General features: G+C 40.2%; 13 protein-coding genes across 14 annotated transcripts in view; 8 read left to right on the forward strand and 5 right to left on the reverse strand.

Moving 5' to 3' along the window:
* Positions 1-5,017: 5,017 nt before the first annotated feature.
* Positions 5,018-12,710, forward strand: kifc1 (kinesin family member C1). Its single transcript, XM_063898760.1, has 18 exons — positions 5,018-5,108; positions 5,255-5,553; positions 6,274-6,366; positions 6,478-6,577; positions 6,701-6,754; positions 7,058-7,141; positions 7,324-7,516; positions 7,620-7,785; positions 8,053-8,220; positions 8,399-8,512; positions 8,679-8,765; positions 8,899-9,096; positions 10,226-10,390; positions 10,544-10,682; positions 10,873-11,012; positions 11,178-11,251; positions 11,520-11,595; positions 12,167-12,710. The coding sequence occupies exons 3-18, from the start codon at positions 6,277-6,279 to the stop codon at positions 12,209-12,211; spliced, it is 1,893 nt and encodes a 630-aa protein (XP_063754830.1). The 5' UTR covers positions 5,018-5,108; positions 5,255-5,553; positions 6,274-6,276; the 3' UTR covers positions 12,212-12,710.
* Positions 12,711-13,201: 491 nt separating this feature from the next.
* zbtb22b (zinc finger and BTB domain containing 22b) lies at positions 13,202-24,074 on the forward strand. Of its 2 annotated transcripts, XR_010167102.1 has the most exons (6): positions 13,202-13,340; positions 15,387-15,626; positions 16,989-17,720; positions 18,763-19,035; positions 19,382-22,074; positions 23,048-24,074. XR_010167102.1 is itself a non-coding variant. In XM_063898758.1 (5 exons), exons 2-5 carry the CDS (start codon positions 15,387-15,389, stop codon positions 20,444-20,446), a joined length of 2,310 nt encoding a protein of 769 aa, XP_063754828.1. In that variant the 5' UTR covers positions 13,202-13,340; the 3' UTR covers positions 20,447-24,074. The 2 variants fall into 2 exon arrangements, 1 of the variants encoding a protein (XP_063754828.1); XM_063898758.1 differs by having other exon boundaries at positions 19,382-24,074.
* Positions 24,075-24,434: 360 nt separating this feature from the next.
* On the reverse strand, positions 24,435-32,911 carry daxx (death-domain associated protein). The gene is made up of 11 exons (XM_063898759.1): positions 32,594-32,911; positions 31,895-32,152; positions 31,047-31,481; positions 30,458-30,589; positions 30,239-30,355; positions 29,595-29,826; positions 28,729-28,892; positions 28,267-28,471; positions 27,490-28,075; positions 26,818-26,953; positions 24,435-26,398 (listed from the first exon to the last, which is right to left on the reverse strand). The coding sequence occupies exons 2-11, from the start codon at positions 32,132-32,134 to the stop codon at positions 26,339-26,341; spliced, it is 2,307 nt and encodes a 768-aa protein (XP_063754829.1). The 5' UTR covers positions 32,135-32,152; positions 32,594-32,911; the 3' UTR covers positions 24,435-26,338.
* Positions 32,912-33,668: 757 nt separating this feature from the next.
* On the reverse strand, positions 33,669-38,875 carry tapbp.1 (TAP binding protein (tapasin), tandem duplicate 1). The gene is made up of 8 exons (XM_063899588.1): positions 38,521-38,875; positions 37,356-37,547; positions 36,570-36,818; positions 36,047-36,406; positions 35,507-35,830; positions 34,688-34,789; positions 34,546-34,574; positions 33,669-34,404 (listed from the first exon to the last, which is right to left on the reverse strand). The coding sequence occupies exons 1-8, from the start codon at positions 38,579-38,581 to the stop codon at positions 34,393-34,395; spliced, it is 1,329 nt and encodes a 442-aa protein (XP_063755658.1). The 5' UTR covers positions 38,582-38,875; the 3' UTR covers positions 33,669-34,392.
* Positions 38,876-46,042: 7,167 nt separating this feature from the next.
* Positions 46,043-54,142, forward strand: LOC134875349 (class I histocompatibility antigen, F10 alpha chain). Its single transcript, XM_063899900.1, is given in 8 exon segments — positions 46,043-46,247; positions 48,638-48,904; positions 51,073-51,351; positions 51,803-52,102; positions 52,434-52,529; positions 52,790-52,803; positions 52,805-52,876; positions 53,053-54,142. Coding segments are annotated over 7 exon segments (1,071 nt in total). The 5' UTR covers positions 46,043-46,183; the 3' UTR covers positions 52,856-52,876; positions 53,053-54,142.
* A 1,425-nt stretch (positions 54,143-55,567) lies between these two features.
* psmb8a (proteasome 20S subunit beta 8A) lies at positions 55,568-59,453 on the reverse strand. Its single transcript, XM_063899905.1, is given in 6 exon segments — positions 55,568-56,056; positions 57,369-57,491; positions 57,494-57,572; positions 58,029-58,158; positions 58,682-58,793; positions 59,203-59,453. Coding segments are annotated over 5 exon segments (480 nt in total). The 5' UTR covers positions 58,741-58,793; positions 59,203-59,453; the 3' UTR covers positions 55,568-55,967.
* A 1,121-nt stretch (positions 59,454-60,574) lies between these two features.
* psmb13a (proteasome 20S subunit beta 13a) lies at positions 60,575-63,997 on the reverse strand. Its single transcript, XM_063899901.1, has 8 exons — positions 63,741-63,997; positions 63,407-63,494; positions 62,858-62,955; positions 62,320-62,460; positions 62,119-62,234; positions 61,670-61,728; positions 61,241-61,392; positions 60,575-60,955 (listed from the first exon to the last, which is right to left on the reverse strand). The coding sequence occupies exons 1-8, from the start codon at positions 63,800-63,802 to the stop codon at positions 60,844-60,846; spliced, it is 828 nt and encodes a 275-aa protein (XP_063755971.1). The 5' UTR covers positions 63,803-63,997; the 3' UTR covers positions 60,575-60,843.
* psmb12 (proteasome 20S subunit beta 12) lies at positions 63,685-66,834 on the forward strand. Its single transcript, XM_063899902.1, has 6 exons — positions 63,685-63,950; positions 64,407-64,477; positions 65,016-65,147; positions 65,453-65,582; positions 65,695-65,839; positions 66,390-66,834. The coding sequence occupies exons 1-6, from the start codon at positions 63,903-63,905 to the stop codon at positions 66,515-66,517; spliced, it is 654 nt and encodes a 217-aa protein (XP_063755972.1). The 5' UTR covers positions 63,685-63,902; the 3' UTR covers positions 66,518-66,834.
* A 537-nt stretch (positions 66,835-67,371) lies between these two features.
* On the forward strand, positions 67,372-71,209 carry psmb9a (proteasome 20S subunit beta 9a). Its single transcript, XM_063899903.1, has 6 exons — positions 67,372-67,698; positions 67,844-67,911; positions 68,506-68,637; positions 69,280-69,409; positions 70,010-70,151; positions 70,320-71,209. Exons 1-6 carry the CDS (start codon positions 67,648-67,650, stop codon positions 70,445-70,447), a joined length of 651 nt encoding a protein of 216 aa, XP_063755973.1. The 5' UTR covers positions 67,372-67,647; the 3' UTR covers positions 70,448-71,209.
* Positions 71,210-71,400: 191 nt separating this feature from the next.
* Positions 71,401-76,700, forward strand: tap2a (transporter associated with antigen processing, subunit type a). Its single transcript, XM_063899899.1, has 11 exons — positions 71,401-71,976; positions 72,270-72,384; positions 72,481-72,611; positions 72,865-73,070; positions 73,178-73,375; positions 73,562-73,690; positions 73,913-74,101; positions 74,289-74,462; positions 74,959-75,118; positions 75,350-75,486; positions 76,110-76,700. The coding sequence occupies exons 1-11, from the start codon at positions 71,469-71,471 to the stop codon at positions 76,314-76,316; spliced, it is 2,154 nt and encodes a 717-aa protein (XP_063755969.1). The 5' UTR covers positions 71,401-71,468; the 3' UTR covers positions 76,317-76,700.
* Positions 76,701-86,880: 10,180 nt separating this feature from the next.
* Positions 86,881-97,951, forward strand: brd2a (bromodomain containing 2a). The gene is given in 13 exon segments (XM_063899590.1): positions 86,881-89,022; positions 91,388-91,694; positions 91,929-92,066; positions 92,253-92,394; positions 92,541-92,737; positions 92,824-93,348; positions 93,568-93,696; positions 93,814-94,005; positions 94,112-94,327; positions 94,329-94,372; positions 94,651-94,970; positions 95,213-95,341; positions 95,889-97,951. Coding segments are annotated over 13 exon segments (2,502 nt in total). The 5' UTR covers positions 86,881-88,990; the 3' UTR covers positions 96,020-97,951.
* Positions 97,952-100,953: 3,002 nt separating this feature from the next.
* On the forward strand, positions 100,954-106,552 carry hsd17b8 (hydroxysteroid (17-beta) dehydrogenase 8). Its single transcript, XM_063898506.1, has 9 exons — positions 100,954-101,343; positions 102,252-102,454; positions 102,584-102,700; positions 103,963-104,058; positions 105,178-105,263; positions 105,357-105,441; positions 105,893-105,935; positions 106,174-106,248; positions 106,341-106,552. Exons 1-9 carry the CDS (start codon positions 101,298-101,300, stop codon positions 106,358-106,360), a joined length of 771 nt encoding a protein of 256 aa, XP_063754576.1. The 5' UTR covers positions 100,954-101,297; the 3' UTR covers positions 106,361-106,552.
* A 2,130-nt stretch (positions 106,553-108,682) lies between these two features.
* Positions 108,683-141,028, reverse strand: part of col11a2 (collagen, type XI, alpha 2) — a 46,656-nt gene continuing 14,310 nt past the window's right edge. The window contains 62 exon segments of the mRNA XM_063899468.1: positions 108,683-110,876; positions 112,494-112,730; positions 113,021-113,089; positions 113,316-113,428; positions 113,540-113,639; positions 113,641-113,826; positions 113,915-113,968; positions 114,076-114,111; positions 114,253-114,306; positions 114,437-114,598; positions 114,819-114,872; positions 114,998-115,105; positions 115,413-115,466; positions 116,970-117,023; positions 117,118-117,171; positions 117,344-117,397; positions 117,549-117,656; positions 117,756-117,809; positions 117,932-117,985; positions 118,180-118,233; positions 118,344-118,397; positions 118,536-118,643; positions 119,001-119,054; positions 119,166-119,219; positions 119,353-119,460; positions 119,584-119,691; positions 119,902-119,955; positions 120,085-120,282; positions 120,409-120,462; positions 120,728-120,781; positions 120,997-121,050; positions 121,156-121,200; positions 121,663-121,716; positions 122,042-122,086; positions 122,694-122,747; positions 122,837-122,890; positions 123,485-123,592; positions 123,708-123,761; positions 123,882-123,926; positions 124,085-124,138; positions 124,235-124,279; positions 124,387-124,440; positions 124,912-124,956; positions 125,038-125,091; positions 125,193-125,237; positions 126,151-126,204; positions 127,523-127,567; positions 127,680-127,733; positions 127,881-127,934; positions 128,416-128,469; positions 128,826-128,879; positions 129,058-129,111; positions 129,347-129,403; positions 129,683-129,769; positions 130,017-130,091; positions 130,225-130,287; positions 130,593-130,634; positions 131,342-131,395; positions 132,157-132,366; positions 133,936-134,049; positions 135,389-136,867; positions 140,976-141,028. The exon segment at positions 140,976-141,028 is cut by the window's right edge and continues 70 nt beyond it. Coding sequence (XP_063755538.1) covers positions 110,730-110,876; positions 112,494-112,730; positions 113,021-113,089; positions 113,316-113,428; positions 113,540-113,639; positions 113,641-113,826; positions 113,915-113,968; positions 114,076-114,111; positions 114,253-114,306; positions 114,437-114,598; positions 114,819-114,872; positions 114,998-115,105; positions 115,413-115,466; positions 116,970-117,023; positions 117,118-117,171; positions 117,344-117,397; positions 117,549-117,656; positions 117,756-117,809; positions 117,932-117,985; positions 118,180-118,233; positions 118,344-118,397; positions 118,536-118,643; positions 119,001-119,054; positions 119,166-119,219; positions 119,353-119,460; positions 119,584-119,691; positions 119,902-119,955; positions 120,085-120,282; positions 120,409-120,462; positions 120,728-120,781; positions 120,997-121,050; positions 121,156-121,200; positions 121,663-121,716; positions 122,042-122,086; positions 122,694-122,747; positions 122,837-122,890; positions 123,485-123,592; positions 123,708-123,761; positions 123,882-123,926; positions 124,085-124,138; positions 124,235-124,279; positions 124,387-124,440; positions 124,912-124,956; positions 125,038-125,091; positions 125,193-125,237; positions 126,151-126,204; positions 127,523-127,567; positions 127,680-127,733; positions 127,881-127,934; positions 128,416-128,469; positions 128,826-128,879; positions 129,058-129,111; positions 129,347-129,403; positions 129,683-129,769; positions 130,017-130,091; positions 130,225-130,287; positions 130,593-130,634; positions 131,342-131,395; positions 132,157-132,366; positions 133,936-134,049; positions 135,389-136,867; positions 140,976-141,028 — 6,065 coding nt within the window. The 3' untranslated portion in view covers positions 108,683-110,729.

The following is a 141,028-nucleotide window of genomic DNA, read 5'->3' on the forward strand; positions in this document are numbered from 1 at the left end:
CAGCCATGTCGTCGTTCCAGCGCCTAAAGAAAGATATACGGCCAAACCCCACCCCGACCCCAGCCCCGACAGACAGGGCTAGACAAGCCTCGTGCCCGGACTGTAAAAGCACTTTTAGGGTCTTCACGGAGGGGTCTCGCGGATGGAATGTCAAGCCACACCAGATTTGCATTGACTGCTATAGGGCCCGCCGCCGGAAGAGCCGACAACAGCCATCGACCAATAGTCAGCAGGCTGCCGTGGAGTCAGTGCAGATCTCCCAGATATCATCTTTTCAATTCGGGGCACGCCCTGGCCGACGCTGCGGGGGCCGTCACCGCGCTCGGATGACACACAGCACTGTCCATCATCCCACACACATCAGGCTCGAGCACCACATTTTCTCCCGGGGTGAATGGAGGCGGGCCAAGCTAAAAGACCACCCCCGAGTCCCAATCACCATCTCAGGTGACAGGTCAGTCGGGCCGAGGGACAGCATCCACAACCGCTCGGTCAATGAGGTGCACATATCCGCCATTGCGGACACTGGCGCACAATCTGATCTTTGGTCTCTAGAGGAGTTCCTCGCCTGCGGGCTCTCGCGTGACGACCTGCGTCCCGTCAAACTTAGCCTGTCGGCCGCCAACCGCTCCCCCATAGCCATTGAGGGAGCATTCTTTGCTAGGCTCTCAACAGCCCCCAGCAACTGCAGTGTGACGTCCTGCTGCTCAATGGTGTACGTGAGCAGCTCAGTTCGGGCAATGTACCTCTCCTATGAGTCGTTGCTTAGCCTCGGCCTCTTGCCTACGGATTTCCCGTCAGGTAACAGTGGAGGTGGACCCAGAGACGAGCATGGCCCTGGCACTCGTGACACACCAGACAAGTCCTTGTCTGTGAATGCTACGAGGTCCACCAACAGTGGCTGCACAGGCCAAAATAATCCACATGACGCTCCATGCTCATGCCCCCAGCGTTCAGCCCCTCCTCCACGTCCTCAGGCGTTACCGTTCCCCTGCACACCAGAGAACAATGGTCGGATGAAAGAGTGGCTACTCGAGAGATACGCCTCATCTACATTCAACACCAGGGTTTCCCCCAGAAATGTGTTAGTCAAGGTGGTGAGGGGGGGGGGGGGGGGGGGGGGGCGTACTCATCTCCGGGGGGGGGGGGCCGGAAGTCGGCCGGCTACGTCACATGAAGAAGCCGGCGATTTTGGGCTGAGTTTTTCGATCCATTTGGCTGTGAACATTGCGAGAGAAAATTACGTGCAAATGTCAAAGGCAGGCTAGGCTATAATAATATAGCCACGTGTAAACGTTAAACACAATTAGCCTTGATAAGAAAACATTACGCTTATCCAGGTAGCCTACTAGTGAACAGTTGACAGACTATTATTAGACTAGTATAGAATTCAATAATAATCTTACCTTGATACGACAGGTTGTCAGCCATCCAAATAGTAGATTCGACAGGTTGTCAGCTATCCAAATAGTAGTCTTTCCGAAAAATGCTGGTTTTGAAGGATGTTGGTCGAACGATGATAGCACAATGACATATACCACTAGATGCCGCTGTTCGGACGCATCACGCGATTCAGAGGCATATTTGGAGGCATAGCCCCACATTTTAAAACGTTTCTTTTATTTGTTTTTTGTTTTTTATTTTAAAATGCGTTCTGCAGAGAAGATAGACTGTCAGTCACGGTTTGGAATGAAAGGTAGAAAACATGAAAAAGTAAAACGGCGAATATCGCTATAGGCCTATATCTATATAATTTTTTTTTTTTTTCTGGAGACGTGACGTTAGTCAAGGCGGCAACCCCGTGTTGTTAAGGCGGCCGCCTTAACAGGAAAGCGCTGTGGGAAACCCTGAACACTTGCCCTCATCGAGCCTTGCCTTGCATGGAGGGGCCACCCATCGAAATGCACGTGGATCCCGCAGCCACACCAAAAGCATGCCACACTGCGGCCATCGTGTCTCTGCACTGGCAGCAGAGAGTCTACGACGACCTCCTTCGGGATGAAGCCCTTGGAGTCATTGAACGTGTGCCATACGGCGAACCGGTGAAATGGTGCCATCGCATGGTGGTCACTCGGAAGCACGACGGCTCCCCCCGCAGGACTGTGGACCTCTCGCCTCTTAACAAGTTCTGCCAACGTGAAACCTTCGCCACTGAATCCCCATTCCACCTCGCACGTCGCATCCCGAGGGACACCTGGAAAACTGTCACGGACGCCTGGAACGGCTACCATAGTGTGCCCCTGCGTGAGTCGGATCGACATCTAACCACCTTTATCACGCCCTTCGGCCGCTGGCGCTACACCAGGGCGCCACAAGGTTTCCTGTCATCGGGGGACGGTTACAACCGCCGCTTTGACGCTGTCCTCTCGGACTTTGAGCGCAAAGAACGTTGTGTGGATGACACTATTCACTATGACACTGACCTAGAGCATCACTGGTGGAGGACCATCGACTTCATGGCATGTGTCGGCCGGTCAGGCATTGTGTTAAACCCAGATAAGTTTCAATTCGCAGAAAGGAGTGTTGATTTTGCTGGGTTCAGGGTGTCAGACGCTACCATAGAGCCACTCCCGAAGTACTTGGACGCCATCCGAGACTTCCCCACCCCGGACTCTACGACGGATGTTAGAAGCTGGTTCGGCCTCGTCAACCAGGTGGCGAACTACGCCCAGTTGCGCGACACTATGGCGCCATTCAAGCCTTTCCTCAGCCCACGCTGCAAATTCTCATGGTCCCCGGAACTGGAGGAAGCCTTCCAAGCGTCCAAACAAGCCATAGTTGGGGCCATCCGTGAGGGTGTGGAGATCTTCGACATGCGTAGGCGCACCTGCCTCCGCCCTGACTGGTCCAGGCGTGGTATTGGCTACTTCCTGCTCCAGAAACATTGTAGCTGCACTTCAGGCATACCGGACTGTTGCCCAGGAGGATGGAGGATCACCCTCGCCGGCTCACGGTTCCTATCCTCGGCGGAGCAGCGCTATGCGGCCATCGAAGGGGAGGCCCTTGCCGTGGCCTGGGGCCTGGAGCAAACGCGGTACTTCACACAAGGATGTGACAACCTCGTAGTGGTCACCGACCATAAGCCCCTTGTAAAGATCTTTGGCGACCGTACGCTAGATGAGATAACAAACTCACGGCTGTTCAGACATAAGCAGCGCACCCTGCCATGGCGCTTTGACATCGTATACATGCCTGGCAAGAGCAACCATGCCGCTGATGCAACCTCCAGACATCCTTCCCCCTCGGGCTCTGCGAACGGCCTCTCTTTGGGATCACCAAGCGTGCCTGATGCCGTGGAGTCGGCACTAATGGCCTCCATCCGCGACGATGCACAAGAACTTGGAGCCATCTCATGGTCCCTTCTGGCGCAAGAGACGGCAGCTGACGCATGCCTCGGCCACCTCCTGCACCTGATCGAGCACGAGGGCAGGGTGGATGTTAATGATCCTATCCTGGCGAGTCTGTCGCCAGCCTGTGAGTCCATCTACGCACAAGATGGCGTCCTCCTATATCCCGACCGTGTTGTGGTTCCAGCGTCGCTCCGTGACAGAGTCCTCCGGCACCTCCATGCAGCTCACCAAGGAACCTCTGCGATGGAGCAGCACGCCCGTGCCATAGTCTTCTGGCCCGGAATGTCGAAGGACATCCGAGCCGCCAGGCAAGGATGCTCAGACTGTAACCGCAATGCTCCATCACAGGCAGCCACGCCCCCCCTACCATCCCCACCACCATCGACCCCATTCGAGGCGGTGTTTGCTGACTTCTTTGATTATGGAGGCTGCCACTACCTAGTTGTCGGAGATCGACTCTCGGGCTGGGTGGAGGTCCTAAGCTCCACAGCAGGCACTGATCTAGGAGGCTCAGCTGGCTTGGTCCGCCACCTCCGCACGTTCTTTGCCACCTTTGGCGTGCCGGAGGAACTTTCAAGCGACGGTGGTCCAGAGTTCAAAGCTAGTCATACAGAGGACTTCCTCCGCTTATGGCTCGTCAGAAATCGCGTCTCCTCGGTCGGGTTCCCACAGTCGAATGGGAGAGCGGAGGTTGCAGTGAAGACTGCTAAGCGCCTTCTGATGTCTAACACTGGCCCAACTGGCAGTATTGATCATGATCGCTTTTTGCGCGCAATGTTACAGTTACAGTTGTTTGCGCAACACGCCTGACCCCGACTGCAACCTCTCACCGGCACAGATCATTTTTGGTCGCCCCCTTCGAGATTCATTTTCTTTTGTCAACAGACTAGAGAAGTTCTCGAACCCACATATCCGGCCACTCTGGCGCCAGGCATGGGCGGCGAAGGAGGATGCCCTTCGGACCCGTATGTCCCACACCACTGAGTCTTTGAGGGCTCACTCAAGACCACTCCGCCCATTGGCACTTGGCGAGAAAGTTTTCCTCCAGAATCAGCAGGGCCCAAACCCTCACAAGTGGGACCGGTCGGGAGTCGTGGTGGAGTCGCTAAGTCACGATCAGTATCGGATTAAGGTTGACGGGTCGGGGCGCCTTACTTTGCGAAACCGGCGATTTCTTCGCAGCTACACTCCAGCCACCCCCTACGCCCGACAGCAGCCAGCTGTGCTGTTGCTGCCACCCGCGACCCTGGAACGCCAGACCCTGCCCGCACACCCGGGGCCTGTGACACCCCAGGGGTTCATTCCACGAGCAGCAGATGGGAACAGTGACACGGCTGTGACAACCTCCCCGCCTGCGCCCCCTGGTGAGGCAACCTCTGGTTTTGGGGCCCAAGATGTACCCGTCCCTGCAGGAGTCACCCCGGATGCGTCGCTTCCAGTGTCGCAATCACCGCCGTCGCTGCCCCGCATTGACCGGCCATGCCGCCCGAGGAAGCCACCCAAACGCTACGTACCCGAGACGGGCCATTGGATGCAAGACTGAGTCCGTTAACCTATTCCCGTTCATAGCTTTACGGACTGGGGGGGATGCAGAGTTTACCACTGGCCACTAGGGGGTAGTATATTATTAATACTCAGTTAGGAGTCGGCCATATTGTTGTAAGTATCATAGACGTTCCGGTTACAGAAGTTAAACAGTAAGCAATACAGACGTTCCTGTTACAGAGTTTGGATTCTAAGCATGCTAACATAATTCATGTAAGTCCTTTATCTTATTTGGTTATCATTATCATTTATGTCATCTTATATCATCATTATTAAGTTCTTGCTGATATTTGTGTTAGACATGTGCATGAAGGAATTACTGATTGTAGCTCATATTGTTATTTTGTGAATTGCTGCAGGGCTTCTTCATCTTTGTCATTAAATAAGCAATCTGACATCGAGGAGTGTAATTCTTCAGATATACTATCAAGTCATCGAGTAGACTAGCCTTCACTGTGCAAACAGCGTGTATCCCGCACATGCGGGACACTCTGTACAGCGAATCAAGCATTTGGATGGAGGCGGGGTTAACACTCAGTCAACCAATCACGACAGCTTGTCCTGAGCGCCCACCAAAACAGTTTGATTTCAAATTCAAACCGCCCGGAATACAGTGGATTGGGAACATCATTGTGCGGAGAAGTCAACTTTAGTTCTGGTAAATATTTTTGATAACTTGAAGCTATCTATTTTTGTTCGAATAGTGTTCAAGGGAGATACAAAGCACTGCTTATAAACGTAAAACAACAAGGTTCAAATACGTTAACGTAGCCATTTACCTATTATGCGGTTGCTAACAATAACAGCTAACGCTAACTGTTCATCATTGATAACATGGATTTTGGTTAATCGGGTTTACTTGGTAAGCCTCTTGTACGTTAACTGTTAACATATGCACGCATTTCCACTGCATGATACGGCATGGTTCTAATCGCTTGCTTAACTAAACCTGCTCTTTTTGGGGTAGCAATAAGTAAAAGTGTATAGTATCTGGTCATTGTTTATTCTTCGTACCATCGCGGTACTGAGCTAATACGAGTAAACACTGCAGGTCACTGCTCTCAAAGAGTCCTCATTTGCACTACATGGGACATCCTGCACAAAAAGCCATGCTATGACAATGACACGTACACTATTTGATTAACATGGTTTGAAGAGTCTTAGGGAGTTTGAAATGTTAGAATAACAGTGGGTGTTGTTAAATCATCTTTGTTCAAACAAGGCTGCTTACTTTCAGAGTGTTGATGCTTAACCTTGAATCTGCTACTCAAATAATAGGAATACATTGCTCCTGGTTGAAATGAGTGTGGCAAAGATTGATTTTTTCCCTTTATGCATGATCTCTTTCGTTCATAATTTACATCCCTACCCTCAACAGAACATGTCCCGCTTACCAGTTATTTCAAACAAGAGGGTCCTCACAAGCAGCACCAGCAGCTCAGAGAATGGCCAAGACTTTGCGCCTGCTCAGGTTTGTACTAAAAGCATCTGCTGTTTTTCTCATTGGCTTTACCAAATGTTATAGCACAAAACAGCTGATTTGTTGCTCTTGTTTTATTCTGGACGTGTTCTGTGTTTATAGAAAAAGCCTCGTAGTGACCCGGTGCCTGTCAAACCTCATGCAGCATCTACCATCATCGGCGGCAGGCGGCCTGCCGTTGCAGCAACCAGGGCACCGATCTGTACGTTTCAAGATCAAACTCAGTTTTCACCAAGCTCAGAATGCACCAAGACTATGTGGGAACTAGTTTGGAACTAAGATTTTTCTTGCCATATATTTGATAAATCTCTCTCCCCCCACACAGCTCGGCCAGTCAGACCAACGGGAGCTGCCACTGTGGCTGTCGCTCCTTCCAGAGGTGAGATGATTGCTTGGTAATAGACCATAGAGCAGAGGGATACTCTTATGTCAGGCTTGGAGGCCTTTTTTGTTTACAGAACTGTACTGGAGCAGGGATTGAGCATTCAAGTTTGAGGTTATTTCAGATATAAAATAATATAGACAACATTTAAAAAGTGATATTGTTATCCATTGTTGGTAACATGTAGCAAGAAAGTTCAGAAGTGCTTTAAGCAAAGGATGTTATGATCAAGTTAACAGATTCTGGTGTTGCATAAATTATTCTAACGTGATTTCTTATGCTTTGTTCTCATCCCATCAGGGGTCCTGAAACAATCTATAGCTTCAACAGCACCAAAGGGAGGCAACATTAAACCAACTGCTGCACCAACTGGCACAAAAGCAGGTGAGAATTCCCAGATATGATCCACCATTTATTTTATTATTTACCCTTCTGCTTTTCCTACCATGACATTTCAAGTTCCTACGTGAAAGAGGTGTATGTTTAAAAATTGTGTTCTGTAGTGGCCTAAAAGACAATCTGGTGACTGTCACTCCTGTTGATGATTCTGTTGTGTATGTTTACAGGTGGAGGTACAAAGCGCAATGCATGGGACCTGAAGGGCAAGGTCACCGATATGGAGGGTAAGATACGTAACTTCCAGACCAAGGTCAAATCTGTCAACCAGGAGAATGAGGATCTGAAAAGCACGGTGGTCAAAAGCCAAACAAGAATGACGGATCTGGAGAAAAGTGTGGCGAGGCAGAGGAGCCAGATCAGGTACAAGGACCACTGCATTGAAATGTTTTACGTTCATGATGTGGTTTATAATTGTCTTCTTTTTGGACACCATTAAATATCCTTATTTTTATTTATTTTTTAGTGAGTATGAGGAGCAGTTGCAGGCGTTGTCAGGAGTCCAGGATGAGTTGGAGAAGGTGTCCAGTGATAAGAGCTCTCTTGAAAAGCAGCTCTGCAACTTAGAGGGCAAATACAAGGTCATGGAGACTCTCCGGGACAGCCAGGAGACAGAGCTGCAAACTCTCAAGGTATACAGTCTGTGGCTGGAATCACAGCTAATACTGGCTTGGTGCTATCATTGCATGAGTATGCCATTGCAGGTGCCTTCTCACCTAATAACACCGCAGCATACTTTACACAATAAGTTGTTCTATTATACAACTGGGCTTTTAACAACCTAAAGTTTCCTGTCATCCATTAAAGAGGTTAGGATATTTAAAAAACCAAAATAAAATGACCCCGATTTTGATAAAGAAGATAAGTAAGCTGTTATTTTGTCTGTCCATCGTCTCCAGATGAAGCTTTCAGTGCAGGAGTCGACTCTGGCCCGCCTGCAGCTGACCCTCAGAGACACAGAGGAAGAGGTCCGTTCTCTGAAGGACACCGTGGTCCAGCAGAAGGACGAGCTTCATGCTGGGGAGATGGAGCGCAGACAGCTCCACAACGCCATCCAGGAGCTCAAGGCAAGTAACGGCTCAACACAACCCAATGACGGCACACTGAGAGGCCTTTCAGTTAATACATGGGCACATTTAGCTGTTTACTATTTATACCGTTCTGTGTTGTAAGCACTGAACCAAACAAATGTTACCTTTCTCTCTGACCCATGAGACTAATCTGTCCCTCGTGCTTTGCCTGCAGGGTAATATCAGGGTCTTTTGCCGAGTGCGCCCACTGACAGACGGAGGCCTCAGCCAGCACATTCAGTTGCCAGCCACTGACAACAAGACCATTTCGCTGGCCAAAACTGAGGAGGTGAGGATCCTCCCAGCAAACCTTTCCTTTTACAAAAATAAAATAAAGATATTTTTGTTAATTACTCAATATAAAGAGAAATATGATGCAGAGTTCCCGTGATGTAATTACTCTCTAACCAGCCAATACAATTGATTAATTATTTCTTCCTCTTTCTGCTTTTTAGTCTCACACAGGCAAAACTGCTGACACTCAGAAAAATTACAACTTCAATTTTGACAGGGTGTTTGGCCCCCAGGCTTCACAACAGGAGGTACAAATAGAAATCACAATGTACAATATATAAAAAGAGTATTCAAGTTATCATAACTAAATACCAGATCTGATTTTAAAATGCCAAGTGAATAAATCAATATTGTGTGGTGCTTTTGTCAATTTGTTTCCAGGTCTTTGAAGAGATCTCTCTGCTGGTGCAGTCTGCGTTGGATGGCTACAACGTCTGCTGCTTCGCTTATGGCCAGACAGGAAGTGGAAAGACGTTCACGATGGAGGGAGCCGAGTATGATGAAGCCAGAGGCGTCATTCCCAGAGCCGTGACACAAATCTTCAGAGCAGCAGAGAAACTCGGAGCACAAGGCTGGGAGGTGAGGGTGTGATGACATATGCCGACTAGTCTTAAATTAAAAGAATGTTTTGTTCAGTCAAACCATTTTAAACACAGATTGAGAAATTAGCCTCAACATTAATTTGTTTTGCTGATTTACATATTCAAGTCATGATGGTGCAACATTATCATTCAGTTTGTGGTGTGTTTGTTGTCACCTGATGGGTGTAAGTCCAACATGCTTTCTCCTTTCTAACTGCACATTTCTGGCTCTATTATTGCTTATAATTGTCATTGACTCTTGTTAGACTTGTTATGGCTTCTTCTCTGAGAAAAGTTGCCTGTGTTGTTTCCCAAACTGCAGCTATGAGGGCGCACCAAAGCAGTACAGTTCTGTTTGAACATTTTAACACTGAAACTCACTGTAGGACTGGGTGATAAATATCGATATTTTTCAAATATCTATATTTTTTCAAACAAGATATAGAACGAGACACTAACGTCAACATCGATATAGTTTCGTTTTCGTTGAAAGTACAGCACATTTGTTTCAAATAATAGCCCGTTTGAGCCGCGCCTGCCACTGCTTCTCTCTCTCCCGCTCTGCATCCAGCTCTCTCACACACACACACACACACACACTCTGCCCCGCCTTCCCGCTCACGTCACGTTTTTAAATACCCCAATCAACAAAGCAGGTTGATGGGCACAGCGACGCAGGCAGGCTGGAAATGAAAGCACACAGTGGCATGAGCGGCACGAGTTGGAGCGCGGAAACTGTCGTGTTATTGCGTCAACAATATCGATATATATCTTATATCGACATTCTGCTTGAAAATATCGAGATATGACTTTTGGTCCATATCGCCAAGCCCTCATTTACTGTAGAGCTGATGGATGTTTACTAAAGAAAGAAAGTTTAATCTGGCATATTTATAGGTCATCACAATGTCAAAAGACAGATCTAGGCATGCAAAAAAAGGTCAGGTGGTTTAGATTCATGCTGTGTGCAACTGTTGATACCAGCCAACAATACACACATATTTGTACTGTGGCATAGAGTCTGTATTGACTCCCCCCCCCCCCCCCCCCCCTGTGGGGAGATGCAGTATAAGGAAGTAAAGTTCACTTATTGGTTACATTTTGTAGTCATTTCTGTTTTATCTCAGTTCACCTTTACAGCCAGCTTTGTCGAAATTTACAATGAGACCCTCCGAGATCTCCTCTACACCGGCAAAGCCAGCAAGAGGCCCGAGCACGAGATACGGAAGTCTTCAAACAACGCGGTGTCAATCACCCACCTCACATATGAGAAGGTCACCAACGAGGATCAGGTACGCCAGGCAGTTCTCTACGTTTCCTAGAGCAGTACCATTTGCAGATTGCAATGAGAATGAAAAAGTGTGATTGGTATATCAATGAACTACTTACACAACAGGTCATCTATGCAATTGTTAATTAACTATATCATCCCCTCCTACGGGCAGGTTCTCGGTCTGATCATGTTGGCCAATCGCAATCGCTCCACAGCCCAGACTGCCCAAAATGACCGCTCGTCTCGCTCCCATTCAGTCTTCCAGCTGGATATCGAGGGAGCGAATGCTGGCAGGGACGTCAAATGCAAGTGTGAGTATAAACCCACCATTATGGCAGTGACAAATGTGTTTCACTTGTATATCTAAAATATCAAAGCTGTAAATAAAGATGTCTGTTGTTCAGAGGTCTAAAATGGTTGTAATTGGTCTGGTTTTAAATGTTTGTATTAAAGGTTCTTTTTTTAATCAAAAATGTTACGTGTTTTGTTTGGTGTGTACAGCCACTCTGTGTCTGGTGGACTTGGCTGGCAGTGAACGCTTGCTGAAGAGCCAGTCTCAGGGCGAGCGCTTCAAAGAGATGACGGCCATCAACAGCTCCCTGTCCAACTTGGGCATTGTCATCTCTGCACTGGCCAACAAGGTCTGTATGCAGGACTTCAGAGAGGCTGCACTTTATCTTATGAGTCTCTAAAGCCTTAGATTAATGGTTATTTAGACCGTACACATTTTGAAACATCTGAGTTCGACCTTTTTTTTCCAGTATCCATTCTGCCTGTGACATAAATTCATTCTGTTTGTGTTCCAGGAGAGCCACGTTCCATACAGGAACTCCAAGCTGACATACCTCCTGCAGGGCTGCTTGGGAGGAAACAGCAAAACGTGGGTTTTTCAACAGAATAGCTTCAAGTCACCAGATGTCTGCTCTAACTCTTTGGTGTCACTCAAGCTCATGGCAGTAGACTTCTGTTTGCAATCATTGTCAACATTAAGAGGTTTTGTAAAAATCATTGGCTAAATTGTCTGGGCAGAATAATTATGACTTTTTCATCTTGGTATTGGTTTGCTCGTTTTAAATTAGGGCAAGGAGGCCTTTATGAGTTATTTGATTCTAACAATGTTTATTGTATTTGTCTTTTTCTCCTCTCAGCCTGATGTTTGTGAACATTGCCCCAGAGCCGGACAGCTTTGGGGAAACTCTCAACTCCTTGAGGTTTGCCAGCAAGGTCGGTTGTTTAATATCCTATCTTAAGTGCCATAAAAAGAAAAGGGAAACAAATGTGGAAATTAAAATGAAGTAATAAAAAGAATAAATAAGTAAATCAATAATTTTGGAATTACAAATGATAATAAACAAGTCAATAAAAATGGCGATATTTAACATGAAATAAGAAAATAAAAGTGTGGGAATACAAAGAGAAGCAAATAAATAAAAGAGAAAGCAAGTTAAGTATTGTAACATAAAGAGAAAAATCAACATTAAAGAGGAAACATTTAAAAAGCAATAAGAAAAAGACTAAGGGGGATAAAATGATAACAAGAAAGTCATCTTTAAAAAAAATGCAATTTCAACATCAGCAAACATAAAGCATAAACATAAAGTTTTATTTGCATCTTAAGAAATGATTTACAAAGCATACATAACCAAATAGTTTTAGTTATTCTATATCAAGTTTTATTTGTGTCCTGATATGTGACCTCAAATGGAACAATGATTGTTACTTTATACTTGTTCTATAATTTTCTGAAATTTACGACTGATTTGACATTTTCTTTGTGCGTTCTCTCTCTTCACAGGTGAACGACTGTGTAATCGGAACTGCAAGTGCCAACAGAAAATAGAGCAACGTGCTTAAAAAAACCAAACTTGGTTCTTATAATTTAACCATTACCGTTCTAACCACAATATGAAATGTTTATAATTGTTTTCTATGCTTGACTCACACATTGTGCTGCTGGGCACATCAGTAAGAACCAAATCTAGAATCCTTCTGTATATTGTCAGGTCTTCCTTTTTAAAACATTTTTATAGTCCCATGTAAATTCAGCGGATGTTTTTAGAAAGAGTTTTTGATTTTAAAAAACAAATATACTGCTCTCAAGGGTTCTTAAGATCTGCAGTTGAAATATTTACCTTCATTGGACTTGTCTTATTTTTTAAAAATACCATATTTTCTTTTTTTGTCAGTTTATATTTGGAGCTTTTCATATAACTTGCACAAATCAATGTTTGTTAAGTCAAACCAATACTGTCATTTTTGTTGTTTTATTGTGGATTTGTATCTCTCTATCCACATGATATAATAATAATAAAGACACTCTGTAGAAGGGCTACCTTTTATTTCCTGTGTGTGTTCATTCCAAACAAATGTTTGCTAATTCTTTCTCAAACAGATCATGTTACGGCATTTTTCTCAACATTACTGAAACAATTTATCCAAACCAAACCTCCAGTGTTTTTTACCTTTTTAAATGACTGTGGTCTACTGACTTTCGTATCATTTAACTATGACATGGAGATCATCTTGCCTGTTTTCTTTTGGCTTCCTGACTATGCAGTTATGGTTACCCAACTCTGAATCACAACATTTATTGGTGATATGTTATATTAGACAGCATATTGGCATTGTGGGTATATTAATGACATTACTTTTACAAGTTTTACTTCAATTTTCAAATAATCTGTAGTTTTCTTCCATTACTGTTCTACATTTTAACACTGTATCCAAATGTTTATTTTCCATTGTTTATTGGAAGTATTTTCTGTCGGCCGAAGTCTGGCTCGTCTGTCTGGAATCCTTTTAAAGGCGACGCGTAGCTGTCTGTCTGCCCCTGCAGGAGAGCTCAGATGGGAAGAACATTTTCTAAAAATGGTCTCCAAACTTCAGGGACTTGATAACCCGTCAGGACACGCTGCCGTCCTCTCGGACAGAGACTGTACTTCTGAAGGCTGCAGTGTCAACTAGAAAAGGTGAGTTTATTATCCGCTGCGGCTCATGGTCTCTGTAGCCAGCAGCCTGTTAGCTAGCAGGCTAACGTCACATCTGTATGATAAGAGTGCAACTGTTTGTGTCTGCCGTCTGGGAGCAGACACAGCCAGCAACATTTCCAAAGCAACGCCAGCTCTCATTTCAGACCCGCGGCTCTGCTTTGGTAGCTTGTCCGTTACTAAAAAAGTGCGTTTCTCTACTCCAGCTGTTGATTTGACCATGCTCTAAAAATGACACAATAACAAAGTGGTGTGGTCATGTATGTGAGTTCCTGTTCAGTAATTAATCACGTGATGTGTCCTTGTTCTCTGTAAAGTACATAATGACCATGTTGATTTGAGCTTTTTTTAAATTGCCATTCTGCTCTCACGGTGCAATCAGTTCAGATCTGCAATGGTGCAGCCTGATGTCACCTACACGTTGCATGACATACAATACATATTAAATGCATGTGTATCTAAACTGTGCAGCATGTGTATGCCATGCAGCAGAGGCTTGCTGCACAAAGACACACTGTTTCTGAGCTCTAACAAAGACACTTTAAATAGACACTTAAGGTTAGGGCTGCACTTCTACTGTCTCAAGTAGGAGTCATTTGCAGTGTATTCTGGGTAAATTAAGAGTATTTTCTTAATTAACGGCTTGGATTGGCCACTGTCCATTCTGCTTTTACAATCTGCTACAAATGATGTGATTATTTTAGGATGACACTCTAAACTGCAGAACTAATCTGGGAGAGACTCCTTCAACTGGTTGAAAATTAGTCGGGTTGAGAAATAATGCTGAGTTTTAGATAATAAACTCAATTCAGGCATTTTGAGCAATCAACTTGAAGCGTGATAGTTAGTATTAAAGGGTTTGGATTAGGATCAACCGACCATCAATTGTAAACTACATGAAGGACACTGTAATTCAACAGTTGTGAAGAAAGATGTGTATTCAATTTAATTGTCATTGACGAATAATTGCATAATAATACTGTTGTTTCTTTTTGTCCACCACAATTATTACTTGAATATAAAATGTACTTTACAACACCATAAACTAGTTTAACAACAAGGGGATTGAGAGTTATTAATGATTGATTAATGATGTAGTTAGATTCATTTTTGATAGGTTTTCAGTGATTTTCCAGTCATGTTTTATATCATCGTTGCAATGTGAGGTGTAGGTGAGAAAGGTGGCTCCAGGTCTGAAGAAAGGCAATGGTGATTCATTTTGTGATTGTGTTTTTAAAGTGAAATTAATTTAAATACATAGAATCTTTATTTGCCTATGTAAATGCATATTATAACCTTAAAATGTAATGAAGACAATTCTTTAGAAAAATGGCCTACCTTTCTTTACAAAATAAATAGTCCAACCAAATGTTAGTGAGGGGGTCTGTGCTTCCTCACAATTGTAAACTAAATACTTTAATGTTGTGGTCAATCTGACAAAACACGATATTTGTTACAAGATGTTCCTTTCATCTGCGTGAAACTAAGTCAGACATTTATTTGTTTTCTGATGTTCAATAGAATAAACTACTAGTAGATTGTTCAACAAAAAAGTCATGAATAAACAATAAGGGAAATTTCTATTATCAGATAAGATTCTTTCAGGAAATATTGAACATTCTGACTGTAATGAATGCAAATGTTATTGTAGGATGTTTTCTTTCTTCAGATTGCACTAGTTTAAGCCAAAACTAAGTCAATTGTGAGTATCTCGCATAATTAAATCCTGCATTTTCAGTAATAAACCAATAATTCACAGTGCATATATTACCACTAAAAACACTCACTAAATGATCATGTGTTGAGAATGGCGGTCATATGACATTTACACAGGTACATAGATATGTACTATATCTTTTAGAAAGTCCTCTTATCAATTTAAAAATTTTTTAATCTCACATCCTGACATCAAGCCTATAATAGCATGAACTGTTCGGCAGTAAAAAAATAAAAATAACTAAAGAAATCATTCTAAATCCAAAAAAGAAGTTTAAAACCAGCAGTCATGCAACTTTTTCTGCCCCCCAGATGCAGTCCCTGCCCATGGAGGTGGGCAGCAGCAGCAGCAGCAGTAGCGCAGCTCCCAGAGACACATCTGGCCCGGTTGTGCAGGTGTGCTTCCCCAGCGCTCAGGCCTCGGTGCTGGGCAGTCTGAACCGGCAGAGAGAAGACGGCCGGCTCTGTGACCTCTCCATCCACGTCCAGGGTCACGTGTTCAAAGCCCACCGCTGCGTGCTGGCCGCCTCCTCTCCCTACTTCCATGACCAGGTGAGAGATCAAGCTGCTGATAATTTCTGAACAGAATGAACACATACAGGCCACATGGAGTCATATTTATTCCTTTCTGATCCGCACCAAGTAGGAAATGTGCCTCAGAGATTCAAAGGCATGCATCCTCACTGTTTTCAAGTACTTATATTAGCAGTAAGGTTTAGCCTGACTGAGCATAGAACAAATAAACTAAAATGGATGTGACAAAGGATTCAAAGGGAAATATTTGACTGGATTAGTCTTTTTAGATTCACTGCAATAATTATAATACATGTGTAGATCACTTTTATTACAAGACATGCTGCTCAAAAACTAACTGCTTAATATTGCCAAGAAAGCAATAGTTAATCAATTAAACATTAAAGGCATAAAAGATCATTCAGAAACAGCATGAATAACTCCATGCGATGCCTGCACATTGAAAGTAGTGGTGCTAGAATCGTTTCGCATCAAAGAGATGTGTTTTGTTTTGCCATATGGGTATTATAATGGAGCCTGCTTTATGTGGTTGGGGCTGTTCCAAAGTGGACAGCATAGCTGAAATCATGTTCTTCTGATTATATATTGTAACCAAAAGCTCAGACTTTCTGAAGGCTGCAGCATCTAATAATGCTAATAAGTAGCTAGAAACTGCAATGTGTGCAGTATCTTAAAACTGAAATTATATGTCTGGATTTCTGTTTCTTTATGCTGTAGTTATTCTTTTTCCAAAGACCAGTTTTACTGACAGTTGGTCGAAAGTTGTATTGGACCCCAGGTACCTCTCTCGGGGACCTGAAGACATTCACTGACAATAAAGCATAATTTAGAAAGGATTCTTTGTTCAGATTCATTTCTCATCACGATAACATGATGAAGAAGTGGAGAACTAACTAAGTTATGAGGAGGTGTGGGAGAGGCAGGACAGACCCTTCACAAATTAATTAAAGTGGTCCTATTATGCTCATGTTCAGGTTCATATTTGTATGTTGTGTCTCTACTGTGACATGTCTCCATGCTTTAATGTTCAAACAGCTCTTTATTTTTCTCCTCCTGCCTGTACTGCATCACCTCTTTTCACCCTCTGTCTGAAACCAGAGCCCAGTCTGCTCTGATTGGTTAGCTGACCGGCTCTGTTGTGATTGGTCAACCGCTTAGATTTGTCCCACCCCTTAGTCTATAACGTACAATGTGTTGTAGCGCTACGGAAGTAAACAAAGGAGTCCAATTGAGGCGTTTAAGGTGGGGGGGGGAGTGTGTGGGAGAGAAACTTTTACATCTACTAAAACCTACATAACACACTGCAGGAAAGGTAAACCCCCCCCCCCAAAAAAATAGGTCCTCTTCAAAGTATAGTGATGTATCTCCCCCCACCACCAGGTCCTCCTGAAGAACATGTCCACAGTCTCCATCCCAGCCGTGATGGACCCGCTGGCGTTTGAGAGCGTGCTGAGCTGCGCCTACACTGGGCAGCTCCGGATGCTGCGCGACGACATCGTCAACTACCTGACGGTTGGCAGCGTCCTGCAGATGTGGCACATCGTCGACAAATGCACCGAGCTGCTGAGGGAGGGCCGGGCAGCAGCTGGCGGAGGAGTAGGTGGCGGAGGTGCCGTGCAGGACGGGGTCAGTGTTGGAGGAGGAGGGTCGGCTAACCTCGGATGCAGCAGCAGCAATGGAGACGGTATTGCAGGCGCTGGTAACAGAGCTGGTAGTGATGATGGTGTGGGTGATGGAGTAGCCCAGGTGATGGGGTCCAACGAGCCGCAGCGTGACTCCCTCCCCCCCAGCCGCCCGTCAGTGAGCGAGAGTCAATCCCCCAGCAGCACCAACTACTTCAGCCCCAGAGACGGGGGCGGTGCAGCCGCAGCCGGAGCTCCAGCGGATGGAGGCAGGGCCAGCAACACCCCCAGCTACTGCACCCCATCAGGAGGAGAGGAAGCCTTTCTTATTGAGGAAGAGGAGGACGACTTAGAGGAGGAAGAGGAAGAAGTGATGTATCACCAAAGGAAGAGAGAAAGAGAAGGAGGAAGCGGAAGGAGGAAGAAGATGAGCTCAGTGTCGGAGCAGGAAGTCGGGGTCAGCGACAGCTTCGGCGTGTCTTCCTATCAGGTGAGGCACCTTGAAATCACCTTGTTATATTTTCAAGCTTCAGCAGTTATGACTTCACTTTTAAATGTCTCCTATACTCTTTTCCAACAAGGTATGATAGGTCTCAGATAAATGCAAAAGATGTCTCTGGAGTGTTTGCCACAGAGGGGTGTATAGCATACCATACACCCCTCTGTTTCAGCCCTTTTCCAAAAGTGCTGATTCTGTGTCTGTAGCTTTACATGCTTATGAGATGCTGCTGGCCACGCCCCTCTGCAAAGTGATTGGTTAAAAAAACACCATGTGCTCTATGGAGGAGATTCAGGTGATCAGGTGGGCGGGTGTTAACCTATGTGTTTGGTTATTGGCTAATGGTTGCCCAATAGCAGAAAACAGTTGGGACATCACAACGTGGCCAAATGTGATTTGCTCATTTTCGGAGAGGTTTTATAGACAGGTGGATCATTAAAAAAAAAGACAGAATCTTTTTTCCTGACATGTTGCGAATCCCTTATCACATCAGAGGACACATATTTATGTATAAAAGTGGATTTTGCATAATATGTGGCCTTTAACATTTTGTCTGGCAGTTGATATTGATATACAATATTTCATCATCTTTGTTGAATAGATGAATATGATTTGTTTTGAACCCACAGTCATGGAGCAATATCTAAAGAAGAACATGGTTGTATTTTATTGTGCACGTTTTATTTACCCATTTAAAATATAATATAAATATAGATGTATATAGAAAGACGTAATGTTTTATTTTTAAGAAAAAAGAAAAAAGTTGTAAAACAATTGTACTGATGTTGCAGAAATCAGAAGCTCTCTTTAATATTGGTCTGAAGCATGAAAATGTAGCATTGGTATTCATAATAACTCTCTTGTGATTTCAGTTATTTAAAAATGGGATTCTAGTCCTTTTGAAAAAACAAAAGTTGCATGAAACACTTTTGAAAGACTCAAAGATCCATGGTGCTTTTTTTCCCCTTGTAATGCAATGTTTCACTGCCAACAAAGACTAGCTTTCCCTAACTGGTTATGAAATCTCTGAAAGGACGGGGAGCACATGCCGCTGCAGAGGCGTCCTGCCTACAGCCAGCCCAGCATCATGCCTCGCAAACAGTGGGTGGTGGTGAAGACCGAACGCATGGAGGACGACGACCTCATCGTGGTGTCCGGGGAGGAGGGGGGAGAAGATGAGGACGAGGAGGAGGAGAGGGAGATGGAGCTCGCCCGGGAGAGGGAGAGAGGCAACTTCAACATCTCCAACGTTAGGAGCCTTTCAGCCGACCTGCCAACCAGAGCAGAGAGCGACATGGACTCACAGGTGAGCTTAAATCACTGTAAAGGCACATTGTGAAGAGATTTATGAAATTCTAGTTTTTAATATCTATATTTTTTAATTGGATTGGGGTTTCATATGCCACCATTAGGAGGTGCAAAAGTTTCAAATTTTACACAAAGAGGTTAAAAACCGCTTCTATCTGCATCTGAACTATTTTTCATAAACTTTTATAGATTCATGCAGCAGCACTGAGTGTCCAACATGAAGGTGATAGAGAAGTCTTTTAAAACACTGGGAATGATTTCTGAGTCTAAATTTGAAACACTGCAACATCCAACCATTTTGCATTCACCACAGACTCAAACCCTCTTCCTCCTTCTGTCCCCAGGTGGACTACTGCCAGTCTTCAGAGGACTACCTCAAGTTTGAAGGCAGCTTAATGGACCAGTCTCTGGCTCAGCACCTCCATGACAGCGCGGCAGGTCAGAGCCAGAGCGCTAACCGAGCCGTGTCAGCGCTGCTGGGCCAGGTCCAGTCTGCAGCCTCGGCCCGGGCTCAGCTCTTCCCCCTGGACATGCAGGGGAACCAGATCCTCCTCTACAGCCAGGCCTCCGGACTCTCTCTTGACGGGGCTCCCCCTCCCCTGGGGATGGCAGGCGGTATGATCGGAGGAACCTCCTTCAAAGGGCCCAGTCTGGAGCATGGCGCGGTCCATTTGTCAGTGCAAGGCGGCCTAGGAGCTGATGGCATGGACGGTGGAGGGATTGGAGGTGGAGGAAGCGGCAGTCACAGCAGCACTGGGGGTTCTGGGAAGGTGTTTATGTGCCACTGCGGTAAGACGTTCACTCACAAGAGCATGAGGGACCGCCACATCAACATGCACCTGGACCTGAGGCCCTTCCACTGCCCCGTCTGTGCCAAGAAGTTCAAGATGAAGCATCACCTCACCGAGCACATGAAGACGCACACGGGCCTCAAGCCGTACGACTGCCTCAGCTGCGGCAAGAAGTTCATGTGGCGCGACAGCTTCATGAGGCACCGCTCACACTGCGAGAGGCGCAGCGGGCTGGGGGAGGGCGGCGAGGGTGGGAGCGGCGGCGAGGGAGTGAGAAGAGGAGGAGGTGGAGGCGAAGATGGGCAAGATCTGATGTCCTCCTCTCACCTCCTCCTGTCTGCAGGTGAGGGAGGACAGGGTAGTGTTGTTGGAGGAGGAGGAGGGGGAGGGAGGGGAGGCGTGTCGGTTTCTTCTCAGCATCTTTCCAACAGTGTTCTGTCTCAGGCAACAGGAAGCAGCAGCAACAGTGTTAACAACATGGCCGCCACTGGAGCACTGCTAGGGGTCTCCCAGGGTCCCGGTCAGGGGGCAGGGATGTTTGCTGCTCTAGGGTTGGGTCGAAGTGTGTGTGAGGAGGACGTGTGTGAAGTCAGTGCTAATGATAGCAGTGTGACCTAAACCAGAAGTGTGATAGGTCCAACAGGAGCCTTTTTGTCATGTTTTTTGTTCCTGCTGCTGTTTTTAAATGATAGTAAAAACACTTTCAACTGCCAACACTCAGCGTTTCAAACAGGAACCGCGCATTTTGTCTGGAGTGGGCAAAGAGTCGAGGCTCGCTTTGGACACAAGCTGAAGAACCTGAAAATATATGTTGGAAATTGGGATTCGGAGATGCTAGTCTACTGCCGAGGGTCTGTGAAACAGATCTGAGGTTTTGCCAACACAAAATATCTGAACTATTTAGTAACAGTCCTCCTTATAGTGGCCCCATTCAAGAAGGACCTTTGTCTCAGTGAGTAAGCTATTGTTTTAAATATCCCAGAAGTTTATTTTTTGGAAGAATGCTTTGCGTGTCGAGGGGAAACCAAAAATGAAGAGACAGTGCTTCACTAACTATCAGTAGAGAAAAACAAATGGCCGTTCTAAACTGCTGTTCTGCAGTGTTGTATTATAAGGAGTCACAGTCACATGATTGTATTCAAACAAACCTACAGGAAAGAACACAACTCTGAAAGAAAAGAAGCTGCAGATTTGTTTCTCCTTAGTTTCCCACGTAACAACCTGTTAGCACTGCCATGTTGTTTTTAATGACTCTACGGTGCTGCTTTACTTGAAGCCCAGACTCGATTACAGTGAAAGGAACAATCTAGTTTCCTCATCACAAGGGAGCCCTGTTCGTCTTTTGGCTGCTTATTTACCAACTTGTACAGCCTCCAAGCTAAAGCCTCAGATTACTTTTTTTTCTAGACTGAATGTTAGGAAGTTAAAGTAGCGAAATGGAAGAAAAAAAAGAACAGTTTTTAACACAAACACTACCTGTACCTGATGAGTTCGACACTTGCCCTGTGGAGATTTAAAAGCAAGTAGAATTCTCATTGCTTTTACTTTTGCTGTTGTAACCTGCGTTCACTTTCTAGTTCTCATGCTTTGAGAAATATATTGTTACTGTAAATATATAGAAATATATGTCATCAGACCTGGGACAAATACTAACTTGTAGAACTGATGCGTTTGCTGCCGTGTGGTCTGCTTTAGAAGTGAATTAGCTGTAGAGGAAGGGTTCTGCACTGCCTCAAAATATTAGCTAACCCACAGTGCGTCTCCCTGATAATTCAATGAAGAGTATGTAAAGCTAGCACCGGTAGAAGCTGGTCTTATTTAAACTATACAGTGTATAGTGTGTTTACAAGTGTACCTCCTCTGAATGGCTGACGGAACAGAAGTGATGGAGCCACATTAAAAAAAAGGAAGCCTTCTTTTCTCAGCAGCTGTAAGGCATACAAGGAAGTCAAATGTGGTTTTTTACATTACAGCATTTGGTTGTACATTTAATTTCCTTTTTTTGTGTTCTTGAATTTTTTTTACGGTGGATTTTCTTTTTGTGATTTGTGGTACTTTTTATTGATCCGAGTTCAGTAGTTCCTCTCCGCTTGTATTTATCTGCACAGGTTTTGGTCTAATGCCCTAATTGGGGTGGTGGTGGAAAAGTCCTTAGGCTTGCGAACCAGAAGGTCACCGGATCAAGACCCCGAAAGACCAAGTGCTACCAAGGTGTCCCTGAGCAAGGCAGTGTTCACTACCCTACGGTAGGATGGGTCAAATGCAGAATGTAGATTTCCCCTCTGTGGGACTATACAGGGTTCATATTTTCCAGATGAATAGATTAATTGTGGGTAACGATCAGCAAAACTTACATTTCACTTTCAGAAAATACCTAAAGAAAACTTTTATTTCAGGAACATGCTCAAAAATTTCTACAAGTCAAAACTCCTGATTATCCTATTGAATGTTCTTAATCAAAAAATCGTTCTAAATGAAGTTAAATGGAACTACATAAAATGTTCATCATTGTTCACTCAAAAAAAAGGAAGATGCCTAATAACAATGTGTGTCCTTTAAACCTCACGGGAACGTAATGTCTCTATGGAGGTACACTACAACATGTAATACATTACAGTTACAGCCTCTACAAGACTGTTAAATAGTGATTCACCTCTTCCTTGTTTTTTATTTTGAATTGTCCAATCATCATTCTAAGTCGGTTTGTTTCATCATCAAGACACTACATCCTGTTTATTTCAATATATATTTTGATTATATGATTTTTTTTTAACGTGCTGTGTGTCTTTTTAAGGTGTAAGCTACATTTTTATAGATCAGCCTGTTTTAAAGAACTATAGACGAATATGGTTTTATGTTTGTGATGAAATAACATTCACTTTCAGGAAGACGCTGATTTAGAGATAATGATGATGTGTGTGTGTTTAACATGTGTGACTGCATCAGTGTAGCTACAGCACAGGGCAGTGAGCGGTGAAAGAAATATGACCTCTTTAACATTCGACATGCCTTCAGAGATGTTTTACAGTTGCGTAGAGCAAAGAGATAAATGACTGATATGTTTTACCTTCTGTGAAGGCTGGATATGGATATTTTTTTACAAAGGGTTGGAGCAGGGACAAAATGAAAGGACTGTTTGTACGTGTTCAGTGTGACCTCCAGTGTTTCCTCTATGACTGATTCTGTTGTTTTTGTTTCACATTTGCTCTGTTTGTCTAGTCCTCCGCTGAACATTTACAGAGAACACACAGGATGATTGTTAAAGGAGAATGTGCCCGAGACGGGGCGGAGCGTGGAGTTATCTGAAGCGCGCCAACCGAGTAAATACCCATACAGATAACTTTGACTGCCAGTGAATGTAGGTGAGAAAGATGAGAATATTTATTATTTTTGTTATACCCTCTAACACACAGACACATGAAGACGTGTTTTGTGTTCAGGCTCAGTCAGAAAAATGGGAGCTATCGTAGACCATTTATGAACCAGCCCAAATGAGGGAAGACTACTGGAAGAATAAATCCAGTCATTGAAACAGTCATAGGTGACCCCTCTGGACAGTCAGTCCCATGTACCTTCCCTTGTCATGAAAACGTGCACAGATTATACCTGGATTTTAGAGAAAGACCCGCAGTTATCATCTAATTTAACTGTGCGATGCGCACAGCAAGAGTTCACAATTTGTGACAATTACAAAAAGTGCAACTAGAAAGAATATTAATCGTGCCAAACCAGGAAGTGTTTATTACTATTCTTAAAGGGCACTATTGTGCTTTTTGGAGGTTTTGTGCGTGTAAATGGTCTGCGGCTAAAATCCCAAAGTTCCCTCCAAAGGGAGTTTCTGCCCTCTTACCTAGTTTAAAAGTGGCCAAGGGTCCTTTCAAACTCCCTGTTACGTTAGAAAGCCTTTTGGTGTAATTCATTGAAAAATTCACATGATGGATGTTTCGTTTATTAAAGTTTTGAGCGGCTCTGAAGCACACTAAACCATTTCGAACATACAATTAACTCTGGATTAACACAGAGCTGAAAGGTGTGGCTGATTTTATTTTTTACATTCCTCAAACTGTGTTACATAACTTTTAACATGTCTTCTGACCAGTTGATTGTTGAACAGAAGATGACGGCTGTCTATAGACATTTCGATGTAAATCCTGAGTGGTTCTAATAATATAATACTACGGCAGATTAATATTCACCGCTGCTCTGTATCAAAATAAATGATTAATAAATGATTGGGTGAGAATAATGGACTTTGTATCTCTTTCATTTCTGTTTAAATCTTGACCAATATAAATACAGTATCTCACAAAAGTGAGTACACCCCTCACATTTTTGTAAATATGTTATTATATCTTTTCATGGGACAACACTGAAGATATGACACTTTGATGCAATGTAAAGTAGTCAGTGTACAGCTTGTATAGCAGTGTAAATTTGCTGTGCCCTCAAAACAACTCAACACACAGTCATTAATGTCTAAGCCGCTGGCCACAAAAGTGAGTAACTCACTTTTGTGAGATACTGTAAGTCTTGGTTTCACGCTATAAACATGTATTCAATAGATTCAAGAACAAGTAAAAAGCGCATTAAGTAACAGAGTCTGTAATCATTAAAAAAATATCATTTATTTATCAAAAATGAAAAAACACTTCACAGTGGATGGATCACCGCTCTGCATAAATGAGGCCTAGCATCTGTGATAACGTATTCCATTGGGAAGTCTGTTTACTCCAAAATATAACCTTCGTTGGGTTTAATTGGAAAATAATAAACATTGGATTCAGGTGAAAAGACAAAGATAGGGATTGTTGCCTTCACCAAAGGGTTAAAAAGGCTCCATTAAATGAGCACCGGACAACTGTCTGTAATAAAGGAAAACAAATCACCAATTGCTAGAGATCTGAAGTGCAGCAACGTATTTAACTGAAGAAAGGAAAAACACCTTTAAAATAGACACTAACTCACAAAAGACACCTTTTGAACAATTAAAATGATTTTGTCAAATTGCTTTAAAAAGGTCCAACATGACCATTCAATTACAAAGCCAGTTTACTTGTTTATAAAAGAGTTTGTTTTATTTCTACTTTCATGGAAAAAAACCTTCTGAATTCAGTGTAATGACAGGAAGGAACACCTCTTAATGTGTCAGAATAAACGTTTGGTGAGTTCAGATTTGGCTTACATTCTGGGGACACATTAAGTTATAGGAGTAAAATTTAATGATTAGACGGAGCGGCATCAATTAGTCATCTCAGTCATAGCTTATGCTTTAGTTCCTTAAAGAATAAGTCTTAATGTCAACAAATACCAATAACCAATAAGGTGGTAGTACATATCTATCCTGGTTTCTGTAGTTTTTCCCCAACAAACATTACTCAAGGAGTGCTTTTGTTTGGGACTATTTCAAGCAGCAGCAGGACAGAGTATGTGGGCCCTAAGATAAACTCATTCATGTTCATCTTAAAAAAGGAACATGTCAGCCAGCGCAACCTCATTCGGGTTTTTTTGTATCTTTTAATGGATTTTAGATTAAAAAAATCAATTGAAAGCTACAGAGTTTAGTAACAATTCCCCAGCGTTGGTCTTTTCATGGGATCTGTTTACAATAAGTAAAATATGAATATTGCTAAAACAATTCTATATTAGCTTTGTCCATATGTGTAATTTAAAAATGTCAAAACTGGGAACTATATAGCTATCCTGCAAGACACATACATCTCAATAAAAATATTAACTTTAAACTTTATCATAAACCTAAAAATAAAAATATGTGTTGAGGTAAAACATAAAAAACATTGTTTTCCTCCATAATCACAGCTGCAGTCCCCATCTCCACCCGGAGAACACAGCTCGCTTACTTCACACACATCATAGGTAGCGAATGAAATTGACCTCCCCTCTCTCCTTTGTGGGAAAAAAAGAGATTGAAATATAAAAATGTAAACAAACTAGCGGTACGGCCCCGCCAGTCGAGTGTCTGTGAAAACAATACTCCCTGTCCGTCTCACAGGTCATGTTTTCAGGCACTGGTTTCCATCTTTAAGCACACCAACAAAAGTTCACCACAAGAGAAGTTGTTTTTTCATCTGCGTTGAGAGCGGCAACAGATTCCTTTCAATGCTACTAATAACTGAAGCATTATTAGTGTTACACTGAAAGGCAGGAAACACTGCGCCAGAAGTCTGGATCAGCCATGTGATCTGGATGAGGTTGACTTTAGTGCATCACAGAGAGGACAGGGACAGCAGTGTTCTCTGGAGGGCACAGCAGCACAGGATCACTCCTTGATTTTCCAAAAAACATGTCCAGATTAAACAGCTTTCTTTCTATTTTGATTACAGAATCATTTTTATTCAAGCCTTTTTTTTATATATTGGATGATATAATATTGGATGCTAAATTCATAACTTTCCAAATCGTTTCCTCTTACTACAAACCAGCACACAAGGCCAGTCCTGAAAAAAAAGTGTGAACACTCTTTCAGTCCAGTGAGAGGTCAAAGGTGAAATGTCAGTCTGAGTCTGACAGGATGATGACCTCATCTGGGTCACACTGTGTGGCCACGTTGACCTGGAAGCACAAACACACACAGCACAGTTTGATGAGCGCTCATAATGAAACCCTAGGTAGAAATCACTCTGTATTAATGAAACCTACGAAAGATTTCCTCTTTATTATTTATATAACATATCTACATCTAGCAGGAAGTACAATTACTGTTTGATCATCAGTTGAAATTGATTGTTTCCTCTTTTTAAAAAATAAAATAATCTGGAAAAACAAAGCCTCAACGGACAAATACTCTGAATAAGTGACATTGAAACGGACTGGAATCACCCGTAAAACGTACAAAGTAAACACATTAAATACATAAGGAAAGAAGGTTTGTGCGACTTGGTTAAGCATATTCCTGAAACTTACTCTAGTGGCCACTCTGGGTAAACATGTGCCGTTCATTCACTAATTCCTGATCTCTCTGTGGGCCTCACCTTGTTTTTCTTGGGCGGCGGTGTCGACTGGGAGCTGCTGACTATTTCCTGGGTTGGAGTGTTCGCTCGGGTTAACTCTGCCTGCTCTGGAGAGCTCCAGGTGAAAGCGTGCATATCCAGAGGGATATCCACGTCACTGAGGAGGGAGCCGTCCATGTAGAGGAGGATAGAGACAAAGCATAGGGGGAGTGAAGGTAGAATCACAGATGTATCCAGAGCAACATTATTATTTATCAAAGTGTACTAGACCTCTATGTCAGTTACCTACTTTGAAAGTGGCCTTTCAAAATTGGGTTTGGTTAATCCTCCTCTATGAAATTTTGGGCAAAGTTAAATATATTTTATATGCATTTCCTCTACATGAGGGTCTTCACTTATAAATGTGTTAAAGCTGCTGGTATAATCTGAAACAAAACAGTGTTTTGCCTCTTAATAAGTAGTTTCTAGTTTCTGTTCCTTGAGAGTACAAAGGTAAAAGTGAATCATTAATTTTAGATCAGGTTGAACAGGTTAACTCCCTCGCAGCAGGACAGGGCTGCTTGCCTGTGATTCTGCAGCAGCATCAAAGCCTTATTTCCTCCTTTCTGTTATACCTAAATCCGCTCAAATACATCAATGCCATTTTCATCAGGATGTTTTGTTCGGTCAAACCTATACCATTAAAGCCTGTACCTGTCGTGGATGAGTATGTGCTTAGTGTTTTGGGAGTTCCCTGATATCGTTTCCTCCCTCTTTCGCTTGTGGCTCCTCCTGGCTCTGAGGCTGGGCGGCGGCGGCGACGTGCCGTTGGTCTGTGTGTCACAGTTTTCTGCGAGGACTGCTGGCGACAGTGGCAAAGTCACCCCATTGGCTGCTGCTGAAGAGACGTCTGCAGCGTCCTCAGTGTCTTTGCTGGTGGCAACAGTCACGACTGAAACGTGGTTGGAGGAATCCACAGGCTCCTCTAATGATGCGGGGTCGCCATTAGACAGCGGCGTCTTTTCCTCAGTCTGCATGGGCTCTGATTGGCTGGGGCTCTGTCTAGGGGAGGGGAGGTCAGACAGCGGAGAGATTTGGGAGTTGCTTCCATCAGAAAGAGGACTGAGACCACTTGTGACTGGCTCCTCGTCTTTCACGTTTGTTTCTTTAACCCCGGTTACGATTCCTGGTAACTCATCTGTCTGAATGTCCCCGTTGGCAGCATCACGTGCAGGTTCTGCTTCGTTACTGTCCTCCTCCTCCTCCTCCTCCTCCTCATCATCATCATCATCATCATTGTCTATACAAAGAGGGAAATTAATGACATTTGAACCAGAGATACTCAGGAGATATGTTTCCCTAATCGAGCCATTCTTAACCCAAAATCATCAAAGAAATATGTTTAGACGTTTGTTGACATTACGGAGATTATACTGTTACTGACATTAGCAGGAAACAAAACACATTAGCCGTCAAAATTTGACCTCTGACCTCCAGCCTGCTGAGTGCTGGCCTGGATCTCCTCCTCGATGTCTGTGTCTGACGACTCATCTTCTTCATCGTCCTCCTCCACCTCTTCTTCTTGCTCCTCCTCCACCTCGTCCACCTCTTCTTCTTGCTCCTCCTCCACCTCCTCCTCCTTCTGTGCATCGCCGTTCACCTCTTTTTTCTCTTCTCCATTTTCGGATTTGTTGACCTGAAATGGATAGGACATGTAACAGTCAGAGTTTGATCCCATTGGCTTGAAGTTGGCCTTACACTACGGCTGTCCATTCGTTCTATATTGAGAGGAAAAACAGATAAGGTAGCTTATGTTAAAGAATTCCACACTACGGTGCCTTCATGTGTTGATAGGAGTTTTGTCAAACAAGATTTAAGTCATTTTACATAAATAACAAAACAAAAGCATGCGAGACAACGGAAGCAGCAAGTGATTTTCCTCCTCCCTCTTACCTTTTTGTCTTTGCCGTCCAGGCGTCTGGCCCTCTCCTGCTCCTCTGTGTCATCCTGTTTGGCGGCGTACTTTCTGATGACCTCATCAAGACTGGATAAGGCCACTTCTCTGTTTGAACGAAGCTTCCGCAGCAGGGAGGTGTCTGACAGAGCCGGGTCTGAGGCTGTAGCGGAGAAGAGAGGAACAGTGGAGGAGGGCGGGGAATAGATCAAAAGGAACAAGTAAGGGCAAGCACAGGTCAATATATTTGTCAGATAGGAAATGGGAAAAATGTGTCTTTGCACCAGTGGCCCCTGCAATACCACATATCTATCATGTGTGTCTGAATGGATCCGTCGTCTTTGAACTGCAAACCAAACCTATGGCCCATTGAGAAATAAATCCCTGAAAGAGTCTGAGTGTTCAAATGAGAGACGGCGGAGAAAGAGGAATGTACATTTGTAATAAAATGGTGAAAAAAATCAATGCGTTCCATATAAAAGGTAGACTGCTGCATTGTGCTAAATATGGTAGGTATGTTGTCATAGGTTGTGAATTGTAAATAGGGTAGACGCAAAAGAACTGTTGCTTCAGCACACACCATTTCAGTCTATAGAAAATACTTTATGTTGCGTGTCTTGTTAATTTGTTTGGTTTGTACTATACTGATAGTTGTTGAATTTTACTTTGCTCATCTTACCAAGAGAAAAAAAATAAAAGTCAACATTTAAATTTGCTCCCCGTCACCAAAAAGTAGAAATATAGTGTTCCTTTTGTGATGTAATAACTATTACATTTGTGTTGGTAATGGGCCTTTCAGTAAAGTCAGAACACTGTCAGTCTGCCGCAGCATCAGCAGACAGACCATCCCTCCCTGAAGCCTTACCGGGCTTGTAGGTGTCAGTGATGCGCGAGCCAAAGTTGTACACCAGGTCCAGGTGACGCCTCTCCTGGATGCGGCTCCCGGTCTCTCTGAAAGCTTCCTGTGCGATCTGGTTCAACAGTTTCCGGCTCAGGCACAGGTTGTGGCGCTCGTTGGCGTGCAGCACCTGTTGGAGGATGTCTTGGTAATCCGGAGGGTTCCTCTGCGCCTCAGGACTGTTGATGAAGCGCTCAATCTGACAGGAGGAAGGAACATAGGGTAAGCATATCAAATTCAACCACATAGAAACAGTCATAGGAAAACAGCTTCCAACTAAAGTCTATATTACAACACCAGATATTAAAATCCTGAAGGTTCAAAACTAGTAAGATTCAACTCTTTTAAGGTTCTGTAATTTTCTGTTTTGTATTGTGCTCTATGTATTTCTCAAACCTAGCTGACTGTAATAAAATCCATTTCATGCAGGTTGGAGCTTAGCTGTAGGAGGCTCATATTTTATGTGAAAGGATCACTGCTGACCTCAAGATATCGCTGAGAAGGTTAGAGGTAATTGCTAATATCTTGGCTAGTTACTCTACTAGTATGCTAAGTTCCTCCCAGTGTTTGACTTTAATTTAACACTTTAAACGGTTTAAACCAGCACCCACCCTCCTGTTGATCTCAGGATAACGGGTGCTATTGTAGCTGATCCTCTGCTCGATGACTCGGCCGGTTAGCGTGTTGCAGCTCTTTAGTTCACACAGCTTTTCATAAATCTTCATCATCTGGAGGAAGAGAGTAGGACAGGTGTGATTATAATAACCTGGTGCAAAGGCTCTTTCAACAGTTTCAGCAGGGTTTATAACAAGCGGAGCCGACAGCCTGACCTTGCGTTTGAGCTTGTGTTCCTGGATGTACGAAGAGCCCTCATTTCCCAGGTCGTCCAAACTCAGCTCGGCATGCTGCAGGCGGCAGATCTCGTCGTTGTACAGCTTCAGTAGGTTTTCCAGGTACGCTATCTGAGGGTAATTGGGGAAAAGACATGAAGTGTCAGGCGTGTTTGCTCACACGGACTTCTTATCCTAAATGTAGCCGTTTAACCCGGGATGTTTGGTTTACTTGGCTCTACGTCTCTGAAGTTAGTCAGGGATAAAAGAAATAAGAAATAGGTTGTGATTGGTTAATGGTTTCTAAGGCTACCGAGTTAACCAGGTGCCATTACACCATATTAATAAGGCAAAAAGTGTGGCCATAAAAAACAACACACATAAAAACACACAAGCGCATTTTACTCAACAGTGAACTTAATTATGGGAATATTCTTCAAAATAAACTACCCTAGTTTTGAGATCATGTACCAGAAAGCACTTATTAAACACTGAAAACATGTCTATTAAAAAAAGAAACTGCAGAAGTATATTAAGATCATTATGATAAAAAACAAACAAATCATACCTAGTAGTTTTCATCACTGACCTGTTTCTTGGACGCCCTCTTTGCCTTTTTCACTGCTTCCTGGTCCTCCTGCAGCCCAGAGGTGGAAGGTTCTTTATCTCCCGCTTCCAGTTTCACCCCTCCGTCTCCCTCCTCCATTTTCATATTAGCCACGTCTTCATTTTGGAACATAACAGAGGTAGACTGGAAACTTGATGCTGAGGTAGAAGGCCGGGGTTCAACCTTGGATAGGATCAGCCTCCTCTTGGCTGCATTCTGCTTGAGTGCAGTGCACAGTTCACTGATATAGACAAAGGCTTTGGAGCGATTGGCCTGAGCGCGAGTCAAACATCGTCCCAAGGTGTTCCTGAACTCCACTGATGACAGATAGTCGGGGGAGGCCTTGGCATGTTTGGTTTGGAGGAAAGTCAAGACCTCGGGGCAGTCCTGGGTGAGAGATGCGCAGTGCTCCACAAACTAAGAGGAAAGAAAATATGAAGGATGAGAAGGCAAGATGTTTTAATAGAACAATCAATACAGACACTATCAGCACATTGGGATTCAGGTGTGCCCAGCTATTGATGTATTCTCAAGAAAATGACAACTCTCTGTATATGACGACTATTGTCAAGAGTTAAGAGGGACGTTTTGCACATCTGATTAAAGTTGTGGACAGGTGATTGATACAAAGATCTCTGCAATGACCAGCGACTATATTAATAAAATGCCACCGTGTTTTTACGGTGAGAAAGACAAAAACTAGGAAGCCAAACGCTAATATAGTTTGGACTGTACATTTGTCTATAGTTCAATCACTGTTATTTGCAGAACAGCTACAATGACCAACAACTTTGGATAAAGCACTTAATATGAACTTGATATGAACTCACGTCAGAAAACAACCTCTGGTTCTCCGCCTGCAGAACGTGTGTGTTCTTCTTGGCTGAGGCAAAAGGTGACTGGGTAATGTGGGTAGGGGCAGGTTGCTGAGCTCTGAGGGGGGAGACAATTTTGGCTTTATGCTGGGAGGATGAGGTGGAGGCAGAGCAGGAGGGTTGAGGGATCTCCTCTTCATCGTCATCATCAAGGACTATGATCTTATCTGCCATGAAGGCGGGAGCCACGGCCATCCAAAGTGTCAGTGGTTTCTGATTTCAGAAAATAAAGGAAAAATGTTTATAAGGTCACCTGGAAGTACAGGGTGTCAAAGAAACAGTATGAAGCTGGAAATCAAACTTAAAAGAACAGGTACTCACAAGTTATTGCTTTTACTTGTGTTTCGACACTGAAATATTGATCATTTCACTTCTTAAGATACTTATCTTAATAATTGTTCCACTTCTGGTACTTACACATAGAAACACGACCATAAATAAGCCTGTGACGTGCTAGCATAGCATAATGCTGTCTATGGTTGAAAGAATGAACAGTGATGACGAACAGTCAGCGGCTATAAGTGAAACTAAATGGCGGCATGACATAATATTGATAACAGGAAAACCTTACTGATGGCAAATTAGATACAAGCTATGGTTAAGAATTAAAGGCTTAGACTACCACACACTCATGACACACTCACACATACAGACCTCTTGTTTACGAGCGACTTCACGTGAAGACAAAAAGGGAAGTTTTTCCACGATCCACCATTAGAATGTTGTGCTCGAGGTAGCTTTAGCATTAGCTAGTTAGCATTGTGACCAAGTAAGTGAACGAAGTAAGAAAACATACGACCCAGAAGAGAAGCCTGCATGATGTTTTTAACATGACTCACAACAAACATAAATCCATGATACTATTTAAAACCGTACTTTAAGCCCACATACTTTCTGTTATCCAAAAAAAAACGCTATTTAACTTCGCTATGCTGTCGAATATGGACAGCTCTTTGTCGAAAGTGTATGAAGTGTACCCGCTAAAGTCATAGCAGCACCGAAGCCTCTGATTGGATAATAGATGGCGTACAGTCAGTAAAAGCGTTAGCCATTGGGTGGCTGTCGTTCAGTGAGAATAAATGTATACAGTTTATGTATTTAAGAATTATTTTACTGTATTAATAAATATACAACATAGGAAAACCCTAATAAAACGACATTAAGATGGCTCTTTACTAAAAACAACATACAATCAAGTCAAAACACTTTTTGAGCATTTTTTAACTTTCTTTCACATTGTTTTTACTTAAATTGCTATCCGGTGTGCATTTAAACGATGCAACCACACGAATACTATCTAGCGGCAACACAAGATGCAAACAAGTAGGCTTATCAGTACAAGTGTAAGAGTATGAATAAAGGCTATGTTGTGTGGCGTGAATTGAACAGTTCTGATTAACTTATTATTCCATTGCTTATTATACGAATACAACACTTTTTTTCATATTCGTACATATTTTCAGTCAAGTATTAACACCTCTCCAAAACAAAATATATTTCCCCATGTAGTTTTATTGTGAAAAGAGCAACGGAAGTCACATCAATGCGTGATACAGTAGATACCATTTATAACATGGGTCACTGCATTTTATTTATCTGAATTGTTGCAGAATGGTTCTGAATTGTTAGTAAGAACACAAACACAACAATATGGACAGTTGTTTCTATTATATTTTTCAAATAATGTGACATTTCATAAACAGGAATACAGGAATCAAGGGGCAGCATGTTTAAAAAAAACCATTTTATTTATTTTTCAATTCACACTTAAATTAAGATTAAACACATCTTGAATGTTGCCTTCCCTAACTTAACCCAGGCTGTAAAAGCATAATTTCTACCAAAGGGTACAAAAGTAACAGCGTAACGTACAAACACACACATTAAAAAAAGAAATCACAATACACACACCATAAAATATTTTTTGTATTTACAAAAACCAGATTCAGTTTGTGGTTTTTGACATGTTACGTCTAATAAATTAATTTTTCACACTCCTGGGACATTTTTAAAATATGTTTTTATTTATTTATTTTTATGCTCCCTCTCATCTCATTATTACTTCAAAGGTAAAAGTTTTAACAAAGAGTAGCATCATATGGAATCATGGAATCATTAACATCCCCACATTGTAGCTGTTATTTCAACACATTACCATTTGAAATCCTCTAAGTTTCTGGTCCTTTACCAGCTACATCCCCTTTCTCAAAAGAAAAATTACAACTAACATGTTTAGACGGAGCAGAAGCCCTTTTAGATAGAATTCTCGCAGAAAATATCCTTGCAGTACAGAATTTCAATCCCTAAGAATTATTACTATTTTAAAAATTGTGAAAGCAAGCAAGGTTCTCTCTGGATCAGTGAAAAAAAAAGAATACGAAGATATGTCCTGCTAAACCCCATCCAAAATTGGATCAGTATCACACTTTTACTGCAGTGGATGTCACTCTTCTTTACTTGTCCTTCTACAAATGGAAGAAATTGAAAAGTATTATTGAGGGAGACATGAAAATCAACTTCCAGTGATAAAAAAAGAGTGTACATGTGTTAAATTAGTAACAACACTTTATGAATTATGAACTTTTGTTTTGAAAATGTAACAATACCTTCTCTTGTTGGCCAGCCACATCTGAGCCTGTGTAAAGCGAAAAGACAACAAGTCATTAACAGTAGTAAACAATAAATGAGAGGATAAATTATTATTATTATTGTAAGTACACATGGATTTTTTTATGAGTTATGTGTTACCTGAGCTGGTGAAAGTCCAAGAGACAAACTTGATAAGACCATAGAGGACTAGCGCTACACCGACCATTGCCATGGAGTCCTCGATGGAGGGAGTACTGAAACCTTTAAAGACAAAAGAACCCTAAGTCTTTATTGATTCCAGTTTATATGACTTGTATATTTGTTATGCAGCGTCATACAAATAATGAATGTAACTTTCAACACTCATCCTTTAAAAGAAATATATTCCACCAGAGCCATCATATAAAGTATATTAGGTGTGTTACAAGATTACATCCCTATTTTATACTGTCCATGTTTCTTAACTGGCCCATAGCGTGAAATTACTATAATCTAGCATAATGAGCACCAGTCCCTCTACAGCTTAAGTCAGAACCATAAATATTGAGATCAAATTAAGATATTCACGGCGTTATTTAAGGGTTGGGTCATAATAAAAGTTTACTTGATTGGATATCAAAGCAGGTAAAGACATTCAATTTCCCTGCTGTGGGACTAGGATTTCTGATTCTGATAAACTGCTCATTAAACTTATTATAACAGTTAAATACATTTTAGAAAAGGGCATCACTTATCTATAATGCTGTCTTAAAAAGCGGGAAATACAACCTGTAGGCTATAATGTATCGTAATAACCATAATCCCAAAAGATGGTCTCTTATAACGCTATCATTTTAATATTAATATATCTGCATATGATACTTACCACATTATTACTATAGATCACTTTTTGGCCTATATCTTGGTGTACAAGTTTGAAAGCCTTGTCACCAAAAGAGCTTGAAAACTATCTAAGACAACAAAAAATGTTCACATTACCGATGACATTGAGGGTCACGCTGGCCTGTCTTGTGCCTCCAAGATGGACAGCGACACAGGTGACCTCCCCTCCCCGACCCAGGTCTAGTTTAGTCGTATCCAGCTCCAGCCGGCTGCTCTGGCTGTAGGTCCCATCCCAGGCCTGCCTGTGGCCCGTAACGCTGCCTGATCCCAGAGGCCTGGACTGCCCATTGATGCCTTTGAATTCCCAGCTCAGTTCCAGGGATAGGGGGGCAAAGCCGGACGCCTCACACTGAGCAGTCAAAGTCTGGCCTTGAACAGCGAAGGGGAGAGGGGATGGGTAGATGGAGAGGGAGGGAGGTTCTGTGTAGAAGGAGGAAGAAATGGAGGAGCAAAAATAAGAGGAAAGACATTAAGAGAGGTTAATAATAATCTTGTTTTTCAATGTTGTTTACCAGCAGACAATAAACAATTACAGGCTTTGTGTAACTGCCAATAATGAGATATAACTTTTTCTGAGAGCAGAGACATGCAGGTGTGTCTTTAAACACAACGTAAAGCACATACATTTTCCCTTACCTACAATCTCAAGATCCAACGTCACCTGAGCCACAATGTACGGCAGATACACCGAACAAATATACATCCCGGAGTGACGAACTTCTGCTTCCTGCAGGATCAGAGACGCATTTCCTTTTTCGTGCAGTCCCTCAAAGTCCAATGTGGCCCCTTTCTCTTTTGTATCAGCCAAGCGGTCGGTTTTCCCGTCGTAGGCCAGAACCAATCGTCCATCGCCTCTGAACTGGTAGCGCCATTCTACAGCAAAACCTGACCCGGATAGAGGCGAGGAAGGGTCAATCCAGAAACCGCAATCCAGCAGCACTGGTTCCCCGAGTCTGGACTGCACTGAGACCGTTTTGCTTGTCACACTGAGGATCACTGAGCAAACAGACAGTGAGGAAGAGAGAGAGTCAAACTACCACATATGTCATACAATTCAATTACTGACCGACTTAATTATTTTTTTGAGTGTATCTCTAATTGAAACAGCCATATTAGGGGAGCCCCTGGGTCACAATTGTTTTGTGTCAGAAATCATTACCATTGTGCTCTTTGGTTGCTTTTGGAGCGCGCATGATAGAGGAAACGGCCAGCTGTTTGTTGAGGCCCTGTAGGGAAGTTGAAAACCAATCAGCTTGCAGGTATATGGGACTTAAGGAGGAGTCTGTGAGTGGAGCAACCCATTTGAGGTCAGAAGGCTGCGGCGAGAAGGGGTTGATCTCACACTGGGGCTTTTCCACCGAGCCTCTGGGAGGGTTCAGAGAGCGGTGGCAGAGCGTGGCGGCTGGGTCTAAGGAAAGAGTTTTCAGAGGGTAACGTGAATAACCCAGAGCCAGGACATTTACTTCGATGATGATTGAGGGCTACATTTCAGGCCTGTTTTAAAGGATTTAGATTTTTTAGCATTAAATCAGAAAAACACTTTTTAAAATTATTATAAATGTATCATATAAATGATAATGGTGGCAAAAATTTGAATATGAATCAAAAAATGATGCAACACTTATCCCATATCCACAGTCTATATTGTAATGTAAAACAAGCATTTCTTAAGAGAAAATATAAGACTATATCAGTACTAAAACTGTGAAAAAAGTAAAATAATGAATACATAGCCTGGATCTACAGATATGAATCACTTCCCACATCTCAAAAAGTGCAATGATGTATAATAATAAATGTATAGAACAACATCTCTTTTCACGTATATTGCTGGAGGCTTATAATGTAGCATACATTAAGACTGGCTGATGGTAAAGGCCATGGAGCCACACACATGCAGATTTATACCCTGCACATCCTGTTTAATGTGTCATTTTGCACTAACCGGTGATAGAGTAGACTCTGTCGGGGTTGACATCAGATGGAGCCTGTAGGGACTTGGCTGTGTGGCTGTGTGCATCTGTCCTGATGTGAAGCAGGGATTTTTCCTGGTTTGTAGCTCCAGTTAAACCTCCCCCTCGACCCGTTCTCTCCTGAACAAACCAGCAATCCAACACTGGACAGCTGCTGCTGCAGGCTTCAAACAATAGATTTAACAGTGAATTACCAATACACACACACACACACACACACACACACACACACACACACACACACACATACATATATATATATATATATATATATATATATATATTTTTCTAAATCAGTGTGAAATAGGAGCATTATAGCACTTTATTCTAATTTTAAACCGTAGCTGTGTTTACTCTTTAGTGGCTACAGTCCAATATTCTCCTAATTTTAACAATCTATTCATTGTGTGTGTAATTTTCTTAAAACATGTTTTATTATTTTATTATTATAACATATAATATATAATATAACATATTTAATGTTAAAGTAATTTAACAAATGTGGGACCAATTATGTCAAGCATTGAGGGATCAAGGGAATCAAACCCTAACAGACAAAGTAAAAGTGGGACTTTCCTCCTGGGGAAGCTCCGGTCGACTGGCTTGCTGTCATATTAATAATTTTGTTTTGCTTTTTCATGTCAATGTTTGAACTTTAGCAAGAATTATCTGTGTATTTTTTAATATTTGCTATATATTTTTGCTCTAAAAACAAATTTTGGCTATGCACACCAAACTCCCTTTAGAAATATAGCCTTATTTAACATAATGTTAAAGATAAAAATGAAGTACAAACAGGACATTGTACACAGTATATTACTTAAACGTTTTGTATAATTCGGCATATGGGTTTCCACTGATTAGACATCACATTATCAATATTGTGAAATGTTAAGTTAAAAGTCATTTTTCAAAATGGAAACTACTATAGTAACGTAAGACAGCTACGTTGCTATTTTCAGAATTCCTGAAATTATTGTTGACTTTTAAATATATCAAGAGAGCCATAATTAATACTGTAGAAGTATTCTGCAGCTAACAGTGCACATTTATATTTAACATGAGAAGTCTTGCTGGTGTAGTGGCCAAACAGAGCAACAATATCGACGTAATTATCGACGGATACAGCAACCTTACCTTTTATGAAGCACATAACGGCCACCAACGACAGTTTGTAGATTGTAGAGAGCTCAGTCATGATTGTAAGTATTTTTGGTGCTGTCAGGTCCTGTTTGCTGCTATCGCACTAACGAAAAATAGTTTATATCGTGGGTTCTCCCCCTCAACTCCGGGATTCAGTTTAGTTTCACTTTCACGTGCACCGAATCCGTGAAGCTAAAAACAAAAAGACTAAATCTTCCGGTCATCGTTTCAAAATAAAACAGCATTTACCAAAGTTGAGCTTGCTACACAAATTCAATCTGAAAAAAAACAAACTTTAAACTCAAAGACTAGCCCTTCCCAGACAATGGAAGCAGGAACTGTCTGAAAGGAGAAGATCTCCACCTCTGCAGGTAGATGGCGCTACACCATCATCTACTATGACATCTGAACCTACCTAGTTCTACCACTTTTATGTGTCCTTGCTTTCCTTCCTTGCTCTATTTAATCTGCAAATACATGACAACATGCCAATGATTTTTAGCATAACTACCTTTTTTAGGAGTGTGAGCACAACCGATGTGTGTGAACATTAACTCCTTTAATCCGGCTAGCAGAGTAAGAAGCATAGTGAAGCTGCACACTTTTAGGAAAGGAATCCAGTCTGAGAACAGAGGTCAGATAAGGACAAGAGAGAAAACAACAGTCATGAATGGACCAGGATTCCCACACATAGCCTTTGTTTTTATCCATTTTACAGCAAGATTATGAACATTCAATTAATATAATCCAACACACCAAGGTCAAGACCTTCATATCAAGAGGGCAACTCTTGGGAAGCATTTCCTTTGAACAAGCACATTTGGTTTCATGATAAATACATTCATTATAATTAAATCGTTTTATTTGTTTCTTATAGATTTAAAGCCAATTATACACACTTTTCTAATGAAAGTCAGTCCAACATTTGCCTTTTATTTCCGTGCATCTGATTATTTTGTTAATGCAGAAGACATTTTCTTTAACATCAAAGGGTGTGGCAAAACGAGAAGGACAACAAGCCTCTGTCGCCTGGCAGGGATAAAGCATAACAACCATGGCCAGCTCGCTCTTTTTGCTGGGTGCCAAAATTGCAAATCATGCCTGATCTGTGTCACACACCAACTCATAAGCGAAACCTAACAGGCTCATCTGGTGATTTCCAGAAACAGCTCAGAGGGATGTATTGCTTTTGCCCAGTAGAGGAGCTCTAACACTCTGAGTCCTGAAAAGGCAAACATCATGTATGCTACTGCCTTGCATTCTGCTGCAGTTTAAACCCTGGTTAGGTTTGTTGATCTACGTCATATAGCCTACCAGGAATAGAAACAGAAGTGTTTGGCAGAGAGACATAAGAAAGGAGTTATTCAAGTAACATTCTGGGTTCCTAGGTAGTTTGTCACTCACTGCTTCTACCTGCTCAAGATACTTAAAGTAAGTTTTTATGTGAAGAATTTCAGTTTAGAGTTTATCAAAACAGTAATATCCCAAAACGTATTTTGTTATGTACTTGATCTACTGAAAAAAAAAAAAGTGTTTGTAAAAAATCTAATATTCAAGCCCAAATTGACCTGCAGTGACTGCCAGGTCAGCAGGTTGGTGACATCAAAACATGGGAGGAAAACACAAAATGGTAGCACACTGTCATTCAGAGTTAATGGTAGGGCACAGTGACAACTTTTATTGGCATGTCTTTGTGTGGTAGTCAGTGCATCTTATCTGAGGAACTTCCCCAAACCACATAATGCTTTGAGTAGATGCTTTGCTAAAACATTTTAGGGTCCTATTCATTACCAACAGGTTTATTTAACTGCAAAACAGCATCATGTGTTCAAACATAAACGCAGGGGTTACATTTCTCTTATTGAAGCACTTTTCAGCTTCCATAGCTCCAAATCAATTCAGACAGAGCTGACCTAATGTGTGTATTAGAAGCTCTCCGACTGTCTTTCTGCTTTGGTTTGATTTATTATTGCTTTCATTTTACATTAAAACTCTGAAGTTAAATAGTGTTTCATGGAAATGTGTTTACGTTTTATTACATTGTGTCCTGATAATAGGCCCAGTGTGTGCCAAGACCAGTGCATGACCTGTAGTGAAACTAAACAAAATACCATAGCATCCTCACACATAAAGAACACACCTTTTGGGAAATGAAAGTTGTCCCCTTCATATCATCATCAACTATGCAGGTAGTTTAATTGCATACAGATCGGTTCAAAATAACAGACCCAGCAGTGTGGACCAGCAGAACCAGAAGCTGGTCCTCTCATCTGTTTAAAACGTTTAAAAGCACCGCTGGAGTAGTACTACAGATTGAATTAGATTGTCTTTACTTGGCCACAGAGTGTCAATGCCATAATTAACATATATAGTGCTTAAATAGTTAGTTAATAACAGTAATTGATAAGTTGATTAACAGAAAAATTACATCAATTTTGATAATAAAATAGTCATTCTGGTTTTAGATTAAAAAGTTAAGAATATTTTCTATATGAAGACAATTTAGATTTTTGCTTCCTCTGTTTTATGTAATTCTTTAAATACTCTATAGGTGTCATATTGCCCAGTTGATGTATGGCTGTGAATGGGATGATGAGACTGGTGATGTTAAAGGTTTATTCCAGTTTTGGTTATGATGGAGAATACTTCATTTGACCAGAAGACAATGGACATGGATCACTCCAAAACGAGAGGCTGTCCTAACCAAACACAAGTGGGACAGAAACAAAGCTCTGATAGCACATAGAAAGCACTACCCCACCCAGATTTGTGTGGCTGAAGAAGTATGCGAACTATGGGAGGACCTTTCTGCTGAGAACAGGTGCAGTTACACGACCTGATGTAGTTTCATGGACTCAACAATATTATTATGCCTCCTGTGTTTCTATGTATTCTTAACTTGATGATACATATGATCAGAGTCTTATGGATCATCATGATGTGACTACCCTTACTAAAGTGCTTTAAGTGATCAATCATAAACACAGGGGTTATATTTCTCTTGTTGAAGCACTTTTCAGCGTTCACACCTCCAAATCAGTTCTGCTGATGTTTGTGTTTCAGAAGCTCTCTGACTCTCTCTTGGCTTTGATTTTATTTATTATTGCTTTTATTTCAAGTCTCACTATGAGTTCACATTGTGTTGTGGAAAGCCTTCTTGTGTTTCATTAACATGTGTGTCCTGGTAGTAGGCCTAATGTGTGCCAAGACCAGTGTATAGGCCTGTAGTGAAACCAGGGGCGTTGCAACGGGGTAGGCAAACTAGGCAATTGCCTAGGGCCCTGAGCTGGAAGGGGCCCCCAGAGAAGGTTGATTAAATTGGTCCACACAGCAACGACATCATGGAAATGGCCATGTAAAACACACTGCAATGATATCTCTAGAACCCCCCTAAATTGGTCCCGATGCTACTTGGGAAAGGGGCTCAGAACAACATTGGTCCACAGCAACGACAACATGAAACCCCCTTAAATGTATTGCCATGTAGAAAACACTGCAAATGACACGTCGGGATTCCCCCTAAAGTGGGCCCCGTGCTCCTAGCGTGCTGTCACAGGCTAGACATTTCAGCGCGGTTTTAAGATGAAGTGAAATTACCCTTCAGGACATAATGAAAGAAAACATAAGCAGGAGGAAGAGGAAAAGAAAAACGTGACAGTGGTAAGTTAGAATATGTTACACTGAATAAAGTAGTTATGCCAAGGGGTTTAATTTGTGCCATTAAGCATCAGAGAAGTGGCTTCAATTTTAAATGGTTAACAACAGCTAGCTAACCAGTAAATAGTTTACTCTAAAGCATCCTTTATATCTCAGAATTTGCTAGTACAGGTGTATCAAACTTAAACAAAAGCTGTGTTGTGGCTGCCAATGGCTGCAAAGGATAAGTTAGTTAATACAAAGCATTAACTTTCTCCCATTAGCAGAATTATTAATTAGTTGTCAATTGCTAACAACAGTTAGGCTAGGACGACGCTGAAGTTAGTATTCGATTCAGAGCTTCAGATTCGGCAGTTAAGGGGAAAGTTAAGGGATATTTAATTTACAGCGCTGAGCGACCAATCCTCCGTTCTTTGAACCTCTTAAATCGCTGCATAGCCAATTTATTTGGACTATATTATCCTAGAGAGTTCAAACATTCTTTATAATACAGTTTTGGATTTGTGACAGCTTTATTGTATAACAAATGGCAGATTTCACTGTTTTTTTCACATCCAGACCACATTAGACCAGGTTCTGATCTAAACAGTGGTGGGCCGTCAATGCCAGCAAGGCCTTCTCTGCTGGCCTAAACATCATCAGAATATAAATTAAATTTTGATATATTTTTTCCACAAATACGTATTAAATTATTCCCCATAGTCTATTCTCTTCATTTTATAGCGTTCGTCTTGGCTGCGCTGCTTCCAGCCTCAGAATGAGATTTGGAGGGCTGGCCTTTATGTTAGAGCTTTTATCCAATCATATTTCAGCCATAATGTGTTGCTAGGGTCAAAGAAATCTGCCCTTAGGCCTTCAGAATCAACAGTGCGGGCGGCTGTAGTTTAAAGTGAACGCAAACAAAATTGTGGCGTTAACCAATCAGATTTCGTGGTGGCGACAACGGGCCAGCTAGCAGGCGTACGCTAACGTTAGCACGTGCACATCTTCTGATTGGATAAGCAATATTGAGAGGCAGAGCTAGGCAGTAGGCAGAGCCATACAGTCTATGGGCAAAGCTAGCAAACAGAACTAGAACTTGAGCGAGCTAATTTGTGTAGATTTCTACAAGCTATTTTTTCAACCCACAATGGCTGAAGGAGGAGAAGAGATCAATTTGGTCGAAGATATAATTACAACGCCATTTTCAAAACGAACTTTTCAAGTAAAGCTACACATCTTGAAAAGGGAACGACCAACTCCAACGCTAGCGAGCCTAGCACAGCAGGGAAACTACGAGCGGTACCCCTGGCTCACAGCCTCCGAGAGGCACTGCAAATTGTACTGCCGGGAATGCCTGGTATTTGCAACTGATCGATTTGGTGTTTGGAGCCACACTAAACTTGCAAACTTGAGTTGTCTAACCAAGGCAGCAACGAGACACCAAAGCACGGCTGGGCACTTGGAAGCACTGGTGCTTTTGAAAACCTTTGGGGACACCCGAGTGGATCTACAGCTCAACGAACAAGTGCGCAGGGAAACGGAGCTCCACAACGAAAGGGTGAACAAAAATAGGGAATTATTGAAAGACTGATTGATTGTGTCCTGTTTTTGGGTAAACAGGAACTTTCATTTAGGGGACACGATGAAAGCGCCGAGTCCAGAAACAGAGGACACTACGTGGAGCTTCTTTCTTTTCTTGCTGAGAACAACACAGATTTGCATTACCACCTGTACACAAACAACATGTTTACTGGGACGTCAGGCAAAATACAAAACGACCTGATTTATGCTATTGCTGAAGTGATGGGAGAAGAGATCAAAATGAAGATTAAAAAAGCACCCTTTGTCGCTGTTATGGTGGACGAGACGTCAGATGTGGGTAATGTAGCACAGCTGGCACTTGTCCTGCGTTATGTGACGGACACAGGTGTCAAGGAGCGGTTTGTCAGATAATCTGATTAATTGAGTTAACTGTAAATGCTGATGTATTGATTATAAATGCTTCAGAAATATTAATATAACTCTGTTGTACTTGACTATGTTAAGGTGATGCAACGCCCGGTTATACTGCGTTTCTGTCTAAATGTATAGTTTCTAGAGCCATGGCGTCATAATGATGGTATTAAGAGGTGGAATAATTCAGGTAGGACTGTGTAGGACATCACTGAAGGCCTAGGTGTGAAATGCACGGCCCGCCACTGGATCTAAAACCACTATACGTAGATTGGTAAAATCTGGACTGGATTATCCCAGAGAGGCTAAGTATCCTTTATATTACACTTTCAGATTTGTGAAACCTTTATTCTATTTGTGAAAACCCAAAAACGTGAGATCTTGCTGCTTTTTTTCTTTTCTTTTCTAGACCACATTGATCCAGGTCCTGATATAACTAGGTAAAGCACTCTTCAAATTGTTCTTTCAAAATAAAATGAAAGACTGCAGCCGAACTGTCCACAGGGTGCCTGCAGGAAAATTAAAAATAAGTTCTTATCTTTGTCTTGCCTATTTCTCATACACAACACTAAGGTCAATTTAAGATCAATATGAGATTTTGACCATTGTCTTACTACTTAAATGCGGCTCCTAATAAATAGATTTCTCTTGTCTCAGCCCAATCCCAATTTAAGATCAATTTGAGATCTTCAAATGCTCTTCTTTTTCTCACACTTTTCTCAACCTTTATGTTGTCTGACAAAATCAGCTGTAGAAATAACAGTAAGATCCTAAAGAAAACTTGATTGGTTTATACATTTCTCAAACTGGTCTTAGAATTGATCTATTCTTTTGCTCCTTATTTGTCCTAAGGCGGTGTTTAGGAGAAAGAGGGCAGACTTCAGTAAGCTCTAAATAAGAGTTGATTTCTTTCTTACAAGACAAAGAAAAGACGGTTGTAAACAGCAACATTTTCCTCTGGGAATGGCCCCGGACCCCCCTACAATAATTGGATGCTGTAATTGCATCTCTTCTTCTCAAATTAAACAACGCCCTTATTTACACCCTATTTAGGAAAAGCAACATTTTTGTTGTTACCCACCCAGATAATCCTAATGCCCACCCAACGATGACATCCTAGTAACACCTCTGCTGGAGCCCCCAGAGTGTGTTGAATCTAAACTAAGCTGTATACTCTTATTGAACCACATTTCCTCACTAAACATCAATCACACTTGGATAAATAGATTTGTTGTATACATTTTGACTTTTAATCCCATGGCATAGTTCTGCACATTACATCACTGCAAATCATTAATCACCAAATGAGCAGCATGATACTCAGCGGTAGGAGAAGTATCAGATCTTGTACTTAAGTAAAAATAGGAATACTCTGTTACAGTAAAAGTCCTGCATTCAAAAATGTAACTCAAGTAAAAGTACAAAAATACTGGCATCAAAATGTAACTGAAACACCAGAAGTATAAGTGCTCATTATGCAGAATTCCCCATTTCAGAATAATATATATGATATGTGTTTATAATTAATGATGCATTAAAGTGCAGGGTAGCTTGGGAATTTACTCCGGGTGTGAATAAAGTCCTATTAAAGTGTTGGTTATATTTCATATCATTAATCCAAATCTGTAAAGTAACTAAAGGTATTAAATAAATGTAAGTAAAACTAGACTTTCCTCCTCTAAATTGTAGTAGGGTAGAAGTATAAATGAACAAAAAATGGAAATACTCAAGTAAGGTAGGAGTTTATCAAAATTGTACCTCAGTAAAGCACTTGAGTAAATGTACTTAGTTACTTTACACCACTGGTGATGGTGCGTTCATAGGCCACAGAATCAGATCATGTAACTTTCACTTTCGTTGATAACCTCTGTGGAGCAGATTTACCTAGCAATAGGTGACGTAGAACCTCAGACTAAATTCTCATTGGCTCAAATGGAGGTTGATATTAACCCTCCTTCTTGACTCACCCTCATTTTGAGCCGGTCTCTCCTCTGGAAAAGACGCAGTATTTCCCTCTCTAAAGAGTCACCGCAATACTCCGTACACAGTGAAATCCTCGGATGTTATGAAGATGAAGATCTTGGTGTTTCTGGTGCTTGTGGGAATAGGCCCATATGGCGCGGCGGCAGGTGAGTTGAGACAAGTTGGTCGATTGTAAAATCAGAAATACTAAATGTCTGTGTGTACTGTATGAGTTTAAAGTTGTTTTGATAGTCGTTTAGTTTCAGGGCTAGAGAAATAAAGAAAAGTAACCAACCCTTTATCTTAATGTTCATGTAAGTTATTGCAACTCACAGATCGATCCCGCGTTTCAACAGGCTTAGGTAGCCACCTGTTGCATTTCTGGCAAAAAGAATAGCCTGTAAGGTACATTTCTAAAGAGGGTCAAAGTGTGTTTTTACCTGTGCTAGCTTCATGTGGACCATTATTTTAAATGATCAGGAACATTAAGACCGACACGGTCTGAACAAACCAAAAACAGACCAAAACAGTCCATTATACACTCAAATAAAAAAGAATCAAACCTTAAAACAAGGTCAAACAAAGCGTTTCTTCTCCAATCCTTATTTATATGTTTTAAAGTATGTTGTCATCAATTAATCATAACTAAACACAATAAAAAAGCATTCATTAGGCATACCTCACCTTTGTTCAGAGTCAGGAAACAAATTGCATTTGATTCCTTCACCTCTAAAGGCTAAAGGATTTACATTGGTATTACTACAAGTCAGATGGTGGCGTTGTTTTCCTCCTACTTCCTGCTTTGGTACATTATTTAATGACACTCACCAGATATTATTCATTCATTATATTCTTTTACCCCAATAACTTCAATGTTCACTCCCAAAACAAATTCTGAAGTTATATCTGTAAATATTTGAGTTACAATTAGAAAAGATCAAGCTGGCCACCTCTCATAATGATAACTGTCAAACAGAGGTCTTTTAATGTTTTACAAATCAACTTACTGTGCTCACAAATAAAGTTTATATCGTCACATTTTAATAAATAATAATAATATTTAAAAAATAATCCAAGATTTGAGGGTTTTATTATCATAAGCACAGTAGCTACAGTGTAGTTATGGCAGTGGAAATCTTAGGTCCTGATCTCCAACGAAGCAACATGTTATATAGGACATAAGATAAAATAAGAAAATACAACTTAAAATAGTGCAAAATGAAACAAAGTAGGATCAATAAAATAGTGCAGGCTATGTTGCAACACCAGTTTACAAGTAGTGCAGATGAATTTAACTCTAAACACGTCAGAATAATACATAAATACAATAAGCTCAATGATGCGGGGATTCTGTGTGCATATACATATAATTAAATATACAACAACACAATGTAAGATTAAATATTTTACAGTGAACTAAAATTAAATAATGTTTGATCTAGTGATAACTATTAACATATAAAATAAATCAATTGTAAGATGCAACCAGAAGAAACCGTTTCTCAGAAAAGCAACAATCTGAAACACACATCTGATTTAATGTATTGCTGCAGACTGAGATTTGGTTTGGTCAGATTACACACCACTGTTTCATTTACTGTGTGCACACTATCAGGATGTTAAGTAGAGCTTCACTGATGAATCAGCTACCGATATTATTTTCTGATATTACTTCAATGCAGTTAAATGTACTGATGCTTGTGAAGAAGCTAAAATGCCAAACTAAGTCTGAGGTATTTTAGTGTCTCTGTTACAGCCTCTCATTTACACCGTTTGTCCACAAGATAGCACACTTTGATTTTTAAACGGTGAAATGTCCCGCTCAATATCTATCCTGGTCACAAACAAATCTGTATCGTTTTTTCCATGTTATGTTTTTTATATGAAATTACAATGGTTTAACATATTAATTTTTTTAATTCCCAAATATTTATATCAGTGTCTCAAAAGTACAGCATTGGTCAGCAATACAGTATTTCATGTATTAACAGGGAACTATATTTAAAATATATTTATAGAAATAGGTGATCAAAAATATTTGAAAATAAGTGTTTTACTTTACTCAAATCAGGATTCATGAAGACGAGGGACTGAATTGGACAATTGTTATTCCTGTTTGTTACGAAAAAATACTCTTTATACTCTAAGAGTTGTAAGTCTCTCCAAAGAGTAAATATTTCAATCTGTTGTATATAGAAAACCTGTCTTGAATCACATGCAGCGAGTTTATTCTGGTCAGAGGTTTGGGATTTCAGATTGCTCTAACTAATCCTGAGTTTGACTGCACATGAGATAACCAGCACGGAATAAAAAAAATCAACGCCTGTTATTGCAAACTGGATTCTATCAATGAAAGTCACACACAGCTGCATAATCTAAATATCTCACTTTATATTCTATTTCAGAGTGAAAACACATTTGAATAACAATCATCAAAACAGAGATGATTTGGATGTCTTGGATTTACTGTAGTTCTTTTGATTCTGTGTGCTGGAAAGTAACATGGATAAGACAGAGAAATAATAACTGAGATTATAACGTTCATATTTTCCTACAGGGACTCACTCTCTGCAGTATTTCTACACTGTGTCCTCTGGAGTCCCAAACTTCCCAGAGTTTGTGACTGTTGGGTTGCTGGATGAAGTTCAGATGGATCACTATGACAGTAACACCAGGAGAGCAGTACCCAAGCAGGACTGGATGAGCAGAGTCACAGAAGATGATCCTCAGTACTTGGAGAGGAACACTCAGATCTATATGGGTTCCCAGCAGATCTTCAAAGTCTACATTGACATTTTGAAGAAGCGCTTCAACCAAACTGGAGGTGTGTTCATATTTCACTTTCTAATGATAACATCTTGTTTATATTTTCATCAAGTATTTTAGTAAACAGATGTTACCACACACACACACACACACACACACACACACACACACACACACACACACACACACACACACACACACACACACACACACACACACACACACACACACACACACACACACACACACACAGTAGACTCAATATTTAGATGCTGCTGTACTACACTGATACAATGTTCCTGTCCATCCCATAATAACCGACAGAGGTGATTGACCCTTTATCTCCTCTAGATTAGATGAGACTAACCCTACTGATCTCACAGTGAAGTGGTCCATAATAACTGTGTTCATCACAACAGTTTCACAGCACACAGCTGACAGAGGGTCATTATGGTCTGGTTCCTAGACTACGGAGCAGGACTGTTCCCAGCTGCAGGCTGCTCCTGCTGGTCCTCGTGTGAGAGGAGGAGCAGTGTGTTTTATAAAGCTGACAGCACAGGGGGGAGGTCTCGTTCAGGTCACCGGTTTAAAACGTTTAACAGCACCTCTCTACTGCACACTGTGTCCATCCCATAATATGCATATACAGTGCAGAAACTATTCATTGTTTAGTTGCACAACAGAACATTAATGATCACAGTTTGATGATGCTGATGCTTCCAGGAACTAGTGAGAAATCCAGTGTGCTCATGCCATTAAAACATGCGTGCTTACAAATACATGAATGGATTAGTTGATCGAAAGAAAGTTAATCATCAACAATTTCTATGAGGAAACAATAATTCAAGCTCTTTCATTTATATAAATTCCTAACATTTAATAATTCCAGTTTCTAAAAGATGAGAATGTTCTGTTTTCCTCTGTTTCATTTAAGATTAAACACTGTTCAGAGTTGGTCGGATCAAAGATGCAACTTCACTTTTCAAGATCTCAGAACCTCTGATGAGACACTTTTTACCATTTCCAAACATTTTACAGAGCAAGAAATGTAACGAACATAAAAACCAGTCATTACGTAATCTACCATGACAACCATTTCTTTGAACCCTGAAGATGGAGTAGAACTACAGATTAGATTCACTTTACTTGACCTCAGTGTGTCTGTGCCATAATGGACTTATATAGTGCAGAAACCATGAGTTAATTAAGCAGTTTATAATTACATCAACAGAACAATAAGTGACATCTATATTCATGTCTTTGATTTGAGAAACATGTTGAACATTTCGCAGTTCCAGTTGCTCAAAAACGAGGCTCTTATCTGTTTAATATCATTGTTTAAAAACTCTTCAGCGTTATTTTTCATATTTTCTTACAGTTTAAAATAAGCAAATGGTAAATGATGAATCAACAGGTGATTGATTAGTGTAAATAATCAATAGTTTCAGCACTAAATAGCAGAACGTCAGAATAGATCAGTCTAACTCTACTGACTCGGCAGGAGCAACATCTGCAGGTGGACACGGCTGCTGGTTGTATAAAATGATTGATGGATAGAAGGACCATCAGGACTCACAGACTGCCTGCCAGTGTCCTTAATGGTCCTGATGGTTTCTGCCTTATTCTGCCCAGTCGCAGACACACTCTGCTTGCGGCACACACTCTGCTGGCTGAGCTGCTGCAGTCTGGAGAAGCTGTGCTTTAGGAAGCTTCTCCAGCAGCCTCAGGACAGAGGAGTGTGTGGCACCTCAGGACGGGGATGTTGTTGAACTGACCCCCCCCCCCCCCCGGCTGCAGTGGGTGTAATGTTCAGTCCAGGATCAGGTTTAGTCTGAGTCTGCTGGTCAGGACTCCCTCTCAGTGTGTGTGTGTGTGTGTGTGTTCCTGCAGCTCATGAAGCCACAGCACCTTCACCAGAGGAGCTGAACTGTTGGTGTCAGTGGATCCTGTGTGTGTGTGTGTGTGTGTGTGTGTGTGTGTGTGTGTGTATGTGTTTCCCAGCAGCCTCCTCCTCTCTCCTCTCTGAGACGTCCACACTGTCCAGATGATGGTTGGCTGTAAGAGACGTTGATCGAGTCGATAACAGCAGGGGGTGTAGTTCCTCTGTGATGGTGTCTGTGGATCAGAATGGAGGAGATGTGATATAATAAAACTGATGAAAGAGGACTGGGCTGTGATCTCTGGTTTAATGCAGCCTCTCTCTCTCTCTCTCTCTCTCTCTCTAAGGTATCCACATGGTCCAGTGGATGGTCGGCTGTGAATGGGATGATGTGACTGATGAGGTTAAAGTGTCATGGCAGATTGGCTATGATGGAGAAGACTTCATATCCTTTGACCTGGAGACAGGGTCATGGATCGCTCCTAAACCAGAGTCTGTCATCACCAAACACAAGTGGGACCAAGACAAAGCTTGGATAGCACAGACCAAGAACTACCTCACCCAGGAGTGTCCTGAGTGGGTGAGGAAGTATGTGAACTATGGGAAGAGCTCTCTGCTGAGGACAGGTACAGTCACAGGCCCTGATGTAGTTTCATGGACTCAACAATGTTAACATGTGTCCTGTGTTTCTCTCTGACAGCAACATTACAATACATGTTAACAACATACAGAGACCCACTGTGTCTCAGTTCACACATTTTAATTTCCACCTCCTCCCCCCTTTTTAATCCATTTTCTCTGTCACCTAGTCTTGCACATTTATCTCTCCACTCTTTCCCTCCATTTCCTTTCTCCTTCTTTCTGTGTTTCTCCTTTTCTCTAATTTCTCTTCCTGCCCTTCTCCCTTTCAAATCTCTCACCTCTTTAATCTGTCTCCCCCCCCTCCCTTCTCTTCTCAATAACACTTCACTGAGGTTTACAAAACATTACTAATGCATTACTTCACACAAGGGATAATAATATAAACATTAAATAATAATAAATAAGCTTTAAACTGTCTCCCTCTTTACTCCCCAGACCTCCCCTCAGTGTCTGTCCTCCAGAAGTCTCCCTCCTCTCCAGTCAGTTGCCACGCTACAGGTTTCTACCCGGACAGAGCCGCGATGTTCTGGAGGAAAGATGGACAGGAGCTTCATGACAACGTGGACCCCGGAGAGATGCTCCCCAACCACGACGGATCCTTCCAGATGAGTGTTGACCTGGACCTTTCTTCAGTCCCAGCCGAAGACTGGAAGAAGTACCAATGTGTGTTTCAGCTCTCTGGTGTGAAGGACATCGTCAACATACTGGACAAAGCAAAAGTCAGGACCAACAACGGTACGACTGGAATCACAAGTGCTGAGGGTTTACTGTAACAGCCCTGCAGTTCATCTTTACGTGTGATGGATTGTTCTTCTGTACTATCACATTTATAAATGAATTGGACTTTTTAAATCACAATTCAGAGATTATAAGCCCTGCATTGACTGATCTAATGGAAGATTTTCAGTAAATCCGTCAGAAGGAAGGTGTTAAGCCGTACTGAGAGTTAATGTAAAACTCAGTATGATAGTGTCTGCATCGTGGTCTGGTTGAAAGATGTTCCTCTCCTCTAACCTGCTTCATCTGTTCAGCTTCTGAATAACTTCTGTTGTTTTCTGCTCAACAGGAGATCTCAGCCACATTTACATCATTGTTGCAGTGGCTGGTCTCGCTCTCGCCCTCATCGCTGTGATTGGAGCTGTGGTTTACAAAAAGAAAAAGGGTGAGACACCAAAACAGAAACCTTGTGTCATAAAGGTCTTCTCCATATCTAGATATCTGGCTTTGAGTTGATGCTAGATTGTAAAAGTGAAGCGAACATCCAGTCAGCTTAGTTTTGACTCTTTGTGCAGAGCCATGTTAAAATAAGTAACATTTATATTGAATTTGTTTCTACTGGATAATCTGTGTTGTCAAGTTGACTTTTGATACCAGGGACAGTAAATTAAATCGTGTTTTTCTTGACTTTGCTTTCCATTACAGCCAAATGCCCTCAACTCTGACAACTGCTCTGAGCTCTCTGAGAAGCTGAATCCAGAACCAAAATAAAAACTCAACCCCCTGCACACGGTGAGGTGCTTCATCAATGATGAACATTAACTATGTGTAAAAGAACCTCCTGTGATTCTTTATCCGCTGTACAACTTTAGGAACAGTAGCTGTAAAAGGAATCTCTGGCTTTTTTATTTGCAAAGATGCTTTCAGAGACATTTAAACTAAAGTGTTTTCTATTTTCTGTTTCTCAGGTTTATGGAATAATATTGCACTGGATCAAGGAGCAGTGCCACCAAATTCTCCTCCATAAACTTCATTGGTTACTCATGATCATATCATCCACTGATTTTCATTCATTGCAATACAGAGAGAACGCATGTGAAATTGAGCTGACACATAAATGTTCACAATCGATCATTTGATTTAAAAAAAGAAGTGGTATTTCCTTTGACAACTACATTGTTGCTTGGTAAATCAAATCGGGATGTCTTTTTGAATGATGTGAACAGAAGCAAAATACTGTATTCAAAACTATTGCTCTTTGGGTTTCTGCTAAAATCAATATTGGTGTACATAAATCCACACAAACACACAGACATCTACAGACATACATTTTCATACACTCCCAGGGTGTGGCGATGATGATGCAAACCTTGAGATGACAGATACATGTCAACCATTAGAGTTTTCTTTACCATTTAAACTGAGAAAGCTCATTTGTTTCTCCAGTTGAGTAACGTCACTAGAGGCAGTAGGGGAAATCAATCATCGACACTTTTAATATCATACATCATGATAAACTGTACTCCACCTCCAACCCAGTTCATGCTGGGATGGACTTGATTCCGAGTGACTCAGTGAGCTCAACTTGCAAATGAATCCATTGAGTTTTTGTATCACTGAGGTGAATTATACATACAGCATGAAATTACCCTCACAATGATAGGTTGTATCAATGTCGCCGCCCCGGTTCACACACATCCATATTTTCCACTTGTGTAAATGTGCTTGTATACGTTCTGATTATTAGATGCATTTAATAATTTATGTTTTTGAAGTATCGACTATGAATCATTAGTTGGTTATTTTGTGTTTATTATCAATATTTAATAGGGTTTTAAAACAGAATTGTTTTTTTGCTTGTTAGCTGAATATCTTTCAAGTATTTCTGCTAGTATTTAGGGACAAGGTTAATTTTATAAACATACCGATTGAACTGAACGTTAGAAATCATTTATTGTTTTGGGTGAAGGGGTGAATGTCATATTAAGTTGAACTGCTTTGTCTTTCCTTTCTCTATTGCTGTTTTGCGTTCCAATAAAGTACCAAAATTTTCCAAAAGCCTGTGTCTCTGTGTTTCCTCATACACATTTGCCTGTAGCTACAATTGTTTGAATCTCCACCGAGTATTTACAACAACTAAATAACAGTGGATCTGTAGATGTTGAACTGAAGAGCAGGAAGAACTAAATGATCTACAATCTTGAAAAAGGAGAATTTCACTTCACATGACAAGAAAATATAAGCGATAGTTTAAGTAACGTTCTATGAAACTTCTGCTTTCTTCTCTTAAAGTTCGGTTCTTTTTTTGCAGACACAATTTCGATGTTGTTTCTCATAGGAAACACTAAGCGAGAGGAAATGTTAAAAATACTGATTTATTACTTTATTTATTATTTACTTCGTATGAGTTTGAGTGTTTTTTTCTCAATGTGCATGACTCCACAGCCACGAAGCGCTTCCTCTTACTGCACATATCCAGACTGTCGTGCTTTGTTCCCTGTTTGTAACCTGCTGCACCGAAATCTGCCTGGCAACTGATGACATTACACTGTGGCTTCTCTAAATCCACAGATTGTTTCAAACTAGATGTAATGTGTGCTGTAAGGACCTACAGAATAAAAATTCCCCAAACAGATGCACACACACATTATACAGTATTATTTAGGTGTTATGGTACTATAGCTTTGACAACATTTTGTTTCATTAAAATAATGTGCTAATGTAATTATTTTTTTAAATCTTTGAAATGTATTTGCCAGCCTCCTGTAAGCTTCACAGTTTTACTGCATACATTAAGTGATATTACCTAATTGTAGGTATTATAACAGATACTGCAAAACACCATAGCAGAAATCTCACCCAACAAGTTTAGTGACAAGTATCGTGAGAAGAGGTTTGGCACACGCTGCGCGTTTGTGCTCAGTTGATGTCGAGCAAAAAAACAAACAAACTCAGCAGGTGATGAGTTTACATTTGTTCTTCCACAGCTCAATAAAGCAAAACAATATTTTTGGAAACTACAGAAAAGACTAACTTATCATTGAATAACTAGGTGGTTGACACTTATAGAGGACATCAACCACATGTCAAAATATTTACACTGAAGGCTGAAAGCGGCTTGCTTTGTATTTAGAAAAAGCATTTAATACACACACATGACTTCTATTGCATGTCTGTCCGTCCTGGGAGAGGGATCCCTCCTCTGTGGCTCTCCCCAAGGTTTCTTCCATCTCCCCTTCAGTAACTGTGGGATCTCTTTGGAAGTGTGTCCTTGTCTGAGGTGAGGGTCCAAATAATATTCTGTACAAACTGTAAAGTCCACTGAGACAAATCTAAAATGTGTGATATTGAGCTATATAAATAAACTTTGATTGATGAATTGAAATATTGAAGATTCCATATTATTTTCAGGAGTTCTCCGCATGAAATTCATTATAAAGCAATATATAGTATCAGGTAAAGGGAACCAATACACAACAGGACTGAGTTGACCAACAGTCTTTATTTGGAGCTGAGTGTTGTACAGTGTTAGTAAGATTATTTTAAGAGGTTGTCTTGTGAGCATAACCTGCAAAATGCATTACAGAGCCATATAAGTACTAACATACAAAGTACTTCCATTACACACTTTAAAGAACAACAAACAATCATTCTTAAAACCAGGATGACAACTTTCTCTCGCTAAAGAAATGGTTGTACGTAGCATTGTCATTCAAACATTAACTGATCCCAAATTGGAAAATGCACCACACACTCCTGTAGACAGGTCATTCATTCCCAAAATCAGATGCCAACTATTCCAAGATACTTTTGTAATATATGGAAATATTGGCAAAATAAGTAGCATCATTTTTGAGAATGCTGAGGTTGATCTGGATCAAACTCAGAACATCCCCTTCCTGTAGCGGTGGATCAGCTCGGATACATCCTCCTTACACACCTTTATCCAGCCATCCTCCCGCATGTGGTACACTAGAAAAACACACAATCAAAACACAGATGAGCCCACATACACACACATAAAACCACCAGTTTACCCTAATCAAGTTCTCACAGCTTTATCCTAAACTTTTAAGGACTATGCAACATGCAAATCTTTTCTCATTCATTATTTTTCTGTGAGCATGATGTGCTTTGATTGTAATAGGTATCAGGAGAGACAAAACAGGAAAAATGAGGAGAAAGAGAAATAGGGAACAGCATTAGTTTATAGGTATACACTGTGAATTGACATCAGATCTTGTACTTGAGTAAAAGTAAAAGTACCAGAGTGTAGGAATACTCTGTTACAAGTGAAAGTCCCTGCGTTCAAAATGTTCCTCAAGTAAAAGTAGAAAAGTGTTAGCCTCAAAATGTACTTAAAGTACCAAAAGTAAAAGTAATCATTGTTTGATTGGTCCATTTCAGAACAATATCTCTGATATGTTTTATTATTATGGATCATTAAAGTGTTCTCAGAGCTGGTAAAGGTGCAGCTAGTTTTAATGGCTTTGTATACTGCAGGGTAGCTGCTGAATTTACTCCAGGTGGAACTAGTCTGATTTAAGTGTTGATTATATTTCACATCATTAATCCAAATCTAACTAACTAAGTAACTAAAGGTATTAAATAATTGTAGTGGCATAAAAGTACAAAGTAGCATACAATTGTACTCAAGTACAGTACTTGAGTACATGTACTTAGTTACTTTAGTACACTTTTGTTTGGCAGTGTTCATTAATTTGATCTCTCGTTGGTTTTGTGCAAATCATCACTTTTAACACGAGTGTACGGATGTGGTTTGGGGTTGTGTGAGAGCGTTCAAATGTGTGTTCTTGTTCATTTTATTATATTGATGGCTTTGTGTTGCTTGGTTTTATTTTGTTTCTATGTATTTCATGTTTTTGTGTCTATAGATCCCCTTGAAAACTAAATGATCACTCTCAAGGGGTTTATTTTTAAATTAATAGATTGGTAAGGATTATGTCATTGGTTTTGAATTTTTGTGATGATAAAAAGTCAGAGGATCGCAAAAGTGGTTAGAATCATCCAGAGGGGGGCATGAATGCATGTACTGTATTTCATGGTAATCCCTTCAAAAGTTGTAATTGGAACATCAAGGGATCAAGCAAATAAGTATGACAATCCATTCAATAGTTATTAAGATTTCCGCCCGGAATGAAAACGGACCCACTCTACTTAAGAGCCATAGTGTGGCAAAAAAGAACATATTGACCGAGACACAAGCTATACTTTAAGTTAGATCTTAAACTTGATTTTAGTGTAACTCTCAGAGTGTACTCACTGTTGACAAACCCTCCAGAGTAAGCGTCCCTGTGCGTAGCATGAGCGATGCCCCTGCGGCCCAGCTCATACGCCTCCTCCACCGTCATGTCCTCCCGGTAGCCGCTGTCCACCACGCCGTAGCGTAACTGTTGCCGCAGCCGGTCGAGAACATACGGCCGGACAGACGGGTCGCGTTATCGTCCACATAGTAAAGACCAGGACCCTGCAGAGCACAGTCATTACAAGGTCTGTGGGAGGGATCCCTTTATATACATAGTATTATCAAGCGTCACTATAAGTGATATAAAAATAATAAAAAGAAGACATTACAATTTAATTCATGAGTTTTGAGCTGCAGGCCAGTTGATGTTTCTGTACATATGGTTCCTTTTATGCTTCATATTGAAGTGTAATCAATATTTAAATATATTGTTATTTTAAATGTTTGATCCACATGTGATTTGTTGTGAGTTGTGCATGCATGCAGACATATGACGCTGTTTAGTATCCTCATTAGACAAGACAACAAATTATGATGCTTTTACAGTATATTACAGACATCTAAAAAGAAACAATCCTCTACTACCACAATGAGGACTTATCTATAATCAAAAAAGATTATGATGGTTTGATTGCTGATTGTGAGACTCACAAACCCACATCCACACACACAGCTTACCTCTTTGTCCCATCCGCAGATCATGCTTCCCATAGAGAGCCCCATGCCTCTGTAACCCAGCATCATGTTAGACAGCAGCTTGGAGGCAGCAGCCACAGAGATCCTGTGGTTGTTCCTCAGCCTGTACAGTCTGGATAAAGAAAGAAAACAAGGTACCAATCAATTACCAAGAAAATATATTCCCAAATCAATCAGTCACACAGCTAGGCCAGATTGGTCTGAACGTATGGCTTTCAAACACTGAAAAAAGTAAATATGAATAAAATCATTGACTTAAGACACCTTTATTTTATTTAGCTTGAAGTGTGCTATGCATATTTTAGTTATAACTTTATTTGTAAGAAAATGACAATGAGTTTTATAACATGAACTCCATAAAGGAAGGCCTCAGAATGCCTATTTGGGGTTTAAACCAATAAAGTCAAGGACCCTCTTGCTGTGAAGTCAAGCTCCTAACCACTGACCTTCATTTTGTGACTGAAAAAATACAAACTAAATCAAGTGATTAATCCTGATTTCTTCACAAGATCGATCAGGTATTAACTATGAACACAACATCCAGACACCTACAAGCAAATACAGAACAAGAACATTAAATGGAAAAAGGGACTGAGAAACCATGTGACAGATATTCAAAACTCTGCATGACGGACCTGCATTCTTTGGCCAGGAGTCTCTCCCAGTACTGGCAGTCTGCAGCGCTGCCTGACATGGTGCCCAGCAGGTACGGGTTAATCTCTATGACCTTGTTGACATCATTGGATGCTGCAGAGAAGGAAAGGAGACATTAAGAGAACAAGAACACAGGATGAAGCACAGCATATAGCCCAGTGAAGCAGCACTTTGGTTACACTTGTTGCCGCATCTATGATTTGTGATGTAATGGTCCTTACATTTATATTCAAAAGCTCCGCACCTTATTCAAGCCTTTGTGATTTGAGTTGATGAGAATCTTTTTGATATGTTATTTATTGTATTGTGACTGATATGATCATGTCACCTTGATTTTCTTCACATGAGCTGATAGATTGTCAGACTGTTAGGAATGACAGTTTTACAATCCACTTCAACACGCTCTTTCCAAATTATTTTGCAGTTTCATCTTCTTTTCAACATTCTCCAGGTGTGGAGGAGACATAACACGTGTTCCATACTTTCAGACATGCTTATTTACCTAAGTAACGCCCAGCAGAGGCTCTGGAGTCCACAGCCACGATGACTCCATGTTTGAACTTGAAGGCCAGGGTGGTCGTACCGTGGTTTAGGTCTATACACACACCCCCTTCACGGTTGCACGACTTGAGAACCCTGAGGGCTGAAGTAAAACCAAAAGAAAGATGTCAGTGGGACGCCTTATGTGTAATGGCACTGTATCTGCATCTGTAAGATAATATTAGTCGATTAGGGTTACCTAATTACCAGAACTCAATAGAATTTGACAGTAACTCGAAATAGTTGAGTAAATGCATGATATGACATTTCACAAGACGCAGATCTGCTACACACACTGAAAACTATAGACGCGTAAAATAACTTGATCCACAAAGCGTCTGACGCTTCATGCTTGTGGCAGATTTACCGGAAAAGATTCAGTATATTGTAGCTTTTCTAAAACTTGGTGAAATGATACTTACGTCTACACCCACAGGTACAGCGAATTCCTGAGTTTTGGTCCCAAAATTGTAGTGGTTGGTCCGGTCTACGAGATGTGTCTGCCCAGCTGGAAGAATCTGTCCACGAAGTTCAGCGTAAGGCTTAAAACCAGTTACTTGGAAAAGAGCCATTATGTACTAAAGATGATAAACTATTTCTGTTTTCTGTTTCTGTAGTTTTCAAAATGACAATGGCGGCTCGCAATGTCTCAATGATAATTTCCTCGAACTGTACGTGACAAAGAATTCGAAAGTGAAAGGGTTTTAAGACTTATTTTTCTCATGTCCTCTGGAAAGACCATGCAAAAATCCTCAATTAATACTAATACTAATAATACATATTTATATAAAGGCTGTTTAAGTAACACAAAAGTCAATTGATCAAAATAAAACCCAAACTCCGTAACATTTATTAAAAATAATAAACGGTGTCTCAAAAACGTATGAACCAATCAGAGGGCACTATATGTGTTTCATCATCAGTTTCTAAGCGGAAAAGCAGCACTCAGGTTTAGAAAAGCCAGCAGAGATGCATTTTGACTTGTGTTTGCATATAGTTTTTAAAAAATACACAATCTAAAGCAGGTTAATAATACAGTTTTGACATTAGCCTTTCAAATCTTCCTTGGTATGTTATCACAGGTGTATAGAAGAGGATGAGGGCCACATGTGAAGAGTTATTTCGAATTCTTTTTTCTGACTTTAATCTCAGAATTGTTACGGATATAGTCAGAACTACATTTTTTGTTAAACTCTTGGTCACATCCCCCCAAAAAATCTCATGTGGCCCTAATCCTATTCCCTCTTCCCTGCTGTTGAGAGCTTCAAATATTAATTAGCAAATCATTACAAAACATGACTAGAAATGAATGAATCAACACAGGTCACACAGAATTTAATTTAAGATGTTTTTATTATCATCCTACCCTCTAAAAAAAAGTCACAGTCTTCTCAATATGGCTTTGTAGACTTTCTCAATTAAGCCCTGCAGTATATTGAACTATTCCACATCACAGTGAATCATAGCAACAGAGTAAAACAAATATGATGACGGGGGTAATCAAATTATCAGAGATTTTTTGGGTATTTTATTTCAAATGTAGTGAATAACAATGACATGACTTTTCATTGAACTACTAAATGTTGTGAGTGTGCTGTGAGTCTCAGACTATATCCATCTGCTGCACACTCTCCTGTACAACATCCAGCTTTAAGGGGAATACTTTCTCCGTCAGAACCAGAGTGGTGCCTGGACTATATCTGTATTTCATTTTCCTAGGAGAGAGGAAGAGATAAATATATGGGTGAAGTTTCAATTTTGACATTCCAAACCATTGTAAGTTGTTCAAGGATTAAAAAACTGAACATTACATGTGAGTCGCAAACAAACACACACACACACACACACACACACACACACACACACACACACACACACACACACACACACACACACACACCACACACACACACACACACACACACACACACACACACACACCAGTTAAAATCTTCTTTAAAGAATCAATCCAGATTTAAAATGAAGTCATACTGGTTTACCTGTTGTCTTTGTACTCTGACTCCTGGTAGGGTCTGATGTAGTCCACTCCTTGTCTGGTGATGACACAGATGTCGATGTTGTTTCCTGAGCCGAGGTCACTCATGATGCCCGCATGGATGGCAACACGCACCAGCTCCTTCGCCGCATCCAGCTGAGAATTTAGAGAAATTATGGAGAATGGGACAAACAGAGACATACAACATGAAGGAGAAGACATTGGCATTCAGAGGACATTTCAATAGTGAGGAGAATTCATTTATTTATATTGCATTTTCTCATGTTTGCATACAATAAAGGCTGATTTGGCCTACGTCACTACAGGTACTCAATTATATGTTCCCTAAGTTCCCCTTAAAGATTGTTCTGTGATTATATTTAAAATGATCCAGACTGATAACCATCGTCATCATATATAATATGTGTTGTACCTCCATGTCCTGTTTGTAGCTGTCCTCTAGAATCCCAAGAGCAGCTAGATCACCAGATCCTGCATGGACACAAATTGAAATCAGATAAACAGATTAGATGAAAAGAATATAGTGCAGAACTGAAGCAGTATAAAATATATAATGTAAAATAAAAAAGTCTCAAGAATCAAATTATCATAATCTCCAACACTCTCTCACAGCACTTTTGGATCCAGCTTTGATAATTAATCAATCCATACAAACTATTTTATTTGTCATTTTCCCCTTTTGTCTTGTGGATTTAATAAAAATGTCATACTTAAAATTACACATTGGAAACCTAAGGCAGAAATCATCACTATGACGCAACAGAGAAGAGCATCACAAAATCTCCACCAGCCAGAATCCTAACAAAAGGTGTCAGGGTAATAATGTTGCCAAGACTTGTTGAATAGAGTTATGCCACTTACCCATTGCAACGTAAGGCACCTTATTAACACTCCCATATGGCCCCACTGTGTACAGATGGTTCCCAGTGCAATCTACTCCTCCCAGTATCAGACTGGCACCAATTTGGCCCCGGTACCTTAAGAGCACAGAAATGACTGATGAACACCACGTGTCATTCACACACATCTAAATAGCAGTATATGTGTGTGTGCCTCAGAGACCTGTACAGCATATCCTGCAGTATGTTGACTGCCATGACGAGACGAGGGTTCCTCCCGCTGTTCTGAGAGAAGATGGTGAGGTTGGAAGAGAGAAGCTCTGTGGTCTTCTCAGTATCTGCTGCTGTACCTGCTCCGCAACAACTAGGGAGAGAAGAAGAATTATCATTGGGAAGATTGAGAGGGAAAGAATAGAGACAAGTAAAGGATTATTTCTCAAGCCCCCATTTAGCTTAAAAAATGCACAGAATCCGACATACAAAAAACATTCCACAGTAGCCTCAATACTTCAATACACACCCTGAATCTTGAGCAATCTGTCATGGAAAGAGTGTTAATCTCTCTTCAGTAAACTTTGAATTTTTCACCATTGGACAGTGTACTTTTGAGCAATCACTGGTTTTACGTGGCAACAACTTTAAACGTATTACTAGATCACTGTAAGGCATTCTTGGATATGTAAGGAGTAAAAAAGGGGATTAATGGTGAAATGTTCAACACACCAAAAAAGAGAAACTTTCTCTGCAAAACAGAGCCTTACTATATGTTCGGAGCAATGAAATGGATCTTTGAACACATCTTGTCAGCCACCACTTCACTGGATGTAGCCCTTGTGTCCGCTCCAAGCACCACTCCATCCTGCACCAACACAAAGGGGATACCATTTACCAAGTGTAATATTCAAATTATATTTATGTGCCTGCCATGCATTACAACAACATGTGCATAGGTAAAGTGCCTCTTCCTACAAAAACACCCCTCTGAGGGCCAACGTGCAAGGCATTCACACATTAACCATTTGAATATTTTCCAAATTATACAGAACCACAAGTCATTATATGAGCTCAGATTAAAAATGAATAATAACCAGATTTCGCCGTAATGTTTTTGAAATGTTAAAGTTATGTTTTTTATACAAAATATGCAGTTTTCTGATGCAATTAAACTTTTTCTGCATGTTCTATTTATGATTTTGTGGAATTAATAACAATGTTATGAGTGAAATGTGAAATGTCTTGTCTGTCCTAAAGTAAATGTCTTGGTGCATTAATACTCAGTTAGTGCAGTTCCTACAGCTTTTTTTACTCACCTTGAACACCACTCCTGCTATGGTGGTGCCTGTTTTCAGTGGTTTAGGCGTTTGTCCACCATCATAGAGACCCTCTAAAGCAGCATTCCTAGTGAGATGGAGGGATGAGGGTGTTATGGACGGGATCAACTAATGAATATAAATTATAATTATAACCCCCGCGTGACATAATCACAACGCTGCTTTATGAACTAAACTGATAAACAAGCAAGGAAACAAGGAAAAAGTTACTTTCACTTTTGATCCTTGTGCTCGGCGTAACCGACAGTTTAATTGGTTGCTTTCTGCATAGATACAGTCTGCTGCTCAGAAGACATAACAAAGAGAATCATACCTTGCTGCGTTGTCGAAATTAAACCCAGGTAAAGGGGTTTCGAGGACATTTGATAGCGCCATACTGGATACTGGACTGCGTCTTCTCTGCGCGTATTAGCTCGCCTGAGGTCGCTGTTCTGAGCGTCACCTCTCCCTCTTCTCTTTCGATTTTGGAGTGAAAATGGAGAAACACTGCACGAACTCGCAAGTCAAAGGAGTCAGCACGGGGGTGAGTTAATCTGGACAACTCGTTCTTTTTTCCACTGAAGAATACGAAAGCCTATTTTGCGTAAAATGATCGTTATGTTTTCCCGAATAAACAGGTGATGATACACCTGGTTGGTAAAAAAAACACGTGAAGTGAAATCGACTGTACATTTCATGAGTTTTATTAAAAGTTATTAAATACTTGTCACGTTTAAACGTGTTTATTCTTAATATTTCGGCAAAATCAGCAAGTGGCTACATTTTCATGTTTACTTTATCCCCGAAAACCATTCATTCACAGAACTCTAAATCCCAGAGTTCATAGCCTTGTGCAGTGGGCTGATTGGACCATGAGAATAAGGAAGTGTGTGATGTTCAACTCAGTATTGTGTGTGACCTATTTGGCTTAATATAACTACTTCTTCAATGTTGAAGTATGAAAACTAAATCACCCCCCCCCCCCCTCTTCTCCCCTCAGACCACGATCCTGGCTGCCACTTTTAATGGAGGGGTTGTGATTTGTTCAGATTCCAGGGCTTCCATTGGAGGGTAAGGATGTTGTGACCATACACAATACACTGAAGTTGCATTTACTTTAAAATACATTCATACAGAATGAAAGGGGGACAGCTTAATACCATGTATGATAAAGATACATACAGTGGATACACAAAAACCAAGTAGGATCGTGTGTGATATACAAACCTTGAAATATCTGTTGTACAGATCAATTAATGCAGAATAAAGGTACAACGTGTTTCAGTTTTGTATGTTCAAAAGGCCATTTTTTTAAATAACATTTTCAAACAACGTGCAGTTTTTCAAACTTCAAAATGAACCCAGGCTTTGATATGTTTCACGTTCTGGTCTCATATGCAAATGAAGATGTGAATAAATAATATGACAACTTCTCCACGCCTGCATGCTACACCCTTCCAGTAAAAAATACATTTTATTTGAACTTCAAAACTTCATAATTGTTGTTCTTGTACATATTCTTGCATATGCTAGTTCAAACATCTCATCCACAACTCAGAGGGAAATATTGTCCTTTTTACTTCATTTCATTTTATTTGTCTCTCTTTAGGGAATATGTTTCCTCTAAGACCATCAACAAGGTGATTCAGGTTCATGACCGGATCTTCTGCTGCATGGCTGGCTCACTGGCAGATGCTCAGGCCGTCATCAAGTCTGCTAAGTATCGGTTGTCATTACACAGGTGACTGCACTACCCAAAAAATAAAACATGGGCACACATCAGAAAACATGATCATCACATTTCCACATTGCACTGAAGAAATATTTTATTGATACGACAGGATATTTTTGGGGAAAGACAATCACACACAGATGTGTGCACTCAAAATAACACTCATATACATACTCCAACACACATACAATAAACACACTTGTAACACTTGCTCCACAATAACTCTATAATCCAAGGAATAGCTTTAAATATTAACAGCACATAGTTTAAAATGTGGCCAACCCTAATCTTTGTTGACCCCCCCTTAACCCCAGTGTCCAGATGGAGACCCCTCCTCTGGTAATAGCAGCAGCATCGGTGCTGAAAGAACTGTGTTACGACAACAAAGACGAGCTGCAGGCCGGCTTCATCACAGCAGGCTGGGATAAGAAGAAAGGCCCGCAGGTGGGTGGTGGTCGTGAAGACAGTCAAACATCACTGATGGTGGTGGTACATAATAGCTCCACCTTGAGCATATACTGTAGCAACATTACTGATACTCTCCTTCCATCTCCAGGTGTACGTTGTGTCTCTAGGGGGGATGTTAGTCCGTCAGCCGGTGACCATCGGTGGCTCAGGCAGCACTTACATCTACGGCTACGTTGACGCTAAATACAAACCCAACATGAGCAGAGAGGAATGCCTACAGTTTGCCACTAATGGTACTGTTTTACTTGTGTACACACACCTAAATATATTCATAAGTGTAATTAGGTCGAAAGGTTATATCAGGATTAGAAATGTTTAACAGGGAAATAGTGTTGAGTGCATTAAACATGTTTTTATTTTGTTTTAGGTTAAAAAAGTATGGCCCATTTTATTACCTTCAACACCAAACGGAGATTGCTCAGTTCTCAAATGACCTTTGTATGTATATTTAAACTGAAGCAACTTTTATTCACTGGGAATATTCCAGATTTCAGTTTAAAAGAAGTTTATGTTAATATTCAACACACAATGCAATGTTTCATAATAAACTTTATGAGAACAAGGCTTGTGTTTGCACTTGAGGAAAGGAGTTACATTACATCCATTTGTAAGTTCAATTAAATGCTTTAAATGAGTTGGTAGTTGTGAGTTGGTGTACAAAAGATTATAAACTGATTATATGGTTGATCTTATACTTGACCTTTACTTCACTTACTTTTTGTTCCTCTCCTCTTTCCATCGCTTCCCACTCTTTGCTTCTTCCCTCTGTCCCTGTGCTCACAGCTCTAGCTCTGGCCATGGGCAGAGACAACGTCAGCGGAGGCGTGGCTCACCTGGTGGTGGTCACTGAAACTGGGGTGGAGCATGTGGTTGTACCTGGAGACAAGCTTCCCAAGTTCCATGATGAGTGACGGCCTCTGAACAACCAATGAAATTCGATTTTTGTTTTGTTTGCAGCTTTATGGAATTATTCTTCCAAATCCATAAGCAAGAGTTACATTAGTACTATGTTGTATAGGACTGGGATGTAGACAGTGCCTCAGTGTATGACTTGTTTATAAAAAAATGTATACCAAGCTACAAAATTGCACTTAACTCTAAAAATGTTAATTCCATTATAATAATCTCAATTATAAATAAGGCAATCTATTGACTTCTCTGTGTTGAAACCGAATGTTTTGTGTAGAATGGTTGTACATAAGAGAATTAATAAATAACCTTATTCGTACACATTGCATTGTTCTTCATCTCTGTCTTTGAGTTGCATGCTTCAATTATTAGAATTTGTTGTGTCATCCAAAAATAGTCAGGTTGCTTTTTCCCGTTGCATTTTTGTCAGGAATGACTTTGAGCTAGTAATTAAAAAGCCATAACTGCCTGCATGTTACATCTTTCCAGCTAAAAACTACACTTTATGTAAACTTGAACCTCTCCACTTACGGTTTTATGAACTGCTTTAAATACTTTACAAGTGCTGTATTAATCTTATTGCTGTTGCCCCTTTTGGATACTGTATGTATGTAGTGTTTTATAGCAATGGAATGAATTTGAGCCTCGAAATTAAACAGCCATGAAGTCCTGCATTTGACATTTTTGCAGTAAAACGATATTTTATATACACTTTAAAACTTATTCAGTTACCTTTTTATTTACTTTAAATGCTGTAGCCTACTTAGGTAAGCAATTGTGGTTCTTGTACGTGTAGCCATAAAGTCTGATGCATAGCCTACTTAAGAGAAGACTGATAGAGCTGGCGCACATTTGAGTGAAGCGCAGCTTTTTGAAATACGGGTTCACAGTTCGCTGCAGAGGAACAACAATTTAACTTTCAATTTCGATTTCATTCAAGGGAAACATGGCGTCTCTCCGATGAGGAATTGGTGAATTGGCACATCGAGCAGTTTGGAAACGTTAAAGAAAACATCCTACAACAAGAAAGTTCACAGCCTAAAACGCGGCTCGGTTGAAGGTTTCCGTGTTCACCTTCCCTGGCAGACATACGATTCTTTAGTCGTTGCCGGATTCTCAGCAGTGAATCACCATGTTGGAAGAAACAGGGCCCGAGTGGTTGTCCGAGGAGGTGAAAACCGGAGTAAGTCAGATTTGGATATTGACAGATTTGCTAGTCTGTTGTGTATGCGTAACGCGCTGAAACCTGTTTGGTTTTAGGACAATTGCCGGCCACATGCGTTATGCATTGGATGAATTGTAAATATCGATTTTACCTCTGATTGCAGACCACAATCATTGCCATAGAGTATAAAGGAGGGGTCGTGCTGGGGTCTGATTCCCGAGTGTCCGCAGGGTAAGTTTGCAACCTCAGCTAAAACACAAGTGATTGCTAAACTTCTCATGCAGAATAACGCACAATCCTTCCACCTCTCCATATTTCCTCACATGCAGCATCTCATCTTCTTTTGGATTACACTGTCATTGTCTCAATCATATGCAGTCTAGTATCTAACCAGAAGTACAACCAGTAGTAAACTGCAGGAATTAACAGTGGTGGAAGAAGTACTCAGATTTGTTACTTAAAAAAATAATAGTAATTAATAGTAATAATTAGTCATTTAAGTAGCAATACTACATTTCAGAAGTACTTTGTTACATGTTATTAAAATATACTTGTTTTTATCCCAACTGGTATATGCAGAGCTAATTTGTAGTAACTAAAGTAATAAAATTGGCTTCTGAATTGTAGTAGAGTAGACATATGAAGCAGCTTAAACTGAAAATACTCAGGTAAAGTACAAGTACCTCAAACTTTTACTTAAGTACAGTACTTGAGTAAATATACTTTGTTACTATCCACCACTGGGGATTGATATAAACACATTTACTGTATGTATTTACCATGTGAACAGCCCTTATAACACAAACTTCTTGTCCCTCTGTCCAGGGAATCAGTAGTGAACAGGGTGATGAACAAGCTGTCTCCACTCCATGACAAGATCTACTGTGCTCTGTCAGGCTCTGCAGCGGACGCCCAAACCATCGCTGAGATGGTGAACTACCAGCTGGATGTTCACAGGTAACTACACACTCAAAGATACATTTGTTGGTCTTTATCAAATAACACATGACTGCAAAGTCTAATTACACTCTGATTGCGGGTGCCTTCTTGATGTCGACGACATGGAAACAGCCTATAAAAAAATAATTAATTTGCACTTTTTTATGTTTTCATATAATTGTTTGTGTAAAAGTTTTCCTAAATGGTGTAAAGGCTGTTCCCAAAATATACGATGTAGAAAATTCCACTAAATGAAAAAGTAAATCACTCATCATTACCAAGTTCCGATTTCTGGAAGCTTCCAAAATAATCTGAATCAGAAAGTCTTTACGGCGAAACGTATGGTGCTACAACAGCAAAGGCGCATTGCAGATAAATGAGGAAAGTAAAAAGAGTTCACTTACAAACAGGTACACCATGGTAAACAAATTAAATAAGTAGCAGTATTTTACGGCCCAATTAGATAAACACATTGTAAATTAAGTGTAAAATAAAGTTAACTTGAACAAAAATGGCATAAATGTGTATTATAAGTGTAAAGATATCAGCATTATAATTGCTTTCATATTGTTTATAACTCAAACAACAAACACATTGTTTGTCCCTCTTTTTTTTAATGAAAGACCCTGTCACATGTCTCTTTATGTATTTCTTTATCAGTATTGAAATAGACAAGGACCCAAAGGTTTGCTCTGCTGCCACCCTTGTGAGAAACATTTCATACAAGTACAAGGAGGAGCTGTCAGCACATCTCATTGTGGCCGGCTGGGACAGAACTGACGGAGGACAGGTCAGTAACACATGTTGGCTCAAACGCTGAGATCATTCAGAAAAATAATGTTGAGGGAACATTTGGAAGTGTGCTTGTATGAGGTATTTATCTATAATCTGTGTCTGGAGAATCACACAAAGCTTACTGCTCTGCTGTCAGCAAACAGAATTTAGCCACCTAAATGTAGTGTTTTATAGATCTATATTTAATAGATTTTTAATGCTGGGTCTTTATTTTAGGTGGATAAAATATTTGTATCTGCCCCATCCACATCTGTACACTGCTTAGCATTCGTGCAGTAACTCCTGTCTGTTTCTCCAAACTGGGGGCGTGCCGAACACAATCTTTTTATACATTTAATAATTATAGAGATCTGATAGAACCCCACTTCCATAAAATCTAACTATCCATATAAAAAGTCCAAATAATGTACCTGCAACTTCTGCTAAAGGGACCCTAATAGTGCTGAACAGACAGACAGGCTGCTGATGTAGCTGCTGGATGCATTGAACAAAAGATCTTATCTAGCTAACAGATTTGGCTTATATGTGTCAAAATATGACAACAATGTGATCTGTTTTGCTCCTCTCTGTCCCTCTGCCCTTTTACCTTTTCCAGGTGTTTGCAACCCTGAATGGTCTCCTGACAAGGCAGCCTTTTGCAGTCGGTGGATCTGGCAGCTTTTATGTTTATGGATTTGTTGATGCTGAGTATCGCAAAGACATGACCAAGGAAGAGTGCCAGCAGTTTGTTATCAACAGTAGGTTGTTTTTTTTTTTTGTCTATATTTTGTAGGATAAAGAAAGGATAACCAGACACTTGTAATGGCTGCTTAGAATAGCTAGCTGTTATGTTGTATACAAATGTTGTCCTGTAAAATCTCTCCTCCAATCTGATCCCTAATCTTATTATCTTTTCTCTCTTGTAGCGCTGTCTTTGGCAATGAACCGCGATGGCTCCAGTGGCGGTGTTGCCTATATTGTCTCTATTGATGAACATGGCGCAGAGGAGAAAGTCATTCTGGGAAATGACTTACCCACCTTCTTTGATCAGTGATCAATATGTTGTTTTTTCTAACCTGCCAAGCCACTGTTGTGCAGGATACAGATAGATAGCAGTAGCCAATAAAACCATTTTTGCTCAGCTGCTAACTAACTTAACTAACTCACAAGAATACTTTTTACTTACATTTAATTTGAAAGTTTCTTCAAGTGAAATGTCATGGTTTATGTCATCTTAAAGCTGATGGTACCCTCACATCATATACACCTGATTTGGTTTGTTATCTCAACAGAGTGTTGTTAGCTACGTCCCTTTACCAAGTTTTGTGCAGCTTCAGGATAAGACATAGAAATTGTCACTATGTCCATCCTGAAATTATATTTTTCTCTAGCCCCTGGTTCATCAGATGCCAATTACATATTCAAAACTGGTTGCAACACTCAATATTCAGTCCATTAATCTGAAACATGATAAAAGTACTCCAATGTCTGGTGGCAAAGAAAATACAAGTAAATATGACAAAACTTGCAAAACACATACAATTATTTAGCCTTGTACCACAAAAAACACATGTTAACATTAGCAGCCACAGCACGTCTTACAAAGACATACAGTACCAAAAAGTCCAAATCACATTTGTTGGACTACTCCAAAAATATGTCACCCTCCACTGTTACCCACTGCTCAGTCATCACAGCAATACACCAGATAAAGATGCCTTGTTGATATTTGGTAACCTTACTACATGATTTAGACATGAAATATTGTACGTCAATTATGTGAAATTTAATAAAAGCCTTTTGTTGAAAAAAGTTATTTTTTGATTACTCTTCTTAACAAGAAACCATTCTTTTATAAACTATAAAGAACTGCTGTCAGAGGTCAAAGTGTTACTGTGTGTAAACAATCAATTTTAGAATTAAAAAATGTCCTAATTCAGAGTTCAGTATAACCACTGCCGTTTGGATTTCAGGGAAACCCCTGGTCCTGCCAAAAACGAAACTGAAAGGAGATTAAAAGTGAAAACACTGGTCTCGCAGCAGAGCAGGTCATTTAAGGACGACTGTTAGTGAAAATGGCAGGCAATACAGTATTTCGAAAAGTCTGTGCTTTGTTTTTAGCCATTTTCGTCGACCTTTCCTTCTTTTATGTATCGGGGTTAGTAGTGACCCACAGGGTATTTGGACATCTTGCGCGTCTCTGGGTTTCTGCGGCTCTCCGGTGTTTGGCACTGACTGCTGTAACTCTGCTCAGCCTCGGAGACGTCCGACCGTTACTGTTTCGTGTTATTGCAACGCACAGTCTGCTGCCTGCGGTGCTTGAGACCGGGACCCAAGTGCTCTACCACGAGGAGACCCAATGTGGCTTGTTGGCGGATCTGCGCTGCTGGATGATGTGTGCCGCTGCGTCGCTGGCTGGGGCTCTGTTTTGGGAAATCACCATCCCGGACGCCGAAGATGCAGCCACCGGTAAAGAGAAGAAGCAGAAAGCCAGAGTTCTGCTTGTGAGAGTCCTACACCTGTACAGACCCGACTATCTACTGCTGCTTGGAGGGCTTGTGTTCCTCACACTGGCTGTGTTGTGTAAGTAGGCTACAGCAGGTACTGATGATGATGAAGATGATGATGATGATGATGTCATATATGCTAAGCAAATGAAACACAATGAAAAGTTTAAAACACGTATAAGTAGCATTGAATGCAAATATTGTTATTATTTAATTCTAAATGTGGCAACAGAATCAATAGCACCTTGGTGTTAGCAAAGATTGTTACTCTGACCACAGCCATGATGATAATATTGTTGATTTGCTGAACTGATATATCTAAATCTCTCATCATGTTTCTGATAATGTGTACCATGTGTGTACCCTCAGGTGAGATGTTCATACCGTTCTACACTGGGAGAGTCATTGACATCCTTGGCAGTCAGTACCAGCACAATGAATTCATATCTGCACTCCTGTTCATGGGGCTGTACTCTCTGGGAAGGTATGTGGCACCATTTTCTCTCCACATTCGTCCAGCAGCATGTGTCCGGGCTCACAGGTAAACATGTAACTGAATTCTCTTTGATTGATTTGTCAGCTCTGTGAGTGCAGGCTGCAGAGGAGGTCTCTTACTTTGTGCCATCAGTTCCTTCGCATGCAGAGTGAAAGTCCAGCTGTTTGGGGCTTTGACCAAACAGGAAATTGGATTCTTTGAGGCCATAAAAACAGGTAAGGATCAACTATGGATCACACATGAAGGACACAGGGTTTGAATGTTGTGGTATTGATATCTAGGACTACTCTGGATCAGTAGCAGTATCAAGCTTCTGTTGTATAATTTATTTTTAAAGAATCAATTTTTGAAAGTTGTGAATCCACCCAGGTTCTTACATTAATTGATTTTTCGCACATGAGACAACATAATGGAACAGGACAGAAATATTATATTATTATATTCTTTTGTATTATTTTTTCTGTCTAGGTGAAATTACATCCAGGTTGTCGAAAGACACCAACCTGATGGGGAGAACAGTGTGTCTGAATGTCAATGTGCTGCTGAGGACATTCATCAAGACGCTGGGCATGATCTCCCTGATGATGACTCTGTCATGGAAGCTCACATTCCTGGTGTTGATGGAAACGCCTATCACTGGTCTTATTCAGAACCTCTATGACACTCACTACCAGGTAAAAGCAGGTTCATAACTATATGATATCCATTATCCAAAAACTGTTCTGTGTGTTCTTAGTGAATTTTATTAAGTGGGAAAAAAATCTCTTTATTTTTCCCTCAGCGCCTGTCTCTTGCAGTACAGGACTCAATGGCTCTGTCAAATGAAGTTGCGAATGAGGTAGTGTCGAGTATTCATGCGGTACGGAGCTTTAATACAGAAAAACAAGAGGCTCGCCGCTATGACGATCGCCTGATGGAAACACATACACTAAGGACCCGACGGGACACTGTCAGCGCCATTTACCTGCTTGCACGGAGGGTGAGAAGTTTGGAATGTTTTGGAGAATTGTCTTTTTTGGAGACCAGGTGGTGTTTAGCCTTTAATTAAACTGTAGTTCTTCCTGTGTGTGTGTGTGTGTGTGTGTGTGTGTGTGTGTGTGTGTGTGTGTGTGTGTGTGTGTGTGTGTGTGTGTGTGTGTGTGTGTGCGTGTGTGTGTGTTTACAGTTGACAGGGTTGGTCATGCAGGTCCTCATGTTGTATTATGGCAGGCTGTTCATCCGAAGTGGACAGATGACCACCGGTAACCTGGTTTCCTTCATCCTCTACCAGTCAGACCTTGGAGACAACATCAGGGTAGATATACTGCTTTGTTTTAAGAAGCATACACACACACACTAGACTCATTTTAAGGTGATTGAAAAAAGATTTATGAGGTTATCTTTAAAATAAAATAGCTTTAAGCATGTCTCAAACTGGCTAGCTTGCACAAATGGCTCTAATTAACATTATGCAGCTTTAAATCTATAGCTAAATATTTGTTATAAAGATATCATTATTATGACTGCCTTCTTTCAGACACTTACCTACATCTTTGGCGATATGCTGAACTCGGTGGGGGCTGCTGGGAAAGTCTTTGAGTACCTGGACCGAAAGCCTCAGGTCAGCACGGAGGGAAAACTCAAACCTGATCAGCTGACAGGACACGTCAGGTTCCGTGGCGTCAACTTCGCCTATCCAGCATACCCCAACAAAAGAGTGCTGCAGGTAAGGTGTTAAAAGGGTAATTCTTCGGTTTAAATTTATACATTTCTTATACATGTTTTTGTTCAAGTGAATTACTGACTCAGTATCTTCTTAAGGGATTTACAGTTGCCTATGAACTAATGCAGAGTAGAGTACAGACTTATTACAGACACAACACTCAGTTTTCTATGTTCATTGTCACCTTCAGGACTTTTCTTTGGAGCTGAAGTCAGGTCAGATGACAGCACTTGTGGGTCCATCCGGAGAAGGGAAAAGCACCTGTGTGAGTCTGCTGGAGCGCTTCTATGAGCAGCAGGATGGACAAATCCTATTGGACAATGAACCACTGAAGTCATATGACCACCGTTTCCTCCACAAGAAGGTAAACCATTATTGCTTTTTCAGAAGATGTACCACCCTTTTCTCTCTTTTGTCTGGGATGTAATTATTTGATATTTCCAGAATTTACTACATCAGTATCAAACGATTAACAGGGAGACATCCATTGTTAGAGAAGCAGCTATAACGATTTGAACACATTTAGACAAGAATACAGTTCATCAGTGACCCATGGTGTGTAATAAGTGATGGGCCTGATGAGTCAACTCACTGGAGGAACGTAGGTGATACACACCTGCTGAATACACCAAGTGTATATGCGTTTTTGGGGGCTAAACTTTCAAAATGTAGGCAAGCACTTAGCCTTCATCCTCTAACGCCCACAAAGGATCTTTCCTTCTAACTTCTAAATACTTTTTTATTGTTTGGTACCAAGAATAAGCTGAAACCAATACATATCTAATTGTGACAGAAGATTTCCTTGTGGATTTAGCTTTATCATGAGTTGTTCATTCAGCTGATGAGAGTGTGTTTTACAGATTGCAGTGGTGAGCCAGCAGCCTGTACTCTTCTCTGGCTCGATCAGAGACAACATCGCCTACGGGGTTCCTGAATGCTCATTGGATGAGATCCAGGAAGCAGCACGCAAAGCCAACGCCCATGACTTCATTAAGCAACTGGAGAAAGGATATGACACAGGTACACTTTTTTTTAACCATCCTACATGTTGTTTTATATGTCTGAGATCCTACATATAGTAAAAACTTGCTTTCAAGGTTAGATCAAATTTGGTTAAATGGAAAATAATAATAATTATTATTATTATCTAATCTTTATTATTTGCATTTCTAAATCCTTCTGTGTTTTTTGCATCTGCATCCCACTTTGAACCTCAAGCTGTTTTTTATGTTTTTTTTGTCCATTTCTCAGAGGTGGGGGAGGGTGGCAGTCAGTTAGCCAATAGCGAGAGGCAGCGGATTGCCATTGCTCGCGCTCTGGTCAGACAGCCACAGGTCCTCATTCTGGATGAAATCACCAGCTCTCTGGACCCTGAGAACGAAAATAAGGTATTGGGCTCGTATTGCACACAAGTTTATAAACATGAGTTAAATAGTGATTTATATGTAGATAAAGACCTGAAGACCCTTTATCACACGATCTCATACATTATTAAAAAAGAAAAAAAGAAATCTGATCTGAGGAGCTTCTCCTTAAATGTCTGTTGATTGTTATTTGTGTACCTGTTTAAGGACTGTGTATGTAAATGAGCCAATAACTTAATCTGGCATAAATCCTCCCTTTTCTTTTGAAATAATGTTTTTTATATATGGTCAGTTCATATGCTCATAAACCTACAGTACATGTGAGGTAGCTACAGGGCAACAATCAATCATACACGCACATTTCTTTCATCGCTTTGAATATAAAAGATTTAGTCATGACAAACTATATTATTTATGACCATTCATTAAATAAATCCACTGTTATGCATGAATTGGTTTTCTCACTCATCCAATCTTACTCATTCTCAGTGACATGAAGCAAATACAAATAAGTGACATAATTGAATTAGACCTTTAGTTTCTCATTCAGAAAAATATAAATAATATATCTAAAAGTAGCATCCACCTAAAAAAATCTACTGAAAGACAATGAAATTATACATATTTCTGGCATTGACTCTCCACAGATTCAGCAGGCCCTGGCTAGCTGTCCCAACCAGACCCTGCTGGTGATCGCTCACAGGCTGAAGACCATAGAGAAGGCACATCAGATTGTCCTGATCGGTGACGGCCGAGTTCAGGAGCGAGGGACTCACCAGGAACTGATGGAGGAGAAGGGGAGCTACTATAAACTGAGAGAGAAGCTATTCACCGAGGGAAGCTCTCCACAATGACAGACTGCTGTCACTGAGCAGAGGCTTCGTTTGTATAAAAGTGCAGAATGTATTTGTTTTGTCAATATTGAAAATTAAATTAAATGGGCCTGTATGTTGTTTTTGTTATATTCTGTAACGTGGACTAAAAATAACCTTCTCATTCTAATAGTTTCCTTTAAATCGTATTTATTTTGAAATCACCTTTTGTATTGTATATTCATCCAATTAAATGCATTCCGTTTTCCGATGGATCATTGTCCACTATCATTTTGTTCTATTTCATGTCCTTGTATAAATGTTTGACATGACAGCATAAAGTTGATGCAATAAATATTCCTTTATGATCTGAGTGGCCAAAGGTTGTCTCAAGGGTGTGTCCGAATAAAAGATTGATCCCCAGTATCAGACGTTTTTGATAAGTGTCTCAGTTAACTCCTAACATCAGTCAAAACATATCTAAAAGGTTTTGTTTGGAATGTATTTTTCAAACCATGTGTCACATATTTACATATCTATGTATGTCCTTTAAGTACGATACAAGTATGTGCTTTAAGTAAGGTTTGGTTTGTTTGTCATACTGGGCTGTTGGACGACAAGAACAGAAACAAAAAGATGAAGTCAAATTAGTTTTAATGAGCATGGAGTTTTTAAAAAAATCATAACAGTATCATTGTCTGTTTTTTATTAATTTCTGGTTTTAGGTCACTCGAAACACAACGCAATGGAGACTGTTTTATATTGTCAGAGCTGTCCTGGAAAGTCCCTGGCAAGAAGCACTTTTTTATTTTTCTGGCAATAATGTTGTTTGGAAAGCTGCCTGATGATATGTGTCATAAACATCAGAGGTACAGGGAAGTGAGATGCAGCTTTATTTCAAAACAGCTATCACCTCTATCAAAGTAGCTTATGCACGTCTACCTCCATTTTGTAAGGACATGTGTGTGCATCCACAAAATGGCGACTGGATTCACGAACCACGGACAAGTTGGGCATTTGTTTCTCCTGCAGTTTAATGACTGCTCAAACTGAGTGTCATGCACACTCAGGGGGTTTTCTATGTCTTTTAAACTCTGCATGGACAGCACAAATATCTACAGTAAGGGTGGTATCACGTAGAGCCAAAGGGACACTTTTACATGAGGATATTACACTAAACAGATATATTACATTTTATTATATTTAAATATGTCATGTTCAGAAAAGTTTTTTCCAATCTTTGCTTGCATTGCCTTAATATATATTCACGGTATTTCAGTGTTTTAACAGTCACTGAATGATTAATCATGCTTCTCTATGAAGCTGCGTCTGCTGTTTTTTTTTTTCTATATCTTAGATGAATAGAAAAAAGTTTAGTAGTTGGGCTGAAAACGAAACTATTTCTCATTGTTATTCTTTATAACCTGACAGTTAGTAGATACAATCAGGCACGGCAACTCATCAGTTAACCTGTCCGCTTCCCGCTTGCTGGTTACAAAGCCAGGAAGGCAAATAGTGGAAGAGAAACTGCCAAAAGTTGCCACCATCTTAGGATAAGGCCTTTAGAAGCCTAAACACAAAATGGCAGACAGTACATAGAAAGTCAGAAAATGTTGAGTTAGAGTAAAAAATGATATGGTGAGTGGCTGTATCCAATGCTGTGGGTAAAAACTTTTGTTTATCCCCAAACCTCAGTATGCACCATACAGTACTGTGTATGCAATAGTTCTGGATGTGCCTTTGTGCCAAGAAGCTTTTGCATAACCAGTTCTGCACCATACCGCTGCATCGCCACTGGAAAGTCCCCTCTCTTCTTTCTTTCACTTTCTGCCTTTCATACACAGTGCATTTAGTTGACTCATCCACATCAAAGCCAAGGTCTTGTGACTGAAAGCATTGTGATGTGATTTACACCCTTCTGCCATTTAACCCATTCAGACCAACAGTTCGATGGATTTGGTTAGGTGACACTTGGGAGGAACACGTTTTAAGTTTATTAAGTGTGTGTGTTTTCCTCCAACCAGGCCTAATGGATGTCATTTTAAACACTGTCGTAGCAGTGCCAAAGGGCCAGCTATTCTGCAAATATTCAGTGGTGGATGATGTTTCCAGATCAATACTCAATACTTACACAGTATGTGTGAAAATATTCCAAGTGGTCTTAAGTTGAACATTTAGAAAGCACTGGTTAAAGTTCATAGATTCAACTGATTATATATATATATATTTTAAATGTTAATGTTATTTGAATATAAATCTGTAAATGAAAACATACTATATTTTGATGTGGTAAAGTAAAAACTATTAATTAAGGGGGGAAAATGTCTCTCAATGTTGTAGAAGTCTAATGCAAAGCAAATACTCATTGAGTAAATGTACTAGTTGTGTTTTATCACTGCAAGAGAATCAAAGAAATAACTTTGAATTTTTAGTCTATTGTTTTCTTTTCTATTTTCTGTCACTTAATTACACCAAGAGAGTCACTTGTGACGGTTCTCATTGTAACCTAAAACCTGCTTCTGTTTTCCTCTTTTAACCAAAAGAAAAAGAGTAACTGATGCAGAATAAAGCACAACAGAAATTACATCTCACTTCTTTTCCACACCTTAGCTTACTTTGTTTGACAGTTAAAATGAATTTGAATAGAGCCGTCATCTTGCAAATTAAAATGATATAGTCACACAATAATATTTAAGATGTATCTCCACTGTGCAGGGATTTTTACTGAGCAGGGAGATATTTTGTACTGCTTCATAGTCAGGTAAACCCCCACTATCTTTTAAGTAAATCCCCTAATTTCCCATGGGGAGTTTGGCAATTGCAACATTGCAACTTCTTATGTCACTAAAAACAAAGCAACCCTGGTGTGTGAAGAAGCCTAAGGTGGTGTAACAGCTCCCCGGTTGGTTGTATTTGGCATTTTTCACCTACAGTCATGTGATTTCTTGGAAACTGCCTGACTGGCAGATTGGTAATAGGGGATTTTCAGATGAATAGGCAAAAGGTGAAACCATTGCTCCAGTGTGCCATCTAGTGAAAGCAATACAAAAAATACTGCAAAGGAAAAAAAAGATGTGTGCAGGTTCACAGGAAACCACACTAACAAGAGGCACACTAACATCTGAAGCCGTAGAGCCACAAGAGGTTCTAGGATTGGGGTCAATTTTGGATTGGGACTCAAAGCAGTTGATCTTCAGTCACATAGCAGTCTCTTTCATAAAACGCTCTCCGAAATAGACAACTTGATTGTAAATCAGAAGTTAAAGCTAACATCGTGCATGACAGTCAGATTCTCTGAGTGCCAGGACCATTGGGACGGGAGGATGTCATCATTTACTTAAAACCGAGTTGTGTGAAAAACATAAGAGCAACAGCACCCCAAGTGCTTATCTCAGGCAATTTCACCATGCAACTAAAAAAACATGTGATTTCCTGGAACTCCTCGGTGGTGAACTGGCATTAAAGTGGTTGACAAAAGTCTTATGCGGAAGATAGGAGAAATAATAGATCTCAAGTGCCCCCAAGTGGGATTAAATTAGAAATGAATAAAACGTATTGTGAGATGAAATATGATAATAATACATAACATCTGTTGTTGTCAAAGTATAAGTGTGTAATTAAGATAATACTGTAAGAAGCTAATTATAAACCACTTTGATTAAATTCACTTCACATTTCAAATCACCTTTACATTAATTCATAAAGAAATATGCACCTAAAATACTTACATTTCACAGAAAACATGCACAAAATACTGAGGTATTATAAAAAGAAAAGTGTCCTTTTTTGAACCTCCACATCTTAAGTTATTAATCCATGAACATAAGTTTTTACTCTTTTTAGCTATAAGGTTGTTAAAATCCTCCTATGTAACACTGTTCATCAGCATTACACATTACACATTATTCTTTATATATACTGTATATATACAGTGGAGGAAATACGTATTTGATCTCCTGCCAATTTAGTGAGTTTACCCACTTACAAAGAAATTAACAGTCTGTCATTTTTATGGTAGGTTTATTTTCACAGTGAGAGACAGCAAATAAATAAAAAAAGTAGATAAAAAAAAAGGTATAAGTTAATTTGCATTTAATTGGGGGAGATAAGTATTTGATCCCCTTGCAAAACATGACTTAGTTTGGTGGAGAAAGCCTTGATGGACAGCACAGAGGTCAGTTGCTTCTTGTAGTTGGTCACCAGGTTTGCTCACATCTCAGGAGGGATTTCGGTCCACTCCTCTCTGCAGAGTCTCTCAAAATCTTTAAGGTTTGGAGGCTGATGCTTGTCAACTGGAAGGTCTTGTCTTCTATTCCAGCCTTGTGCCGGTCTACAGTCTTGTCCATGATGTCCTAGACATTAGTTCCACCATGATCACAAGACCTGTCTATAGTCCTGCCCTCGGTGGAGAGGTTGTAATCTGATTTATTGACTGTGGACAGGTGTCTTTTATCCAGGTAACGAGTTGACATCAGGAGGACTTTCTTAAAGTGCTCTCGCTTTAAGAAAGTCCTCCATGATGTATTTAACCGGTCCATGGGAGCCAGAATTTTTGATGGTTGCAAGGGGATCAAATACTTATTTCGCCCAATTAAATGCAAATCAATTTATATATCTTTTTTTTAATGTAGATTTCTGGATTTTTTGTTATATTCTGTCTCTCACTGTTAAAATTAACCTGCCATAAAAATGACAGACTATTCATTTATTTGTAAGTGGGTTGTTATGGGTAAACTAACTACATTGGCAGGGGATCAATTACTTATTTCCTCCACTGTATACATACTGTATATAAATATATTATTATATTATTATCCTATACCTCAGTTTTGTTTGACAGTTTGGCAAATTGCATTTTGGGAACTCAAGTAAAATATAAAAGGAAGTGTTGTGTATTTGAACAAAGTTTGCTGCACAGCCTGAGTTTGAGAGATAGACAGGCAGTGAAAGACATTTCCGGAAAGGGAAAATTAGGGTTCAAGAATTTTTGTAATTTCACCTAAGAGGCACTCTTTTGTGTCAGTAAGTAATGACCTGTATATATAAAGCTTTTTACAGACTTGTATTGTGACTATATTTCTAATTTTACTAATAAGTGTTTGTATGTATTTCTTGAATCATATTCATATACAGTATAGTCATTTATAGTAGTCAATGAAACAGAGTCAACGAAACAGAGAAGTGATATGATCACTGAGCACTAGATGACCACACCAGGACATGCTATCTTTTATTCAGCCATAAAGGGGTTTACATGTTTACAATTAAAATATGGAGAGATGAGGAGTCAAAGGATTTAGAGTTTAGGGGCCACATGGATCAGACCATGTTCATGGGCCAGGCACACACATGCTGGCTGTTGAAGGGGTCAAAACAGTTGCTTTTTAAAAGTATTAGTTTAAAAAAACTGCATAAAAACTGTCATCATTATGTCACTGTTATATTTTTAAAATGAACAATGGATTACAGGCCACGCCATTCTGTTGCTTTGTATCACAATGTCCCATAGCAATGATCCAGACAAAATAAAACTTCAGATAGTTTATGTAATGCTAAACAAACATTTTCATACTGGATCTTGCAACTTGACATGTTACTTAAAGCCAACTATACACGTGACAAGATACGTTACTTATTAGGGTTACCACCAAGTGGCCACTAGATGGTGACATAACACAAATATAAATAGATGGCAGGTAAAAAATAACTCAAACATATACCATACTCTCTGCTGGAACAGGAACCTGGGCTGATGTGCATCCCTCATGCTACTGCTGATTAGACTAAACCCAAGTCACAAGATTATCCTTAATTAAAAGCAATCATCATACGAAAACAGGGTTTCAGAACATCTTCTAGTATTGTACATTGTGTCCCTAATCCTGATCAACTGATAAGAAAGCATGGTTGAAGCACCTGCATGTTACTGATGATTTTCACCCTTCAATGCAGACGACTTGGAGTTTTTAATCAATTTGTTTTATTTAATTTACTAATGGCAGAAATACAACCTTAAAACACCACAATTTCTAATGTAAAATGTAATCCTAAATATGGACGTAGGTCAAGATAGTGGCTTTCGTCAGCCTTAGAGTATTAAAACAGCAATGCATTTTGGTGAAAAATGTGCCCCCTCGTTGCTAAAAAGGTTTGGTTGAGGAAATAAATAAGATGAAGTGAAGAGCAATCATTTCATTTCAGTATCACCTTGCATTTTCTCTTGTAACTGCAAGAGTGAAAAAACAGTCTTGATATTTGAGACTTTTACCCACTCAAAACGTTTCCTCCTTGATTGTTTAACAAATGTGTGGAAGAGAAAAACAGAAAGGGAGAAGAGGCACTATCGGACGGGAAGCCAGACTTTCAAACATGAGCCTGGCTGTTTGAGATTTCAATCTTTCCCTCTTGTCCTTATTGCTATCTTGCTCTTATTTTTTACTAGATGTTTTAGCCTTTTTAATTGTCATATATTGGTATAAACATAATTTGCAGTGATTTGACCAAAAACTGTAACCAACCATGTTGCTACATCCTTTCTAACAAAACTACAAAGGCTCAGAGACATATGCTCTAAAAGAGATTAGGATTAGCAAGCATGGTAATCTTAATCTTGTTTCATGCCAGTGATCATCTTTGTGGATTTTATCTGTACCAACATCTAGCATTTCCTGTCCTGTAGCTGGTTTGTGCGGTGCAAAGTTGCCTTCAAAATACAATCACATTAGCAATACTTAAAAGTACCTTTTAGGTAAACTTCATAAATAACTGTCCAGCTACGCTTTGAAACGATGCAGTGTTTGAGGAAAATCTCAGTAACACACACACAGATGCGATCATTTATATCAGCGAATGCATCGATGATGGGTAAAGGAGGTGGTTCCTCTGGCACCAGAAAGAAAAGTCCTGAGTTAGCTCTCTTTACTCCCTTTCATCCTCATTAGAGGTGAGGCAGACAATGGCAGAGTTGTCAGAGAACTTCTGCAGGTGGCAGGTAGCATTGTTATGTGTGAAATCTAAAGTATAGAAAACTGTGCCAGAACCGTTCCCTTGGGGGGCCCCGTACTGCAGATGGTGGTGTCTGAATAGGAGTCCCTGGTCCTCATGTACTTTGGACAGTTGGTGAGGCAGTCCAGTATCCAGGAGTTAAGGTGGTGATCCACCCCCAAGTGCTGTAGCTTGTCTCCCAGAAGCAGTGGCTGGATGGTGTATAAGGCACTGGAGAAATTGAAGAACATGATCCTCACATTGCTGCCAACCTTCTCCAGATCAGAGAGGGACCTCTGCAGCAGGTAGATGACGGCGTCATCCTTCCCAAATGTCAGCCTGGCATGCTAACTACAGTGGATGGTCTCACAAAGGGCCAAAGGTGTCCAAGGACTGACGACGATGAGACAGCATCCAGAGAGGAGGTCAGCACCCTGAAATCTTTGTGCCAGGATAACAACCTCAATCCCAATGTCAGTAAAACCAAGGAGCTGATGTGGACTTCAAGAAGCAGCAGAGAGAGGGACACGTCCCTATCGCCATCAATGGGACTATTGTGGAGAGAGCCAGGAGCTTCAGGTTGCTCTGTGTCCACATCGCTGAGGAGCTGACATGGACTCATCACACAAACTCCATCACCAAAACAGCTTGAAAGTGGCTCTTCTTCCTCTGTAGGCTGCGGAGGTTCAACATGGACTACAGGATACTCTGCAACTTCTACAGGTGCACCATATACCGGCTGCATAACAGCCTGGTACGGCAGACCCCCACACATATAACAAAAAGACTATGTGCAACACTACAATAATCCAGTAAAACCTTGATAGACCAGTAAAACCGTTTAGAAACCAGTGAAACCTCACACAGTCAAACACCTTTAGGAACCAATAAAACCTTTATCAACAGGTAAAACCTTTATAAACCAATAACACCTTTTTTTTTAAAAAAAACCAATCCGACCTTTGAAGAACTTTTTAGAAACCAGTTACACATTTATATAAACCAATAAAACAGTTGATTAACTATAAACAATCAAACATCTTAGACACAAGTAAGACCTCTTTTAATCTAAAAAAAATATGGGATTTTCTTTGTAATCACAACCCTTCACAGATTAAATCTGGATAATGAAAGAGTTGTTGATGGTCTACAAAAGGTTTTACTGGTTTATAAGATGTTTATGGATTTCAATAGATAGAAATGCAGGGAGTATTACAGGTATCTTATTCACCTTTCAGAAACCTGAAGAACCTTTTTAAAAACACTTAAACACCTGTACTACCAAGATATTCTGGAAAAAAGTCAACCTCCATTCAGATGGAAATGACTGACCCCTTTTTTGAGAATATAATTAAGTGTCCCATCTCAGCTTCACACATTTACAACTAATTTTGCATTACTGCATAATGAAGCAAATATTGTTTTCCTAGTATCGCATAGTTACCTTCATGGAAACGAGCTTCAAGAGAGCTTTGTTTTTTTTAAATCTTTGCTATGTATCTCTTTACTGCCTGAAAGAAAGCATGCTTCAAAGGATGACACTTTAATCTCAAGATAGCTTTTTCGTTTATAAGATAGCATGTTTTGCAGTAAAATTAGTTAGAAAAAGTGGTGGGGGTTATTTTTCAGATTTAAAAAACCACTCCTGCAATAAGCGCCCCGCAAACAATACATACACATATACAGTATATGCATATGCGAACATTACTTTTGATGACAACTAGTGCAGTAACTGTGCTACACTGCAAGAGGGAGCAACACTTGCTTTACTATTCTCTTTTCAATTATCTTTAATATTAAACGTGTCGCAGGTCCACATTGCATCACTTGGGTTGCCAGAAATACACCGAAAAAGTGTGAACAGTCCTCGAGATTAAAATGACCTCTTGTGCAAATAAATCTTTCTCAAGATGTACAGTTCTTCCCCAGTATAAATGAGGACTATGGTATCAAGTAATCTGACCGTTGAAATGTTACATGTTATAATACTACTTAGCACCAAGTAGGGCAGCTCATATTACAAATGCAGTCATGCAGTTGAAAAGTCACTGGGATTGAAAGACATTGAAAAAATAGGCTATTTTATTAGATTTTTTCTAAAGACAAGACTAAATGTTATTATGATAGCAACGTGAAACAGGAGAAAATAAATGTAATGGTGGCAGAAACACAAATCAGGCTCTGTAGAAGAAAAAAATTAACAAACTCAGATCTAATGAAAATAGCCTATGGATTGGTGTTGGTATCATATAATGTGATTCCATTTGCCAAACATTTTTAGGAACAAAGATACAATGATAAGCAATTATGACATTGACAGTGAGTGTGTTAAAGTGTGAATGAAAGTATGTAGAAAGCGTGTTTTGTAAAAGAAACATTAGCAGAACTTCGTTGAATATAGGAAACTAAGACCTTAAATGCACAGTGCTCTTCTTTATCTGAAAACTGACGCTTGCATCAGTTGTCAAAGGGACTGTTGTTGCTAAGGAAGGCCCGCCAAAGTGAGAGGAAGTGAATGGACTAGATTTACAGAGTTATGCAAACAGGACAAGCGCACAAAACATGTGACAGTCACGACACATTTATTTTGTTACATTCTATTCATGATACCAGGCTAATGCAAACAACATAATAGCAATGTTATCCTGAGGTTTGGCTGTCAGTGTTAAACCAGCTTACAGTTGATTTGAAAAACTCTGGCAACCTTTGAGTCAGGGTTGAGAGAGCTTCCTTGGCAACCATTTGTGGACTGATGGTTATCATGTGACAGGCTGATGCAGCCAAGCAATGAAAACAACCAAGAGAGGTACCTACAGGGAGAAAGAGAGAGATAGAGAGGACACACACACACACACACACACACACACACACACACACACACACACACACACACACACACACACACACACACACACACACACACACACACACACACTGATGAGTCAGAGAAGGCTGATTCTGATGTAATCCAACAACCCCTCCCTTTTTCCAATTCCCCTGCCTTCAAGGCTGTTCCTGGATATTTGAGTAAGTGCCTGTTTGCCCACAACATATAGCGACTTACCGGTAACACAACTTATTGTGCATATTATATAGTTACAGATCAGTGGAGGAGCCATTGACGGCCTTAGTTTAATTAAGTGACGGCTTTTAGTTTCAATGGAATAACAATTCAGGCTTTAGTTGAACAGAAATGGTGTGAGTAAGGATAAAAATGACTCAGACAATATAGGGAAAATGTGCATGATTTATGTTATTTTAATACTTTACTAAATAGAGGATAATTGAAATAGGGAAAACAAACCATTATCTGAATGAAAAAATATTCATATTCACATTCAATCCCATTCAGATATAAACCAACTATATTTCTGTGATTCTATATAATGTTATTGTTTTGTGTGAATTGCTTCCCAGGAATCCACATCCCAACCAGAACCGACTACAACAATGATCATTCTGAAATACACTTTTCATGAACCCAACCAAAGACTTATTCGTAGCCGACTTTTTCCTGCTTTAATTTGAAAGCCAACACTCGTCAATTGTTCTGCTGCTGGATTCCCTCCTTTCCAGGGAACACCCAATTGAGTATCATATGAAAAAACGCGAAACTGCTCTTGGATCAGTCTCGTGTATTCAGTCTATCGTTGCCAATGCGTCTTCATGGCAGGGAGGGACGCATGCGCAATGTGTTGTGTTGCAACACAACTGAGCTCGACAGCAATCTTCATCTGGAGAAAACAGAGGATACTAACCCTTTTGAGACAAACTGAGAAACTACACATGATTCAGATTCAGGATTACTTCGACCACATACATGGATTACAATAGAGGAAGCTTTGAAAACACCACAGTCAAAATACTAAAATATTTTTGTCACGTGGTCAAACTTGACCAATCGGAGGGAGCCAGAACAAGCGGAAAGTATGCTCTTTGTTCGGGTATTTTGCCAACTTTATCCCGAATCTGAGCCTTATACTTTGTATAAATCAAAGGATGTGTTTATAGCGAGCGCGTTTTTATAGAAAATGGCACCGTGTGGATCATTTTTAATGCGTTTTTTTCGGAATGCCACGTGTTGAAGTTTTGATTCAGTTCGCTCAGCCTTATTTCATCACATGACTCCCCTCCCCCACCCAGCGCAGGGCTCGGTGAAGAAGGCGGACATGTTTGAGGGAAATGTGTTGGTTAAAAAGTATCGAGGTGGAAGACAAGAAGAATATTTGAAGAGAGTTCCGCATTATTTTGGGATTTACCAGTCGCTATTGATATATTTTTTAATTCAAGGTTTTTATGTCCTACTTTTGAAAACAATGTATTTTTGATAATGTGATTTATTTTTAAACAGAATCTACTTTGTTTTTACAATTTAAAACTTTAGCGATATTTAATGTTTCAAGAACATCTTTCCCTCGTTTATTTGAGTGACATTGTGTGGAATCTGTAACCTTGGTGTGGGGGATGGGTGCATGTGGTTAGGTAACCATTTTGTGTGGTTGTTGAAATGTCCCGATAGTTTCGGACGCTTTTAAAGATCAGAAGTCTTGTTTGTACCTTTTTGCGTCTGTTATAGTTTTGGTTTGATCTCGCTTTGTTTTTTACGTGTAAAGACCAGCTATGGTATTACCATTTTTAAACTGCAAAAAAAAAAAATGTAATTCCTGAGGATTTTACACATTTGTCAGTGGGATTGTTTTTATTCATTTGGTTATGCAGCATAGCCTAGTTTTATCAAATGAATGTGGTCTGAGGTCAATGAGAAAAACTGCTGTGTCATTCAATAGATATTGGTAGTTCTTATGATCCTGTGTAGATGTGGTCTTGTTATAAGTTGTTGAGGTAAACAGGGGCTATACTCGTCGTTATACATGAAGTCGGAAGTTTGAGGCTCTGGACTTGATCCTAGTACTGTGGTTGCGTTTGTAAGGCATGGAGGCCTTGTCCTCTAATGTTGGCTTGTTTTCTGCAACAGATAAACGCTTTTTATTATACTCGTGCTTTAAAGCAATATGTATCACATTTTGTTTGTTTTGCGCAATGTTTTACCGTGAATTATATAACGAGTTCTACAATATTACTATGTGTCACTGTAGTTAAGATGGCGGGAGTGGAACTCTTGTGAAAGACAGAAATGCGGATATTCAGCTAAGCATAGAGCTCGTGGGAGAGGCTCTTAAGGGGTTCGCGTGACCCGGCGCCTGAACCAATAGGCTTCTTGGTATGTACCCTAGAAGCCCGCGTTTCAATCCCATTGACCAATCCCCGCTGTCGTTTTACACACGTTGACGTAATGTAATATGAGAAGGACGAGGGTGGTGTCGGTACCCTCACATATTGTACAGGATTAAATTGAGGAGCCAGTTATCAACAGCATTTCTGCATTACAGAATAGGCTTGGCCAATGGTATTGTTCTCTATCTTTGACGGACAGAAGAAACTTGCGAATAGGTTGGCCCTAAAGGTTGTTAGTAACGCGTCAGTATCTAGGGGAGTGGTGACTTTGACTGACATGGTAGGCAACGAATAGCAATTCAGAGGGCGTGAGTAGGCTGACGTAGTCTATCCAATAGGGTGAACGGTTGGTCTATAAAATAACGGGTGTAGTCGCATTGTCGCCATTTCAACGAAGCTGATTGAAGGACTTCGCTGTGGCGGGGAGCGGAGATACTGACGAACAGAGACGGATCCAGGTCTGAGTCTAGCTAAAAACAGAATCCGGATCCATCCTGATGGATATGGCCGTTAACCCGCTCCTTGAAAGGTATCTACCGGTAAAATTGACTCTCAGCTTTCCATCAGAGGGAATATTGTAAACATTTCTTATGATTTTATCTAAAAAATGTCGTCGCTGTCAGCCTGTGTTTGCTGTAAAACGGAAAAGGGAAATATTCAGTGACTATGCTGCGGGAAGGAGTGTATCAGCTCTTGAGAGGGATTATAAAATACATTAATGTCGAGGAAATAAATTGTGTTGGGTTTGAAACAAGCTGCGACTGTTGTTCGCACTACGCCGGCGCCATCTTCTGAGCGCCTCTGCCGTTGGCCGCTCTCTCCCGCTGCCTTTCAGTGCTAGCATTGCTAGCATTAGCATTACAGAACAAAAACCTTTTCTGTAGAGCAGTGTCCAAAACACCGACCAACCTTTTTTTTTAATTTAAGGGTAGTGGTTTGTGTAATTAAGCGTTTTGTTCTAAACGTCATGACACAAGGTACGCTCTCAACACCGTTAACGTTAGCTTGTAGGGCAGTTAAGATGTATTCGGACTGCTAACAACACCAGAGTGTTCAGTACCTTAAGCTGTTTTCACCCAAAATAATAAGAGTCAGAGTTGTGTGCTTACAACGATCATTTAGCGGTTCAAACTAGTTTGTTATTGTAGCCATGTGACGGGCAGTGGTTGTTGTGATCACCGGTACGACGACACATAACTATGCAAGGGTTAACCATCCATGTGTGTTGGCTGTTTTCAGTTGGTTGCTTGGTTACATTGCTCAATGTCACTCAATCCAAAATGGGTATAAAACTTTCATCATGGGGATTTTATTAGGTTTCACATTATTTAAATATAACTCCACTGTACCCAAATATCATTGTTTTTATTTTCTTGGACATATTCCCAATTTTACTTTAACTAATTTGTTAACCAAATTACAGCTAACTTGAAGAAATATGTTTTTTTTAGTGCTGTTATTGTTATGTACATGGTCACTTTCCATTTTTAAATAATAAAGTACACTAACTGTCAAATGTGTTTCCAAAAGTTGTATTATTCAAAAAATGCTGTCTTGCCAACAAAATTGCTAAACTGTAGATAAATTAACGCTTTATTTGTAGTCTACAGCCATCCCTGCATATGTATTTCTCTTCTGTGCTGACCGGTTACCGCTCTGGAGACCATATGTGTCTTAACAGTGGTTTAGTGAAATGAGTAGATGGAATACAGTGATAAGGTACACACCTGCCCCTTGCAGGATACAATACAGGAATACGATCTGTTGCTTCAATGCCAAAACCAGGAAGATCAACTATATTAATAATATTTTGTTATTTAACAGTGTTTTGCAATTAAGTCTCGGTAGGCTATATGTTTATGAGGAGTTCATGCTGTTGACATCGGAGGGAGTGGAAGTTTCCCTGACATCCAAAAATAACTACGGCAGCCAGGTATACTGAGTTTAAATGAGCATTTCCTTGTAGGACTGCAGCAATTCTAAAGAATTGGGATGATTTTATTCTACTTGCAAGTGTATCTAATGCGCCTTGTTTCAATACAAAGCGGCTTTTAGTAGTCTTCCTATAGTATTAACTAAGGTCTTAAAACTTGCTACAACTCAATCTTCATGTGATTAAGAAAATCTTTTATATATATTTTCACTCCTTAACATCAGAGCTGTCAACATGGGAAACCTGGTAATCCAGCTGCAGCTAACTGACTATGAACACCCCTGCTCATTTTTAAAGCTAGCACAGCAACATTCCTGTTTATGAAATAGTGCAATGGTGTTAAAGACGCGTGACAGCTAGAAATCATTAATGCTTCCGTATGGAAACTACCTTGTAACAACTACCACGTGCAGTGGCTAGCTATATGCCAGTACTGCTGATACAATTTGAAAACTTATACAACACAGCAAGATGCTAACTCATAAGCATGACGAAATGGCTGGTAAAAGCTTGTGCATACTACATTTTTGTATAATCCATCATAACACAAGTTGTCATTTCCTGTTCCACATGGCAACGGGGAGGAGTTTCAGCCGGTCTTATTGATATGATTGGCTTAAAGAAGGAGTGGTAGTCGGACTGTACATTTTCTTGTTACTGTGTTTTGTGAGGGTTGTAGTCATATAATTGTGAATCGATTTTAAAACAACTCGCAATATATGCCAACAAGAAAACATAGTTTTGTCATTCTGACATGCAACTTAATTAATTGTATTATCCAAAGTATTTATGGGAATAAATATACATCAAACATGTTTCTACTAATACTTGGAAACTAGAACCTGGCTGTTATTTTATTTTATGAAGGCGAACAGCAAATATTGTTCAGCATTAGAAATAGCAGTCCTGTAGCACATCTTCCAGGTAGTTTAATTGGTTTTTTTTCAACTGCTCTCTACAGCTCCCATGTCGGGATTGAGGTTGGCTTAATGGGAGTCACAACGATGGACCAGAGTTCTGGCACAGCCGGAAAACGCATCAGAAAACCTTCCCTTCTGTATGAGGGCTTTGAGAGTCCTGGGATGCCCCCCCTCAGTCATTTGATGCCTTCAGGACCTCCACAGCCCCTGGTGAAAGACCCAAACCGGCAGGGGAGGATGACTAACCAACTTCAGTTCCTACAGAAAGTCCTGATCAAGTCTTTGTGGAGGCACCACTTTGCATGGCCCTTCCATGAACCTGTCGATGCGGCCAAGCTCAGCCTGCCTGTGAGTGTACTTACTAGTAATTACAAGACTTACCTTCTGTTGAGAAGAGGGGCGCACATTTCTATGAAACAGTCATTTTTACTGTCTCACTTCCTAAATATATCATTTGAAATCTCTGTCACTAATATACAGTTAACTATCTTACCATGTAAAATCTACCGTGTCAGATTAAATCGTATAACTAATAACACTAAAGAAGCTTCTGATCTTGAAAGTCTTTTTGACCCCTTCCAGGACTACCATAAGATCATCAAAACTCCCATGGACATGGGCACTATAAAGAAGAGACTAGAAAATAACTTCTACCGCAGTGCCAGTGAGTGCATGCAGGACTTCAACACCATGTTTACCAATTGCTACATTTATAACAAGGTAAGACTTTGTGATTGAGACTAACAAGATCACGTTTCATGCCAGCTGATGTTGTTGGCTCTTACATGTGGTTGCCATTAAAAGTTAAGATGCAAAATTCAGTATATTGAAGAAAACATGTATTTTATAACGTGTAACAACGTGTGTATCTTTGTACTGTCATAATCATTACATCCCCCTCTTTAGCCTACAGATGACATAGTACTGATGGCTCAGTCTCTGGAGAAGGCCTTCCTTCAGAAAGTCGCTCAGATGCCCCAGGAGGAATTGGAGCTAGCTTCTCCCACAGGGCGGATAAAACCAGGCAAACCTGGCCGAAAAGGCAGAGGTAATGCAAGCAGGCAGTCAAACCAAGCATCTCAAGTCTGCCATACTCACACAGACAGTACAAACCATTTATTTTATTTTTATAAAAACACACTGTCTGCAGTGTCACCCCTTCCTGTTCTCTTATCCTCGCCCTCTGTCTTGCAGTCTCCGGAGGAGTGACTACAGCTCATCAGGTCCCGGCTGTTTCCCAGTCAGCATACTCGCCTCCCACGCCGGAAACACCTGACTCCATCCTCTCCACCCCTCCACAGACACACATGACCAAAAGTCTGCCCCCTATTCTTACTGAACAAAGCATCCCTACCATAACTGGTCTTACCCATACACAGCCCACCACTAAGGTAAAAAACTGTTTGTATGTTAATGGAGACCAAACACTAAACGTGCTTCCAGACTCACCCTAAGGTCTTCATATTTTTCTTCACAGAAAAAAGGTGTGAAGAGGAAAGCAGACACAACCACCCCAACGACTGTAGCCATGCCCATCATGAGCACCATGGGTGTCAGTGGCATCAACATGGGGATGGGTGGTGGGCACAACTCCCCACTCACCCTCACTTCACTTGGGGTAGACCATAACTCCAGCCTGGGGATGAACCAAGGCCTTAGCCAGGGCATGGGCATGAACATGGGGATGGGCATGGGCATGGGGATGGGCTGTGGAACAGTAATGATGGGTACCAAATCAGCATCTGGGAGCAGGAGAGGAGTGAGTGGACGAGCCATCAAGCCCCCCAAGAAGGACTTACCAGATTCCATGGTGCCACCACCGGTGCGCCGCAGCAAGCTTAGTCCCCAGCTGCGCTACTGCAATGGAGTCCTGAAAGATCTGCTGTCAAAGAAGCATGCAGCGTACGCCTGGCCGTTCTACAAGCCTGTCGATGCCTCAATGCTTGGTCTCCACGACTACCACGACATCATTAAGCAGCCCATGGACCTCAGCACTATCAAGGTACTTACAATAAACACACTTAATATTAACATTTCAGGACAGAGAAGCAGGATTTCTGTTTTCCAGTCCTTCATATTACACTTTCATTCTTAATCACTCACACTTTCTCCTCTTTCTTGGTCTTAGTTAGGGAAACTTCTGTGACATCATACAATAGGGAAGATTAACTGTTTATGGCAAGTTTAATATGTACCTATAATCTCCTCTCATTGTCTGTAGCGGAAGATGGACAGCAGAGAGTACCGTGACGCCCAGCAGTTCTCTGCTGATGTTAGACTGATGTTCTCTAACTGCTACAAGTACAACCCCCCTGATCATGATGTTGTGGGCATGGCTAGAAAGCTGCAGGTAATGCACTTCATTCATACTGTGTTTACTACTGCTTACATTCTAGTGCTTCCCTCTAATCATCACTGTTCTTGTGTGTTTTATAATTGATACTCACACACTCTTTATTCCTTTCAGGATGTCTTTGAGTTCTGCTTTGCTAAAATGCCAGACGAGCCACCAGCACCCCCTAGCTCCTCCTCTTCCTCCTCCTCCTCTTCCTCCTCATCTGAGAGTGAAGCCAGCAGTGAAAGTGAGGAGAGCGAGAGCAGCCCCAGCTCCGACTCTGAGGAGGAGAGGGCAAACCGGCTGGCAGAGCTGCAGGAACAGGTTTGTACTCCAGTGTTCAGACAGACAGACAGACACCATATTTAATCATTTTGGTAAACCGTTACATCAGTATTCATCACATATTCATCCTGCTTTCTCTCTTCAGCTCAAAGCCGTACACGAGCAGCTCACTGCACTCTCACAGGGCCCCATTGTCAAACCCAAAAAAAAGAAAGAAAAGAAGGACAAGAAAAAGAAGAAAAAGGTCGAAAAGGAAAAGCATCGGAAGATAGAGGAAGAGGTGACACCCATACGACCGCCCAAGACCCCTAAGATCACAAAGACTCCAAAATCCAAGAGCAACAGAGGAACTCAGGTCCGTAGTGCCAGGCAAGAAGGCCGCAAGCAAGAAAAACAACAAGAGCAAGTGAGTACTGACACCTGCTGGACGATGTTGGAGTTGTGAGGGTTGCATGATGCTGTATCTGCTGGTGTAGAGGTAGAATAAGTCAGGCTAATTTCTCCTTGATGTACAATACATTGTTATTGCAGTTGAAATTAAAATATGTAATACCAGTTTTCTTAAAGAGAGTGTGCTTGCTTGCTGTTAATGATCAGGTTTGCTGTATCTCTTTACTGTGACTACAGCTAGAGTCATCTTTTAACAGTCTCTCCCTCCTTTTCCTTTTTTTCCTGTCTCATCAGAACTAAAAAAGGCGGCATGACCTTTAGCATGCCTCAGCCGGTCCACGAGCCCATAGTGAGCCATTACGACTCAGACGAAGAGGAGGAGACGGCCCCCATGTCTTATGATGAGAAGCGCCAACTCAGCCTCGACATCAACAAACTGCCGGGCGAGAAGCTGGGCCGCGTCGTTTACATCATCCAGTCGCGCGAACCCTCGCTCCGAGACACCAACCCTGAGGAGATCGAGATCGACTTCGAGACACTGAAGCCGTCAACACTGCGGGAGCTGGAGAGATACGTCATGACGTGTCTGAGGAAAAAACCCCGAAAGCCATATGGTTAGTAGAAGAGATCGCTATAGCTGTTTTAAGCCCAAAATAATGCAGATTCGTTGATCGATCTTTTTGATTACAGCGTTCACAGGGTCTTTGATACTTACTTTACTGGAACAGAAACGTATAAATCTTTATCAGTTTTTATATTATATTCTATATGATATTCTGTTGAGGCTGTACATCTCTGATACTGTAGCGTAGTACTCTCATCTAATGGATATTGTCTCCTGTCTGTTTCTTTGCAGCTAGTAAAAACAACATTGCTGGCAAATCTCGGGAAGAGATCGCTCTGGAGAAACAAATGGAGCTGGAGAGGCGGCTGATAGACGTTAGCGGTCAGCTCAACTCCGGAAAGAAGCCTGTAAAGACCAAACGTGAGTTTCCCCCACTGAGCTCTCCAAGATTAAACTTTTATAGTTTAAGGTCATTTAACTGTATTTAAGAGCTACCGGTTTTCAGAAAGAAGGTGGACTCTTGATTGATATTTTCTTTCCCGAATGGCTGATGTTGTTAAATCTAACTTACAAATACAAGTTAGGGACTGTTTTGTATTTAGATATTGTTTTTATCAGTCCAAATAATTTGGTTTTTCTATATATATAATCAAGACATCTGTATTTGAAAGAGACAACACACTCTACCATTTTTACCTGTTATAAAATGAACAGGTTATCCAAAGAGTTGATGATTATTTTACACCCGATCAATTACTCGACATATAGTTGCAGTCCTGCTGCTGTTCTGATTTTGTTATTGTGTTAAATTGCTGTTCCTTTCATTGCATGCTCTTGAATTTCTCAACATCCCTCATTCTTGTCTCAACATTTGACCTTTTTATAAGATAGATCTCTGTTTCTGTATTAAAATGTTGACCGTTTAAAATGACGTTGTTGTCTAAACATATTTGATATTCTTTTCCAGCAGAGAAACCTGCAACGGAGCCGCACAACACCCAGCCATCACGTCTCAGCGCCAGCAGCTCCTCCTCAGACTCTTCCTCCTCATCCTCCTCCTCCTCATCTTCAGACACAAGCGACTCAGACTCTGGCTGAGAGGCCGTGGGTTTCTGTACGACTGGGTCATGTGAGGGACCCTGGGTGATTTGCTTCCCACTGAGAGGACTGAACTGCAGTAGAGCTACTGACGATGGAGCCGCAGGACGGATCAGACAAGATGAGCACGGGGCAGGACTGCTTTTGCCTCCAAGTATCATACCAAGAAATGGGGAGATGGAGCTAACCCTGCGCCCATTCATCCAACCCTGTCCTGGACAAAGCAAAGTTGGGAATGGATAGTAAGGAGACTGATTGTAAAGCCGTGCCGTTCTCTTGAGAACTGGCCTTGTCGGGCAGAGCGAGGGACGCTCCATCTCCTGCACAAAAAAAAGGAGAATAGCGACGCATGCGTTGGAGGGATAAGGGTGCTAGAGCCAGAATCTGTCTTATTTCTGGAGATAATTTCCCTTCTTCTTGTGCTCCCTGTCTTTATGCTGTATAGATAAGGTGTACAGTTATACAAATATCTATTTTTCTTTTATAAAGAAGCATTTTACGGAGCTAATTTATTCCCTCATTCTGGGAAAGAAGAAGTGGTGCGGGTGGAGTTGTCTTAGTTTTTGTTTAGTTTTTTTTTCTTGAGTGACAAAGAGGGTAGAGGGAGAAACTCAATGCATTTGTGTGTGTGAGTGTATGAATGTGTCATGTACGAGTTTGCATGTGTGAGATCCTCATAATTTTGACGCAGGCGTTGAAAATCAGTCTGCACGCAGAAGCACCTTGGTTCAGTCAAATACAGAATGCATGCAACACAGAGGAGCTGACAAACATCTGTGTGATCATGCACTTGTATGAAAGGGTCGGCCACTGTACAGAAATGTGACGTAGTTACATGACATCAGTTTAGAAAACCGTATATCTGTTCCCATGTGTGCTGTCTTTTTTTCGTCTATCTCTGTAAACATGTTGCTTTTCTTCTTTGTGACCAATCTGCGAATAAATTGTGAGGACGTGTCTTGTCCATTCACCCGTGCCCAAATAACATCCTGGTTCTTTTGATTTCTTTTGGTGTTCATGTTGAGTTTGAATATGTCCAGAAACATCTGACAAGATTTAAGGTTGTAAGACAATAGTTGCTGGTTCTTACATTTGGTATTTTATTATTTAAGGTGGAGCATTTTGGTGAGATTTTCCCATGAGTCATCACTCCTTCGCACCACGGTGTCATAAAAAGCAAACTGCTTATAACAATTTGGCCTTTAAGATCTACGGCAGCTTAAAGTACAATTTGTGTGTTAACTGATTTTTGTGTTGGAGTAAGTTAATGTAGTTGTGTGAATCTAATTGGTTGGGATGTGTTCACCAGCAACATCAGATAGAGGATGACGTTTTCTCCTGTTTGGCCTCTTTGCAGCTAAGTGAGTCTTTCCTTTTAAAGTAAACCAATGTGGATGAATAAGACAAGCAAGTGGCAGCAGACCGTTTACCAAGTAAACGGAACATCTGGTTTATTGTGAGTAACAATGCAAGGTTGGTTTGGTGGTTCTACTAAACAATGTTATTTAGGTGTGTCGTTTATGTTCTTTAAAAGTCGCCTTCAGCGTGAGATTGGAGTTTTATATGTTTGAAAGTGATTCTTTTTTTTTAGCAAGAACTAGAATGGAGATTTGTTTTCACATACTGAAAGTAATCGAAGCTTTTAAGTCGAGGTCTACTCTACAAAATATGCACAGAGTAAATAAATGTCAGGATTTTAGAAGTGTACATACAGTCTCAATCTTGAGCATGTTTTTGTTCTTCAGTAACTTTGTCCGGCTGTTTCTTCTTCGCCCAACAAATATTTTTTTGGGGGCTTCTGTTGTCAGACAAAATACTCCAGTTGTCAATGCTCATTTTATGAAGCTTGGCAAAAATGTCAACGCCTCTGTACTTGATTCCATTTTCAGAATTTCATCTGTATTAAAATAAACTGCGACATGTTCATCCTCACACTGACTGGGGGTATATTATTTATAAATTGCAGGTGCTCACTGTTCTTGGCTCAATAAAATACTAAAGCTGTGAAATAGATAGGATAGATTCTCATGAAGCTACTGACCACATTTGGAGTTGATCGCATTAAAACTAGAAGGATTTCATTCAAATAAGTGTCTTGAAAAGTACAAAAGTTGCACATAAAAAAAAAATTAGCTGACTTCCTGTTAGGTGTACGGATTTATGATTCATGACTGTCGGTGCTTATATTAAACAATACCACATACGAGTAAAAACATCTAAATACTAACAAAAATAAAAAGCTGATACTGAATGTAGGTTACAGTTTTTATTTAAAAGGACAGAAGTAATGATTTGACTCAGTTCTTATTGGCCAAATTGATCTTTTTTTTATTTGCCTGAAAGAAGGTAAATAATCGACATACTCTTCTATAGTCATAAGAACTGGCCTTTTCTATTATCAAAAATTGCCTATAGTTTTTCAAACCTTCTGAATGTGATAAGCTCAATTGTCTGTATTCAGCCACACATATCCAATGAGTTGTTCCTTCTGTAATTAAGATGTACAGCCATTTAAATTGCTCATTCATCAGTAGCAAACATTGCAAAATCATTCAGAACCCAGTAAATTCGGATTGGATTACATGTCTACTGTGATGAAACTGGGATTGTGTGTCTTGTTCCAGTGAAGAGAAGACAACAAGTTTCCCTCATCCCCCATCTTTACCCCCACCGACATGCATCCACTCCCTGCAGTGGGTGAGGTAAGACACCTCGTCCTTCCTCTTCTTCCTGCACGGGCTGTACCAACTGCCCCCCCATGTGTACTGCTGTCACACACCTGCATGAGAGGGGGCAGATCACAGAGATGTGGTGGGGCAGAAAATGAGGCAGCATTTCTTGTGCACTGCATTTCTTATGATAATAAAAACTGTGCATCTTCTGCATCTGTTTGAGTGTTACATTAATCTGCACATATGAGCACTGCATGTGCATCTTGTGCCACGTAGATATGATGGTGTACTACATACATATTAATACTGTGTGCATTGTATATATTGTACAAACTAAAGTGTTGATGAAAGATTATAACACAGTATATAATATGTCCCTTTAGTTTGTCTTTTATTTCAACAGAAAGTGTTTAACTTGGTTCTATTTTAATTAGTGCAAGTGCTCACTTTCCGTAAAATCCTCTTGCAGGATATTACTGTGAAAGGGTTAGGCATCAGATGCGCGGTCAGAAGTTACTAAGCAACAGACAAAAGAGCTCAGTCAGAAACATTGAGTTCTCCTGTTCTGCAGAAAAACACAGCCACTGGCGTTTGAGTGATACATACTGCCAAATGTCTGCCTCATGCAACTTGTGTTGACTTTGAAATTATGTTCTAAAAACTTCATAAAAACATTCAACAAATCACTGGTAAATGTATAGTTTTATATGCAACAAAATACATATGCCTGTAGATGGGTTGATGGTTTATGATACATCAATTCCATGAACGCTTTGTTTCAGCAGCTTTAGCTTAACTCTAGAATTATTGTGTTTTAACAATTATATCAGATTTCTTTTAAAACTTCACAGTGTTTGAACTTATCCCTTTGTCATCAGACTTCCACTTCATCAGTTTTCTCATTCAGATCAACTAGTTGAAGAATTGGTTATAAATATAATATGAATACTTTATTCATGATGAATGATTTCAAGTTGAATAGAGTAATGTAAGTATTATTATATACGTACATATATACAGGATATATATACTGTGTATACTGTATGTATACAGTGGCGTTTCTATATGTAAAAAACTGGTGGGGCACGAACAACTTATATATGTTATAGGCTTCCGGTGCTTCTTCAACACGTCAACAAATAGCTGTAAGTTAACCATGGTTCTGAGGCAACAGCTAGCTGGTCTTCACATACAAAGTGAGAGCGAAAGAGAGAAAGAGTTTGAGAGAGAGAGGAAGTGTGTGAGAAAATGGGCAACAAATGACTACTCTCCAAAACCCCAAATTATCAACAAGCCATATGTCATATGTCAGGCCATACATTTGTGCACACAACGTAGTGGCGAGGTATTGGGCGCTATCACAAAGCAATACTCAGCAATAACAACAACCAGCATGCTTCAGCATGAAAGCACCGTATATAGACTTTTGATAAACAATAGAAAAGCGGCACGGTGGTTACCTCCAGTTTTTCTCCAAGAGTCAGTGTCTCTAATTTGTGCTCCAGTAAATGGTCAACTTCATTCATTTTCCGTTTTTATTATTTATGGCTCGTCTCCTGTTCTCAATTACATTTCCCGGGCACTGGCACCATCCAATCAGCTCTGGAATATGAGATGACGTTGTAGTGGGGATGCGAGCACTTTGCCCACTTGTGTTTTTTTTTTGTTTTTTTTGCCACACACACTGAACAGAAAACTACTCTGAGCATCTGTTTAAGCTGTCACTAATATAAAGGCGTCTCACACATTGCTAAAAATCTACCACAAACTTCCGGACGTTTCATTTATTCATGAAGAGTTGACCTATTGATGTGCTAACACGGCATTATACATAAAGATGTTTTACCTATTGAGCTGCCATGCGATGCAGTTACATAACTTTATGTACGTTAAAATGTTAGTATTCATTACCCTGAAACGTGTGGCTAAAAAATATTATAATGATATAAATAAAACAAGGCATTAGTGAGTTCACAACACAACTGTTTTTGAGAAAATACTCGGGACATTAAAATACTAGGGTTTGATTATCATAAGTCCGAATTTCTCAGTTGTTTCACCACCATTTGTCTTTGAACTCGTAGAGTATTTTAACCTCATCAGACTTTTACATAGACTGAATGTATTCATGACCGCGATGCCTTCTTGTGGCCACAACAAGCAACTACCCCACTAGCGTCAAGTCAGAGTTAAACACTCAGTAACAACAACACTTCCGCTACATCCTTCCAAAGTAAAACGTATACCCTTGACGTTACTCTGTGTGCTGTGACCACAGTCTATGGTTGACTGTGGCCACAATTTAAGGTTGCAACAGCTATTCTATTTATATTTAACTATGCATTGTGTAGTTTTTTTATTTTTATTAGATACATATGGTAAAAGTCGGCCGGAAGCCGCTTTTTATTCCTGTTTTACGTCCGTCGTCAGTGCCTATCCGCTGCAAACTTCCTGTAGACTTTTCTTAAGTTATTTAACTTTTAGAGTTGTCTTTTGCTAGGTCAACACAACCCCATTTTTGTGGTTTGTGCATTTTACTTGAGTCAAAAGTAAGATTAGAGGCAACAAACTGAGGCTAATCTAAGGCTAAAGGAAACAAACCCATCATGGCGGCCGCCACAAGGCTCATATCAAGGTTGACACTGGTCACTGGTATGTTTATAATTTACCATTCATCATTCACTGTGTATTGATGGGTACGCTGATACATGCAGTGTGATTCTCGTTGCAGGATTAGATCGTTTTCGTTTTCTCGTCAGTTCTCTTGGTTTTACTACCCCCAAATGTTTTCTAAGTGGAACTGTGTGTAAATGTAAACTAGCTGAGTAACACTGTGGAAGTTTAAAGTAAATTACTAGGTGTTTCTCTTGACTCACACCTAGTTAGTGAGCCCTTGGGATTAGCTTTTGCATTTTAGCACTGATCCATGACTTTGAGAAAGTATCAACAGCTGGTCCAGGGCTGATTACATTCAGTCATTTCTATATAGAGTAAAAGTATATCTGGCTCTAAATCTTAATCGGATATTTATTTTATGAGGGATCATATTGTGTGTAAAACTGTTGATGATGGTGAAACATGTGTACACTTGCCCTGAGTCTTGTTTTTTTTAAAGTCCAACAGTCAAAGATCATATAAAAAACAATTAAGCAGATTACATTCATTCATTTTCTTAGTGATTCATAAACTGTAGTCATTTCAGGTTAGTTGTAAAAGCTGAAGCATAATTTGTCAACAACAGACAGCGGAAACTATTGCTTTTAAAAATAAAAATCAACCTCACTAGGAGCGTTTTGGGTTGATTTTGTTTTTAGGGAGGCCGTGCCATTACCCAAAGAAGCAAATGTCTCCATAAAGGAAGTCCTGGCACACACATTATTCCTCCTTATAGAACACCTTTTGTATAGATTAATAAAACAAGCGACAGATCCAGGACAGAGGGTGTTGTATGATGTACATATTGTAAAGACTCATGAGGACAATTTGTGATATCTGCTAGAAAAGATAAATAAAACTGACTTAGGGGTTGCTCGACTTCCTGTTGCTCTCTTCCCACCCAGGAGGAGGCAGTGGGATTGGGCGGGCGGTGTGTCAGCGCCTCGCCTCTGAGGGCGCTTCCGTGGTGGTCGCAGACATCAGCGAGGATTCTGCCAATGACACCCTGGGGAGCCTGCCGAGTGACCTCAGAGGTCAGGGTCACATGGCGGCTGTAGTGGATGTTTCTTCAAAAGAGAGTGTAAAGAATCTTGTAACAAGAATACAGGTGTGTACATCTGCCAAAAAACAATCAACACACTGTTTGTTTAATTAAAGTCAAGCTGCAACATGTCTCCATTACATTTCCCCCTCTATCTTTTCTGTTAACAGTCAATGTCCTGCTCTCCCTCTGCAGACGCACTACTTTCAGCCTCCCTCAGTGTGTGTGAACGCAGCAGGCATCACCCAGGATGACTTCCTGCTCAACATGGACGAGGATCATTTTGACAAAGTCATCCAGGTCAACCTGAAGGTACGCAGCCACGCCTCCTTCGGCCTGTACCGCAAAGCTTATCGTAGAGGTTGGTGAGTAAACTCTAGGTTTTCTTGTATCACGGAGCTCCCTCAAGTTTTAAATACAACTCAACTTTAGAGGTTCAGGTACGAATCTGTCATCAGTTTGACTACTGACCAATCAGATCCCTGGAAAAGTTGAGTCATTATTCCTTCAGGATCATTACAGTAACACAAGTACTCATTTTACAACAAATTTATAACCAATAAAGAGGAATAGATGTTTCTATTGGTTGGTATAGTCTTTTAGATGTTCCAGAGATCCGTTAAGAAACAAACATGATTGATGACACTAAGTATAAGAATGACCTGAATTGATTTGCATTTTATTTGCTTTGTGCTTCTTTTATTTCAAGGACTTCCGATAGTGTCAATGCTATCACCGCAGTTTCGAAAACATCAGACAACCTTTTAAATAAAAACATACTTTTCTGTCTTTTATTGAAAACCGTGTTGTAAATTTAATTAGCTCCCTTCGCTATAAATGCTATATTTTAATTTTTTCAGACCGACCTCACTAGGCATTCTTATATATATATATTTTAATGTGCATCCTATATTTTAAAAGCTGATCATACTACATCAATATTCACTCTAGACAGTATTACTATTTGTCACCGATATAGTCTAAGCTTTATTTTATTTTTTACCATTATTCAAGAATGTTGGTTTCTAATTAAAAAAAATTGTTCAGCATTTACTCACCTTGTATGACTTTAAATTGTTGAAGTTTTACTCGCATGGTGAAAGTAAAAAACGTAAGCAGAGAACATTTTTATGAATTCAAGTACATTTGTGGCAAATCAGCAAAACTATAGATAATCTAACAATTGAAAGTATGATAAACATTTAGGAATGGTTTAAGTTAAGATGCACGTAGTGAGTTGGAGGCTAAAAGAGTGAGACGTTATTATACTGAATCAGAGTCTGTAATTCAATGTTTTTATACATTTTTGCTTTAGTTAAAGTGCAAACTATTTGCTCACATTCATCAAGACTTTCCCTTATAAAAAATGAGCTCACTGTGGAGGCTTGCGAGAAAAAACACATTTTCTTTAAGAATTGAAGGTAACTCGCAGTGAGGGGCTGAAATACAAATGTTCTTTTTCTGTCATGTTCCTTTCATCGCTCTCTCAGTGAAGTGAAATCTGTTTTTAGACAGCATAAAAGGTAAAGTTAGCATGAATATTAAATGCATTTTTCTCCCTGCATCTCTCCCAGGGTTCTTTCTTGGTCATTCAGGCCGTCGCTCAGGCTCTGGTGGCCTGCGGAGCCCCCAAAGGATCCATCGTCACCGTGGGCAGCATCGTGGGAAAGGTGAGAGCAGCCACATGTAGTGATGGGCAAATGAAGCTTTTGTGAAGCACTGAACCAATTGAGCCAATTGCTTTGAAAATGGGTTCATTACTCGAAGCTTCAGTTACAGTGACCTCTCCTGGCAAGGTGCAAGGCTGCAGGGGATTGAAAGTATCTTTACCTTGAAAACGATTTGATGCAAACACACACTAAGACTGAATATCATGTTCTATCTACAAATAAAGATTGATGATTGTGGTATTGAGGAGAGAGTGTGGGAAAATAGGGCACAGTTGGGAGTGCTTGTGTAATTATAGCAGGGGGAGATTATGTATGATGGAGATATTTTTATTGAGGTACATTATTCTTTCATGTGATTTTGGATTGAGCCAGTTTCCTTTTTTTGCTCTCAACTTCTCCACCTTTGGAAAATTCTCGCTCACGAGGAACAGACGATGCTGGCTCCATTAAAATACAATCTCAATACCAAGAACTCAACAGCAACAACACAAACTACTACAACAACCCACAAATGGTGCTTTGTTTAGAGTGGTTATAAAGTGTTGAGGCGCTAAAACTGTGTCAACCTGTCACTTGTCAGAATTAAGACGAGGTAGTGCCATTGAATCACCTGATTGGATCGCAAACCAGTCAGGTGATTCATTCAGGCAATGAGAAAGTTGCTGCTTTGGGCGTCACACGTGATTTAAAGCAAGATTTGAAGCAGTGGTTCAATGTGATTGTGATTCAGGGTTTGAAGCACGGATGGAAGCTTCAGAGTCGCGCTGCCATCACTAGCCACATGGTCTCTGTAATAAGTAGCTTTAACGTTTTTGTCCAGAAAAGTGAAACAATAAAAGTGATTGTGGAATTGCCCCAAAAATGAAAGCTTAAGGTTAGTGGTAATTGTGGTTCTAACCTTTATAGCAGTTTTCCTAAAGCTAAAGACACAAGAATAAACTTTCAAAAATCTATCAAGAATATATTTATATCTTAAATAAAATGTGAATGCCAAACTATTTTTCAGGAGCTGGTTGATGAGTAGGTCAGTCCTCTGAGGGTCAGTTGGCCTTCTGCTGTTTTCTGCTGTTACAAAACATAACCTTAAGTGTTGCTGAACTATTTTCTGAATGCTTGCAGGTGGGAAATATCGGACAGGGAAATTACGCCGCCTCTAAAGCAGGAGTGGAGGGTTTAACCAGGACTGCAGCCAAAGAGCTCAGCAGGTTAGAAGAGCCTGAAGCAACACATTATGACCCACGGTGATGAGTGCAAAGGAATTTACAATAATCATTAGCTTTCTTTGTCCTTTGCTACAGGTTTGGCATTCGGTGTAATTGTGTGCTGCCAGGTTTCATATCCACTCCGATGACGGATAAAGTTCCAGAGAAAATTATTAGCAAGGTTAACACACACACACACACACACACACACACACACGCGCACGCACGCACGAGAACACATCAATTAAGTAACATTTCATCTAGCAGGTTTGAAATCGTGACTCAGAGTTAAACCTCCTGTAGCAGTTTTGACCAGTAATTCCTATGCAGTTTACATAAGTATGTTTATTTTGTGCTGTAAATTACATTTTGTGCATTTCAACAATTGAAGCCATCTGAAGTCCAAGATGTACCAAACACCAAAATATGTTTAGTATTTTTGTTCCAGTGTATAATTGAGTAATCACTAAACACCTTTTTTATCAAACCCATGTCTTGCCTGTATTTTGGTTTAAAATGCAGTCACTTTGACCTCCCTACGGATAAGATAATACAAAAAACCTTTGATACAGCTCCTGTGCATTATAAATGATGTCCTTAAATCTGCTCTGTCATGTTTCACTGTGTTTCAGATGAAATCCCTGGTGCCTCTGGGAAGAATGGGGGAGCCTGCAGGTCAGTGCTGACTCATGTTTAACATCACTGTCTCTTTCACTTTCAGTCTTTATTTCACTGTATATGATTTTAAAGGAACTTTCCCAAGCTCACTGGAATCTAAATGTTGCTTTAAACAATTAACATCTTCTTAACTTCCCCAGACCTTTGAGTCTTGTCTTCTCCCTTACATTTTGGTTTTGTTGAAATTAGGGACAGGGATATGGAATTACTTCTCTTTCTCTTTGTCCTCCTCTAGAGGTCGCTGATGTCTGTGCCTTTCTAGCCTCAGATGACTCTCGATACATCACAGGAGCCAGCGTGGAAGTGACAGGTAGTGTGATTCAGTTCTGTGACAGCTGTTTCTGTAAAAAAAACTCTCTGCGTTCATTTCGTGCTCAAACTGTGTGTCTCTGTCTTTGTCAGGTGGACTCTTCATTGGATAAATGAACTGTCTGTCACACCGATGAAGACCAATGGGAGGCCAGTTTCTTTATAGTTCATTTAATTTTTGAAAATGATACTACTTTAATGAATATGTTTTAAAATTCTGTTTGTGCCAATAAACAACTGTTTGTAATATTTCTGTACAGAATGTTGATTTGAAAGCTCTGAATAAAGTGTTTTACTCAAGCCTTCAGATGCCTGCACAGTCCTTCACTCTGACCCTAACCCCTCTCAGAGGGTGGACGGGAATCAAACTTGTTCCTCAAGATCTTCAGACAACTCTGTCGCACCACTTGAGCCTCTCAGGATTATCTTTGCACTTTAAAAGCTTTTATTTTGATCCTCTGTTGGTTGGTGTTGGAAAGCTTTTGTTAAGTTAAAGCACTGAAAAGGGTTTGGATCGCTGACCTCTTTAAAGAGCGCTCAACTCTGATAATGAGCTCATCTGCTTTCTGTTTTGTTTGCCTATTGACTATAAAAATAAATGTATGCTTAGAAAAATATCAGAAAAACATCATAATATGGTGTGTGAAACAATTAGAAATAAAGGTTTAGGAAAGTCAGTTGAAAATACAAGAAAAATATGATGCAGCATTGTATGCTGTAAAAATCCATAAAAGCACACTATGGTATGTCTGAAATAAAAAATGCCATAAAATAGTACCTTGAAAATATCATGAAAAACAACATACATGGATTAGTATATCGGAAAAAAGTATCTCCAAACGAACAAATTAAAGTTATTATTTAGAAAAATAACAGAAACTACATAATGGTATAATACATAGAAAATATATAATATTGTAAAAAAATGTCATACTATAGTATTAAAATAAAAGACGTGGTAGTCTGCCAAATATATCAGAAAAAATCTCCATAGCATATGGTATACTGTAAATACCAGAAAAAGTCATCGTATGGTGTGTTGAAAATATCAGAAAAAATGCTACGGTTAGTGTCTCCCAAAAAAAGGACACTATAGTTTGTAAAAATATATGATGAACCAACATAACAGTATGGTGAAGACAATAGAAAAAACTAAATATTAGAGTAAATCAAAATTATGATAAAAACACGACATGATATCGTAAGTCGGAAAGTATAGCATTTCAAACAAAAGTCACTGTAACGTTTGTCCAAAATATAATGAAAAACAACATGGCAGTTTACCTGAAATATCATACAAACTACAAGATAAAGTGTGTCCAATTGATGTCATGGTAAAGTACATCGAAAATATCCTTAAAAACAGAATACTTTCCTTTTATATTATGTCCTAGAAGTCATGTATAGTTAGTCAAAAATATCTGAAAAAACATAGTTATATTGTGTGTTAAAAATATTATCAGAAAGAGCAGCATATTATAATGTGTCATTCATTAAAAAAAATAAAATGACGTAGTATGTTGTGTGAAACAATAAAAAAAATGTTTAGGAAAGTAGTTGAAAATACAAGAAAAATATTTTGTTTATGCCGGGAAAAAAGAAAATAAATCAAATTATTGTTGGAAATATCTTGTTAAAAGTCTTAACATGGTATTAAACATACTTGAAGAAAATGTTTCATGGTAGAGTATATCAGAAAAAAGTCATAGGATAGAATATTAACACTATACTATGACATTTTTTACTTTTCTATACTATAGAAATACTTTATACTATATGAAGTATTTGCAGGACACAAACTATAATATACTATAGTATTATATAGAGAAGAACTACAGATGACAGGGCGTTGGAAGAAAAACAAGAGTCAAGCAGCTCTTTTTAAAAGATTATATATTACAGAAACAAGACTTTCTTTAAAAATTACTTACACACATTATAAAATAATACTTTTTTCTCTTTTCAGCACCATATTTCTTATGTTGAAACATTTGTCTTCAACACAGTAAAACAAATATTTGAGGTAATTCTCTCTGGAGAATCTCAAGGTCAGATTTGTTTGGTTTTTAGGTTTTGGCCATCCCGCCCGGTTTCCCTGCTATAGTAAAAAAAAAGACAAATAGAAAAAACAGAACTAGTATGATATCACCCCATAGCCACATTATACTTATAAACAATACTCTTATTATTCACTTTTAATCCACTGGTGGCTGACAGAGCTGTCTCCACCCTCTCACAACCTTTCTCTTGCCCGCTGTGGTCTCAGATAGAAATGTCAAAGATCAGATGGTGTGTCAATATTTTTAGCACCTCAATGCAGACCAATGCAGGGGCTGTCTGTAAACTGTTTGTGTTGCAATTTAAAGCCCTGTTACGCAATAATCTGAGCCTGAAACCAATAAACCACTAGTCAAACAGTAGCAACGACAAGGAAATGTGACAGAACTGGAGAGTCACCATTTAATCATTACAGAGGAAGCAAAATTTAACAGCACAGTACAGTTGTTGAAAACACTATAAAGGGATATTACAATAAAATATGGCCACAGATTCTTTGGTTCTACAAAAGGAGTTTGGACAGGGCGTGAACAGAAGCACCATAACTCAGGCTGGCTGTGAGTTTAACATGTGAGTCACTACAGGAAATAAATACAATGAAATATACCACATTTGACTGGAATATTTGGTGGTCCGTGTATTTTTTAATTTCAAAGCACCCTGTTGGTTTTTAAATAAATACAATAGAATATCACTATTTCTGTACAAATGTAATGTAATGCACATTTTCCCCAGTAAAAAGCTTCATGGAAAGAGACTAAAGAAAATGAAGGACTCAAAGTGAATATTAAGACTTTTATGCTTTGGTATAAGTAGCACCTTGCCACACAGTTTCTTTCAGTAAGGCATGCATTTTATTCACTGCTGTTTAAGAGAAAGGAAGCGGGACCTTTTCATCTCATATACATATTTAAACCCTGACGATGTTCTGAGCTTTGATGTTGAATCTGATAATGTACTATGGATGGAAAACAAAAATCAAAGGACCCAGAAAGTGACTCAGCAAATACTGGACTGGTGTGTGGTAGCGACCCTGGTAGCCTGATCCTTGATCTGAAGAAGAATCAGCTTTTTCTTTAAAGCACCAGTAACATGCAATTACAATAGTGTCAAGTTCAGCACAGTTTACAAAATAATGGCTTTAAAATTCACTGATCTTCTGTCTTGCTTCACTGCATGCGGTAGGCTTTATTAGAGGTGAACAATCCAAATAAAGTTTCTGCTGCTCTCAGGGCGGAAAGATCGCATTATACTGGCCTGAATCACATTTCTGTATTACAACTGCGAGCTGGTCATTAAAAGAAAATTATAATAGATGAAAATTCACTAAGTGGCAGCTTAAAGTACACAAGAAACAGCCAGCTGGTATCATTTGGTTAATTCCCTCCTTTTTTCGGGGTAGAAACTGTTGGCTTTAATTCTTTGGTTCTTAAGTAAGATAAAAGCAAGGGAGATCATTGTGTTTTCATTGTGAGCAACATGATTGACAAATCACTGGATTTCACAATTAGACAACCTGATGAGTTAGACCCCACGAAGAAAGATTATCTGAGCCGCTGCTGAATTTTTGGCTGTGATTTTCCTGACAGAGTTTGGTGTCTACTCTCTTCATTGGATTCAAATGTGGTTCATGAGTGAAAAAGCTTCTGGCAAGTGATGAAAAGTTGATTCAAAACTTGAAATCCTGAGCAACCTTTTATACGAATGACTCAAAGCAGTGAACCAAAACAACAATTTTATGCTCAAAACACTGTAGATGCAGACAGCTACATAGGAGCTTCTTGCACCTATTGATAGAGTGACTGTCAAACGCGTTGCTCGCAGTGTGAACGTGAAATCAAAGAAATGTAAATAATGTCCAAGAGTGACCCTTTTTTCGGGAAGAGGAGGGGGGAGGTAGAGCAGGTGAGATGAGTGGAAAAAAAGAGAGACAGCGGGGAAGAGAGAAGAGTGAGAGGGGGATTGGAGACGGGGGGCTTCAGGCCTCAAGATACCAGCTTGCCCTCTTTCTCAGGCCGGCCCCTTTCGCTGCTGGTAAAGAAACACTGTTTTATTCCGAAGAACTCTCTCCTGGTTTTTTCTTCCTTTCTCGCGGTCGTGCGCCCAAACGATGGTCTCCTCTCCGCGAGTTTTTTAATCTTCTCTCCTCTTTACTTTTTTTTGACGTCCATTATTTGTCGGGAGGATGTCACTTTCCCCAGGCACGTACTTGAGTGTGAGGGCGTGTGTGTCTCACAACAGCATCTGCGTGTGTAGGTGTGTGTGTCTGTGGGTTTGTGTGTGTATTTCATATCATTTACAAGTTAATTTACAAATTACTGGGCATGTATGTTTTTCATATATAAGTGTGTCTCTAAGTGCATGTGTGTGTGCGTGAGTATTTGCACGTGTTGTTCTTTGCATGATGTGTGTATGTGTGTGTTTTTAGCCTTGGAAACAGACAGGTCCCACTTCAAAGCCAAACTGCTGGTTGCTCTCCCCAAAGTCTGACACCTTGATATCCAGCAGAGGGAGATGCTCCACCTGTGGCGTGTTGATCTCCAGGACTGTCCTGTCAAAGCCCTTACGATACTGCAGAGACAGACAGAAAGACACGTGTCAGAAATCAAAGTATTCACACAATCCAGGGTTGTGAATATAGAAAAATTCAAGTAATTTTCATTTTTCTCAACTGTGCATCATAACTTGGATTAAACACAGCGGAAAGAGAGTTAATATCAACCTATCTTGCATGCTATTTCCCCCAAAAATTATCCAATAGGCAGTAAATCAAAAAAAGCAACTCTCAAGAGTCTTAAATTAAGCTAAATTCAAATGCACTTCATTGTGATACCAAGGGGAAGCAGTCAACTTATTAATTCTCAATTGTTATAACCAAATATAGAAGCATGTTGAATGGCTGTAGAGCAGGGATGTGCAAACTTCGGAGGGCCACATAAAGAACAATATACAAAGTGCTGGGCCCCTCACTAGAGGTGAGGTAAATTGCCTTATATGTTAAGTTAAGTTAAGCAAAATCAATCAAATGTAAGTAAATTATGCTTCAAACCTGAATATGCTTCAAAAATCATCCCAGCTCTCCATAGGGTTTCATTAATTCTATTTAAAAAGTGTTGGCAGCTGATCCCTTAAAACAAAAGCCTCAGATTGCTTATACTAAGGGGAAATATAAAGGAGATATTTGAAGCTTGTTATGCAAATACCTTTTTTTTTATCAACTAAGATTTGATAGAAAATGTTTTCAACTTTAATTGACTGAATTTATTTGAACAGTCTGCGTATTAACACATGAATATGACTGTGTTCAATCTGTTCAAATATATATTCAAGATGTACAATATAAGGAAAGCACAAGTTTCAGGTGGGGGCCATATTCCATTATACATTTTGAATTTGCTGAGGGCCAATCTAAAATAGACAGGCAGGCCGCATTTGGCCCCCGGGCTTAATTTGGACACCCCTGCTGTAGAGGAAGGTTAGGGGCCCTGTTAAGCTAATAAAATGAAAGGTCTTATTAAATAGTTAAATCATGTTCTAAATCTTTTGAACGATGATGTTGAGGATGGATATAACACAGGAGGGATCTACAGTGCAAACCAGTTTTTTTTTGTTTTAGTTTATTGGGCCTTTATTGGAGGTTTAGAGATGAAAGGTGGAGATAGAGGGGAGGACATTGTCTGAAATGTTCAGCCGGCTCTGGATTTGACAGGCTTCCTAGGTAGCGGTTACAGCATATGGGCCGACAGCTCTAACAGCTGTGCTATCTGGCAGCCCGAGTACAAACAACTGTATACTGTATAAATGGGAGAGCCAGTTTTAATTGATAGGAAACGAAGAATGTATTATGTAATGTAAAAATATTTTCCTTGTTTTTATTTTTTGAAGTATTTTATTATTATTATTGTTGTTGTTGTTGCTGTTGTTGTTGTTGTTGTTGTTGTTGTTATAGTGCAGCTTGGATTATGTCGGTAGGAACTAATGCCACCTGAACACAACTCATGGTCTGATCCACCATGGCTGGGGCGAGGGTGTATGATGTTGAAAGACCCGAAACACCCAATAACCCCTGGTTATATCACTGATGATGTGCTCAGGAGCATCAAAAGATGTATTAAATATATGCTACATTGTATTCCAATAATCAATAATATGTCTTAAACAGACAGCCTTCGTTTCTGTGTAACTCACAGAGCAGCCATCGACCAAGGCTTTGATGTAAGGGTTGGTCTCGTGGCTCAGCCTCTCGTCGTTGGCACCCTGGAAGTGCAGCGCCCTGTTGTAGTTGTTATTGGCATTCTGGTCGACCCAGGCCACTGAGCGATGGCAGTGGTAGGTGAGGTTCTGGCGGGCCTGGACGCTCAGGAGACGCAGGAAGCCCAGCTGGACCACGCCCACAGGTTCACCGGCAGAGTCCACGTAGGAGAACTGGGAGGAGGAGCAGCGTGAAGGGGAGGAAAGAGGGGGTCATTGAATGGGATTTGGCGGAAGATAAACAGATAATAGGGTGGGAAAAGGGGAGGATAAAAATGAGGGAATGGACAGAGAGGGAAAGAGATGATGAAGGAAAAAGAGGGTAAGAAGGGGAAATGAGCGGAGTCAGAAAGGGAAAACAGATTGTGAGAACAAAAGGAGGGTGATTGAGTTGAGAGTTATTTAATTTTTTACTATAAACATTAGTTTCCCTATCTCTCTTAATGTGACAGAGGGTTACTAACCTTGCTACCAGTGGTGAATTCACTGTACCAGGATCCTGGGGTCTCATTGTCCCAGGAGCTCATTCTCACCTGCCGCAAGAATTGTTAACATCATATATAGTCAGACACATTTGGTATGCATATTTATGCACACAAAAATAAATACAGCTTATGCAGGAAATTAAACAGTCAAGTTTCTAGAAAGGAGGGTATCAGATACAACATACTGTACCTCTAAACAATGTTTAGTTTAATGGTCTTTTGCTTGTTGTTTGCATTGTAAAAGATTTAAAGGACACTGATTTGCTGGACTGACCGTGTTGATGCCCGTGCTCGGGTACAGGCACGTCTCTGCTCCGCTGGTGAAATTACAGAAGACCTTGAAGGAGTCTCTGGAGCAGCCCTGGTTAGGGTCAATCCAGTACTCTCCTGCAGAGGACAGCAGAGTGACAAAGCAAGGTCAAAGAAATGTTAAAACTCTAAGACTCCAGTTTTGACAACGTCAGGATTTATGGATATGTTTTTAATTGATTTCCTTACCGTCTTTGAGGTCTGGCTGGCTGAGGTGCAGGTCTTGGCAAGTGCGGGCAGGGCTATCCTGGGTACCCAGAGGGAAACGCATGGTCTCGATCTCCTGTCTGCAGTGAGTTGAGAGAACCGAAGATCTCCTCCATGCCTTCGCTGCCCATCAGGAACTCAGCGCCAGTGGCGTCAGATGCAGGCATATCTGAGTCGGTTTCAGAGAGCAGCTGGCTGGCGTCGATGGAACGCTTGGACTTAGGACTCCTCTGGATGGGCAGGGGCTGAATGACCTCTCCTGGTGGGCCCTGGGAAGCAAGTTTACATCGTAATCAATTAGCTGGCAATCAACAGTGAGGTGCAAAGTAGTGATTTAATTTAAAGTGAAGTACTAACAGGAGCTCCAGCAGGTCCTTGTACACCCTTTTCTCCCTTCGGACCAGCTCCTCCCTAAACACAGATTCAAGAAGCATTATTGCATCAGATCCCAGTTAATTCACTTTTTGTAAAGAATGCCCTTTGTTTTTGAGGTACAAACATTCTTAAAGTATACTCACAGAAGAACCCTTGGCACCTTTGACACCTTGAGGACCCTGTAAAAGATATGTGGCTCTATTTTAATGAAGGTGTTTTTCTGCTGTCATTTATTTTGAACTTTTAGGCACTTTAGAACATATTGGAAAGAAGAGAAAGGAAATGAGATGTTCATGGGACATAAAAGTGCAGTCACTTACAGGCAGACCAGGAGGACCAGAAGGACCGAGGGGTCCGGTGGCTCCTGACATTCCCTGTAATAAAACACAAGACATGTCTAACGTTAGATAGTTTACTTACATGTATACTGTTTATTGTCAACATGAATTTAATTTATTTGTTGATTTGCCCTTCTCTTACAAAAGGTAAAGAGGTCAGACTTACATTTTCTCCTTTAGATCCCAAAGTTCCCTGAGGCCCAGGAAGACCTCTGTCGCCCTTCTCTCCCTGCTCTCCTGGGGGTCCAATAAGACCGATAAGACCTGGGTGTCCCTTCTCTCCCTTGCCACCGGGGTCTCCACGCAGGCCAGGCAAACCGGGAGGTCCCTGCAGGAATAGAAGAAGAGAAGGACGAGTTGAGGAGATTAGAAAAATAAAAAAGTTGATGATGAGAGAGATGGAAGACAGGAAGAGGAGAGTTGCAGCATTGGATGACACAGAAGGAAAGGACTGTAGTTTAATCAATAGTACCAACTCATTTCACTGAATGTACTCCAGAGTGCAGAGTAGAAGTACACACAAATACAAAAAGGCATTTTGATCTTACAAGAGGTCCAGGTGGTCCTTTCTGTCCAGCAAGTCCTGGAGATCCTTGCTCACCCTGAAACACAGTTGGAAACACATCAGGAAGGTGGTGGACCTCCAACACATATTTAATATACATGTTGATTGTGAAAAAGGCTCTGTCTACAGTGTCCACAAAATAATATCCAACTCTTGACTGACCACTGATCCAGGGAGTCCTCTGAGACCTTCTGTTCCTGGTTTTCCTGGTTGACCCTGAGGGCCGACGGGGCCAGTTTTTCCTGGGGGTCCGATAGCACCTGAGTCTCCCTTTGAATGGTGATGACAACAAAGATGGTTGCAAATGTTTTAAAAGTTGTTCCATGCATTAACTTACACTCTGGTGGTGTTAATATATATCTCAGAGAAAAATAGATACATTCTCAGGTTGCAAATGTTTTTCAGGAAAAAGGCAGAGTATGAGCGTTATCCAGGGATCAATGACGGAAATGATCGGTTCGAGGAAGTGTGAGAGCGATCTAAAGCCATTTTTGGAACATTAACAGTATATGTGTATTAGCATGAGTTAAGAGTAAAGACGGGTGCTTAAAAATAGAAATAAAGGCTCTGGACTCACCTTAGTTCCCTTCTCTCCGTGACGTCCCTCTGGTCCTCTTGTTCCAGCAGGACCCTGGAAAACGATGAATCAATATTATTGCATTCACAAACACAAAATGACAACTACATTCTGTATTCAAAATGAATGACTTGTCTGTCAAATGTAGCCTTTCAACAAACACTGGACAGAATACCTATTGAAAATGACATCACTGCACTTATCATGCGCTACTGAGTGCTGAAGCTCTACCAAATACTGCAAGGCTGTGTTGATAGTTATGTTACCATCTTATTGTACCATATGCTGTACATATTGTACTGTACATATTACTTGAATAATACATATACAGTATTAAGCTGGCTTCCTTATTGCCTGTTGTGTTTACATACGTGTTTCTTTACATGTCGATGTCACAACATTTTTGGCAACATGATGCCAGAATAAGCAGCAGGGTTTTTGCAACTACTTTAAGACCTGGGCAATGTGCAGACGAAATGAAAGCAATTTTTTAAACAGAACAGAGCCCGAGAGTCCATTTCATATATTGTGTTTTTGGTTTTATTTAAACTTTATTTGTTCAGAATATATATATATATATATATTTACATATTTCAATACCAATGTGAATATTGCTAATAATAAAAGATACTTGCTCTTTGAAAGGATATTCTTGCATGTAAAAACTTAAAATATCCCAAAACAATTTTGTGTTGAATAAAGCCAAATATGTGCTTGACTACGAGTCAATGCGCATTTTTATTTTAGTTTGATATTGCCATATTTACATTACTGTGTTGAAGTGGGGGGCTACACTTATATTAGTAATTTAAAACCTTTAATTATATTACTGAAAAAAGCTGTGAGAATTTTGCATAATGTACAACCCAGAGAACATACAAGCAAATTATTTATTGAGGCTGTTAAAATTGAAAGACTTAATAGCATTACAGACGGCTGTAGTTATGCATAAAGCAAAAACAAGACTACTACCAGAAAATATGCAAAACTATTTATTTTGAATCTGAGAGGATGAGTATCACAGGAGAACGTTTTATTTTAAGCAGCAGTTTGCAAACACTACTTAGCGAATGTGTGTCTCTGCAGTTGGCATAAAAAGGTGGAATTGTTTGACGAACGATTTAAAGGGTTTTATTCATATTTTCAAGAACAAGTAATCAGACAATATGAAGTATACTTTTGATTGTGTTCTGGTTTTGTGTTTCTGTAAGAATTTGTAAGCAACTGTGACTGACAGAATATTGCTTTTTTAATTTTACTTAAGATTCTATTCTCCCTGCTCCTTTCCACCATGTGTAGATGTTTTGTTTTAAAATAACTGCCATGTGTGGAATAAACAAATAAATAAATAATTATGGTATGATATAATTTTTCATTTTATCCTACATTTATTGAAAAAATGTCAATAACATCTTGTATCTCAATTATTTGTCTCAATTCTCAACGCATACGACGCAGACTGACATAGCATAACTCTCACAATACAACAGCAGAATGGATGTATGAAACACTTAACAGTAAGAACAGGTGCACGTTAAATGAGGTTGGTGACCTTACCCTCTTTCCTAGGGGGCCGGGGGGTCCGTTCTCACCAGAAGGTCCAGGGGAGCCCTGCAGTAGAAGGCAGAGAGAGCAGATTGAGGACCCTGAGACACCTTGATTACACCTAACTGACATTTCTGCATCGTTGCATTTTTTGACTTACAGATTCTCCTTGTTCACCATCTTCTCCTCTCTCTCCCTTGGCGCCATCTTGACCCTGAAGTAAAGCATATCAGGGTTAGCCATTCTTCCTTTATGTTCAGTTAAGTAAAAAAGGCCCAAGACAACATGTGTGTGGAACTGTAGAATTGTTGGAGGTGTGCAGTCACACAAAACGCAGCTTTGAATACTACAATAACAAAATGCTGACTTTTATACAGGGTACTTACTCTGGGTCCAAGCTCTCCAGGGGGGCCAGGATCTCCAGGGAAACCAACAGGACCCTGACATTAGAGACAAAACACAACCCTACTTAAACAATGGAGTTCAAAATCAGATTTTATGACCATATGTTTAGGAGTAAGAAGAATCTGTGAAATCTCCATGGCAATCATTGTGTGAATGGTTGTGTATGTTGCATGGTGGGTTTCTTACGGGGTTTCCTTTGGGCCCGTCATCTCCAGGTCGTCCTCGTCCTCCAGCAGGTCCAGCAGTTCCAGGTTGTCCGGACTCTCCCTTTTCTCCACGCTCTCCCCGAGGACCCTGTCGTCAGGAGCACAGATCTCATGTTAAATCAGTAAACCCACAGCCTCTCAATATCTTGATCCAACAGGTGTTAGGGTCAGACACTCAGCCGCTCACCTTCTTTCCTGGTTCTCCACCAATTCCAGGTGGTCCGCCCTCACCAGGCTCTCCCTATGGAGAAAATTGTATTTTATTTTAGGCCTTAGGACAAATTTAAATGATTTCATTGTGTTATTTATTTGGAAACTATCAAACTCATGCAGACATAGTGCAACAATGTAAGTTGACAGTACCTTCTCTCCAAGAGGTCCAGGATTACCCAAACCGCCAGGAGGACCTTGAGGACCCTAAAAAACAAAAACAATTCATTTGAACAATCCACATCAAAATGGTTTCCATCATCAGAAAAACATGTTAATAACCAGTTCAACCTACTATAACTGGTTTCTAAGTGTTGTCCAAAAACCATTCCCTAGAATGTTGCTGTTTTGTAGATTAAATGTCTTTTGACATTTTGTAAGTAAGAACTGATCACACTTACGTCAGCACCGTTGGGTCCAGCAGGGCCACGGGGTCCTGGAGGGCCTGGAGGACCCTGAAAACATAAAGAGGTTCACGTTTTTATCAACACTCATGATTTTATTTTGATATAATTAATTACTGAAGCAGTCATTATGATTGATGTTATGTATTTCTGAAACTCACCAGAGGTCCAACATCTCCAGTCTCTCCCTTCTCACCTGGTGGTCCTGGCAATCCCTGCAGGATAGAGGTGACATACAAAGAATATGTTGAGCTTATCAACTAAGCAAAAGAGTGTGGCAAAAAAAGTCTAAATAAAGTCTAAATAAAGATTGAATAACAATTTGGATGAAGTGATTATGGCTTTTATAATACCTGAAGTCCGATGGGTCCTGGTGCTCCTGGGAATCCTCTGGTTCCTTCGTCACCTTTAGATCCAAACGGCCCCTGCTGACCTCTTGGTCCAAGCTCGCCATCAGCACCCTGCACCACAGGAGAAGAAAAACAGGTGTTAAGCTTAATCTAATAAGAGATAACAATACATGAGCAGAAACCTGAATAATCGTGATTGAATGTTCAGTAATGACCTGCATAGTGTTTGTAAGCTGCAAAACAATAGTTGTTTTCTTGGGAAAATTCTCCCCTGCTTATGCATTTCATAACCTCAATTGTTTGTAATAAGTAGAAGAACTTCGAGTTAGACACCCTCCGTTTCTTAACAGTAAACTCAACTGGCACCAAATGCAGTACAATACATGTTTATACAATAAGGAACAAGTACAACCAACTGGCACAGCAAGCTGCCTGTTTTGTTTTCAAAGAATTTAAGTTTGTACTCACAGCAGGACCAGGCTGACCGACAGGACCCATTGGACCGGGTGGACCAGGAGGACCCTACCAAAAAAGCAAGCATACAAACAATGAGCAAAACAACAAAGCAGCAGTGATTCAAACCGATTATTTCCAACCAGAAAGAAAGGCTTGCTAGACGTCAGTGTCACTCACATGCTCTCCTTTGGCACCCTTGCCGCCCTTCTGTCCATGCTCTCCAACCTCACCCTGCATCCACAAAGACACGTCACGTTACAGCGCAGACAGGTTTGAAACAAAGCTCCCTGTTCAGTCCATAGAGGAATGATAAGGTAACAATGGTGATATTTCAAGGATGTTTTGGAGTCTTAGAGTTACTGGCCTTGTCTCCGTCCTCTCCAGATACTCCAGGTGATCCAGCAGGGCCAGGCAGACCCACGGGACCCTGCACGCCATCACGACCGGCTGGGCCAATAGGGCCTTTCTCACCCTTTACAGGAGGAAATGAAAAAAGAGGAAAAGCAATTGTTTATCATTGGTCTTGGACAGGATGAACAATGTCTTTGGAATATTACTCAGTTAAATGCACAACTGCACATTTCCAGAAACTCACAGGAACTCCCTTCTCTCCAGAGTTTCCAGGAGGCCCCTGGGGACCTGGTCTGCCAGGGGGTCCAACAGGTCCAGCAGTGCCAGCTAGTCCCCTCTCACCAGGAGACCCCTAGGCAGGAACAATATCATAAAGTGAATACTTAATTCTTTAGATGGATGGTCTAAGTATTTTATTATTATTGCAGGGTGAAAAAATATTATAAGCACATCTTATATTGAAATAATAAACCCATAATACAAATTAGGACAAAAAACTCATGAAAATAAAGTATTTCCTTATTTTTTCTTCCATAAATTTGAGTTAGGATATTGAACGTACAGCAGGTCCAGGAGGTCCAGCAGGTCCTTCACTTCCCTTCAGTCCACCACCTCCCTGAAAGGAAACAGAAGAAAGGATTTAGCAGTAATCCACTGCTATGGGACTTTTATCTAGAAAGGTCCATTTACTGCTAGCATAGTGATACTAATCAGCCTGATGAGTATTTCCCGTGGTCATACTCACAGGGGTTCCAGGCAGTCCTCTCTCTCCAGGGAAGCCTCTCAGTCCTGGTGGACCATCTTTACCGGGGCCTCCGGGGGGTCCAGGGTCTCCCTTGGTGCCCTCTTTGCCTGATGGACCAGAAAGTCCCTGCTCTCCAGGTGGACCTGGGGGTCCAGGGTGTCCGCGCTCGCCCAGGGGGCCAGTCTCTCCTGATGGACCCTGGTAGAATGAAGATAGGGGGGGGGGGCAGATGTTGTGAGAAAAGAGAAAAGCCCATGGAAATATAAAAATTGATTAACTGTATTAATTATCGGAAAATTCTGCATCAAGATTGAGAAGACTCACCTGAGGTCCAACGACTCCAGGAGGCCCAGGTGGACCCATTTTACCTTGGAAACCCTGAGGGAGAGAAGTTCAGTTAACACAAAATAAAAATAAAATATTCTGTTGAAAAAATAAATCATACTTGTTCCCACATCATCAGAAGCTAATGGTGAAAAACCTTTCTGAGTGACTGTAACCGTGATTAAACATGAGCATGGATGTTTACTGCTGGTACATTTATTACCCTAACCCACAATACTTCAATCTGTTGACCTTCATTAGGTATATTTTTGAATATCTGCTTAAACTATCTTTAAGAGCAGTAAAAAATAGAACTTACAACTTCTCCTCTCTGCCCAGGGTGTCCAGGCAGCCCGTCCTTTCCTGGGGGTCCCTGTGAGGAAACATCCATCAAACATCAAACATTAATTTAATCCACAACATACAAAAGTTTTTCCTACAAGAAAGCGGAAACATGAACCTAAACACAAGGCCATGTTGGAACACTGTACTACAATCCTCTAACGAGCGGCCAGGCGATAGCATCTCTAATATATACAGTATCTACCATACATTTTTAACAAACTGTTTGATTGAACATTTACTTACAGGAGGTCCCTTTGGTCCAGGGAAACCATTGGCTCCCTGAGGTCCAGGCAATCCCTGTTGAGACGATAAAATAGGATATAATCAGAACATGTAGCAAACCCAAATATTGTGTTAGAAAATCTTTAAGACGCCTTTGTGTGATGAAGTTTAGGAACTCACCCTTTCTCCAGAAGGACCAGGAGGGCCATCACTTCCTGACGTTCCCTAACAGGAAACAAAACAACACAGTTAATAAGAAATAAAGTTTTAGAACAAACTGTTAGTTTTCCATATCTTTTGCTAACTAAAAGAAAAAATGTAAAGATGGCTTGAAGCGAAACAAAACTTGCAATCATGACTAATAATCATACCTCAAATCTGCCACATATATCTACTACCACATCTGTAATAAATACTATGTATATATTTATTGTATTATTTTGTACCACATTGTTTGTGTTGTGTTATTCTGAAGTGCTTCCTTAAGTCCTTAATTGATGACATTATCTAGCCACTAAATTGTAATAACCTACCCAGAGACTACAGAATAGCTCATTGGCTAACATTGGCACATTTACGATGAGGTTTAAATGTTGATGTATGGGAACCGTTCCTGGCATACCCACAAAGCACCTGTAAAACACAGTTACATTCTGAAATCTAGATAAATTAACTGTGTTGACAAACCTTTGCTCCTGCTTTCCCAGTCGCGCCCCTTGGTCCTCTCTGCCCTCTAGGGCCCTGAACGCACAAACAGTAAGTAGAATAAGTCAAAATCAATATGAAAGTGATGCGATTATCATGTTTTCAAGTAATCAAATCATACGAAATTGCTGTTCGCTCTCGTTACAGGTGCAACAAAGCAAATTTCTCACAAAACAGAACTTGTTTCAGCTTTCAACTATTGAGAGCAGTGCGTTTCAGCCCAGTTATTGTTAAATACCACAAGCAGACATAAACCCTTTTTGTCAAGCTATGCTCAACATCTTGAGTTGAGGACAGACTAAAAACATTTGTCCTCTTACAATGAAACCTAGCATTAAGATGAATAAATGTGAAATTGTACCGTTGGTCCTCTTTGTCCTCTTGGCCCTGATTTGCCAGCAAGACCCTGAAAAAAAAAAAACAGAAAAACAAATGCAGGCTGAGTCAAGTAGAAATGATCTATACAAATCTGTTTTGTTCTATATAAATATATCTACAGGGGAAACAAGTCTAGCATATCATTCATTCATTCAATTTTTTATTTCTTTCCAAACATTACGCCCATTCCACATGGAGATTAAAACCCCACCATTATACATACATCATTGCATAAATAATGCTTTTGAAATAGTAGAAAAAGTAAAAAAGGAGCAAACATACTTACAAAATGTAATCTTCGCACAAGGAATTATTAAATATTTACAGATCTCACTAAAGAGCTTTTTCTCTTCTTCAACTCTTTCTCTAAATATTGAAAGTAGCTCCTTTTTATTTGAACACTCATCTCAGTCTTTATGCAAACAGAATTATATTTATTTTTATCTTACTAGACAAAGCATCCCACTCTTCAGAATAAAAAGAACAGGAGAAAACAGGGTGGAACGCATTTTCTATTTTTCGATACCACATCAGACAGATATATGTAGATATAATTCATCAGTTACGTAATTTCACACAGAGAATCCCACTTGGGAAGTTTAAATAAAAAATCTTCCAATGGGGCATTCACTTACCCTTGTTCCTTTCTCGCCGTTTGAGCCGGGGAATCCTGGGAATCCAAGAGATCCCTAAATACGAATGAATATTAGCACCGTTTCTCAGCACACTGAGGAATACAAGTGTCGGATGGTTGATGCTGCATGTGTTTTTGTTTTACCTTGGGTCCTTGTCTTCCGGGATATCCAGGAAGTCCAGGTACACCAAGTTTACCCTGAAATCACATGAGGACCTTATTAATCCTGATCATTTACCATGAATGAGCACATTATCTGTAATTGTTTTTAATGTTACCAAACTGCTACAAAAAAAAAAAATCCCATTACAAGACTGCCAATGATGATTTGCTCATGATTAAAATATTTGCCATGATAAGAAGGGATGGGAGATGGGAGCTCATATAATAAAATTAATCAAGCAAAAGGTCAAAGGTTTAGTAGACTCACACAAAGAATAAAACACACTTAAATAAAACTACTTACACTTGTATTGTAATTATAAGTTATTGTATACCATGTTGAACTTATTTTCCACTTAAATGCATAAACTTAACCACAAGAGGGCAGCACAGTTAGGTTTCCGGCTTAATATTTCATCATAAAAAGACCGTGGCCCTATTTAAAGAAAATGAGAATACTTGTGTGGGAAATATTGGCAAGTGCAAAACTGAAAACTTATACTCCAGTAGAGGAGGTATTCACTTGAAGTTAACAACACATATTAGCAAATGATTCCCCTAAGAATCAGAAACCTTTCTCATCTTATTGAGAGCCATCATGTAACTGTGTCCTTATTGAACTGGTTGTACCTTCTCTCCAACTAATCCAATTGGTCCGAGCTCGCCAGGGGGCCCGACACGACCCTTTGGCCCTTCAGGACCGTCCTCTCCTCTGGGCCCTGATACTCCAAGCTCACCCTGTCAAGCAGGAGACAAAGCAAAATATGAGAATAAATCAACACAAAACAGAATCTAAAAAAGATAAATCAGATCCATAAATTATTGAGTAAATAAATAAATCAAATCATCTCACCCTCTCTCCCTTGGCACCGAAATCTCCCTTAATTCCAGGGAAACCATCTTCACCCTAAAAACGGAAATGAAAACATACAGATTTCCAACACCTTGCTATTGTGTCAATGCAAAATGTACATAATACAATTGATATTAAAGTTAGGGTAATTGTTGAGTGGCAGGAATCACTTACCTTCTCTCCCTTGTGGCCCTTCAGTCCACGGATTCCTTGAGTTCCCTTCAATCAAAGCATTGCATGGTCAATACACTGTAACTTTGTATTATGTATAATGTATTATATTCTAGTCTGAAGGTCATTTAAACTGCAAATGATAACCTCACAATAAAAAAACCCCCAGTGTGCTCCTGACTAACTGAAAAATAAACTGTACTGACCTTGATACCACGAGGGCCAGGATAGCCGATAGCTCCCTGGGGACCGTTGGGACCCTGGACAAGGACAAATTAAAACCATTAATACCTAAATGTAATATATTTTGTAAGCTGGTAGGGACCTGGTGTAATGGGGATATGTATGACACCCACCTGGTTTCCTTTGGTACCAGAAGGCCCTTCCTTTCCTGGGTGACCCTGTAAAGAGAAAGCACAAGGACATCAGGAAGGACATCCAGTGCCGGTGTATTTAAAGTAAAACATTTGAATGGTATTAATACGAATAAAATGCAAGACAAACATACAGGAGGACCGTCAGCTCCAGGCATTCCTGGCAGACCTGGTTTTCCTGTGGGTCCCTGGAGGAGAAAACAAGGTGGTCATGAGTGAGAGTGTTGGGACAGCCCCTGTAACTGTTTGGTAACTGTCCTAAAACTTTATGAGAATATTAACTTGTTGTAAAAACATCGAAGCTACGAAGCTGACAAGATAGCTCAATGGCTGAACATATTAATGATCAATCTCATGTAATGTTTGGCAAAAAAGCCCAAAAGAATACTTCTGCTTAAAAAAAAATACAGACATCCTAAAAGAATATACAGTAAGCAACCCTGCTCCTTCTCAATGTATTAAAAGCTAGAATCATATGATTCACGGTGATCTTGATTAGACATTTAATCTAATATGAAGAGTAAAAGTGCATTTGTTGATCATTTCAAGACCATTCAATAATCCTGATCATTATATTTTTGTATATCTCCCTGAGCTGATTTTCTGCAATGTTTTGTACTTGTAACGCAATTCGCTAAATATATATTTTGATCGCTTACTTTCTCTCCTGGAGGTCCAAGGGCTCCCTGAGGTCCTGCCATTCCCTGCAAAAAGACATTATTGAATGAATACGCACTCTCAACATTAATGTGTAAATTGTACATAAGCGTTCCCAGGTGTCTCACCTGAGTTCCTGGGGTTCCCTGCTGACCTGGAGGTCCTGGCTCCCCTTGGGGACCCTGAGAGACAGGAAGAATAATGGGAGCTGATATTAATCATCGGCTGATTCAAGAACATGGTGACATGATATTATAGTAGATAACTTATGACCAACACTGACCAAGTTTCCTTTGGGACCATGGGGCCCGTCATTTCCACGTACACCCTGAGAAGAAGAGAGGATGAAAAAATCAGCCTGGAATTCTGAACAGAATCTGTCACGAATTAACAAAAAAGATTTCACAATTTAAAAACACTTCGATAATAACAGCTCACTTACTATGGTAAAGGCTTCTTTCTACACACATTTTCAGCGGAAAGTATATTTGCTAAATGTCAGTCACAGCTAATTAAAGATTTAGGTGATAATGCTAGCGTGTATATTTAGATTTATATGAATCAGTAGGTACTTAAAGCTAGCTGCTTATGGGATGGGATATAAGATTTTTATTGTCAACATATACGTTGTAGATGCTGATCATATGACCAATAAAACCTTTGAACCTTGAACCTTTAAAGGGGGACTCCAATTTTACACATAAATGTCTGTTCACAGGTCTTGTGAAAAAGGCATTGGTTGAATTCAGGACCATTTCCTGATGTTAGTCGAGGGAGAGTTGATTTGGTTTGAAGACATGAAGGATGTGAAGTTAAAAGGAAGTGAGCCCCAGCTTGTTGCATAGCACAACACAATCTCCAACGAACTGTTCTTGAAGAAGAATGTGTGGAATGAAAAAGACAATGTGTTTTGGTTGTGCTGCTTTTGTCAGACCATGTGATTTCAGTGCCATGCTAAATCAGTGAAGTACTCTTTTAAGGGCAGACCTCGACCACTGTCGCCAAACAACTGTAGTACAAAGAGTTAAATGGATACTTGGGACTCCGTCTTTGTTTTGTTTTGAGGTGGTTGTGGGAACATTACATGTTGCATTTTTAGATCACTGGGTATCCCCGTCTTTATATCAGGTCTCAGCATGTTGTTTCAGGAGGTGCTGTGGGTTTTCAGTGGTTACAGATGGATAAAACAATGCCACTAAAATACCAGCGCCATAATGTGGTTCAAAATTGTTTTTACTCACAGGAGGTCCAGAGATTCCAGGAGGACCTTTAGGTCCGAGCAAACCACGAGGTCCCTAGAGAGAGACGAAAAAACACACAAACAAATGCACGCCAAAATCAGTCAGTAATCAAAGTCATAAATGATATAGTTCATCTATTAGACTCTGGAATAAATCACAATATAGATGAATATTAAGACAATAACTAAAGAGCAACTCCAGCATCGGGACAAACAGACAAATGAATATGCAGAAGTAAACGGTTTATTAAATTCTAATGATGTATTACTGATTGATAAATAACATACATTTTAACAAACTATATTGAATGATTACAATAATGGAAATGTATACTTTTATATATTATTAATTAAAGAATGATGAATAAGACAACAATTAATCTATTATGGTTTTGTCCATGTTGATGGTGTGTGGGTGGAAAGAAAAGGGTTGTCCAGGCGAATGGCTTTGGCTTTATTCTTGAGTGTGTGTCAGCAAACATAATGTCATGTTTTATGTGAAGAAGAAAGATTTTTATTTATTTGTTAGACACCATTTTATTATGGAAGGCAGCAGGCAAGTTTTAAAAAATAAAAATGTTGAATAGGATACCTGAGTTATATACCCTCAGGGATCATTTTATTCGGTACACCCGTGCAATGTAATGCAATCCATTACAACTGTTCTGCCATAAAGTATTTCATACTCTATCTTTAATGTATTTGATGATATTTAAAAGGTTGACTATGTTACATTTCTTGAAAGCCAAACGATTTCAGTCAAGATAAGAAATAATGCCAACCTCACAATGTGCACGGCTATCAGAAAAACAGTGATGTGATTTCTGATCTACAGTACAATGTGTTTATGTTTCTTCCATATAAGATATATGTCAGATATTTAGAAGTATGGCTGTTGAATTACAGTTTTTATTTACGTTTTTATTTGATTTATGGAATTGATAACTGTATGTTTTTGGTTGTTCTTTGAACCTCTGTGTTATGATAGAACCACACCTGCCACCATTGAGCTGGTCTGCCTAATGGGTTGCATGATGTATAGATATGGGTGCGCTTTTCACTTTTTAAGCATTCTGACCTGACTAGATCCAATCAAAACATAATCATAAGAAACAAACAATGTTGTACTAAAAATATTGCACAATACACCTGTGATCCTGGCAGCAGTTGGCTGCATCTACTATCACTGCCAAACTCATCATAAGAGTGGAAATAAATATGTTCATTGACAAAGAGCAGGTGGGAAGGTAACTGAAGTCCTACAGATGCATTTTGGGATGCAGCTTATAACAGAGATACGGGGAAGCATAAATGGCATACAAAAAGACAAGCGGGAGAGATTTAAAATCCGATGCTGTGATGGAAACACTCACTGGTTCACCTTGGAGACCCCTGGGTCCAATGTCTCCGTCATCTCCCTGGAATCACACACAGACACAACAAGGACGTAAATATTACTTACGATTAAGGAGTGACATGTTGTGAGTAGTGCCTGGAATCATTGACACATTTTTTTTCACATCTTCCTACCCTCTCTCCGTCCTCTCCTTGAAGTCCTGGGGGCCCTAAAGCTCCTGTGTCACCCTGGAGAGACGAGTGAGGAATCACAAAATGAGTTACCGCTGCTAACAAACAGATATTCAAACTGAGGATTAAACATCTCATACTTTTATACTAATTCAAATACTGTGTGAATTGTAACCTTTTGATTGTAATATACATTGGACTCACTCTGTGTCCTTTGTCCCCGGGCAAACCAGGAAGGCCATCAAAACCACGGTCTCCCTAAGAGAGGCAACCATTAGAAAAGACATGTTATGATATGACATTAAACCCTTTGAGTCTTTGAATGAAGTGTCTTTGTTAGGAATTATCGGTGCATTGTAGTGGATGAACTGTAACAATGCAAGTGGATTTATAATAATAAGTTGGATTCACACATTGCTGGGATATTGGGATACAAGAGAATGGTGAGATGCTTAACTTGCATTTGTTGTCCCAGCAAGACCAAGATCAAATACAAAGAAGCCTAATCATATTGATATTAAACCTTCCAGCTTCTAGACATATTGAACATTAAAACAATGCGGGTACATGCATCAAACATCAGTTACTGTCTGTGTGAATTGACACTGAATCAGTAGTTATTTTCATTAACTTATTGACTTTTACACAAAGTACTTTCAGCTACAAACAATTAGCAAAACTCTCCTACAGAGTTCATTTTGACCATGTCCATAAAGGAATGACACCAGAGAAAGCGTACTTTTGTTCCAGACTCTCCTGGCATTCCCCTGGCTCCATCAGCTCCAGCACGGCCCTGTGAGGAAGAACATGTTTTAAAGGGGCTTCCATATACGAAACACAGTTGTACCACTTGCTAAAAAACCCAGTTTGGTTTTTGATAGGGTATCTTCAGATAGAGAGATCTTAAAAAATAGATGATGCCTTGTCTTAGGGATGCAGAAGACAAAACCCCTTTCTAGAACATTTTAGGAGTGACACTTTCTGATGACACACTGGTTATTTGTTGAAACATCTACAAGTCATTACAGAATATACTTTCAGCAACCCCTGAGCCTCCTTGAGAAACATCAGTTATGCCCTTTCAACTTTGGGTTAGACAACCATTCAAATTCATTTAAAAAAATAAAACCAGACATTTTTCATACTCACTCTTCTGCCTGATTTGCCTGGAGGTCCCATCATACCTTGGGGTCCCCTGGGGCCCTGAAGAATGGATCATTCAATTAGATGACTGTGATTTGAGCTGAGTATACATGTACCAAAAGCTTAATTAATAACCTTAATAACTGTAAAAAGGTGATTCATTTCATGATTTTGCATACAAATGATTGAACTGATTCAATTATGATATGAAACAAGAGTTCAGTTTCAAAGTTCATACCTGAGGACCAGGGTCTCCACCCTCTCCCTTCAGACCATTACTTCCTGGGTTTCCCTGAAACAGACATCATCATCATCATCATCATCATCATCATCATCATCATCATCATCATCATCATCATCATCATCACCATCACCATCACCATCACCAACACGTTGATATCAACACAATAATCAGAAGTGAAAAATGAAAGCTGCTTTTTTAATTATATGATCCAAATCCTTGAAAATGTGAACAAAAAACAACTCTTGTTATAAACAGGCGAGGGTCCTAATGACGGCAAACATACCAAAGGTCCAGGGCGTCCAGTGTATCCCATTGGTCCAGGAGGTCCTTTCAGAGCCATCTACAGACAGCAACATCTCAAAATCAATGATCATGGAGTCAATTGACTGCACAAATATGGCCCCTTCATTAAAGGAGGTGTTTTAAAAAAATAAATAGCCAAGAAAGGCTGATGACTACCAAGTCATATCTCCACACGCCTGCTACACACCTAGGTCCACATCATTTTTCGAATAAGGCAACAATCCCTGGCAATGGCTTAGTGTCAAGACTCAACTGATAGGATCCTTGAGGCAAACTAACCACACAGTGGAAATGTGAAGTAAAAGTGACGACTGACCCTGGCTTGAGACAAGATGGCTGCTGCCTGGGCTTCCTGTGCAGAAACGGCTGGACCCTTATCTCCTCCACTCTGACCGAAACGGAACTGAAAAAAGAGAAGAAAAGACATTTGTGTATTTATCAACAAAACACAACACTGAAAAACGACTTTACTTAATAAGAGGACAAACATATCAAAATCTGTATTGATACAAATGTTCAAAGGAATATTGAACAAAGACCCATAACAAATCTTAAAGGTATCCACAAAATGCCAATGTTGGAGCAAATATCACTCATATTCAGACGTTTAACAGTTCTAATAAAGGTTCAAAGGATTAAGAAGGACTCACAGGCAGCATGACGGATGTTCCAGGAGGTCCAGGGATTCCTTCAGCTCCAGGCAGACCAGCCTTACCAGAAGGGCCCTGCAGGATGTAGCGAGGGAGGGTGAAGATCGCAGGTTCAAGGAGAGAGTGGAAGTTGAATACACTTATTTTACACAGACTAGTGCAAAGACATAACCAACCTTTATTTCTTCAGATAAAGTGAGACACTCACCCTCTCGCCGGGGTCACCGACAGAGCCGGGAGGTCCAGAAGAGCCGGGTGGGCCTGTAGGACCCTGAAAGAGATGTGAAGAGGAACATCAGTATTCTAATTCGGACTCAATGATGTTGTCATATGTTATTTCAGCGTTAAGCTAATGGTGCCTAACAGAAGAAATAATGGTAATTATCACAGCCTTTCAAAAAAGCTAGAGTACTCTCTATGGTGTTACCTCATACTGCATGAAGTGAATTACAATACTGCCAACATAACTCAGAGAGTAAAGTTACTAATCGTAAAGGAGTAACCACGGTGTTGTTGTTTGGAAGCTGGAAAATCTCTTTAGAATAAAGAACAAGGAAATGAACATAATTTACTTACAGCAGGCCCCTCAGGTCCTGGAGGTCCTTCAATCAGCATACCCTGCAAAATGCACAATAAAGTTACAAATAAAAAAACCTGACGGACATACAATGGAGATCAGTGCAGAAATACAATATTCCTGCGATCAGGCTCCTCTGATTTAGTCCTATACATTTTGTTTATTTGAAAGTACAATTGTAGTACAATTTCTTAGCAGAAAATGGTTAGATCCTACAGAGGAGATCTCTTCATTTTCGGCTATACCAAATGTTTAATAACCAATCACAACATTACTGCATAAATCAGTTCAGTTGACAAATGGAAATGTGTTGTGGCTATAATGCAAGGTCAATGGGCTAGGGGTTTATCATTTGGTTTTTGGATGGACGTGGTTACTATCACTTGAATGACAAGCCATCTAAGCTAGGGAATTTGTCAAGTTCCCAATTGAAAATCAGTACGATGGTTTATAATGTAGGTCACAGACAATTAAAATGACGGATAAAGATATTTTAGGTAGCCCGATGTATGTATATGTGTTGTGTTGGTTTTTAACAGAATAAGTGTAGCTTTCAATGACACCCTCACATTGATGGGGCAAATCCTTCTGGAGTTTGAAAAGCAAGATTATCATGAGAGGGCTGTTGATGTGAACACTGGAGCTTCTTGGAAAAGTGAGAGGGCAAGGTTTTGTCGTTCTGTCCCTGAACAATCCAGTTACAATCAAATGCTCAGGTAAAGCTGCTTAAAGACAATAAGTAACTCACAGGCTCCAAGACAGCAGGGTCTCCTTTCTCTCCTTTTTGGCCTCTGACAGCGGCCTGAGGAAAACACACATGTAGCCAACAACACAGCGTAGTCAGTATATAGGTGCTCACACACACACTCACTCATAGAATGCAGATCTGGCTGCACGCATTTTCCCAACAGGTGCACATATACATACAAACACCCACAATAGTTTGCCACATTAATATGCAAGTGTAGAAAATAGAATGATAAAAGAAAAACTGGTTTTGCTTTTGATAAAGTTACAAGCTTTGGTTCAAATGATAATGATGATTCAATAGTTCTACAAACTTTTGGTCCATTACTTAGCATTGATACAGGGAATCATCTGAGCTTAGCAGCTCTCAATGAAGCCATGCACTGCAATAAATGGCATTTCTGAAAAAGGATGCAGCAATCGGTTACTGCTGCACTTTCAAATGCCTCTTTATGCAGTGTACACGATAGTTCAAGTTATCGGTATGTTTATTAGGATCCCCGATAGCTTCTACCGTGGTGATAGCTATTATTCCTAGGGTCCTGAATGGCTCACTATACATCGCTCAGAATAAAACCAATTTCAACCACTCATTCGGGCACTCGTCTTGGTCATTGAGGTATTTAAAACACATTGAAATACATGTTTCTCTGTGATTGATTGAGTTTGACAGGCACATATAAAATGATGTTTTGCCATCATGGCCTGAGACTCAAACAAGTCATTTGAGAGGACACTGAATAACATTTGACAAAGATTCAGAGTTGGTTGAAATTGGTTTCATCGTTCTTTTGCGTCTGGAGCAAAACGACTTACGCCTCCCTCATCTGTCACAGCGGACAGGGCGGGGCCCATGTTGGCATCTCCAGTCTCCACCATTGGCTCATTGTAGTCCCTGTAGGAGTAGTCGTATTCCTTAAGGCCCAAGTCCCCAGTCACATACTCCTCAGTGAAGGGCTCCTCAAGCACACCGCCGGCCTTGGTGGCATCTACCTCCTCGCCCAGCAATGTTGTCTCCACCTGGGGCTGGTTTGGTTTATCAGAGCCGCAACAGGATAGATAAAGGGGAACGAGAGGATGAATCAAGCAAAGGAGGAATAGAGATTCAAGAGAAAGAAGGAAGGAAGAGAGAAAGGTATGTATGATGGGGAAATGGTGGTAAAGAAAAGAGAAATATAGAACGAAGCAACAGGGTGAGCGGAAGAAAGGGGCATATGTAGAAGGAAGTGAGTCTTACCTTTTGCAAATAAACACATGGACAGAAATAAGACATCTGACTGTCTGACTGTGACTGCTGTTGGGACTTTATTAGCCCTTACTGCTGTAAATTCAGTCTGATTTCTTCAGTTGAATTACGGATTAGCAGGTTCTCCTGCCACTTGAAATCTCCTGTTAATGATCTATTATTGAGACTATAATAGTATTTGTTTTCAACAAAGCATATCCTTATCAGTTTGCGTGTGATGAGGGACTTCTCCAAATATTAAATACATTATCTGACATTTTAAAGAGAAATAGAGAGACAGAGAGAAATGAAAGAGAACTTTAAATCTCAATGTCACGCTTGCCTTGTCCATACAACACACTTAACTGATATGAAGCACTTTGTGAAAACAAGCTGCAATACGCTACGCTTAGCGAAGCAAAAACTATGTTATTTTCTATTTTACTTACCATGGGTGTTTTAAAAACAAATGAATCCAGTGGAATAATGCCGTACCGTTACCTCATATAAAACACATTGTAAATAAATCACAACAGATAAATAAACCCTTCTGAATAGACTTCCCAAAAAAGAATGGCGTCAACATTGGAAAACAAAACAAAGAGCTAATATACATGGCTGATAAAAAGGTTATAAAGACAATCTGGTTTATTGCAAAAACAGGTGAACTGTGAGAAACAGATCAAAACTGAGAAACTCACTCTCAAATTCTGATACAGTTTAGGGCTGTAAGGTTAGCCACAGCAACTACTGTATTCTTTAGTTCAGTTAATTTTTCTCTCAAACCAGAATGCATTATATTCATCTCCCTTTGTTGCTTTGGTTTAATCTGCATATCAAATATTCCTATGTGGATCCCTTTTCCACAAGATTTTTGTTCTTATGTCAAGATAACACCCTGATTAACGAGGGACCTTGAGATGAGAACAGGAATCTTGTTGTTGGGGGAAAAGCGAGCACGTAAGAGTATTTGATGATACAAGCAGATGAATGTCATGCATTCTCTTTGAAAAAGATTGTTCTGTTATGTCTTATTATGTGGCATCAGTGCCAACAAAACATTGATGTGTGGTTAGAAGAGTTTAAAGAGAGACACGGAGTTGTAATACTTGGTTAAACTACAAAGACTGGGCTCACCACCACACAACTATTACACTGTCTTCTTCCTTTGGTGATGGAGTTCTCTTGTATTGAGGTGCTGATTTGTTCTTGTATTTGTCACAGTGTGCTAATTGATAACTTCTTTTACTGAGCTATCTGGAGATACGGACTTTAATTTTCATGTATGTTCATTATAAAGTTGATCATCTTTTGACTATTTCATTTTTCTTGATCTGTGTCACCGACCAGTGTGTACTTTTCTTTTTTACCTGTACAGGGATCTCTTCCTCTCCATTCACCTCACCCTCTGGCACCGTCTCCTCATAGTAATAATCAGTCTCTGTAGGGGTGTGTCCAGCCTCGGAATATTCAGTATCTACATCCTGATTGGTCAAGTTGACAGGAGTTGGGTTGCAGGGAGGAAGTAAGCAGATTTGAACGGAAGAGCGCGGTTATTTCAAAGTCTGCTTGTAAGTTATAATGAGATAAAAGAATAAAATGGAACACATCATAAAACTGTGGTTGCCAGTACTGGAAGATTGATGGCAACTCACATTTTTTAAGTTGTAAAGATCCATTTTACAAAAGAAATGTCAGGTTTCAGGATCTCAATAACTATAAATGTTGCCATATGCAAGATTTAGGGAGTCATTGAGTCTACTTTGCTGATATTTCTTTTTATTGTATTGCTCAACAACTTTTGAATGCTCACAAAGCCAATATTCATGAAAGGGTGAAGTCTCCTCTTTTTGGAAGTAGGACTGAGAGCCTCTATCCATCCTTTAAAATAAAACACATCAGAACTTGATGCTTCGGGATGTTTAGTTTCACCCAAGACCAGAAAACAGAAAGACAACCCCAATCAGCAGCCTCACAGAAAACAACCCAGTATTTTCAATGCAAGATTTTATATAAATTTCCCAGAACCCACTAATGACCATGAACCTCAAAATATCCCTCTACCTTAAAGTATGTCAGCATCGTAGTAAAGTAGACATTTCATGAAGTCCAACTTGTACGAAAGCACATATGCTTTTTGTTTCTGTGAGGCTGCTTTATTCGTATTTGATACAAAATATGGCAAAAGACAGGGAGAGAGAAAACACAGGTACTTAACAATAACAAAAACAGGAGAGAGAATGACAGAGGAGGTTTGTGGTGTTGCTTGTGTATAGAATGTGATAGTATTTGTGTTTTCTCAGGTTTAGTTTTTGTGCCATAGAAATCCATGCTCATTCATTTCACCGGTACATTAATGGTTTCCCCGAAAAGAAAGAGGCGGAGTGCTGTATATTCAGTTCCTGAGATCCAGCTTCAGCAGCTTGAAGGAAGTATAGGGAAGTAAAGAACAATGAAACCGTACAATAAGCCATGCTTCAATGTGCACCGCTGTATCATATCATATGGAGAAGTTTGGGCAATCGAAAAAGATCATATGATATATAAACAGAGGAGAAGGCACCCAGCTTGGTATGAACCAACATCCATTCTGATGACCAGATTGTCCACCATCCAGGATCTACCTCAACATCTGCACTGCAAGCCACCTACTGAAAGACGAAACTATGCATAAAAGTGACCATACAAATGGTAACATTTAAAATATTCAGTTTCACAAAATGTTTGTAGCAGACCCTAGTTGGTGAAACGTTCTGGCAACCAGATGGGACAGATGGAACATACGACTCAAACATGTGGCAAACATGGTCCTTCTTGTTGTACCTGTTGATAACCGTTGGTATTTTTCTTCGCTGGGACTGAAGTTCCACCCAGCATAGTCTTGCCAAAGGGTGGGAATGGTTTGTGCAGGGACTTGACATTATTGTCCACCACCACCTTAGGTTTTGAAGGTCTGGGTGGAGTGGGCTGGACGGGGACAGATGTTGTAACAACTTTCTTCGTGCTGGTAACCTTTTCGATCACATTCTTCAAAACTTTGCTGACCGTTGATTTGACCAGAGGGACTTTGGTGACCACAGTTTTCACTTTGGTGACCTCTTTGACTTCCCTTACAGGAGGTTTCACGGCTGGAGCTTTGGTGGCCACAGGCTTCACTGTTTTTGTAGGTTCTGGTTTTGGTGCTTTTGTAGCTTCAGGTTTTGGTGCTTTTGTAGGTTCAGGTTTCACTGCTTTTGTAGGTTCAGGTTTCACTGCTTTTGTAGCTTCAGGTTTTGCTGCTGCTTTTGTAGCTTCAGGTTTTGCTGCTGCTTTTGTAGCTTCAGGTTTTGCTGCTGCTTTTGTAGCTTCAGGTTTTGCTGCTGCTTTTGTAGCTTCAGGTTTTGCTGCTGCTTTTGTAGCTTCAGGTTTTGTTGCTGCTTTTGTAGCTTCAGGTTTTGCTGCTGCTTTTGTAGCTTCGGGTTTTGCTGCTTTTGTCGGTTTAGGTGCCTTAGTAGCTTCTACTTTGGCAGCTATTTTAGGTGCAATGACCACAGTCTTTTCGGTCTTTTCTACTTTGACGACCTTCTCAGTCTTTACCTTTGTAGTGGTTTCAATTTTGGCCTGATTTGCAGCACCATTGCCAACAGCTTTCTTTTCTACCACAGTAGTAACTTTGCCATTGGCCTTGGCTTTAGCCTCACTGCTGACTTTACTCTCAGTTTTGCCATTCATTTTTACTTTAACCTCTTTAACCTCAATAGTAGTTTTGCCATTTCCATTGGCTTTCTTCTCTGCTGTAGCTTTGCCATTGCCGTTTCCATTAGTCTTTGACACAACAGTGGATTTTCCATTTCCATTGGCTTTCTTTTCTGATGAAGATTTACCATTTGCATTGCCATTGACTTTTTTCTCAGCTACAACCTTGCCATTGCCATTTCCATTCACCTTGGCCTCAGCTGCTGGCTTGGCATCAGCAGTAGCTTTAGCATTGCCATTAGTTTTAGTTACTGCTGCTTTTCCATTGCCATTGGCTTTAGCTGCACCATTTTCCTTTTTTTCAACCAGTGGTTTGCCATTCTTAGCTGGGGCAGCTGTTGGCTTCGATGTAGCTGCTGCTGTTGGTTTGATCTTAGACAAGAGGATCTCTACTGCACTGGGCTTAGCTTTGGTTGCCTTGGCTGCGACAGTCTTGGGAGCTTTGGTGGGCATAGGCAACTTCACTACAAGTTTGGATGAACCAGTCTTGGCTGGCTTAGCAGGAGCTGGTTTTGGTTTGACAGGAGAGGATTTAGTGGGGACTGCTTCTCCATTGATCACCTTCTTCTAATATCCGTGATTGTTTTTTTTGGTTGGGATGGTGTTTAGTATGTAAAAGTGCATAATGATAAGAGAGAGTGAAGAAAGACAAAGATACATGGAAGGGTTGGGAGGGGGATCAAAAGCACAACAAGGGATGGACAGAAGGAGAGAGAAAGACAAGAGTGGATGTTTTGAGAAACAATGACATTAAGATGGCCAAGGCTTGGGTGATTTACTGAGACTGTACAGGCATTACTGGATACAGCAGAGGATTCTTTCACATTTTAAAGCAGTAAACAAAAATACAGCTGGATAAGAAAATATAACATTTTAAGAGGTTTCATATATTTTAACCAAAGTTTTTGCTGATTTCTCCAGTAATGCCATTCCCAATATTAAATTAAAAAGCAGCTAATGTGGTTGTGGTTTAGCAGAGGCACTAAGGGTGTGACTGGTCATGTGAAGCTGGTGCTAAACACACATACACGCACAAACACACACACATGCACACACACACACACACTCTATAATGCACTGACGAGTCAAACTGCAGGACGAAGAGGTTGACTGCTGGTTAAGCAATGCAAGAAGGAATACGGATGCCAGGGGAGCATGCAAATGCATGTTAGTAACATAAAACAACAAAATGAAAACAACAGCACTTGAGTCATTCCTACTGAACTGCTCATGCTGCTATAATGAAAATACATGCAAATTAACATTTCATTTACAAATAGTTTACCTGACTAATATAGTAGGCAGAAAAGAACTGTGAATAAACACCTCAAATATGCATTAAAGAGCACAAACAGTCTTAAAGAAAGAGACTTTGGCTACATGTTTGTCATTTGTATACCATACTGAGGTTAGGTGTACAATTATGAATTCTTATATCAAGTCAAAAAAGAAAGTGCATTGACATTCCCATGATGCCTGGACATTTTTTGGGAAACCGATGACCCAGAAGTACAAGCATGCGGTGACATCCTTTAAGATAATTAAGAAATCATGCAAGTAACAAGACAATACAGACACATGCTCTGGTCAAATAGTATTGCAAATATTTCTGTGCTTTTTGTGGTCATGTGTTGAGGTATCTGTCGAGAAGCTGTGTAGTTTATCATGAAGAAAATGAATGCCAAAAGTGTCTCGCAATCACAAAGCATTTGAAAGTCAATTTATTGATGCTTTCTGTGATCAGCATCTTAAAACCCATCATGTGACGAAGTTGATATTTTATAAAAACAGAACTTGTTTACAAAGGCTAAAGGACCAAGATCAGGTTAAGAAAAGGCAACTCGCAATAATCATGTAGTCCATTAGTTTGAAGTTGTAATTCCACAGATCCCCAAATTTAAAATGAGAATATCAAATAATCTCTCTTAGCATGTAAATACTTTAAAAAAAATCTGATTAACCAGTTAGGTTACTTGCTTTTTTCCCATTTATGTGTCATGGATGTTATGCTCTGTTGTTATCTTTGCACTTGTATATTCCAATACATTTTGTGACACCTGTTCATAAACAAAGGATATATAATGAAGGAGTGCAGACTGGAGGAATGAGAGAAAAAGGTTTGCATATGTGCATAACAACACAGCTGCACCCACACCCCCCTCGTGCCCCCACTTGGCCACATCTGAACACACATACATATACGACAACATGTAAATGACATGAGGACAAAAAAATCACAAGGAGCAAAGGTAATCCCGTGTGACGGAGACGGTGGAAGCGAGGTGATTGCGTCAATGTGGATTAAAGAAAAGCTGAAATGTGAATAAAACAAAGGAGGTATGGAGTGATGAGGGATGAGAGAGGCATATGGAATGCTAAGTGAAAATGTAGATTTTACAACAAACATTTTAGGAGGGATGTAATACAAATTTGGTTGATACTCAAATACTTAGCAAGCTAAACCTATATTATTGATAAATCCTCAGTTATTGCTTCAATACCTCTCTCTCTCATTCTCCTTCCCTTCCATAAACCCCACTCGTGTTTTCCCTCTCTCGTGCTCCCTCTTTACCTGTTGACTGGGGGCCCCAGGTTGGGGAGAGGGGGATTCAGAGGAGGAGGGAAGGCCTGTTGTTTCCTCATAATAATAGGGGTATTCATGGTCATCCTGCTCCTCATCAAAGTACTGAGAGAGATGGGGGAGGATTGAAAGATGGAGGAAGGATAGAGGGAAGGATGAGTTTGCAGAGGGGGCAAGAGTGATGGAAGGAGAGGAATGCATGGAGAGGGGCGGGGTGGATTTCCACACAGAAGTGAATAAGGGTTCACCAGATAAATGAAGGTAAAAAGGATAGGGGTGAAAGTAGGGTAAAGCAGCGGGTCGGGAAAAAATAAAACATGGTGATAGACAGCGAGAGGCAGCAAAGGAGATGATAATAAAATGCTATGCTTTTATTTTTCCATTCATCAGAAGGAGTCTGTGCTGCTGGCTAAAATATGTTCATATTAAAAACGTCACAGACCTCTTTGATGAAATAGAAAACCATAATGGGTGAAGCCAATGAATAAAATCACACAGATTTATATTCATTCAGAAAGCAGTCATTTCAAGGGTTTGGGACGCAAAGTGTTGGAGCTCTGTACAGTGACTGATACAGTTATTGTATTGCCTGATCCGTAATGCAGGCTTATAAAATAAAGATCATGTACTTTGGATGCATGAATGCGGATGGAAATCGCTTACTACTCTAGCTAATGTGACGCAGCTGGTGTCAGGGAATCCCAAATATCAGTGTAAAATCATGTTTCTGACAGAGAGCTTGCAAAACTTATGATGTATGTAATGTGTACAACCAGTCTCAGTAAGCAAAGAGGCTCCACCTTAAGCCATCTTCATGTCATATGCCTATATGTCTCAATTTAACCAGAAAACCAATCAGAATGTAACTTCATTTGCTTGTTTTATGTACTCTTTCTTTCAGTCCAAGGGGGGTGAAATGGGGAAAGACACGTTGGCTTGTATCATCCTCTTTCCCCTACCTTTCTGTGTTCCATAGCAGAAACAAGTAACATTTAATCCACTGCTGTAACAATACAAGCTTATGTTTTTATAATGAGATGGTGGAAGTGTGCCCAAATGTGTGATATCACGGTACCTCTACTTTTCTTTCTTTACCTCAGGGACACACAGACCAGGGAGGTGAGGAGGAAAGTGGATGGATACAAATGGTTGCTAACGATGGGGATGCGTGAGGAAGACAGAAAGAGAGAGCAGCACTTTGATGACATTAACAGATAACCCAAACTGAAGCTGAGGACTTTTCTTTCATTTTCAGAAGACAGGTGGATTTACTGTGGCCTTTCTTTTACTTCTAGTCCATATTTTGTATGCAGAATAGCTTTCATAACACAAATCAGAGTTTTAAATAGTTCACTTCTTTAGCCCTTGGAAATGAATTGAAAACTTTTTTCAAGAGAAGCAAGTGACACATAAGTGTCTATAGAGACATTCATGATAGAAGCTGGATGAACTCTCTTGATTCCATATAAAAGATGTTTACATTTTCTTTGCCTTTGCCATGATGTACATATGACCACCATAGCCAAAAGGAAAATACATTCTCCAATATTCGACCCATGAATCTGGGTTTCTTTTCATATATATATATTTTTTAATCTTCCATTTTTTCCTACAAATCTTTCCTTGCCTGGAAAATAATACGACGACAAAATTAAGACTATATAAACACAGTGAATAGGTAATGGGTTATCTTTCTCCAAGTGAATCATGACTGAGAAACATGCCACAGAAAAGGAAAACAAAGTCCACAGATCAGGATTGGGTCTGCTTTATCGGAGCTACAGATGAGCCTACAATTTTAGGGATGAGTTGTGTTAGCATAGTGCTAAACACTATTAGGTTATTAGATCGGTATTAAATGCTAGTAAGTAGTCTTGTAAGAGCTATGGGATTAATATTCAACGTAATAACTGAGAGATCTCATCTCTTAGTTACCTTGATGAGAGGGGAAAGTGTGTGAGTAAAGGCTAGTTGCTGTAGCCTGTGGGAATGTTTTCAGATCAAGCGTTGATAAAAGACTTTCATATGTGTGAACGGCCAAATTTTGATTTCATACGTCTGTGGATGAACTCGTGTTGTGGCTGTGTTACTCACGTATGTGTTGGGGTCCTGAGACTGGATCTTGGGGAGTGGGGAGTCACAGTCAG

This window comes from Eleginops maclovinus, chromosome 13 (genome assembly GCF_036324505.1).
Source record: "Eleginops maclovinus isolate JMC-PN-2008 ecotype Puerto Natales chromosome 13, JC_Emac_rtc_rv5, whole genome shotgun sequence".
NCBI classification, from domain to species: Eukaryota; Metazoa; Chordata; class Actinopteri; order Perciformes; family Eleginopidae; genus Eleginops; species Eleginops maclovinus.

Bases quoted from the DNA above. Each gene is read 5' to 3' on its own strand.
- psmb12 (XM_063899902.1), top strand. From the start codon at position 63,903: ATGGAGAAACACTGCACGAACTCGCAAGTCAAAGGAGTCAGCACGGGG. The intron at 65,583-65,694 runs GTGGGTGGTGGT...TTCCATCTCCAG, and splicing joins ATAAGAAGAAAGGCCCGCAG to GTGTACGTTGTGTCTCTAGG. The intron at 65,840-66,389 runs GTACTGTTTTAC...CTGTGCTCACAG, and splicing joins CCTACAGTTTGCCACTAATG to CTCTAGCTCTGGCCATGGGC.
- zbtb22b (XM_063898758.1), top strand. From the start codon at position 15,387: ATGCAGTCCCTGCCCATGGAGGTGGGCAGCAGCAGCAGCAGCAGTAGC. The intron at 17,721-18,762 runs GTGAGGCACCTT...AATCTCTGAAAG, and splicing joins TCGGCGTGTCTTCCTATCAG to GACGGGGAGCACATGCCGCT. The intron at 19,036-19,381 runs GTGAGCTTAAAT...TTCTGTCCCCAG, and splicing joins AGAGCGACATGGACTCACAG to GTGGACTACTGCCAGTCTTC.
- daxx (XM_063898759.1), bottom strand. From the start codon at position 32,134: ATGGCCGTGGCTCCCGCCTTCATGGCAGATAAGATCATAGTCCTTGAT. The intron at 28,472-28,728 runs GTAAGAGGGAGG...TATCCATTTCAG, and splicing joins TGGACGGCAAAGACAAAAAG to GTCAACAAATCCGAAAATGG. The intron at 26,399-26,817 runs GTGAGGCCCACA...TTGTGCTTCCAG, and splicing joins CGCCGCCCAAGAAAAACAAG to GTCAACGTGGCCACACAGTG.
- tapbp.1 (XM_063899588.1), bottom strand. From the start codon at position 38,581: ATGACTGAGCTCTCTACAATCTACAAACTGTCGTTGGTGGCCGTTATG. The intron at 37,548-38,520 runs GTAAGGTTGCTG...TATTGTTTGAAG, and splicing joins CGTTATGTGCTTCATAAAAG to CCTGCAGCAGCAGCTGTCCA. The intron at 36,407-36,569 runs GTAATGATTTCT...CTGTTTGCTCAG, and splicing joins AGCAACCAAAGAGCACAATG to TGATCCTCAGTGTGACAAGC.
- psmb9a (XM_063899903.1), top strand. From the start codon at position 67,648: ATGTTGGAAGAAACAGGGCCCGAGTGGTTGTCCGAGGAGGTGAAAACC. The intron at 68,638-69,279 runs GTAACTACACAC...TTTCTTTATCAG, and splicing joins TACCAGCTGGATGTTCACAG to TATTGAAATAGACAAGGACC. The intron at 70,152-70,319 runs GTAGGTTGTTTT...TCTCTCTTGTAG, and splicing joins CCAGCAGTTTGTTATCAACA to CGCTGTCTTTGGCAATGAAC.
- kifc1 (XM_063898760.1), top strand. From the start codon at position 6,277: ATGTCCCGCTTACCAGTTATTTCAAACAAGAGGGTCCTCACAAGCAGC. The intron at 8,221-8,398 runs GCAAGTAACGGC...CTTTGCCTGCAG, and splicing joins ACGCCATCCAGGAGCTCAAG to GGTAATATCAGGGTCTTTTG. The intron at 9,097-10,225 runs GTGAGGGTGTGA...GTTTTATCTCAG, and splicing joins TCGGAGCACAAGGCTGGGAG to TTCACCTTTACAGCCAGCTT.
- psmb13a (XM_063899901.1), bottom strand. From the start codon at position 63,802: ATGGCGCTATCAAATGTCCTCGAAACCCCTTTACCTGGGTTTAATTTC. The intron at 63,495-63,740 runs GTATGATTCTCT...CCATCTCACTAG, and splicing joins AATTTCGACAACGCAGCAAG to GAATGCTGCTTTAGAGGGTC. The intron at 62,956-63,406 runs GTGAGTAAAAAA...GTGTTGGTGCAG, and splicing joins TAGCAGGAGTGGTGTTCAAG to GATGGAGTGGTGCTTGGAGC.
- tap2a (XM_063899899.1), top strand. From the start codon at position 71,469: ATGGCAGGCAATACAGTATTTCGAAAAGTCTGTGCTTTGTTTTTAGCC. The intron at 73,071-73,177 runs GTAAAAGCAGGT...TTTTTCCCTCAG, and splicing joins TCTATGACACTCACTACCAG to CGCCTGTCTCTTGCAGTACA. The intron at 73,376-73,561 runs GTGAGAAGTTTG...GTGTGTTTACAG, and splicing joins TTTACCTGCTTGCACGGAGG to TTGACAGGGTTGGTCATGCA.
- hsd17b8 (XM_063898506.1), top strand. From the start codon at position 101,298: ATGGCGGCCGCCACAAGGCTCATATCAAGGTTGACACTGGTCACTG. The intron at 102,701-103,962 runs GTACGCAGCCAC...CATCTCTCCCAG, and splicing joins TCATCCAGGTCAACCTGAAG to GGTTCTTTCTTGGTCATTCA. The intron at 104,059-105,177 runs GTGAGAGCAGCC...GAATGCTTGCAG, and splicing joins TGGGCAGCATCGTGGGAAAG to GTGGGAAATATCGGACAGGG.